Source organism: Aristolochia californica, unplaced genomic scaffold (assembly GCF_029961685.1).
Source record: "Aristolochia californica isolate CCGP_79_NKW_82.1479 unplaced genomic scaffold, dmAriCali1.0.hap1 SCAF_11, whole genome shotgun sequence".
Classification (NCBI taxonomy): Eukaryota; Viridiplantae; Streptophyta; class Magnoliopsida; order Piperales; family Aristolochiaceae; genus Aristolochia; species Aristolochia californica.
The window spans coordinates 14,295,698-14,414,374 of record NW_027181782.1 but is presented as its reverse complement, the minus strand read 5'-3'; the positions used below and the strand labels follow the sequence as shown (position 1 = coordinate 14,414,374).

The 118,677-nt window shown below is 36.1% G+C and overlaps 1 protein-coding gene and 1 pseudogene across 1 annotated transcript; both read left to right on the top strand.

Annotated features, from left to right (window-relative positions):
* The first annotated feature begins 13,970 nt into the window (after positions 1 to 13,970).
* Positions 13,971 to 20,582, top strand: LOC137943634 (general transcription and DNA repair factor IIH helicase/translocase subunit XPB1-like; annotated as a pseudogene).
* A 9,808-nt stretch (positions 20,583 to 30,390) lies between these two features.
* LOC137944646 (protein transport protein SEC23 D-like) lies at positions 30,391 to 106,318 on the top strand. The gene is given in 13 exon segments (XM_068790352.1): positions 30,391 to 30,819; positions 30,822 to 30,905; positions 31,057 to 31,157; positions 31,159 to 31,230; positions 31,357 to 31,543; positions 32,636 to 32,781; positions 32,891 to 33,045; positions 100,226 to 100,307; positions 100,410 to 100,525; positions 100,615 to 100,710; positions 104,165 to 104,288; positions 105,113 to 105,197; positions 105,871 to 106,318. Coding segments are annotated over 13 exon segments (1,800 nt in total). The 5' UTR covers positions 30,391 to 30,479; the 3' UTR covers positions 106,083 to 106,318.
* The last annotated feature ends 12,359 nt before the right edge of the window (positions 106,319 to 118,677 follow it).

The following is a 118,677-nucleotide window of genomic DNA, read 5'->3' as shown; positions in this document are numbered from 1 at the left end:
ATTCAGCAATAAGAAACATACTTATTTTTTTTTAAGGACAAGAAGATAAAAAAGAAAACTTTTTCTATTCATTAAATAGTGCAAATATTAGAAGAAAATTAAAAAAAAAATTCCTCTATATATTTTTCTTATAATGTTCTATCGGCATATACACACCCTTAAATTTTTTATGACTCGTTACATGTAATCTCCATTACATAAGTAAAATATGTGCTAGCTAGGGTATACCTTGTTACTTTTCAATCATGTTTCTCATGACCTCCACAAACCTAAGGTTGCATTGTCCTCATCAAAGACTCAGGTCAAACACATAATCAAAACTAGGAGTGTGAGAAAAAAAAAAAAACTTAAATTCACTCCGTTGGGTAGAGAAGGGATAGAAGGAAATAACCCTAAGTTCAGGTCAAGTTTGGGACTCGAGGTCCAACACATAATCAAAGTTAGGAGTGGGCGAAAATAAAAAACTTAAATTCACTCCGTTGGTAGGAGAAGGGATGGAGGGAAAGAACCCTAAGTTGGAGATAGGCTTGGGTTTTCCCAAATTTGGCCTAAACTTGATGGAAATACCTTATTGATATTTTTTAAAAATTAAAATAACATATAAATAAAACTTATCTATTTTTTATTTTTTATTATTTATATTTTGACATCGTATAATAATTTTATGCATTGTATTCTTTAATTATTTTTATATTTAAAAAATATTTTAATCGAAGAATTACTAGGTTGACTTGGGAATGAGACAATGGATAATGTTTGATTTCTAAACCGTTCGGGTTTCCGAGTTGGGGTTCGGGTTCTCAAAACCAAACCCATGCTTTCGCCTCTGAATTAACCCACTTTTTCTTTGGCCGAACCACCTCAAACGGCGTTTACAAGATCGCTGGTTTAGACTAATCAAGCCGAGCAGGGAAAGAAGTTTGTGTTTTTTTTGCTTCCTCATTATTTGGGTTTTTATCAACCTCGCGACTTTGCAACTCTGCTGTTGTCTTCTCATCGATGGCAGTTAGGCCGACAATATCTCATTTCCCGACCGATCCCAATGCACTGGAAGCCTCCGGCCTTCCTTGGGGAGTCACCGTTACCCCATTTTCTCCAGTTGACGAGCTTGGTAACCCCCCTGTTTCCGGGTCCGATGGTAACCTTGTTCCTCGCTGCGATAATTGCTGGGCTTATTTCAATTCCTACTGCGAGCTTGAACAATGGGCTTGGATTTCTTCTCAATTCTTACTTAGCCCACGGAAAGTAAAGATATTAGCTTCAGCTTTATCTACTGCTGAAAAGTTAACCGAATATGAGAGAAAGAATTATTCGGCTAATAAAGTGTCTAAGAAAAATAACAATGGTAAAACGAATTTTAAGAAGGAGAAAGGGGAGAAGAAGTCATGGGCAAAGGACGCCAAGGCTAGGTCGGAAGAGAAGAAACGAGGGGACAAACAGAAAAAGAAGGTCCATTGTTTCATATGCGAGGGATTGTCTTAGAAAGAGGTTCCTCAATGCTGCTCAAACTGAGGTGAACAATGGAGGGATTGAGCCTAGGTTGGGCTCCTTAACACTTCTCCATGCTATTGTTCGTTCAAAGGAGGAGAAGGTTGCTCCACTTTCGGTAAGACCCTTAAGAGAACTTCTTTTTATCTCTCTAACACTTGCTGGACGTACTGTTAGAGCAGTGGTGGACACTGGCGCCACCCACAACTTCCTTTCGGAGGAGGAGGCTAAGCGCCTAAATATACGAGGAGAGAAAGATGGGAGCAAAATGAAAGCTGTAAATTCTGCTGCTCGTGAAGTCCAAGGCATTGCCAAGAACGTCCCGGTGGAGATAGGCAAGTGGGTTGGATTTCTGAATTTTACTATTATTGTCATGGATGATTTCAATGTGATTTTGGGAATGGAGTTTTTCACGGTTTGTAAGGCATTTGTAATGTCGCATGTTGGGGTAGTGGGGATTATGGACGAGTAAAGTCCTTGTACTATTTCTGAACTTGACAACAAAGATGTAACAAAAAAGGACTTAATGTTATCAACCCTCCAGCTTAAGAAAGGTCTTAAGCAGGGCCCCTCTACTTACATTACTTCTATTTGTGCTATAGAGCAGGTAGAGGTCATGCCTACCCCTAAAGAGATACAAGCCATACTGCATGAATATAGAGATGTCATGCCTGAACAACTTCCAGCGCGGTTACCACCTAGGAGAGGGGTGGACCATCGCATAGAGCTTGAGCCCGGAGCAAGAAAGCCAGCACAAACACCATACCGAATGGCACCCAATGAGTTGGACGAACTGCGAAGACAACTCAGTGAGCTGTTGGACGCTGGGTTCATAAGGCCAAGCAAAGCACCTTATGGGGCCCCTATACTGTTTCAGACTAAGAAGGATGGAAGTATGAGACTGTGCACCGATTGTAGGGTGCTCAACTAGGTAACTATAAAGAATAAGTACCCTATTCCTCTTATTGCAGATCTCTTTGATCAGTTGAAAGAGGCGCAAGTTTTCTCCAAATTGGATTTGCGAAGTGGTTATTACCAAGTCCGGATTGCTGAAGGAAACGAGGGGAAGACTACTTGTGTAACCAGATATGGGGCTTACGAATTCATGGTTATGCCCTTTGGCCTAACCAATGCACCTGCAATATTTTGCACTCTCATGAGCGAGGTATTTTCCGAATACTTGGACAAGTTTGTCATTGTTTATTTGGATGACATCGTGGTGTACAACAAGAGTATGGACGAGCACAAGAAACACCTTCGAAAGGTGTTCAAAACGTTGAGAAATAATCAACTGTATGTCAAGAGGAGAAGTGCTCCTATGGGTTGCAAGAGATGTCCTTTCTTGGACATTGGATAGGGGGATGACGGATATGGATGGACAGCAAGAAGGTGGAGGTTGTGCGTGACTGGTCGATCCCTTCCAAGGTGCGTGAGCTTAGGAGTTTCCTTGGTCTTGCAAATTATTACAGGAGGTTTATCAAGGGCTTCTCAGCTATAGCAGCCCCTTTTACTGACCTTTTCAAGAAAGACCAAAAGTGACGATGGACGGACTCATGCCGAAGAGCATTCCAACGGCTAAAGGACACCATGGTGGCTGAACCAGTGCTCCACCTTGCTGATTTCAGCAAGCCGTTTGAGGTAAATATAGATGCCTCGAACTATGCCATTGGAGGTGTACTAGAACAAGACAGACACCCAATCGCTTATGAGAGTAGGAAGCTGAATGAAACTGAGCAACGCTGTATTGTACAAGAGAGAGAGATGACGACTATAGTACATTGTTTACGTCTTTGGAGGCACTATCTTTTAGGCTCCAAATTTACTGTAAAAACTGACAATGTCGCATCTAGCTACTTTCTTACGCAGAAAAAGCTCAATCCAAAGTAGGCTCGGTGGCAAGATTTATAGGAAATGGACTTCTAACTGATCCTAACATGCTTTAAATGTGGTGGACATGCATGCCAGAAACATGTTGCGGATGCAAATGACCTAATGATCCAAAAATTTCAAGTAGAAAAACTCAAATTCTCAAGTGGTTGGATATTCACCAGAGCTAAACAACCCACTTTTTGCCTATCCTTAAAAATCACAAATACTTTTTGGAATTATCTTTCTCAGCATTAGTGCATTTTCATTTTGGATGTTCAAATTTTTTTTCACATCCAAAACTCACTCTCCTATTTTTCTCGTAAACAAAAAAGATATGAGGCATAACAAAATGAAAATTTTATGCAAAAAAATCTGAAAATTATAATAAATGTAAGAGAACGCACTAAAAATGAACTCCAAGGTTTTGTTATCCATGTTTGGGAAATTCGACAAGTACAACCCCTAATAATAAGCTTGGTGGAATTTTATAGGAAAGGACTTCTAACCGATCCAAACATGCTTTAAATGTGGTGGACATGCATGCCAGAAACATGTTGAGGATGCAACTGACCTAATGATCCAAAAATTTCAAGGAGTAGAAAAAATCAAATTCTCAAGTGGTTGGATATTTACCAGAGCCAAACAACCCACTTTTTGCCTATCCTTAAAAATCACAGATACATTTTGGGATTATCTCTCTCAGCATTTGTGCATTTCCATTTTGGATGTTCAAATTTTTTTTCAGATCCAAAACTCACTCTCCCATTTTCTCGTAAACAAAAAAGATATGAGGCATAACAAAATGAAAATTTAAGAGTTCATGTGTGAAAAAAAATTTGAAAACTATAATAAATGTAAGTGAACGCACTAAAAATGAACTCCAATGTTTTGTTATCCATGTTTGGGAAATTCTACTAGTACAACCCCTAATAATAAGCTTTGTGAAATTTTATAGGAAAGGGACTTCTAACTGATCCTAACATGCTTTAAATGTTGTGGACATGCATGCCAGAAACGTATTGAGGATGCAAGTGACCTAATGATCCAAAAATTTCAAGGAGTAGAAAAAATCAAATTCTCAAGTGGTTGGATATTTACCAGAGCCAAACAACCCACTTTTTGCCTATCCATAAAAATCACAGATACTTTTTGGAATTATCTCTCTTAGCATTTGTGCATTTCCATTTTGGATGTTCAATTTTTTTTCAGATCCAAAACTCAATCTCCCATTTTTTCGAATACTTGGACAAGTTTGTCGTTGTTTATTTGGATGACATCGTGGTGTACAACAAGAGTATAGACGAGCACAAGAAACACCTTCGAAAGGTGTTCGAAACGTTGAGAAATAATCAGCTGTATGTCAAGGAGGAGAAGTGCTCCTATGGGTTGCAAGAGGTATCCTTTCTTGGACATTGGATAGGGAGAGGATGGATATGGATGGACAGCAAGAAGGTGGAGGTTGTGCATGACAGGTCGATCCCTTCCAAGGTGCGTGAGCTTAGGAGTTTCCTTGGTCTTACAAATTATTATAGGAGGTTATCAAGGGCTTCTCAGCTATAGCAGCCCCCTTGACTGACCTTTTCAAGAAAGACCAAAAGTAACGATGGACGGACTCATGCCGAAGAGCATTCCAACGGCTAAAGGACACCATGGTGGCTGAACCAGTGCTGCACCTTGCTGATTTCAGCAAGCCGTTTGAGGTAAATACAGATGCCTCGAACTTTGCCATTGGATGTGTACTAGAACAAGACAGACACCCAATCGCTTATGAGAGTAAGAAGCTGAATGAAACTGAGCAACGCTGTATTGCACAAGAGAGAGAGAGATGACGACTGTAGTACATTGTTTACGTCTTTGGAGGCACTATCTTTTAGGCTCCAAATTTACTGTAAAAACTGACAACGTCGTATCTAGCTACTTTCTTACGCAGAAAAAGCTCAATCCAAAGCAGGCTCGGTGGCAAGATTTCTTGGCCGAGTTTGACTTTCAGATGATGTATAAAGCAGGGAAGGCCAATGGTGCTACAGACGCACTGAGCAGGATGGTGGACGCACCTAACTCTTACGAGGAAGAGACTAGCCTGAGCTTGGCGCACAAGGTGCAACTAGCACCAGCAAGTGCAGTCTTGGCGCACGCAGCAACCCTTCCAACTTGCGCGGCAACCAGGTGCAAATGAAAAGGGTGCAGCAGCCGCTGGCAAGGGCACAGACGCACACGGTGCAGCAAACTGGAGCAACATGCGTGTGCGCGACTAAGGAGGAAACGTGTGCGGCACCTTGCTTTCGAGCGGCTGCAACCCCACACACCGCAGCAAGCGGCACTTGCTTCACGGGTGGTGCAGTAGCATCAAAACATGAAGAGGCGCGATGAGAAGGACCGAGGAAGTGTGGTAGTTGTCACACTCCCTGCTTTCCAAAGGTGCCTAGAGGACGGGCCAGATGCAGCAGAGCGACGACCCGGGAGCGGATTCCCCACCGGCAGTGGGACAGGAGACGGCCATCTCGAGGCACATCACGACCTACCGGCAACACCGGCGAGACCTACCGGCAACACCTGCAAGACCCAGTTTGGCAGCCCGATTGGGAGTCAGTGGATCCATAGTACCTGCTGCCTCCCGAACTTCATCTTAATCATTTTGAAATGCGGGGGTAAGGGAACCCGTGTTGGCTTTTATAGAGAGGCAGTTGACATGTATGTCGACAAAAGAATGTCACTATCACTCTATTTGGAAAATCTTTTTATATTTCCAACAACACATGAGATTTGGCCGCTTGCCGCCATAATAATGGAAGACAGCTGGTTCAAAGCAATTGGCCCTCCAGCAGTACCAAAGACAGCTAGATATATAATAATGGCAAGGCCCACTTAGAGAACCTACAACCTCAATAATGGAGGCATACTTCGGCCGCCTCAATAATGGAGGCATCATGTTACATTTTTATTGGTGGACTTGTAAAAAAGTTGTATCCACCTTTGCAAGCTCCATCTATATAAGGAGCGTTGTTTTATTGTAGAAGGTATCACTTGGAAAATAATTTTCTCTGTCTCCAAGGTTGCTTAGCAGTGTGCTTGTTTTTTGCAGTTTAAATTGTAAGTTTGTTTTCCTTCTTTTCTTGTTGTTTTTAAAGTTGAATTTCCTTCGCTTTCTGTGTATTCATTTTTTGTTGAATTCGATATTCAACTAATTGTGAATTCTTCACAGATCTTCTACTACTAGAAGCCATTGGAACTAAATTGAAATGAATGTTCTATATGACTATTGATGTTTTATGAAAATTATAAAATAAGAGGAAGTGTGTTAATCAAAGCATAGCAAATTAAACTTCTATTCTACTGTTCATTATACAGTACATGTCTATCAATGATTTAAGAGTATGCACGGCTTTCAACGCCTTTCTGGCAACACGGCCTAACTCAACTCGACTTGGGTGACATCCCATACTTTCTCAGGAAGATGGTGAGCAGAAGAAACGATGTTTAAGCAACAAGCTTGAATAAACACATTACTAATTATGATATAAGAAACCTAGAACATCATAGAGTCATATAGAAACATTCTTATTTAGCCAATAATGACTCTGATATCATACACGAAAAGCGAAGGAAATTCAACTTTAAAAACAACAAGAAAAGAAGGAAATCAAACTTATAATTTAAACTGTAAAACACAAACACATTGCTAAGCAACCTGGGAGACAGAGAAGATTATTTTCCAGGTGATGCCTTCTACAGTAAAACAATGCTCCTTATATAGATGGAGCTTACAAAGGTGCATTCAAATTTTTAAATAATTCTATTTTTGTTTTACTAATAATGATTCCTTCTTGCATGAATGTGGCTAGTACTAATTGTAAGTGTCCTATATGTTCTTCAATGGTTTTTTTGAAGACTAAAATGTTGTCTATATAAACTAAAACAAAAGTATCATATTTACTAAATATGTCATCCATTTTCCTTTGGAAAATAGCAGGTGCATTCTTTAAATAAAATGGTATGATTAACCATTCAAAATGTCCTTCAGGGCATGTAAATGCCCTCATAGATCTGCTGCTTTTATAGTAAAAAAACATAGTGAAGAAAAAAGAGGCAATTCTAGAATGGTTATAAATTATAAAGATTAAATGATAATACTATTACTGACAGTTATAACATACCAGACAAATCACAGTTAATTAATAGGATTCAAGATAAGAAGATATTTAGTAAAAGAGAGAGAGAGAGAGAGAGACAGAGAGATTCCATTATTGTACCTTTTGACTTTGTATACTTTTTGTACAGTTTATTTTTTGTAACCGCACACCTGGAAAGCAGTAAGAGAAAACTCACTGACGATGGGGCCCAATGAGCACCTGGGTGATTCCCTTTGTCTCCAAGTGTCAGCAACCCTTGGCTATAAATAGCCTTATGTATGTTTCACAAGATATGAATGAAAGAGTGCAGTTTGTTTCCTCCTTGATCTTCCACCCATGAGCTTCCTTTTCTTTTCTTTCTGAGTTCACCTACGACCAACTCCTGCTTCCAAAGTAAGTGTGCATCCCAGTTATTTTCTTTCAGCCTTCAGAACTTCCCTAAGGGGAAACTTTACATCTTTGTCTGTTTAAGTCTGTACCTCTCTCCTCTAATCCAGGGTCAATCCCAAGCACAGAGTAAAAATATTGTTGTATTCCTCTGATGTTTCACGGTCCATGCGTCCCTTGTTCCTACCCGTTTATACCCAAGGAGGTTTGAGGGCTTTGTTTATCTTGGGACTAAATGCTGGAGCCCGTGGCAGAAGCATTACAGTGCTAGGAAATTGCACACCTCTCTGTGTCTTGGGTTCCCTATACCTGAAGGAGTGAGAATAAAGATTTAAACAGCTTTGATCTAAAGTATGCCTCTCGGGAATTACACATCCTATTTGATTTCAAAAATCCTTTCTATGCTTGTGCTTTTGATTACCCTAGGAATTGTTCTTACATGTTTAATCCATACTGCTTTTATTGTCTGTTAAGAATATCTATATATATTGTGTGTCTATACATAAAAGGTATATTAGGCTGGAAACTACTGGGTGAGGGCTACGCCGTGACAGACGCCTCTGCCTCTTTTGAGCCAAGCGTCGCTCTCAGAAGTCACAACGTCGTCGTACCGTTTATCTTTTTTTGGCTAGTTTATAATTTAATCAAATAGTTTTCTAGAATAATTTTACTCTTCCTATGTATCTTTTACTTATACTTAGCCCTGTTTTACAAAGCTTTACATTACGGTAAAAGATTTAAACTATAGGAACTTATTCTAGCATCCTGTTCTTAGGAATCATAGTAATAGAGTTATTTGGATATTTTGTCTTTCTGCCAGAAAAATTAGAAAATATTCTAGAATCTTATATATTTTTAATTGCTAATATTATAGTCAGAATTTTAGACGCATGATATTTGTTCTAATAGCTTTAGTGATAGTTATCTGTAATCTTTTCATTTTTAATTGTATCTGTTTTACTTTATCTTTATATTCCTATAGAAGGTTCGTAGAAACCCCTAGACAAGTTTTTACACCCAGAAGACAAAGACCTTCAAATACTCCAGATTTAAATACTCCTGATTAATTTAAATAGAGTACCCCCTTCAATTTGGTATCAGAGTCTATAAGACCTGGAACCTTTCAGAAAAATAGACTATTTAGACCTTAGACTTCCTACAAGATTTGATACAAAATATATAGGACCTAATACTCTTAGGTGTCATTTTAATAGTGAAGAACATATTCTACACGGAAATAACCCTCAGCTCAATAGCATCATAGACCTTATTATAAGTCTAGGAAATAATCTACAAAGTACAATTTAAACAAAATACAAGAATAAACAAGAAACGTAAGAATAAGAACAGACAAATTAGCAGAAAACCTAGATTATCTTAAAACGAGTAAAGGATCCCAACAAAACATAGATAAAGAAATAGATTTAATTACCCAAAAATTAAAAGTTGTCAAAATAGAACCTAGAATATCAGCAACTACAAAATCATGGCACTTTCACAGCGAGGTGAAGGAATCACCTCAAAAATAGGAAGTTCCTCTAGAAACCTTAATATAATAGATAAGATAACAGGAAGAAGAAGTGTAGATCAACGAGACATACAATTAGATGAAATAATAGATATACATCAAGATATTACTTTATTCAGTAACAATCAAGTTAACCTTCTTAATCCTAGACAACTATATAGAACAGGACCTTTAAATTTCAACACTGGATTATTTAGACATTATAGAGAAATTCAAATTAGCTGTGTAGGAAAAGATTCAGTAAACATAAATTTAATAGTAGAACAAGCCTTCAAAGAAATTAAGAAATTATATACTTTGATTCATTTAGGTTTAATGGTCATAGGAGTTAAAGGATTAGGGAGAAAACATTTAGGAACTAAAACTCTTTTTAGCATCTATGATGATAGATGGGCAGATCCTAAAAAGGCTATGTTAGGGATTACCGAAGTAGACATGAACCAGAACGGAGGAATATTTTATTGCTCCCCTGATTTTCTTATAGGATTACAAGATTTTAGGAAATATATTAAAATAGGTATTCAGACAAAAGGATATGAATCCTTTATAGGAAACAATCTTTTATTATGCATTGGATTTTTAGGGAGATGCACTTGTTCTAGTACTACTAGGTTTAAAGTCAAGATAGACGATGTAGTAAATCTAATAGGTAAGGGAATTAAACTAATTAAGTCCATCAAATATTCCCCAGATGTCTTAGCAGGATTAGAATGGAATCTGAAATTTAGAGAAGAAAAAATAATTAGTCCTGAAAAAAGTATTATGTACACTGATACAAAAGGTAATATAAATATTAGACTTAATAGTTATGAACAAAAGAGTACAGAAGATACAAAGTCAATTTCTAGTGAAAATTATGACTTAGTTGATATAGAATTAGAAACATATGAAATAATATACCCTAAAGAATTTGAATTAAAACTGACAGAAAGAGAATTTCTTCATCTAGAAGAAGACTTAATAAAAAATGGAAAAATCCAAGAAGAAGAATATCTCTATTATGACCAAGAAGCCAACATCAGAATAGGAAAAATGCCATTGGAACCTAAAGAAGATGAAAAAATAGAAACAGAAGAAACTCTTAAGTATCAAAGAATATATGGATGAAGAAAGCTCTAATTCTATTCGTCGTAATAGCTATACCACTTACCCAAGAACTCCTCCTAGAGAAGTATATTACTCAAGAAATATGCCAAGGATTCCTTATAGTGATCCAGTAAACTTCGATCATAGGATATGTCCTAAAGGAAAAAGAAAAGAGACAGAAAGACCTATAAAGTTTCAAGAAATGGACAAAGGAAAAATTCTTAATCTTTCAGCCCATGATCCTCAAGAATGGACAACAATATTAGATCTTTGGAAAAACCAAGTAGTCTCAGACTATATCCAAAACTTTCAATCCCAAGATTTAGAAGAAAAGTATAGATACTTAGAAACATTTTTAGGAGAAAGTGTAAAAGACTTATGGGAAAGCTACAAAAGAGGAAATCTAGAAGAATTTGGTCATTTAATGAGTCTTGGATCCAATCCATAGAATTTTGTTAATAAAGTTTATCAGTTAGTAACAAGAGATGATCCCAACTTAGGATTCATTACATTACAAAAAGATGCAGTAGTTTACTTAGAACAACTTAGTCTCCATAATTACAAATATGTTAAGAAATTCCTCCAAGATTACTTTTATTATGCATGCATATCAAGGAATCCATTTAATAAAGATTTAGGTACAAAGTTATTCAGGAAATTACCAGGAGCCTTAGGAAAAGAAATTTATGATAAATGGCAAAATCTAGAAACAGCAAACCCAACAGCAGTTTACTCTATAGGGCAAAGAACTAAATTCATTATGACCATTCTTCAAGAAAAATGTACAGACATCCAAATACAAAGACAACTCAAAGGAGATGACTTTGGGTTTTGCAAACAGATATACACTACTCAAGCTTACGGTTTAAAAGACTCAGGACATAAACCTAGGAGACATAAGAAATATTTCAAAAAAGGATACTTTATCCGTAGGTCAAAAAGTAGAAAACCTTATCTAAACAAAGATAGACATGTCAAAAGATTTAACCCAAAAATAACTTATAAGAATAAACTCTCTTTTTATATTTGTGGGCAAATAGAACGTTTAGCCAATACCTGTCCCAAAAGACAAAACATTAACTCTAGAAGATCTATTCTATTAGAAAATGTCCAACAAGATCTTATAGAAGTAGATGATGTCAGATACAGAATCCATTTATAGCATAATTAGTATACCAAATGCTCCTCTAGACTCTTCAGAATCAGATGAAGACTTAGTCGTAGATACCGAAGAAAACCTTGACCTAATGGACACAACTTCCGAATGTACACATATATGGTCTTGGTATACTGGGCTGGACAGCAATCCTTGTTTTAAATGTGCTTGGTATCCCAGTAAGAAACAAAGAGCTAAATGTAATCAGTGCTTCTTAGAAGCATGCATCCCTTGTCTCAAAATACTTGGTATAGAACCTGTAGACAATATTATCCACAACAGATTACATAACACTAAGCTAGATATCTTGGCTAGAAAAATAGAAAATTGTGAAGCAGAAATCAGTATCCTAAAACACAGACTAGATACATTAGAAAAAGATTCCTATGGTGGGATTATTGTAGGATTAGATGAACTAGAAACCTCTTATGTTTGTAACCAAGACAAAACCGTTTCTAGTATCTTAGTTAGAGCCAAGATTATTTTCCCCAATAAACAATCTTTAACTTTAGATGCCTTAGTAGACTCTGGATGTACTAAATGTATTATCCATAGGAGACTAGTTCCTCTCCAATTTCTTAAGAAAACTACTAAACAAGTCTTTAGTCAACAAGTCAATGGCACATATAACCCATACACCACTTACTTTGATGAAGGCAAGATCCAATTTTATACAAATTGCTCCACCTTTTCTGGATCTTATCCTTTACCATTAACATGGGTTAGAGACCTTAAACTAAAAGTCGACTTTATTTTAGGCCTTAATTTTATCTTTCATAATAATGGCTCCCTTACTATTTCCAGAGATTATCTTCAATTCCATACGGACACCAGTACAATTCCTGTCCGAACCACATACTATCCGAACCACCTCTTCCACGGAGCGTGGTGGTCCCCTAGATTCAGAATCAAAATCCGAATTAAAAACTAGAGAATTAAAAGAATCAGAATCCAAATTAAAAACTAGTTGTCAATGTCAAATTCCAGGTAGTTGTAAACAACTCAATAACCCTACTATTCTCGCATTAGAACAACAAATAGACAACAATATAGTTAAATTAGATAATAAACTATTATGTTATGAGCAAGTGGAATTATATTCCTAGATCCGCAAATCACTTGGCGGATAGTCGGGCTAAAACGGGTGTTTTTTTCCAACAGCTTGTTGTGGAGGAAGGTCCTGTTTAGTATGGTTTGTATTTTTTCTCTCTTAGTAATATATTCACACCTTTTTTAAAAAATAAAATAAAATATTATGTTATGAAGAAATAGATGAAGCTTTAACCGAAGTCCTTATTCAACAATTTCAGACTTTTCCTGAAGCCGTAGTTCATACAGGCTTAGTCCCAGTGTCAGTTCAACCCGAGACCTACATCCAACAATTACCAAGTCCTCAAGATTATCCAGAAGAGGTAATGGGTGAAGATGAAGATATGGATGATTGGATAGAAAGATTGATAGATTTAGATTATACTTTCTTAGACACAGAAAAACTATATTTAGAAATAATTAACGTTCATCATAAAGATAAACATCACTTACAACAGATCATAGACAAATTAGACCAATTAGAATATTTTGGAGAGAATCCCCTAAAACATTGGGATAATAATCATATACAGTGTAGATTAGAATTATTAAATCCCAATTATATAGTTAAAACAACCAATATAGAAGCTACTAACCTAGATAGGGAAGATTTTAAACTTCATATCACAGAACTACTAAATTTAGGAACCATTAGAAAATCTATTAGCCCCCATAGATCCGCAGCCTGTATAGTAAGAAAACACAGTGAACAGAAAAGCGGAAAATCTAGAATGGTTATTAACTATAAAAGATTAAACGATAACACTGTTACAGATAGCTATAACATACCAGATAAGTCTCAACTAATTAATAAAATTCAAGATAAAAATATATTTGGTAAGTTTGACTGCAAGTCAGGGTTTTGGCAGGTAAAAATGCACCCTGATAGTATAGAATGGATGGCATTCACATGTCCAGAAGAGGACATTTTGAATGGTTAGTAATGCCTTTTGGTTTAAAGAATGCACCTGCAATTTTCCAAAGAAAGATGGATAATATATTTAAAAAATATGACACTTTTGTTCTAGTTTACATAGAAGACATTCTAGTTTTTAGCAAAACTATTGAAGAACATATAGGTCATTTACAATTAGTATTAGCCACTTTTATGCAAGAAAGAATCATTATTAGCAAAACAAAAATTGAATTATTTAAAGAATATATAAAATTCTTAGGAGTAAATATAGGACAAAGACAGATAGAATTACAAGAACATATTTCCAAGAAAATTTTAGAAATGCCAGATGATCTATCAGATACAAAACAACTTCGAAGATTTTTAGGAGATGTCAATTATGCTAGACCCTTTATTAAAGACATAGGAAAAATCATTGGCCCTTTGTATGGAAAAACCTCTCCAACAGGCCAAAAATTCTTTCATCAAGAAGATAAAATTTTGGTCAAAAAGGTTAAAGAAAAAATCCAAAAGTTGTCCAAATTACAAATGTCTTTAGACTCCGATTACCTTATAATAGAAACTGACGGAAGTAATTTAGGATGGGGTGGTGTTCTTATATCTAAACCCCATAAGTATAGCGAGAAAGAGCAAACAAAAAATTGTAGTTATGCTAGCTGGAAATTTAAAGAGAAAGGAAATATGAGTAGCATAGACTCAGAAATCCTAGCAATAATTTATTCTTTAGAATCATTTAGATTATTTATTATTAACAAACAAGAATTCACTTTAAGAACAGATTGCGAAGCTATAGTTAAATATTTTCAAAGAAGTAAAGAAAATAAAATAAGCAGAAGAAGATGGCTAAATCTAGTAGATATTATTACAGGAAATGGGTATAAGATTGAATTTGAACACATTAAGGGTAAGAATAATAGTCTCGCTGATACTCTTAGTAGGAGATTTTTTGACTAAAAAATTATGGTTAATTGAACAGATGGATTTTCCAGACCATCCTCCAGACCAACTTCATCTAGATTTAATAATTATGGTCAAGAATTTCTTAATTTTGGTAGCCATAAATTAGTAGTTTTTCCTAAATCTAATATTACTTTTAAAACTTTACCAAGCATTTCGGTAACAAAAGAAGAACAATGTTTACTAGACAATTTATGGCTTTCTTATCAAAGAATTCCAAAAGATCAGAAGTATTTCTTAGCCAGCATAAATGGGCTTTCAGAATATTTTTCTCAGAAAAAGAAAAGTTTTAATTTTTATGTAGTTCTTTCTTTCTCCTAATTATTCAATCCTATGGTTCAATTCTCTGCGAGCTAAAATGTCTTCATGTCTCTTCATTTGCAGGGGAAAAAGGTCAGCCTAGTAAGAAGCTCAGGACTTCCTCTAAGGTTTTATAATTTTGAAAACCCCAACTCTCGTTCTGTATTTGGTTGCTCTCCTGCTCTTCCCCTGATTGTTTTTTCTTGGCAGGAGGATTATCGAATTGCTGTTGTTGATGATGATGTTGATTATGCCGAAGATTTTGATGAGGATCGTCGTGAAGGTATTACTTTTATTCATTTTTTTGTTTTGTTTTAGCTTTTTGTTTTTAGTTTACTTTAGGTGCTTGAATTGTGTTTATGGGTACGGAATATGGATTATGAAGATGAAAGCGAACTGACGAAGAGGGGATGTTCTAAACTTGAATTAAAGCCTGATCATGCAAACCGCCCTTTATGGGCTTGCGCTGATGGCCGGATCACCGTTGTATAAGCAAGCCAATGATTTCCTCATTGCAATTGCTAAGCCCGTTTGCCAGTATTTAAGATGTCCTTCTATTTTCTTCTACATAAAACTCTGTGTGGTTGCTCATTTTCATTTTGTTGGAAAAATGTTGTGCAGGCCAGAGTCTATGCATGAGTATAACTTGGCGCCTCATTCCTTGTATGGTGCTGTTTCTGTTGGGCTCGAGACTGAAACTATAATTACTGTTTTGAACAAGCTATCGAAGACTAAGCTCCCTAAAGAAATGATTGATTTCATTTATGCTTCAACTTCTAATTATGGGAAAGTAAAACTTGTACTTAAGAAGAACCGGTACTTTATGGAGTCCCCTTTCCCGGAGGTGCGAATTTGGTCTCGTATTCTAGCACAAGTGGTTTATTATTATTATTGATGTTGTTATTATCATTATTATTATTCTTATGGTGATGAGGGGAATTTGGAACTTATGCTTTAAATGATACTTGCAGGTGCTGAAGACTTTGCTGAAGGACGAGGTTATATCTAAAGAGAGAATTTATTCCAATGAGGTAATTTAGTTTGCTATTATTTTCTTCATGCATGTCCACTATATTTTTCTGAGGTGTTATTCTGAGTTGTGCCTTTTTATTTTTAGTCTTTTCTCTTATCTTTTTGGCGAGTGACGTAAAATTTACATAGGAGTTTCTATGGATTCATCTATATGCCTATTCTTTACATATTTTACTATTATTCAAAATGGTTGAATTTACCATTTAAATCATGAAGTTGTTTGCTTGTTACAGTGGAAGAAAATAACTTCTGCTCTTGTTCTTTTTCATAGAAGGGAAGTGGAGTTTGAACATCTCTTTTGAAAAAAAAAAAATTGTGTTGTTAAATAATTTAATCATTTTTTGTCTGCATAGTGAATCAAAACTATCATCTCCAAAGCCACTATCACACTGCAGCATGGATAGATTATTTGTCACTATGGCTAAACCTTCAAATAAATGGTTAAATTTCTATGATAGATCATGAGAACTTTGACACAATTCTAATGGTGATGCAAACTCTTGATCTACTGTTTAGGGTTCACAAGGAAGTGATGTATTTACAGTTAGCAAAGCTTTGAGTGAAATGGATGGTGGTGGTCATCAGAAGTTGTTCACTGGAGCTGATGTGGCAGCAGTAGCTGAAGAGAAAGAAACCCATTCTTTTGAAATAGATCCTGCTCAGGTAGGGTGGTCTATGAATGATGATGTATATTTAAGTGATTAGTGGTTATAATTTTTTTTACCTAACTTAAACATTTACAGGTTGAAAGTGTCAAGCAAAGGTGCTTACCAAATGCATTAAATTATCCCATGTTGCAGGAGTATGACTTCAAAAATGATACAGTAAGCTTTATTTCTCACAAATGCTTGATGTTCTGCCAGTTTTGTTCCTTGTCACACATCATGGGTATGTTGTTGACTTGATGTTGCTAACTGCAGGTGAACCCTGACTTAAACATGTAATTGAAGCCTCAGGCTTAGCCACGCCCATACCAGGAAAAGAGTCTCAGTAAAATGTTTGGAAATGGTGAGGCCTATTGTAAGACAATATTTTTCATGTCAATATAACTCTCCAGCAAAATAGTTGAGACTGTTGAAGACATTGTGTAGAATTCTCAGAGAGGCTACATTGGCTAGTGCAATAGAACTGGATATTACACACATTGGTTATCCATGATTTCTTCCAATTTCATGTATAATCTTACTTCATCTTGGTACTGATTGTCACATAGGCCAAACATAATCATGCTTACCAGTGGACATCTCCATCATGATAGGTGCAATTTCAACTGATTTTTCTATTACCAAAAATTTAAAGAATCATGTAGTTGGAAGTAGGCTGCTCTCTTTTGTAGTGTGGAATACCAAATGTCTGACATGGTCTATTTAAAGTAACTTATCAGGAACTTTGGTGGTGATGCTATTGGATGAAAAAATTTAAATTTCAGAACTTCCGTTGTGGTTGCCAGTCATTTGGAGTTGTTGTACTGACATAGTGCCTTGTGATATCTTATATCGCGATCTATATCATATAAGATTCTATATCAAGAATATGTTAATGAAGCATAATATTATCATATCCATTCTTGATAATCCTTTTCTACATTTGCTTTCATTTTCTCCTATCAAATAGTCTGGCTGTTCCATATATTTCTTAATAAATTCTTTCTTTTTACTTGTTGTCGTTGAAAAAAAATTCTTGTTGTGCCTTGGTTTTTGTGTTTTCTGCCACAAATTAGTTGAACTACATTTTACTGATTGGTGTTCTGCATCTTGTCCAAGCATATTGATTTGTTGTACGTTTATATTTGAACTTTTCTTCTTATATTACTTGACCTTGTAGATGTAATGTCGAGAACTTGTGTTCGATTATTTGCTATTTTGAGGGTGCCAGCTTTGGATGTACCACCCAAGAGGTGGCCTAGAGTTGGTTGGTCAATGCTACCACATGCTTGCACTTGCAAAGACATCATGCTACTGAGTTATGTAGGAGTTTGTCCTATGTAGAGGATTGAATAATGTGGCAATGATGAGGCTGTCAATTTGCTCTAACATGAGCGAGCCTCTTCATGGTATGAGCCCTCAATTGGTGGGTGCAAGCTGTCGATTGTCAGTCACTTGTTAGAAATAATGTTGGTTTTGAAGAAGACCACCTTGGATGTGTATACCCAGAGGCTTTCATTTAAGAAATGATCTCTTAAATACGATGCTAGGTTCACACCTTTCTTTAAACATTTGTGTCTTAAAGTTGAGATTTGATTATTTTGTTTACTTCTCTGTCTAGCTTGGTCTTTTCTGTTTCGATTATAGATTTTTCAGCATGAGGGTGAACTTGTAGTAAATTTTGTAGGAAGAGCAAGATCAGGAATTATAGTTCTTCCTTGTGGGGCCGGGAAGTCTCTTGTTGGTGTCTCTGCAGCCTGTCGAATACGAAAGAGTTGCCTCTGTTTAGCAACAAATGTTGTTTCTGTAGACCAGTGGGCCTTCCAATTCAAGTTGTGGTCTACTATTCGAGATGATCAGATATGTCGTTTCACTTTTGATAGTAATGAGAGATTTCATGGTAATGCTGGTGTGGTTGTACAACTTATAACATGGTTGCTTTTGGCGGGAAAAGGTCTGAAGAGTCTGAGAAGATAATTGAGGAGATAAGAAATCGAGAATGGGGTTTGCTTCTCATGGATGAGGTACATTTCTTGTGTAAAGCTATATTTTAGTTATGTGTGTATGCTTTGGACTTATAGTAGGTGTTCAATGGAAGAAAGGAAAAATTGATGTCAATGGCAAAAAGCGACATAAAATATGAAATAGAGTATGGGCTACGATCCAAAACTCTCACCTATTAGATAATTTTAGTTGTTAGACCATGAGGGAAAACTATTTTGAACTATGACCTAGACCCTCTTGCTGAGTATAGGTTCTTAAGTGGATGATTTTCGGAGCAACTGCTTCAGCGTAGCTAAGTTGTTTGTTGTATATACAAAGTGCATTTATGCAACATCATTTCTTGATCATTTTGGTTAGCGAATTGTGTGTTGTCACTATTGGATGTGGATTGCACACTAGCCTTGTGAGGTTAAGCAGTTCCTGACATGGATATATGATCTTGGTGCTCTTAAATAAAGATTTCACTAAATTTAAACTCTTTCACACTGTTGATTTACACATTTTTTACTTCGGAGATTATCTACCTGCTTCCTGTGCTTTCTAATTGAATTTTTCTTACTGTTTCCTTTTATTTGGGTTTCAAACGGTGTTTTCAGGTGCATGTTGTCCCTGCACATATGTTTCAGAAGGTCATTAGTATCACTAAATCTCATTGTAAACTTGGGCTAACTGGTCAGTATTGGTATTTGATGGATTTTGGATCTGCCCTTCTTAAAGAATGTTGTCTTCACTCTTCATATTTGCTAGGAATTGACTTTCGAACTTCATACCACAGCCCTCGTGAGAGAGGATGAACGTATCACAGATTTGAACTTCCTTATTGGCCCTAAATTATATGAATCAAACTGGCTGGATCTTGTAAAAGGAGGGTTCATTGCAAATGTCTAGTGTGCTGAAGTATGGTGTCCAATGACAAAAGAGTTTTTTTTAGAATATTTGAAGAAAGAAAATTCTAAAAAAAAATAGGTTAGTTACATATGCTCTCTGCACTCGTTTGTATTTTCACCTTTCTAGATTATTCATAAATTTGGTTATGTAAAAAAACAGTTTCTGATTTTGATTGCCTTAAATATGAAATATGTTATGTCCTATATTTCTTATTGACAGCTGTTATGCATTGTGAGAGCTTGTGCCTTTTAGCATATAGTAATTTTACACCTTTAAGTGTATATCAATTGACAATGCAATTTTTAGTGACATTACAATTTTCCAACAATTTCGAGGTGTTAGCAGTCCTGTTCCTAGACTAATTTAAGTGAATTTACATTTTAAAAAGACTATCTAAATGTACTTTATTTTTTCAAGTGGATGGGTTTATTAATTTAATTTGCATGAAGCTGACTTCGTTAATGAATTGCCCATAGTGTTGAAGTAACTTGATTTTGACTTCAACCAACTTAGATCTCTCTTTTGGTAGGAGTCAGCATATGTAGAAGTTCACCCTTCAGATGAGTATGCCATGATTTTGGTATTGAACAAGTACAATCTTTGCAGTTTTATTTCTTGTACTGGGGAATTTCACACTGAAATCATGGAAATGCACCGTCATAAACTAATTGGATTGTTATTAAAAAATACATTGATACTGTGTTTATGTCATCATGCTCTTATTTTTAGGATGTTAACAGTCTGCTTCACCCAAAGAGTATTTCTATTAGTTACTCTTCTTTCCTACTTAACTGTTCTTATATTTTATTTTTTGAATAAAATTGTGGTCTTATTTATTTCTTTGCAACGGTCTTTATTCTTTCAGGCTTTATATATAATGAACCCAAATAAATTCAGGGCATGTGAGTTTCTTATCCGGTTTCATGAACAACAGCGCGGTGATAAGATCATTGTGTTTGCTGATAATCTTTTTGCACTTACTGAGTATGCTATGAGAGAGAAAGAGAGAGAGAGAGAGAGAGAGAAAGAAAGGAATTTCAAAAGGGAGCAGACGGTAGAGGTGGGGCAGAAGAAGAAAGAGACAAGTCCCCCATCACTGAAAGCCTAGGGAAAAGAGCCATCACAGAAGCTAGCTCTGCATATTTCGGGTGAATTCTGCAACTGGATCAAGAAAATCGACAGTTCAGCTTTTAGGGATTTTTAGTTCTTCCGATGAAAACCAAAAATAAAACCCACATCCCAAAAACTCACTCTCCAGTCAAATTATGCGAAGTAAAGCCCAGAGTTGTCTCAACTTTTCAGTTGCAGAAGATTTTAACTCTCAGAGCAGGGGGCGGGTAACAGATAATCCATCAAAGTCTCCTCTCGCTCTTGTTCTCACCCTCTCGGCCGAAGAAGAAGAAGAAGAAAAAAAAAACAAGGAGAAGAGGAGAAGATATAGGACGGAGAGGCTGCAGAAGAGGGGAAGATATAGGATTGAAGAGACTGCAGAAGATTACAGAGGAGGAGTCTGGTTTTGTTTCTGGTTTTGGTGGCAAGTGAGGTGGCCGGCCTTGCAATTATCCTGACATGGGTGTTGGATTTTGTCTTGTAATGAAAGGGAAGAAGGGGATTGGTAGTCTGTTTAGCTCACGGGCCAGGCCATATCATGAGCAAATCATTTGTAATTACTTTTAAGACTCTTAGGGTTCCGCCGCTTTTGGGGCTGGATGGAGTTTATTCCACCATTTTGGAGTCTTCCATCTTTAAGCTCGTTTAGGTATCAATAGAGAAATCAGCCTCCCCTAGCTTGATTCAATTTTTATTATTGACTAATCATATGTAGATGAAATTTATTTATCTAAATATACAATTCAACCCTCTTAAAATGTCATGTTGTAAAAAATCAACTTTGTGCATAAATAATTGATATTGAAACAATCAAGACCACATGTAGGACTTACATGAAATAGAGAAGGAGGTAGGACTTAACCTTTGTTAACCCATTATTTCTAAAATACAAAAAAAGTCATTTTCTAGCCATAATAACTAATTTTTTAAATGTTGGAACTCGTGCTATTTAACCCAAACACACCCCGAACAAACTTTCTCTCTCATCACAGTGAAAACCAAACCTCCTAAGCCCTCCCGCATGATTCAAGGAGTTTTTTACCTCCTCTAAAGCTTGAAAGGAAGCCAAACTCGATAATTTTTTTCATTGACCTATGTATTTTTTTACTTGATCATTTAAATCCTTATCGAATGCTTATATTTCAGCCTTTTAAATGTGTGCCAAGTAATTTTAAGTTCATATTTGAATCAATCATAACATTGTGAATAGCTGTGCGGTTGACAACCATTTGAAATCAATTTTGGAGCATCAATAATATCAATACATGTTTGTATGTTGTTTTAGTGGGGTATTTGAAAGGGCCTTTCTTAAGTATTAAAATGTGGATCAAATCTAAGTATTTGACATGCATATACTTTGAGATATTTCAATCATTACATTAAGTAGTTGTATGTGCATTACCCAGTTTGCAATTAAAACCAATCTCGAATTTACATGAAGACTACACTTTTTAATCAAGTCATTGAAGATTATATTGACTTGATTATATTTTTAAATCTATCATTAATGGATATTTTAAGTTGCTAATTACATGGGTAAGTACTTATAGTTGGTGTACTTATTTGCTTGTGTTTAGATTGTTAAAATCTATCTATTAACATGTAATTTACATTGGACTATATTCTAAGCAAGTAATCATTTGCAATTGGGTCAAACTTTGAATAGGTAAAATCGTCCTAATTCCAAAATTATTTGAGAAAAATTATCGTGGTTGAGAATAGAAGTTGGAAAGTTGTGTTTGTTGTTGTGTGAGGCATAAGACCTTGTAGGTAGGCGGTGTTGAAAATCTTTTTGTAGGTTTAAGTTGATGTGCCTAGTGAGTTGTTGCAAATTTGTGGAAAAGTCTAGGCTAGACCACCCTAGTTAGCTATTGGAAAAACCTTTTGCCGGTTAGGCTAGTGAGCTTAGTGAATTGTTGTAAGTCCTTGCATGGCTAGTATTATAATTGGCCTTAAAGACAATTTATTGTAAATATCATAGGCCAACCCCAACTTAACGGAGTTTCAAGGTGCCAAAACATCTTGGGAGGGGGACTAGCAATCTGTGAAAGAATTATGAACCACCTAAAAATATTGTATATGTGTACTTTCTATGTGATTACTCCGGCTTGTACCTTGATCACTATGCATAAATGTAAACTGTGAAATTGGTTTTAAACTATATATTTAGTTTTACACATTGGATTAATTGAAGAAACAAATACATACATTGGAATTAAGCAAAACCATTTAAAATTAAAAGCAAAAGTTAACAAACTTATTCACCACCTGATAGATGCCATATTCTGACATGAGAACTAGGTTAATTATAATAGAATAACCTTTATAATTGTGTTATAGGTGGTTATTTATCGGTTTTCAAATGAAATGAGTATTTATTGAATTTGGCATTAATCACTGTCGATATTGCATATTTTTCTCTCCTGAATTATATTTCATTGTTTTTAAGGTTTATTTCTTCCTGAAATGCTTTTTATAGATTCAATTATGGAATTTCAGGAGAATTTTGGTGGAGAAGGAGATATTTACCAAAATGCCCTTAGTGAAATGGAGGTGATTTCTAGGGCAAATCGTTTTAAAAAAAATAAGATGGTATTAAAGGAAAAGAGGAGCGTCGAAGGCGAGAGGAGAGCGTCAAGAGAAAACAGGGGGCATCGACCAAAACAGAGGACCTTGGACCGGAAACAAGGGAAGACCCGAGAGGAGTTTCCCACCGTCGTTCACCGCGCCACTGTCTTTCGCCGCGCCACCGTCGTCCACCGCCGTCCACCGCCGTCCAGAAACCGAGAACAAACCCGAGGAGAGCTCGAGAGAGTCTCCGTCGAGGTGAGTTCGACAATGCTAGTTTTCGCTCGCCAGGCCGGGAGGTGATCCGAGAGGGCTTCTCCGGTGCCAATTCCGCATTCTGACCATCCTCCGACGTCTATTACATATTTCCGACCATTCCCGGAGCTATTCCGACTCCGACCGAGACTCGAGAGAGCCGGTTAGAGGACTTCAGCTCTGTTTCGTTCTTCGCCGGACGTCAACTCCGTCCGTCGGCTTCTATCCTTCGTCGTCGGCGTCGTCTCTACCTCCGGCCACTCACTCTTGCTACCCGAAGCCATCAATTTTGGGAAATTGCAGCACCCGTGAGAACGAGTTGCTGCCCGAGCGAGAGGAAGGAGAAGGGGAGTAATTCGTCATTTTTTAATTTAATTTTTTATATAGTTTGAACTTAGGTTTTGAATGTTTATTGAATCTGATTTGATAATTAATGTTTATTGAATATTTGTTTTCCAGATATTTGATTAAATTAGCTAATTAGGGTAGGATTATAATTGAGGTTGGATTTTGGTATTTTAATCCAATTTCTGTCTTTCACTCTATGCGCCCGAGAGGGGCTAGACGCAAGGATTGAGAAATCGGATCCGTGGTTACGTGGCGCTCGAGAGAGGCACGAATCACCGTAAAATCCAGAGTTGACGTTTCCTGTTGTGCAAGTAGTTAACCAGATGATTGCTTGATAATTTAGGATATAATTAGTGTTTAGTTAATATTAATTCATCATATTTGGTTAGGCTAGTTGACTGAAGAATACACAAAATTCAGTCCTCCCTGTGGATATGACCCTCGGTTCCCGCTAAATTACATGAACGATTCGTACGCTTGCGAGGTATTAAAGCCGATGTAACTAAATTCTACATCAAGTTTTTGGCGCCGTTGCCGTTGATCACTATGCATAAATGTAAACTGTGAAATTGGTTTTAAACTATATATTTAGTTTTACACATTGGATTAATTGAAGAAACAAATACATACATAGGAATTAAGCAAAACCATTTAAAATTAAAAGCAAAAGTTAACAAACTTATTCACCACCCTTCTAAATTTGTTCCTTGCCAACCTTACAAACTATGCCTAATATATACAAAGCATGTGAGAGCATATAACATATTGTGGCCTTTTATCTCCAACTCAGTTTTTTTTCTAAATTTCACATCTATTAAAATCCCAACCCCAAAGTTAGGAGTCTCACAATGAGAATCTGCACCAGATAGAAAAAGGAACTGTTGGCCATCTCTATGTAGGATCCCTTTTGTTCCAGGTTCATAATAGACTACTCAGTCCCTCCCCCACCCCCCACCAAACACAAAAACCCTAGTTTCGATTTCCATGCTTTGATCCTCAGATCATCATTCCCATCATCATCGTCATCTTCGATATCATCTGCGACTGAGTCCTGGGCCCAGACTGACATCTTCTTGTCGATATCAGCCACCATCGCCAACCAGTGCTTGCATGCCTGGCCATGTGTGCGCCAAAGGGCATGTCCATGTCTTCTCACAGTTCTTCGTTCAGCTGCACTTAGAACGAATTAGACACTCCATCTTCAGTTGTTTTAAGTTCAGTAAATCCATATTTGAGCTCTCAGTGGGTACATCTATGTCTGCATGGATATGGTAAACCATGGGAATTGACGTAGTCAATATAACAAACACATGCAGAAGCAGCATATACTGATCAACAAACCCAGATGCATTGCTAGCTCCGACTCCCGTGAGGGGTTCGGTTCTGGCATGCCATGTCCATGTCGACGATTCTGCTTTCACGGTGGGGTTGTTTCCAGCTATTTTCAGTTCCCCTCTACCTCCATTTGTAGGCAGTAGAGTTATTGCTACTATTCCATTCTTGACCAGTTCTTACAATGGATGCCTGAAACAGCATCGTTCCTTGCTCTGCTGCAGTAGGTACATAGACACCTCTGTTGGCATTTCACCATTACAAGAAAGAGAAAAAAAGGGGTCTTGATTCCATTTCCATGGAGATTACATTTTCCTTCTTTTGAGTGGCTGCTCAACAAAATTCACATGTGAGACTGTCTTCCACTATCAAACAGCTGTTCAGAGAGAGAGTGGTCCCAACAAAATTACTGGGAGACCCAAATGATCTGTCTGATGAAAAAAAGGAGGGTTTATAGTTCTTTCCATGAAGATCCAAGTCAAGGAGGACGACAAAGGACAGAGATGTTGTTTTCTAACGTGGGTTATTCACACTGTAGAGATTGGCATCTGTATCAAGTCGAGATAAAAAGCCAAAACAAGAATGGTCAAGGAAGACAGGATTTCTTGATATCTGAAACGCATGGAGCTCAAGGACAGTATAAGAAGAATCTCAAGCAAAGCATATAATGAGAACGAGGTAAGTTAAAGCTGGAGAGTTTTTTTACTCTCTGTGAGAATTTTGAGGGTTTCTAAGCTTTTAGAAACAATAGCTATTCTGGAGTTTCTTCAATGGGATTCTCCTGAATTTTATTTTAAAAGCCCTGATGGGAGTAAGGAATGTTAGCATGTGCTCTCAGGATGCCCTTACTCAATTTGAAGTGTGAACAAACTCGGGGCCTTATTTAAATGTGTTTTTGGAGTTCAACCAGTAGATATGAAAGCCAAATAGTAGGACATTTTTATCAAATTTTGAGCTTTTGGGGTTTGGAGAAGGAGACATTTTCTCTCTCTCTCTCTCTCTCTCTCTCTCTCTCTCTCTCTCTCTCTCTCTCTCTCTCTCTCTCTCTCTCTCTCTCTCTCTCTCTCTCTCTTTTTCCTGACTATATTTGTTTTAAATTCATGCAAGTTAAAATGTCAGTGAGGAGAACCCAATCATTGCAAGAGATTGGACTTTCTAATGTGGGTAGGAGGGGCTGTTCGAGGCACCTGAGGGTCCCAAGGAGGTGAATCTCATGTGGTACTAACTTAAAAGGCTCTATTCTTGGAAAGATTTTTTTTAATTGGTTTTCTGCTATTAATTTTGCTGACACTGGGCTAATTGAGGCATGGCTTGTTAATGGACATTATATTTGGAAAAATTCAGCTGACAAAATAAAGTTATGATCTTTTGTTAATTAAGAACATAAAAAAAATGAAGTAAGAGAGATGAAGATAAGGAAAAAGAAAGAAGTAAAGTAGTAGAAGACGAAGGAAGAAGAAGAAAGAAAAGAGAAACATTTAAAGAGGGCAAACTTGAAAAATTCGACTACACCTCACTCATGCATTGCATTTACTTAAGTATGAGAGTGATTACATGATTGCAAAATTACCCCCAAGGTTCTCAATAAACTACACTCGTACATATTTTAATTAACTTTTAACACTCCTCCTCAAGCTAAGAAATATGCATCAAATAATACCAGTTTGGAGCACGAGGTATCACACTATGCTCCATGCAATGCCTTAGTAAATATATTTGTCAATTGATGTTCAATTCTCATATGAGGGGTTATGATTCTTCCACTTAGTACACTTAATCTTTGGTGAAATGACCATATAATTTGATGAACTTCGTTGGTTCATAAAAAACAAATTATTGGCTATAAAGATAAAGGTCTGATCATCACTTGATAACTATCAATCAAATTTACCTCCACACCAAATTTTGACAAAAGAGATTGTATCTGGATCATTTCACAAGTGATAGGTGCCATAGATTTGCATTCAGCCTCTGTACTTGATCTTGCTATTACTTCTTGTTCATTTACTTTTCAATGCTCCAAATGTTCCCAACAAAGGTACAATAACCAGTGCTTGACTTCATGTCACCTTTTATCTAACATAGTCTCTAGCATAGTAGTCCATCACTTTTATCTGATGCTAATACTTACAAAATATTTTCTCCCTAGTCCTCCTTTTAGATGCTAAAGTATTCATTGAACAGCCTTTGCATGAACTTTTCTATGTTTTCCCATAAACCTACTAACTAGTCCCACAACATACAATATATCGGCCTCATCACCAATAACATATATGAGCTTTCCAACTAAGCATATATAAGAAGTTAGATCTTTTAAAGGAGGAGAACTAGCATAAAATAAATCATGATTAGGTTCTAGTGGTGTATCAACTAGTTTAGCTCCCAATAATTCAATTTCACTTAGAAGATAAATTATAGATTTCCTTTGAGACAAAATAATACATGATTTGTTTCTTGCCACATCTATTTCCAAAAAAAGTATTTAAGAATCCCAAAGTCTTTAATTTGAAAATGCTTTTGAAGATAGGCATTAATCTTAACAAGTCCACCTTTGTCATCTCCAGACAAAATTTTATCATCTACATAAAGTACTATCAATATCACACAACTTGTTACTCTTTCCAAAATAAATATAGATTGATCATAGTATGAAATTGAAACCCTAGAACAACACGATTGAATTGCTCAAACTATGATCGAAGGGTTTGTTTCAACCCATAAATGGCTTTATGCAATTTGCATGCTTTACTTAACTCTCCCTAAGCAACAAAACTAGGTGGTTGTTCTATATAGACTTTTGCATTGAGATCACTGTATAAAAAATGTCATCCAATTGTTGAAGTGAGCATCCCTTTTTCACAACCATAGATATCAAATTGGTTTGAATTTAATTTAGCAACTAGGAAAAATCTCACACGATAGTCAATGCCGTAAGTTTGTATGTGATTTAGTTACCAATTGAGCTTTGACTTGAATGGTAAAGACCCATATGCAATCTACATTTTTGGCATTTAGGGGAGGAATATAAAGAGATACCAAGTACTCTAAGACACAAGAGCAACACTTTCCTCTTCAATTCTAGATTTTCAATGAGGACTCTAAAAAGCTTCGACACAACTAATGGGAACACATGAAACATCAAGAGTAGACAAAACAAACCTTATAGCAAGAAGAGAATCAATCAAATGATGACAAAAACTTTGAGATGGGAAATCAAGTACATTGTCTAACTCCCTTCCTAATAACAACAAGCAAATGCAAATTAGGAAATAAGGAAGAGGAGGACTCTCCTTCGGAAGAAATGACTACAGGGAGCCTTGAAGAGGCGCATCACAATTCTCAACTCTGCCATTATCTGTATCTTCCAATGCATTCATTGGTAGGACAATAAGTATTTCCCCATGAGAATGATATTTGAACATGTTGGGCCGGTAGTTAAGGATTATCTTAAAAGAAGGAAACATATGTCGAAACATACCAAGTTCTACTTTGAGGGTCATAACATCTATATACCCTTTCTCAAATCTAGGGTAACCCATGAAAAACACTGAATGGATCAATAATACATTGTTTTTCTTGGATGGACTTGAATTATTATTAAATTCCATGGTTTAATCCATATGAACTACGTTTTATAACTTTATATAAAATTTGACTTTTACGATCTTTAAGGTCTTCCACTTTACTTGCCATCTTCATAATAGTTTTCTTTCAATTTTTCCTTTGGGGTATTGACTCAACAACTTAAATCTTCTATTTTCTCGCTCCAACTCATACCATAGACCACTAGAGTGTGTAATAAAGGGTATGTATCTAACAACATCAATACTTTTCTTCACTTCAATTTCCTATTTAATGCACAATTGATGGCAATTCAGCTGTTGTAAGAGATGATTTAGTTAGTTTTGATAGTTGCATAAGACATTAACATCAACGCTTAACGATCATTTGTGTCGACTTAGGAAAATCAAACGGTGAGAAAATTATTTTTTCTTTTACTAATTTTCTCATTGGATGATGTTTTTATTGACAAATTCTCTTAGAAAATTTTCTTGCATTTGTGATGCCATTGAAAATAAAATAAAATAATAATTATGTGGCTGTAGTGTTTACAATTGGAACAAAATAAGAAATTAAATATAGAAAATGAGCAATCAACAAAAATCTTCTTGGCTTACTTTTCCCATGATATCAGATTAAACAATAAGAAACATAGTTATTTTTTTAAAAGACAAGAAGATCAAAAAGAAAACTTTTTCTATTCATTAAATAGTGCAAATATTAGAAAAAAATAAAAAAAAAATTCCTCTATTTATTTTTCTTATAATGTTCTATCGGCATATACACACCCTTAAATTTTTTATGACTCGTTACATGTAATCTCCATAACATAAGTAAAATATGTGCTAGCTAGGGTATACCTTGTTATTTTTCAATCATGTTTCTCATGACCTCCACAAACTTGAGGTTACATTGTCCTCATCAAAGACTCAGGTCCAACACATAATCAAAACTAGGAGTGTGCGAAAAAAAAAAAACTTAAATTCACTCCGTTGGGTGGAGAAGGGATAGAAGGAGAAAACCCTAAGTTCAGGTCAAGTTTGGGACTCGAGGTCCAACACATAATCAAAGTTAGGAGTGGGCAAAAAAAAAAAAAACTTAAATTCACTCCGTTGGGAGGAGAAGGGATGGAGGGAAAGAAACCGAAGTTGGAGGTAGGCTTGGGTTTTCCCAAATTTGGCCTAAACTTGATGGAAATACCTTATTGATATTTTTTTAAAATTAAAATAACATATATATAAAACTTATCTATTTTTTTATTTTTTATTATTTATATTTTGACATTGTATAATAATTTTATGCATTGTATTCTTTAACTATTTTTATATTTAAAAAATATTTTAATTGGAGAATTACTAGGTTGATTTGGGAATGAGACAATGGATAATGTTTGATTTCTAAACCGTTCGGGTTTCTGAGTTGGGGTTCGGGTTCTCAAAACCCGACCCATGCTTTCGCCTCTGAATTAACCCGTTTTTTCTTTGGCCGGACTAGCTCAAACGGCGTTTATAATATCGCTGGTTTATACGAATCGAGGCAAGCAGGGTACGAAGTCTGTGTGTTTTTTTTCTCCCTCATTATTTGGGTTTTTATCGACCTCGCGACTCTGCAACTCTGCTGCTGTCTTCTCGTCGATGGCGGTTAGGGCGACAGTATCTCGTTTCCCGACCGATCCCGATGCACAGGAAGCCTCCGGCCTTCCTTGGGGAGTCACCGTTTCCCCATTTTCTCCAGTTGACGAGCTTGGTAACCCCCCTGTTTCCGGGTCCAACGGTAACCTTGTTCCTAGCTGCGATTAGGGCGACAGTATCTCGTTTCCCGACCGATCCCGATGCACAGGAAGCCTCCTGCCTTCCTTGGGGAGTCACCGTTTCCCCATTTTCTCCAGTTGACGAGCTTGGTAACCCCCCTGTTTCCGGGTCCAACGGTAACCTTGTTCCTCGCTGCGATTAGGGCGACAGTATCTCGTTTCCCGACCGATCCCGATGCACAGGAAGCCTCCGGCCTTCCTTGGGGAGTCACCGTTTCCCCATTTTCTCCAGTTGACGAGCTTGGTAACCCCCCTGTTTCCGGGTCCAACGGTAACCTTGTTCCTCGCTGCGATAATTGCTGGGCGTATTTCAATTCCTACTGCGAGCTTGAACAATGGGCTTGGACTTGTGCTCTTCCTAGTTTTTTGTTGTACTTCTGAACATAAATGCAGCATCTGAGGAGTTTTTGGAGTTGATCAAAAGTGCGCTACTGGCTGCTTTAGAAGGTGGGCAATTGTTTATCTCAGTATTGGCCTTCATAAGGTGATCAATATTTTAGAAGATCACCCTCAGCTTTTCACACATTTGTGGTTGCATTGGTAATTATTATTCTTGTTATGATAATGTTTTAATACCAATTACCTTTTACATTTGCAGCACTTGGGCCGGGTTCTCTGTTTGGGCTTGTTACATTCAGTCATAAGATAGGCTTATACGATGTGCAAGGACCCATACCAGTTGTCAAAAATGTCTTTATTCCCCCCAGATACAGATGCTTCATTGCCCTTTGAGCTTGAAGATGCCATGCCATTGTTTTCTTTCTTGGCTCCTGTATGTTTATGATGGACAATGTCAACATACCCTTGACTTCAAATTGTTAAAAAAAAAGAATCTCTACCAACACTACAATCAATTGGAAAATGGATTTTAGCGAAGGTTTGGTTCATTCTCCAACAGGTAGATACTTCCAAAGACCGAATAGCTGCAGCCTTGGAAACACTGAAACCTACAACTTCATGGGAAAGAACTATAGCTGCTGGACAAGGACTTGATGGTATATTATTAGGTGGCAGAGGTTTTGGAGCTGCAATGGAGGCTCTAATTAACTACCTTGGATCAGAATACGGAAATACATTTGCACTGGGTATGGTAAAGTCCAATTCTTACTTCCCTGTGCTTCTTTTACATTATCATGGACCAAAATAAATTAACATATGTTTCTTTTATAGTCATCTTTGTTCTAACTATTTAGTGATGTTTGTTGAAAATCAAGTAAATGCATATAACCTGTAAATGGATTTACAGAATGACATTTTGTTTCTTAGGAAGTGGTCTTGAATTGCAAAGCCTCCATCCTCGGATGAGAAAAGGCTTCTGATTCCCATTGAGGATGGAGCAGTGCTATGAGGAAATTTCGGTTAATCTTTCAACTTATTGACATCTAGTGGCACCAGATTTAGATCATCAAACATTCTTGTAGTTACTGCCACCAAAGTGTGTCATCCATGTTTGATGTCTTCCTCTTTTCCATGCACAAGATATATCTGGTTCTGTTTTCCTTATGGGTAGACTTATTCTTTCAACTAAAATCTATCATTAACTTTTTTCTAATAAAATCTTTTTCATTATTGAAAAAATGGCCTGTACCCCTTATTGCTGGATGCTCTCTCTTTAAAAAAGTTGAGTGTTTTCATTGTTCTTTTCCCATTGATGTTCATTAGTCATATGCATGCAACTTATTGTGAGGGATAAATCTGGAGAGTCATTCCTTGTTTTTCTATTCGTATTTTTGAAGATTTCTGCTTTGAATCTAGGATTGTCTTTATCCCTCACTATGAAAAGTATATGTTAATTCTATTAATTATGTCTTGTGAAACCATAATGGCTGGAAATGAGCTAAATGTTGCCAATTGAAAGAATTGGTTTTTCAATGGTTGATTATCAGTTTCCTGGAAAAGCACTGGTCACAATTTTTTTGGATACTTCCTCTTACCAGGTAATAACATGTTCTTTTCCTTGGGTGAAGTGTTTCCTCTCAAGGGCGACAATAGGGGCCTGGAAGAATATCTTGTCTCAATTTACCTTTCTGAATTTTGTTTTCTTAAAATTGACTGTACTAATTGTATTAGTATTTATAAACATTCGTTTATTGGTTATGTGGCTCCAAAATCGACTGCATTAGTGATTATCAGCATTTGTTTATTAGATATTTATGTGGGTCAAAAATTGATTGCAGCTAGGGTTTTTACATTTTTGTCTGGTCCTCCTGATTATGGAGCCAGTCAATTAGATACAAGGCGTTATGGTGAGCAATATGCCAGTAAAGGAGAGGATGCAGACTGTGCACTGCTTCCTGAGCAGACACCCTTCTACAAAGAACTGGTAAATTGCCTTATGCCTTATGCCTCTATATACAACCAAGTGCTGAAATGGTTGAGTTTTGTAGAATCTACAGACCTTTGGAAAAATAACCCATGATGACTTTGCACAGGCAGCTGTTGCTGTTCAATCGGGGGTTTGTGTGGACATATTTGATGTTACCAATGAATATACAGACTTAGCTTCATTAAAATTCCTTAGCATCGAGAGTGGCGGCTCACTGTTTCTGTACTCTAATACTGATGACTCTACACTTCCTCAGGACATGTAAGTTGATTTGCTTATATCCATCATTTTGAGAAATCATACTTTTTTTTTTTTGTTGTGAATGAACGTGGAATCACTTTTTTTGAATGATTGAAGAATGACATTTTTTTTGAAATGATGTAGAATGACATTAACTGTTCATCTGCATTGAAGAGTAAAATTCACTCTTAATTACTCAGAAAATATTTTTTTAATAGGGATCATTTTTTTTTAAATCGATTTTGGTGAGACGATTTGGCCTGCTCATTCATTCATGGGGTGCCATACTGTGAAAAGATCATGCTTGTAATGTTAGAGCTTAGGTGTTGCATGGGTTCAGTTATGCAGTGGAAAGTTGAATTTACTTTTACCTGTGTCGGCCTAGTTGCGTCCTCGGGATAACCCACACTAGTCAGCCTCCCTTGCATACAAATAGTTGGCACACGATAAACCTTTTCTCATATACACAAATCTGTCTACATACAAGATATTCGAGTGCTCCTTTGAGTCTCTTTGTCAATGTCTGATTGATTAACACTCATCCAGCCCCCCTATATGTAGTTGGGGAAATTGCTGGCCACATGCCCCTTCGAATGGTCATGTGCTTCTTGGCGCATGCCTCCTCATGTACAACTGCCCCAGCTAACACCCCATGACCCACGTGACTAGAAACCGTTTAGGAACCATTATAAGCTGAATTTTGATGGTAGCGCCTTTGGGAACCCGGGTTTGGATGATTTTGGTGGGGTGATTTTTGATCCGGGGCGGCACTGCCATACTCTCTTATTGTGGCCCTCTCGGAATTGCTGACTCGACCATTGCTGAGCTCTCTGGTCTCCTTCACGGCTTGTGTATTTTTAAGGATCGCTTTAGTGGTCTCCTTATCATGGAGGGAGACTCCAAGGTCGTCATCGGATGGTGCTCCACCTCATCCTTCCCCCGTGGCGTCACTGGCAGATTTTTTTTGATATTTTGGATATTGTATCCACCATTTCTTGTACTTTGTCTCATATACTTAGATCAGCCATTTCGGTTGCTGATTTGTGTGCCTAGGTCCCCCCTTTAATATCTTATTGTTAGGGGAGGTCTCCCTTGATGTATCTTCCCTTTCTTTGAAATAAGTTTATCATCATTAAAAAAAAAGTTGGCTGCCACTAATCTGACTTGCCTCCATGCCTTGGTGTTCAGGCACTAGTCCGTATGTGCCCAGCCTATACGTGCAGTGCCTAGGGGTGGCATCGAGTCGAGTCGAGCCGAGTTTGAATCTGCATATGTTCAAGTTGGGCTTGATTTAAATACTTCGAACTCAAGCTAGAGCCGAGCCCAGCCTTAAGCTTAAAATTGGAATTGAGCTTGAGCAGGGTTCAAGCTCCAACCTACATTTAAAACTTTGCATAAAATACAAGTCAAATAAACTGTGCATAAAATTATGCATAAATTTTACTTAAAATTGGGCATGACCTTTGTACATAAACTCTGCATAAAATTGTCTATAAATTTTGCATAAAATTGTTTATAAACACTGCATAATATTATGCCAATGGGACTAATATAAAAACATGACCTATATACAAAATGTGACTTTCATATACATTTCCCACTCTCTTGAGCCTAGCCAAACTCGAACCTGTATATGTTCGAGCTTTGCTTGATTTGAATACTTTGAACTTGAGTTCGAGCTCAAGCTTAGCTTTGAGACTAAAATTGGAATTGAGCTCAAGCCCAAGAATTTTAACCAAATTTGAGCTCAAGCTCGAGTCGGGTTTGAACTTTAACCTACATTTAAAACTTTCCATAAAATACATATTTAATATTAAGTTCAAAGAATCCTAAAAGTATGGAAAACAAATAGAGATAATCTTGCATATCAGAGTTATTAAGAAACAAAATATGACTAGATCTATAACTCATAAAGGATCTCAAAATAATTTGTATTGCATAAATTCTGTACTACATTGCATGGAGAGAATAAGGATGAAGGAGATCAAATGGGAGAAATGAGCTTACCTGTGGCTGACATATATTCTGTGACTTTCGTCTGCAACGCCCAGGTCAGCAATGTCTAAATGCGGTTGTGCGATGAAGAGATTGATAGCGCTGAAGATGGAACATGGCGGAAATAGGTTGAGGAAGGACTGAAATACGAAACTTCCGTAAAAATCTGAGCATGCATATTACTAGTGGTTGGTAATATGCATGCTCTCTTTTCTTTTCTTTTCCATTTTCCTTGTGCATCCAAACAAGAGAAACAACATTTTTCTTTTTTTTCTCTCTTATTTTTCATGGGCATCCAAACAAGAGAATCGATCTTTTAGTCCCATTCCTCTTCTTGGGTAAATCTTCCTCAACGTCCGTCATTTTTGAATAACTGGTGCGCCCAACACTGTCAATAATACCATACGGTTTGACATTGTGCACAGCCCCTTTAGGGAAAAACCTCACGGAAGGGAGCCAGTCCTGGTTATGAAAAAGCTGAGTCTCATCCCGCTCCGACCACAGATCGTTGCCTCCAGAAAATTGAGACCTGTTAGCCAAAGCCTTCAATTGCTCGTCGGCTTTGATGGAAAAGAGAGTTGGGGCTCGCTCAAGCTCAGAAACTGCGGCTCTAAGTTCTGCCCTCTGCCTCATTTCGTAAATCTGGCACTCACGGCAAAGACGGGCCTTTAGGAGTTGTTTGGCTTTTGTGGCCTGCATCCGCTTCCACTGTCATTTCGAGACTCCGCCGAGGTAGGTACAAGGCCCCCCACCCAGTTTGTCACGAGGTCAGATGAGCCTAAACTGACTTAGGCTAGTGGAACTCCAACTCCCGTGATGGCCTACCTTCAATTCGTCAATGGTAGTACAACCTCTCACCCCTTAGATCAACGTTGCAAACTCCTTCCTCTCAAATGAAACACGAGCAATGAAAAGATAGAAAGACAATGGAATAGGAAGAGAAAGTAACCTTGTATTAATACTAGAGAAGATTACAAGGAGTGGCCGTCCAAGGTGGAAGGCCAGCACTCTACAAAAACTCTCCCTCTCGTCTATGCTGAATGAATCTACAAGGGTTGAATGCCTTGGTATTTACAGGCTTCAACCCCTCCCTTCTCTCATGCTTCCGTCCAATGAGAGCAGAGATCCTCCCTTATCAAATCTCCTTGATTTGATCCTCCATTCAAATCCTTGATTTGCTCCTTTTTCTTAAAATTCGTTTTACCATTGTTATTTTCCTTAGACACTTTGTTAGCCGAATCATTCTTTCTCTCATATTCGGTTAACTTTTCAGCAGTAGATAAAACTGAAGCTAATGTCTTTACTTCCCGTCTTCTCAATTCTTGCTCAGCCCATGAGAAGTAAAGACATTAGCTTCAGCTTTATCTACTGCTGAAAAGTTAACCGAATATGAGAGAAAGAATTATTTGGCTAACAAAGTGCCTAAGAAAAATAACAATGGTATAACGAATTTTAAGAAGAAGGAGAAAGGGGAGAAGAAGTCATGGGCAAAGGACGCCAAGGCTAGGCCGGAAGAGAAGAAACGAGGGGACAAACAGAAAAAGAAGGTCCATTGTTTCATATGCGAGGGATTGTCTTAGAAAGAGGTATACAATACTAAATTGGAAATTATGGCCAGAAAAATAGAAAACTGTGAGGCAGGAATAACTCTTCTCAAACATAGATTAGATACAATAGAAAAAGATTCTTATGATGGTATCACTGTAGGATTAGAAGAACCAGAAACTTCCTACGTATGTAACCAAGATAAATTTTTTTCCAGTATCCTTGTTAGAGCAAAGATTATTTTCCCGAACAAACAATCCCTCGTGTTAGATGCTTTAGTAGATTCCGGCTGTACCAAATGTATTATCCATAGAAGATTAGTTCCTCCTCAGTTCCTTAAGAAAACCAATAAATAAGTGTTTAACCAATAGGTAGAAGGTACCTATAACCCATATACAACCTATTTTGATGAAGGCAAAATCCAGTTCTTTACCAACTGTTCAACTTTTTTTGGATCTTATCCTTGACCTTTAACATGGGTTAGAGATCTCAAACTCAAAGTAGACTTTATTTTAGGTCTTAATTTTATTCTTCATAACAATGGTTCTCTTTACTCCTTGTTTGCAATGTCCTTTTTACAACTATCTTTATAATTAATGTTCTGTCTTTTAGGGCAAGTGTTGGCTAAGTGTTCTGTCTGACAGAACATTAAAAGATAGAAGTGTTTTTGGAACTTCCTTCTGGAAGTTTTTACAACTATCTTTTCCTTCTCTTACGATTGCTTTCATGCTTATACTTTTCATAATATTAGGCATTGTTCTTGTTACCTTAATACTTACTGCTTTTATTGTGTGTTGAGTATTTTCGTTTTTGTTCATATTTACTACTTTATTTTAAGACGTCATTACAGAAAGGTATATAAGGCTGGAAACTACTGGGTGAGGGCTAAGCCCTGACAAACGCCTCTGCCTCAGTTGAGCCAAGCGTTGCTCTCGGTTGTCACAACACCGCTGTACCTTTTTATGTATATTTGGTTAATTAATAAGATAATAAAACAGTTTTTGAGATTTGTTTTGCGAATATTACCTATATATTACTTATACTTAGGATTATTATATAATACCTTAAGAGATTATTGTGCAATATCATAGGAACTTATAGCAACATATTGTTCTTGGTAATAATAGCATTAGAATTATTTGGATATTTTATATTTCTCCCATAACAAGTAGATAATCTTTTAGCCTCTGATATATTCTTATTCCTTAATATTTTAGCCAGAATCATAGATAGTACCTTAGATACATGATTTTTATCTTTGTAGCTTTAACAATAGTCTTTTGTAATTTAGTTATCTTTAGTTTTGTCTGATTTACCTTATTTTTATATTCATACAGAAGATTTGTAGAGACTCCTAGGCAAATATTTATACCTAGAAGACAAGTAATTAGAAGAACCCCAAATAATTCACCTCTAAATACTCCAAATTAAAGCAGATTATAGTAGTACCCCTCCGAATTGGTATCTATAGGATGGGAGGGAGGGAGGCTAAGTGTTTTGACAGAACATTAAAGACAAAAGCGTTTTAGGAACTACCTTCTGGCTAAGTGTTCTGACAGAACATTAAAAGACAAAAGCGTTTTAGGAACTACCTTCTGGAAGTTTTTACAACTATCTTTTCTTTCTCTTACGATTGCTTTCATGCTTATACTATTCATAATATTAGGCATCGTTCTTGTTACCTTAATACTTACTGCTTTTATTGTGTGTTGAGTATTTTCGTTTTTGTTCATATTTAATACTTTATATTCAGACGTTATTACAGAAAGGTATATAAGGCTGGAAACTAACAAATGCCTCTGCCTCAGTTGAGCCAAGCGTTGCTCTCGGTTGTCACAACGCCGCTGTACCTTTTTATGTATATTTTGTTAATTAATAAGATAATAAAACAGTTTTTGAGATTTGTTTTGCGAATATTACCTATATATTACTTATACTTAGGATTATTATATAATACCTCAAGAGATTATTGTGCAATATCATAGGAACTTATAGCTACATATTGTTCTTGGTAATAATAGCATTAGAATTATTTGGATATTTTATATTTCTCCCAGAACAAGTAGATAATCTTTTAGCCTCTGATATATTCTTATTCCTTAATATTTTAGCCAGAATCATAGATAATACCTTAGATACATGATTTTTATCTTTATAGCTTTAACAATAGTCTTTTGTAATTTAGTTATCTTTAGTTTTGTCTGTTTTACCTTATCTTTATATTCATACAGAAGATTTTTAGAGACTCCTAGGCCAATATTTATACCTAGAAGACAAGTAATTAGAAGAACCCCAAATAATTCACCTCAAAATACTCCAGATTAAAGCAGATTATAGTAGTACCCCTCTGAATTGGTATCTACAAGGAGGGAGGGAGGGAGGCTAAGTGTTTTGACAGAACATTAAAAGACAGAAGCGTTTTAGGAACTACCTTCTGGCTAAGTGTTCTGACAGAACTTTAAAAGACAGAAGTGTTTTAGGAACTACCTTCTGGAAGTTTTTATAACTATCTTTTCCTTCTCTTCCGATTGCTTTCATGCTTATACTTTTCATAATATTACGCATCGTTCTTGTTACCTTAATACTTATTGCTTTTATTGTGTGTTGAGTATTTTCGTTTTTGTTCATATTTACTACTTTATTTTAAGACGTTATTTCAGAAAGGTATATAAGGCTGGAAACTACTGGGTGAGGGCTAATCCCTGACAAATGCCTCTGCCTCAGTTGAGCCAAGCGTTGCTCTTGGTTGTCACAACGCTGCTGTACCTTTTTATGTATATTTTGTTAATTAATAAGATAATAAAACAGTTTTTGAGATTTGTTTTGCGAATATTACCTATATATTACTTGTACTTAGGATTATTATATAATACCTCAAGAGATTATTGTGCAATATCATAGGAACTTATAGCTACATATTGTTCTTGGTAATAATAGCATTAGAATTATTTGGATATTTTATATTTCTCCCAGAACAATTAGATAATCTTTTAGCCTCTGATATATTTTTATTCCTTAATATTTTGGCCTGAATCATAGATAGAACCTTAGATACATGATTTTTATCATTATAGCTTTAACAATAGTCTTTTGTAATTTAGTTATCTTTAGTTTTATCTGTTTTACCTTATCTTTATATTCATACATAAGATTTGTAAAGACTCCTAGGCAAATATTTATACCTAGAAGACATCTAATTAGAAGAACCCCAAATAAATCACCTCTAAATACTCCAGATTAAAGCCGATTAAAGTAGTACCCCGCGGGAGGGAGGGAGGAAGGGAGGCTAAGTGTTCTGTTTGACAGAACATTAAAAAAGACAAAAGCGTTTTGGAACTACCTTCTGGAAGTTTTTACAACTATCTTTTCTTTCTCTTACGATTGCTTTCTTGCTTATACTTTTCATAATATTAGACATCGTTCTTCTTACCTTAATACTTACTGCTTTTATTGTGTGTTGAGTATTTTTCGTTTTTGTTCATATTTACTACTTTATTTTAAGATGTTATTACAGAAAGGTATATAAGGCAGGAAACTACTGGGTGAGGGCTAAGCCCTCACAAACGCCTCTGCCTCAGTTGAGCCAAGCGTTGCTCTCGGTTGTCACAACGCCGCTGTACCTTTTTATGTATATTTGGTTAATTAATAAGATAATAAAACAGTTTTTGAGATTTGTTTTGCGAATATTACCTATATATTACTTATACTTAGGATCATTATATAATACCTTAAGAGATTATTGTGCAATATCATAGGAACTTATAGCTACATATTATTCTTGGTAATAATAGCAATAGAATTATTTGGATATTTTATATTTCTCCCACGACAATTAGATAATCTTTTAGCCTCTGATATATATATTCCTTAATATTTTAGCCAGAATCATAGATAGAACCTTAGATACATGATATTTATCTTTATAGCTTTAACAATAGTCTTTTGTAATTTAGTTATCTTTAGTTTTGTCTGTTTTACCTTATCTTTATATATTCATACAGAAGATTTGTAGAGACTCCAAGGCAAATATATATACCTAGAGGACAAGTAATAAGTAGAACCCCAAATAATTCACCTCTAAATACTCCAGATTAAAGCAGATTAAAGTAGTACCCCTCCGAATTGGTATCTAGAGGGAGGGAGGGAGGCTAAGTGTTCTGACAGAACATTAAAAGACAGAAGCGTTTTAGGAACTACCTTCTGGCTAAGTTTTTACAACTATCTTTTCCTTCTCTTCCGATTGCTTTCATGCTTATACTTTTCATAATATTAGGCATCGTTCTTGTTACCTTAATACTTATTGCTTTTATTGTGTGTTGAGAATTTTTCGTTTTTGTTCATATTTACTACTTTATTTTAAGACGTTATTACAGAAAGGTATATAAGGCTGAAAACTACTGGGTGAGGGCTAAACCTTGACAAACGCCTCTGCTTCAGTTGAGCCAAGCGTTGCTCTCGGTTGTCACAACGCCGCTGTACCTTTTTATGTATATTTGGTTAATTAATAAGATAATAAAACAGTTTTTGATATTTGTTTTGCGAATATTACGTATATATTACTTATACGTAGGATTATTATATAATACCTTAAGAGATTATTGTGCAATATCATAGGAACTTATAGCTACATATTGTTCTTGGTAATAATAGCATTAGAAGTATTTGGGTATTTTATATTTCTCCCAGAACAATTAGATAATCTTTTAGCCTCTGATATATTCTTATTCCTTAATATTTTAGCCAGAATCATAGATAGAACCTTAGATACATAATTTTTATCTTTATAGCTTTAACAATAGTCTTCTGTAGTTTTGTTATCTTTAGTTTTGTCTGTTTTACCTTATCTTTATATTCATACAGAAGATTTGTAGAGACTCCAAGGCAAATATTTATACCTAGAGGACAAGTAATTAGAAGAACCCCAAATAATTCACCTCTAAATACTTCAGATTAAAGCAGATTAAAGTAGTACCCTTGGGAGGGAGGGAGGGAGGGAGGCTAAGTGTTCTGTTTGACAGAACATTAAAAGACAGAAGCGTTTTAGGAACTACCTTCTGGAAGTTTTTACAACTATCTTTTCCTTCTCTTCCGATTGCTTTCATGCTTATACTTTTCATAATATTAGGGACAGAACATTAAAAGACAGAAGCGTTTTAGGAACTACCTTCCGGAAGTTTTTACAACTATCTTTTCTTTCTCTTACGATTGCTTTCATGCTTATACTTTTCATAATATTAGGCATCGTTCTTGTTACCTTGATACTTACTGCTTTTATTTTGTGTTGATTATTTTCGTTTTTGTTCATATTTACTACTTTATTTTAAAACGTTATTACAGGAAGGTATATATGGCTGGAAACTTTCAGGTGAGGGCTAAGCCCTGGCAAACGCCTCTACCTCACTTGAGCCAAGCGTTGCTCTCGGTTGTCACAACGCCACTGTACCTTTTTACGTATATTTGGTTAATTAATAAGATAATAAAACAGTTTTTGCGATTTGTTTTTCGAATATTACCTATATATTACTTATACTTAGGATTATTATATAATACCTTAAGAGATTATTGTGCAATATCATAGGAACTTATAGGTACATATTGTTCTTGGTAATAATAGCATTAGAATTATTTGGATATTTTATATTTCTCCCAGAACAAGTAGATAATCTTTTAGCATCTGATATATTCTTATTCCTTAATATTTTAGCCAGAATCATAGATAGTTCCTTAGATACATGATTTTTATCTTTATAGCTTTAACAATAGTCTTCTGTAATTTAGTTATCTTTAGTTTTGTCTGTTTTATCTTATCTTTATATTCATACAGAAGATTTGTAGAGACTCCTAGGCAAATATTTATACCTAGAGGACAAGTAATTAGAAGAACCCCAAATAATTCACCTCTAAATACTCCATATTAAAGCAGATTAAAGTTGTACCCCTCTGAATTGGTATCTAGAGGGAGGGAGGGAGGGAGGGAGGGAGGCTAAGTGTTCTGACTGAACATTAAAAGACAGTAGCGTTTTAGGAACTACCTTCTGGCTAAGTGTTCTGACAGAACATTAAAAGACAGAAGCGTTTTAGGAACTACCTTCTGGAAGTTTTTACAACTATCTTTTCCTTCTCTTACGAATGCTTTCATGCTTATACTTTTCATAATATTAGGCATCGTTTTTGTTACCTTAATACTTACTGCTTTTATTGTGTGTTGAGAATTTTTCGTTTTTGTTCATATTTACTACTTTATTTTTCGTGCTTTGCTTGATTTGAATACTTTGAACTTGAGTTCGAGCTCAAGCTTAGCTTTGAGACTAAAATTGGAATCGAGCTCAAGCCCAAGAATTTTAACCAAATTTGAGCTCAAGCTCGAGTCGGGTTTGAACTTTAATCTACATTTAAAACTTTCCATAAAATACATATTTAATATTAAGTTCAAAGAATCCTAAAAGTATGGAAAACAAATAGAGATAATCTTGCATATCAGAGTTATTAAGAAACGAAATATGACTAGATCTATAACTCATAAAGGATCTCAAAATAATTTGTATTGCATAAATTCTGTACTACATTGCATGGAGAGAATAAGGATGAAGGAGATCAAATGGGAGAAATGAGCTTACCTGTGGCTGACATATATTCCGTGACTTTTGTCTGTAACGCCCAAGTCAGCAATGTCTAAATGCGGTTGTGCGATGAAGAGATTGAAAGCGCTGAAGATGGAACATGGCGGAAATAGGTTGAGGAAGGACTGAAATACGAAACTTCCGTAAAAATCTGAGCATGCATATTACTAGTGGTTGGTAATATGCATGCTCTCTTTTCTTTTCTTTTCCATTTTCCTTGTGCATCCAAACAAGAGAAACCACTTTTTTGTTTTTTTTTCTCTCTTATTTTTCATGGGCATCCAAACAAGAGAATCGATCTTTTAGTCCCATTCCTCTTCTTGGGTAAATTTTCCTCAACGTCATTTTTGAATAACTGGTGCGCCCAACACTGTCAATAATACCATACGGTTTGACATTGTGCACAACCCCTTTAGGGAAAAACCTTGCAGAAGGGAGCCAGTCCTGGTTATGAAAAAGCTGAGTCTCATCCCGCTCCGACCACAGATCGTAGCCTCCAGAAAACTGAGACCTGTTAGCCAAAGCCTTCAACTGCTCGTCGGCTTTGATGGAAAAGAGAGTTGGGGCTCGCTCAAGCTCAGAAACTGCGGGTCTAAGTTCCGCCCTCTGCCTCATTTCGTAAATCTGGCACTCACGGCAAAGACGGGCCTTTAGAAGTTGTTTGGCTTTTGTGGCCTGCATCCGCTTCCACTGTCATTTCGAGACTCCACCGAGGTAGGTACAAGGCCCCCCACCCAGTTTGTCACGAGGTCAGATGAGCCTAAACTCATTTAGGCTAGCGAAACTCCAACTCCCGTGATGGCCTACCTTCAATTCGTCAAAGGTAGTACAGCCTCTCACCCCTTAGATCAACGTTGCAAACTCCTTCCTCTCAAATGAAGCACGAGCAATGAAAAGATAGAAAGACAATGGAATAGGAAGAGAAAGTAACCTTGTATTAATACTAGAGAAGATTACAAGGAGTGGCCGTCCAAGGTGGAAGGCCAACACTCTACAAAATCTCTCCCTCTCATCTATGTTGAATGAATCTACAAGGGTTGAATGCCTTGGTATTTATAGGCTTCAACCCCTCCCTTCCCTCATGCTTCCGTCTTATGAGAGCAGAGATACTCCCTTATCAAATCTCCTTGATTTGATCCTCCATTCAAATCCTTTGATTTGCTCCTTTTTCGTAAAATTTGTTTTACCATTGTTATTTTCCTTAGACACTTTGTTAGCCGAATCATTCTTTCTCTCATATTCGGTTAACTTTTCAGCAGTAGATAAAACTGAAGCTAATGTCTTTACTTCCCGTCTTCTCAATTCTTGCTCAGCCCACGGGAAGTAAAGACATTAGCTTCAGCTTTATCTACTGCTGAATAGTTAACCGAATATGAGAGAAAGAATTATTCGGCTAACAAAGTGCCTAAGAAAAATAACAATGGTATAACGAATTTTAAGAAGAAGGAGAAAGGGGAGAAGAAGTCATGGGCAAAGGACGCCAAGGCTTGGCCGGAAGAGAAGAAACGAGGGGACAAACAGAAAAAGAAGGTCCATTGTTTCATATGCGAGGGATTGTCTTAGAAAGAGGTATACAATACTAAATTGGAAATTATGGCCAGAAAAATAGAAAACTGTGAGGCAGGAATAACTCTTCTCAAACATAGATTAGATAAAATAGAAAAAGATTCTTATGATGGTATCACTGTAGGATTAGAAGAACCAGAAACTTCCTACGTATGTAACCAAGATAAATTTTTTTCCAGTATCCTTGTTAGAGCAAAGATTATTTTCCCGAACAAACAATCCCTCGTGTTAGATGCTTTAGTAGATTCCGGCTGTACCAAATGTATTATCCATAGAAGATTAGTTCCTCCTCAGTTCCTTAAAAAAACCAATAAATAAGTGTTTAACCAACAGGTACAAGGAACCTATAACCCATATACAACCTATTTTGATGAAGGCAAAATCTAGTTCTTGACCAACTGTTCAACTTTTTCTGGATCTTATCCTTGACCTTTAACATGGGTTAGAGATCTCAAACTCAAAGTAGACTTTATTTTAGGTCTTAATTTTATTCTTCATAACAATGGTTCTCTTTACTCCTTGTTTGCAATGTCCTTTTTACAACTATCTTTATAATTAATGTTCTGTCTTTTAGGGCAAGTGTTGGCTAAGTGTTCTGTTTGACAGAACATTAAAAGACAGAAGCGTTTTAGGAACTAACTTCTGGAAGTTTTTACAACTATCTTTTCCTTCTCTTACGATTGCTTTCATGCTTATACTTTTCATAATATTAGGCATTGTTCTTGTTACCTTAATACTTACTGCTTTTATTGTGTGTTGAGTATTTTCGTTTTTGTTCATATTTACTACTTTATTTTAAGACGTTATTACAGAAAGGTATATAAGGCTGGAAACTACTGGGTGAGGGCTAACCCCTGACAAATGCCTCTGCCTCAGTTGAGCCAAGCGTTGCTCTCGGTTGTCACAAGACCGCTGTACCTTTTTATGTATATTTTGTTAATTAATAAGATAATAAAACAGTTTTTGAGATTTGTTTTGCGAATATTACCTATATATTACTTATACCTAGGAATTTATATAATAACTTAAGAGATTATTGTGCAATATCATAGGAACTTATAGCTACATATTATTCTTGGTAATAATAGCAATAGAATTATTTGGATATTTTATATTTCTCCCAGAACAATTAGATAATCTTTTAGCCTCTGATATATTCTTATTCCTTAATATTTTAGCCAGAATCATAGATAGAACCTTAGATACATGATTTTTATTTTTATGGCTTTAACAATAGGCTTTTGTAATTTAGTTATCTTTAGGTTTGTCTGTTTTACCTTATCTTTATATTCATATAGAAGATTTGTAGAGACTCCTAGGCAAATATTTATACCAAGAAGACAAGTAATTAGAAGAACCCCTAATAATTCACCTCTAAATACTCCAGATTAAAGCAGATTATAGTAGTACCCCTCCAAATTGGTATCTACAGGAAGGGAGGGAGGGAGGCTAAGTGTTCTGACAGAACATTAAAGACAAAAGCGTTTTAGGAACTACCTTCTGGCTAAGTATTCGGACAGAACATTAAAAGACAGAAGCGTTTTAGGAACTACCTTCTGGAAGTTTTTACAACTATCTTTTCTTTCTCTTACGATTGCTTTCATGCTTATACTATTCATAATATTAGGCATCGTTCTTGTTACCTTAATACTTACTGCTTTTATTGTGTGTTGAGTATTTTCGTTTTTGTTCATATTTAATACTTTATTTTCAGACGTTATTACAGAAAGGTATATAAGGCTGGAAACTACTGGGTGAGGGCTAAACCCTGACAAATGCCTCTGCCTCAGTTGAGCCAAGCGTTGCTCTCGGTTGTCCCAACGCCGCTGTACCTTTTTATGTATATTTTGTTAATTAATAAGATAATATAACAGTTTTTGAGATTTGTTTTGCGAATATTACCTTTATATTACTTATACTTAGGATTATTATATAATACCTTAAGAGATTATTGTGCAATATCATAGGAACTTATAGCTACATATTGTTCTTGGTAATAGTAGCATTAGAATTATTTGGATATTTTATATTTATCCCATAACAATTAGATAATCTTTTAGCCTCTGATATATTCTTATTCCTTAATATTTTAACTAGAATCATAGATAGTACCTTAGATACATGATTTTTATCTTTATAGCTTTAACAATAGTCTTTAGTAATTTAGTTATCTTTAGTTTTGTCTGTTTTACCTTATCTTTATATTCATACAGAAGTTTTGTAGAGACTCCTAAGCAAATATTTATACCTAGAAGACAAGTAATTAGAAGAACCCCAAATAATTCACCTCTAAATACTCCAGATTAAAGCAGATTATAGTAGTACCCCTCCGAATTGGTATCTACAAGGAGGGAGGGAGGGAGGCTATGTGTTCTAACAGAACATTAAAACACTGAAGCGTTTTAGAAACTACCTTCTTGCTAAGTGTTCTGATAGAACATTAAAAGACAAAAGCATTTTAGGAACTACCTTCAGGAAGTTTTTACAACTATCTTTTCCTTCTCTTCCGATTGCTTTCATGCTTATACTTTTCATAATATTACGCATCGTTCTTGTTACCTTAATACTTACTGCTTTTATTGTGTGTTGAGTATTTTCGTTTTTGTTCATATTTACTACTTTATTTTAAGACGTTATTACAAAAAGGTATATAAGGCTGGATACTACTGGGTGAGGGCTAAGCCCTGACAAACGCCTCTGCCTCAGTTGAGCCAAGCGTTGCTCTCGGTTGTCACAACACCGCTGTACCATTTTATGTATATTTGGTTAATTACTAAGATAATAAAACAGTTTTTGATATTTGTTTTGCGAATATTACCTATATATTACTTATACTTAAGATTATTATATAATACCTTAAGAGATTATTGTGCAATATCAAAGGAACTTATAGCTACATATTGTTCTTGGTTATAATAGCATTAGAATTATTTCGATATTTTATATTTCTCCCAGAACAAATAGATAATCTTTTAGCCTCTGATATATTCTTTTTCCTTAATATTTTTGCCAGAATCATAGATAGAACCTTAGATACATGATATTTATCTTTATAGCTTTAACAATAGTCTGCTGTAATTTAGTTATATTTAGTTTTGTCTGTTTTACCTTATCTTTATATATTCATACAGAAGATTTGTAGAGATTCCAAGGCAAATATTTATACCTAGAGGACAAGTAATTAGAAGAACCCTGAATAATTCACCTCGAAATACTCCAGATTAAAGCAGATTAAAGTAGTACCCCTCCGAATTGGTATCTAGAGGGAGGGAGGGAGGCTAAGTGTTCTGACAGAACATTAAAAGACAGAAGCTTTTTAGGAACTACCTTCTGGTTAAGTGTTCTGACAGAACGTTAAAAGACAGAAGTGTTTTAGGAACTACCTTCTGGATGTTTTTACAACTATCTTTTCCTTCTCTTCCGATTGCTTTCATGCTTATACTTTTCATAATATTAGGCATCGTTCTTGTTACCTTAATACTTACTGCTTTTATTGTGTGTTGAGTATTTTTGTTTTTGTTCATATTTACTACTTTATTTTAAGACGTTATTACAGAAAGGTATATAAGGCTGGAAACTACTGGGTGAGGGCTAAGCCCTGACAAACGCCTCTGCCTCAGTTGAGCCAAGCGTTGCTCTCGGTTGTCACAATGCCGCTGTACCTTTTTATGTATATTTGGTTAATTAATAAGATAATAAAACAGTTTTTGATATTTATTTTTCGAATATTACGTATATATTACTTATACGTAGGATTATTATATAATACCTTAAGAGATTATTGTGCAATATCATAGGAACTTATAGCTACATATTGTTCTTGGTAATAATAGCATTAGAATTATTTGGATATTTTATATTTCTCCCAGAACAATTAGATAATCTTTTAGCCTCTGATATATTCTTATTCGTTAATATTTTAGCCTGAATCATAGATAGAACCTTAGATACATGATTTTTATCTTTATAGCTTTAACAATAGTCTTCTGTAATTTAGTTATATTTAGTTTTGTCTGTTTTACCTTATCTTTATATTCATACAGAAGATTTGTAGAGACTCCAATGCAAATATTTATACCTAGAAGACAAGTAATTAGAAGAACCCCAAATAATTCACCTCTAAATACTCCAGATTAAAGCAGATTAAAGTAGTACACCTGGGGAGGCAGGAAGGGAGGGAGGCTAAGTGTTCTGTCTGACAGAACATTAAAAGACAGAAGCGTTTTAGGAACTACCTTCTTGAAGTTTTTACAACTATCTTTTCCTTCTCTTACGATTGCTTTCGTGGTTATACTTTTGATAATATTAGGCATCGTTCTTGTTACCTTAATACTTACTGCTTTTATTTTGTGTTGAGTATTTTCGTTTTTGTTCATATTTACTACTTTATTTTAAGTCGTTATTAAAGAATGGTATATAAGGCTGGAAACTACTGGGTGAGGGCTAAGCCCTGACAAACGCCTCTGCCTCAGTTGAGCCAAGCATTGCTCTCAGTTGTCACAACGCCGCTGTACCTTTTTATCTATATTTGGTTAATTAATAAGATAATAAAACAGTTTTTGAGATTTGGTTTGCAAATATTACCTATATATTACTTATAGTTAGGATTATTATATAATACCTTAAGAGATTATTGTGCAATATCATAGTAACTTATAGCTACATATTGTTCTTGGTATTAATAGCATTAGAATTATTTGGATATTTTATATTTCTCCCAGAACAAGTAGATAATCTTTTAGCCTTTGATATATTCTTATTCCTTAATATTTTAGCCAGAATCATAGATAGATCCTTGGATACATGATTTTTATCTTTATAGCTTTAACAATAGTCTTCTGTAATTTAGTTATCTTTAGTTTTGTCTGTTTTACCTTATCTTTATATTCATACAGAAAATTTGTAGAGACTCCTAGGCAAATATTTATACCTAGAAGACAAGTAATTAGAAGAACCCCAAATAATTAACCTCTAAATACTCCATATTAAAGTAGATTAAAGTAGTACCTCTCCGAATTGGTATGTAGAGGGAGGGAGGGAGGGAGGCTAAGTGTTCTGACAGAATATTAAAGACAGAAGCGTTTTAGGAACTACCTTCTGGCTAAGTGTTCTGACAGAACATTAAAAGACAGAAGCGTTTTAGGAACTACCTTCTGGAAATTTTTACAACTATCTTTTCCTTCTATTACGATTGCTTTCATGCTTATACTTTTCATAATATTAGGCATCGTTTTTGTTACCTTAATACTTACTGCTTTTATTGTGTGTTGAGAATTTTTCGTTTTTGTTCATATTTCTGCTTTATTTTAAGACGTTATTACAGAAATAGGATTAGATACAAGGTGAAGGATTTACCTCGGAAATAGGTAGTTCTTCTAGAAATCTTAATATAGTAGACAAAATAACAGGAAGGAGAAGTGTAGACCAAAGAGATATACAATTAGATGAAATAATAGATATAGATCAAGACATTGCTATATTTAGCAAGAATCAATTAAACCTTCTTAACCCCAGACAATTATATAGAACAAGACCATTAAACTTTAATACCGGATATAGACATTACTGAGAAATCCAGATTAGTTGTGTAGGACAAGATTCTGTTAACATTAACTTAATAGCAGAACAAGCCTTTAAAGAAATAGGGGTAAAAGGATTCATTTAGGTCTGATTGTAATAGGGGTAAAAGGATTAGAACGAAAACATCTAGGAACTAAAACCTTACTTAGTATCCACGATGATAGATGGGCAGACCCTAAAAAGGCAATGTTAGGAATCACTGAGGTAGATATGAATCAAAATGGAGGAATATTTTATTGCTCCCCAGACTTCCTTATTGGACTACAAGATTTTAGAAAATATATCAAAATAGGTATTCAGACAAAAGGATATGAATCCTTTGTAGGAAACAATCTTTTATTGTGTATTGAATTCTAAGGAAGGTGTACTTGTTCTAGCACTACTAGGTTCAAGGTTAAAATAGATGATGTAGTTAATTTAATAGGAAACAATGGAATAAAATTAATTAAGCCTATTAAATATTCTCCAGACATTTTAGCAGGATTAGAATGGAACCTTAAATTTAGAGAAGAAAAAATAATCAGTCCTGAAGAAAGTATCATGTACACAGATACTAAAGGTAACAGAAATATTAGATTTAATAGCTATGAACAAAAGAATATAGAAGATACAGAATCAATCTCTCGTGAAAATTATGACCTAGTCAATATAGAATTAGAAACAGATGAGATAATATACCCTAAAGAATTATATATATATATATATATATATATATATATATATATATATATATATATATATATATATATATATATATATATATATATATATATATATATATATATATAGAGAGAGAGAGAGAGAGAGAGAGAGAGAGAGAGAGAGAGTCTGGTCTGCAGCTTCTATACCTAGGGCTTTTAGACAAGGGATGCAAGCTTCTAGGGAACACTGATTGCATTTTAGCTCTTTGTTTTTTGCTAGGATACCAAGCACATTAAAAAGAGGATTACTATCTAACCCTGTATTCCATGACCACGCATGTACACATTCTGAAGTAGTGTCCACTCTTAAGGTTCTTAATTACTCAGAAAATATTTTTTTAATAGGGATCATTTTTTTTTTTAAATCGATTTTTATGAGACGATTTGGCATGCTCATTCATTCATGGGGTGCCATACTGTGAAAAGATCATGGTTGTAATGTTAGAGCTTAGGTGTTGCATGGGTTCAGTTATGCAGTGGAAAGTTGAATTTACTTTTACCTGTGTCGGCCTAGTTGCGTCCTCGGGATAACCCACACTAGTCAGCCTCCCTTGCATACAAATAGTTGGCACACAATAAACCTTTTCTCATATACACAAATCTGTCTACATACAAGATATTCGAGCGCTCCTTTGAGTCTCTTTGTCAATGTCTGATTGATTAGCACTCATCCAGCCCCCCTATATGTAGTTGGGGAAATTGCTGGCCACATGCCCCTTCGAATGGTCATGTGCTTCTTGGCGCATGCCTCCTCATGTACAACTGCCCCAGCTAACACCCCATGGCCCACGTGACTAGAAACCGTTTAGGAACCATTATAAGCTGAATTTTGATGGTAGCGCCTTTGGGAACCCGGGTTTGGATGATTTTGGCGGGGTGATTTTTGATCCGGGTGGCACTGCCATACTCTCTTACTGTGGCCCCCTCGGAATTGTTGACTCAACCACTGCTGAGCTCTTTGGTCTCCTTCACAGCTTGTGTACTTTTAAGGATCGCTTTAGTGGTCTCCTTATCATGGAGGGAGACTCCAAGGTTGTCATCGGATGGTGCTCCACCTCATCCTTCCCCCCGTGGCGTCACTGGCAGATTTTTCTTGATATTTTGGATATTATATCCACCATTTCTTGTACTTTGTCTCGTATACTTAGATCAGCCATTTCGGTTGCTGATTTGTGTGCCTAGGTCCCCCCTTCAATCTCTTATTGTTAGGGGAGGTCTCCCTTGATGTATCTTCCCTTTCTTTGAAATAAGTTTATCATCATTAAAAAAAAAGTTGGCTGCCACTAATCTGACTTGCCTCCATGCCTTGGTGTCAGGCACTAGTCCGTATGTGCCCAGCCTATACGTACAGTGCCTAGGGGTGGCATCGAGTCGAGTCGAGCCGAGTTTGAATCTGCATATGTTCAAGTTGGGCTTGATTTAAATACTTCGAACTCAAGCTAGAGTCGAGCCCAGCCTTAAGCTTAAAATTGGAATTGAGCTTGAGCAGGGTTCAAGCTCCAACCTACATTTAAAACTTTGCATAAAATACAAGTCAAATAAATTGTGCATAAAATTATGCATAAATTTTACATAAAATTGGGCATGACCTTTGTACATAAACTTTGCATAAAATTGTCTATAAACTCTGCATAAAATTGTTTATAAACACTGCATAATATTATGCCAATGTGACTTATATAAAAACATGACCTATATACAAAATGTGACTTTTATATACATTTCCCACTCTCTAGCCAAACTCGAACCTGTATATGTTCGAGCTTTGCTTGATTTGAATTCTTTGAACTTGAGTTCGAGCTCAAGCTTAGCTTTGAGACTAAAATTGGAATCGAGCTCAAGCCCAAGAATTTTAACCAAATTTGAGCTCAAGCTCGAGTCGGGTTTGAACTTTAACCTACATTTAAAACTTTCCATAAAATACATGTTTAATATTAAGTTCAAAGAATCCTAAAAAGTATGGAAAACAAATAGAGATAATCTTGCATATCAGAGTTATTAAGAAGCGAAATATGACTAGATCTATAACTCATAAAGGATCTCAAAATAATTTGTATTGCATAAATTCTGTACTACATTGCATGGAGAGAATAAGGATGAAGGAGATCAAATGGGAAAAATGAGCTTACCTGTGGCTCACATATATTCCGTGACTTTCGTCTGCAACGCCCAGGTCAGCAATGTCTAAATGCGGTTGTGCGATGAAGAGATTGAAAGCGCTGAAGATGGAACATGGCGGAAATAGGTTGAGGAAGGACTGAAATACGAAACTTCCGTAAAAATCTGAGCATGCATATTACTAGTGGTTGGTAATATGCATGCTCTCTTTTCTTTTCTTTTCCATTTTCCTTGTGCATCCAAACAAGCGAAACCACATTTCTCTTTTTTTCTCTCTTATTTTTCATGGGCATCAAAACAAGAGAATCGATCTTTTAGTCCCATTCCTCTTCTTGGGTAAATCTTCCTCAACGTCCCAACACTGTCAATAATACCATACGGTTAGACATTGTGCACAACCCCTTTAGTGAAAAACCTCGCGGAAGGGAGCCAGTCCTGCTTATGAAACAGCTGAGTCTCATCCCTCTCCGACCACAGATCGTAGCCTCCAGAAAATTAAGACCTGTTAGCCAAAGCCTTCAATTGCTCGTCGGCTTTGATGGAAAAGAGAGTTGGGGCTCGCTCAACAACCTCCCACGGTCGCTCAAGCTCAGAAACTGCGGCTCTAAGTTCCGCCCTCTGCCTCATTTCGTAAATCTGGCACTCACGGCAAAGACGGGCCTTTAGGAGCTGTTATTTTTTTTGGCCTGCATCCGTTTCCACTGCCATTTTGAGACTCCGCCGAGGTAGGTACAAGGCCCCCCACCCAGTTTGTCACGAGGTCAGATGAGCCTAAACTCACTTGGGCTAGCGGAACTCCAACTCCCGTGATGGCCTTCCTTCAATTCATCAAAGGTAGTACAACCTCTCACCCCTTAGATCAACGTTGCAAACTCCTTCCTCTCAAATGAAGCACGAGCAATGAAAGATAGAAAGACAATGGAATAGGAAGAGAAAGTAACCTTGTATTAATACTAGAGAAGATTACAAGGAGTGACCGTCCAAGGTGGAAGGCCAGCACTCTACAAAAACTCTCCCTCTCGTCTATGCTGAATGAATCTACAAGGGTTGAATGCCTTGGTATTTATAGGCTTCAACCCCTCCCTTCTCTCATGCTTCCATCCAATGAGAGCAGAGATCCTCCCTTATCAAATCTCCTTGATTTGATCCTCCATTCAAATCCCTTGATTTGCTCCTTTTTCTTAAAATTCGTTTTACCATTGTTATTTTCCTTAGACACTTTGTTAGCCGAATCATTTTTTCTCTCATATTCGGTTAACTTTTCAGCAGTAGATAAAGCTGAAGCTAATGTTTTTACTTCCCGTGGGCTTAGCAAGAATTGAGAAGACATGAAGTAAAGACATTAGCTTCAGCTTTATCTACTGCTGAAAAGTTAACCGAATATGAGAGAAAGAATTATTCGGCTAACAAAGTGCCTAAGGAAAATAACAATGGTATAACGAATTTTAAGAAGAAGGAGAAAGGGGAGAAGAAGTCATGGGCAAAGGACGCCAAGGCTAAGCCGGAAGAGAAGAAACGAGGGGACAAACTGAAAAAGAAGGTCCGTTGTTTCATATGCGAGGGATTGTCTTAGAAAGAGGTTCCTCAATGCTGCTCAAACTGAGGTGAACAATGGAGGGATTGAGCCTAGGTTGGGCTCCTTAACACTTCTCCATGCTGTTGTCCGTTCAAAGGAAGAAGGCTACTCCACTTCCGGTAAGACTTCTTTTTATCTCTCTAACACTTGCTGGACGTACTGTTAGAGTAGTGGTAGACATTGGCGCCACCTACAACTTCCTTTCGTCGGTGGAGGCTAGGCGCCTAAATATACGAGGAGAGAAAGATGGGACCAAAATGAAAGCTGTAAATTCTGCTGCTCGTGAAGTCCAAGGCATTCCCAAGAACGTCCCGGTGGAGATAGGCAAGTGGGTTGGATTTCTGAATTTTACTATTGTTGTCATGAATGATTTCAATGTGATTTTGGGAATGAAGTTTTTCACGGTTTGTAAGGCATTTGTAATGCCGCATGTTGGGGTAGTGGGGATTATGGACGAGAAAAGTCCTTGTACTATTTCTGAACTTGACAACAATGATGTAACAAAAAAGGACTTAATGCTATCAGCCCTCCAGCTTAAGAAAGGTCTTAAGCAGGGCCGCTCTACTTACATTGCTTTTATTTGTGCTGGTAGAGGTCATGCCTACCCCTAAAGAGATACAAGCCGTACTGCATGAATATAGAGATGTCATGCCTGAACAACTTCCAGCGAGGTTACCACCTAGGAGAGGGGTAGACCATCGCATAGAGCTTGAGCTCGGAGCAAGAAAGCCAGCACAAGCACCATACCAAATGGCGCCCAAAGAGCTGGACGAACTGCGAAGACAACTCAGTGAGCTGCTGGACGCTGGGTTCATAAGGCAAAGCAAAGCACCTTATGGGGCCCCTATACTGTTTCAGACTAAGAAGGATGGAAGTATGAGACTGTGCATCGATTGCAGGGCGCTCAACAAGGTAACTATAAAGAATAAGTACCCTATTTCTCTCATTGCAAATCTCTTTGATCAGTTGAAAGAAGCGCAAGTTTTCTCCAAATTGGATTTTCAAAGTGGTTATTACCAAGTCCGGATTGCTGAAGGAGACGAGGGGAAGACTACTTGTGTAACCAGATATGGGGCTTACGAATTCATGGTTATGCCCTTTGGCCTAACCAATGCACCTGCAACATTTTTCACTCTCATGAGCGAGGTATTTTCCGAATACTTGGACAAGTTTGTCGTTGTTTATTTGGATGACATCGTGGTGTATAACAAGAGTATGGACAAGCACAAGAAACACCTGCGAAATGTTGAGAAATAATCAGCTGTATGTCAAGGAGGAGAAGTGCTCCTTTGGGTTGCAAGAGGTGTCCTTTCTTGGACATTGGATAGGGGGAGGACGGATATGGATGGACAGCAAGAAGGTGGAGGCTGTGCATGACTGGTCGATCCTTTCCAAGGTGATTGAGCTTAGGAGTTTCCATGGTCTTGCAAATTATTACAGGAGGTTTATCAAGGGTTTCTCAGCTATAGCAGCCCCCTTGACCGACCTTCTCAAGAAAGACCAAAAGTGGCAATGGACGGACTCATGCCAAAGATCTCCAACGGCTAAAGGACACCATGGTGGCTGAACCTGTGCTGCACCTTGCTGATTTCAGCGAGCCGTTTGTGGTAAATACAGATGCCTCCAAACAAAAGGATATGAATCCTTTGTAGGAAATAATCTATTATTATGTCTTGGATTCTTAGGAAGATGGACTAGTTCTAGTACCACCAGGTTTAAAGTTAAGGTAGATGATGTAGTAAATGTAATAGGTAATAAAGGAATCAAATTACTTAAACCTATTAAGTATTCTCCAGATATTTTGGTAGGACTAGAATGGAATCTTAAATTTAGAGAAAAAAAAATAATTAGTCCCGAAGAAAGTATCATGTATACAGACACAAAGGGTAACATAAACATTAGATTTAATAGCTACGAACAGAAAAATACAGAGGACACTGAATCAGCCTCCTGTGAGAACTATGATTTAGTTAATATTGAATTAGAAACAGATGAAATAATATATCCTAAGGAACTAGAATTAAAACTGGTAGAAAGAGAACTTCTTCACCTGGAAAAAGATCTGATAAAAAACAAGAGGATAAAAGTAGAAGAATACTTGTATTACGACAGTGAAATGAAACATTAGAATAGGAAAATTGCGTTTAGAACCAAAAGAAGATGAAACCTTTAGTTTCAAAGAATATATGGATGAAGAAAGTTCTACTAATATTCCCGGAAGTAGTTACACTACGTATCCAAGACCTCCACCTAGAGAAGTATATTATTCAGGCAACATACCTAGGATTCCTTATAGTGAACCCATAAATTTGGATAGAAAAATACATCCAAAGGGAAAACATAAAAGAAATAGAAAGACCTATAACTTTTCAGGAAATGGGCAAAGGAAAAATTTTTAATCTTTCAGCCCATGATCCTCAAGAATGGACAACTGTATTAGACCTTTGGAAAAACCAAGTAGTATCAGATTATATACAGAATTTTTCATCCCAAGATGTAGAAGAAATGTATAGGTACTTAGAAACACTCCTAGGGGAAAGCGTTAAAGCTTTATGGGAAAGCTACAAAAGAAGTAATCCAGAAGAATTTGGTCATTTAATGGGCCTAGGATCCAACCCTTATAATTTTGTTAAAAACGTTTACCAGTTAGTAACAGAAGATGACCCTAATTTAGGTTCTATAACACTACAGAAAGATGCTGTAGTTTACTTAGAACAACTTAGTTTACATAATTATAAATATGTTAAAAAATTCCTACAAGACTACTTTTATTATACCTGCATTTCAGGTAATGCCTTTAACAAAGACTTAGGAATCAAATTATTTAGAAAACTACCTGGAGCTTTAGGAAAAGAAATTTATGACAATGGCAAAACATAGAATCAGCAAACCCTACATCGGTATACTCCATCGGACAGAGAACAAAATTCATTATGACAGTTCTCCAAGAAAAATGTACAAATATCTAGATACAAAGACAACTTATGGGAAATGACTTTGGCTTTTGCAAACAGATATATACTACTCAAGCTTATGGTCTAAAAGATTCAAGACAAAATCCTAGAAATAAAAGATATTTTAAGAAAGGATATTTTATCCGAAGATCTAAGAGTAGAAAGCCTTACCTGAACAAAGATAGACATGTCAGAAGATACAACCCAAAAAGAACTTATAAAAATAAATTATCATGTTATATTTGTGGTCAGACTGAACACTTAGCCAACACTTGCCCTAAAAGACAGAACATTAATTCTAGAAGATCCACCCTTGTAGAAAACGTACAACAAGATCTTATAGAAGTAGATGAATATATGTCAGACACAGAATCCATCTATAGTATTGTAAGCATACCCAATGCTCCTTTAGATACATCAGACTTTGATGAAGATCTTGTCCTAGACCTTAATATTGAAGAAAACCTTGACCTTATGGATACAGTAATAGAATGTACCCATACCTGGTCCTGGAATACTGGTTTAGACAGTAACCCCTGCTTTAAATGCTCCTTGTATCCTAGTAAGAAACAAAGAGCAATATGCACTCAATGTTTCCTAGAAGCTTGTATTCCTTGCTTAAAACTCTTAGGTATTGAACATGTAGAATCCCCTAATCATAATAAGGTATACAATACTAAATTGGAAATTATGGCTAGAAAAATAGAAAACTGTGAGGCAGAAATAACTCTTCTCAAACCTAGATTAGATACAATAGAAAAAGATTCTTATGATGGTATCACTGTAGGATTAGAAGAACCAGAAACTTCCTACGTATGTAACCAAGATAAATCTTTTTCCAGTATCCTTGTTAGAGCAAAGATTATTTTCCCTAACAAACAATCCCTCGTGTTAGATGCTTTAGTAGATTCCGGCTGTACCAAATGTATTATCCATAGAAGATTAGTTCCTCCTCAGTTCCTTAAGAAAACCAATAAACAAGTGTTTAGCCAACAGGTAGATGGTACCTATAACCCATATACAACCTATTATGATGAAGGGCAAATCCAGTTCTTTTCCAACTGTTCAACTTTTTCTGGATCTTATCCTTTACCTTTAACAGGGGTTAGAGATCTAAAACTCAAAGTAGACTTTATTTTAGGTCTTAATTTTATTCTTTATAACAAAGGTTCTCTTTACTCCTTGTTTGCAATTTCCTTTTTACAACTCTCTTTAGAATTAATGTTCTGTCTTTTAGGGCAAGTGTTGGCTAAGTGTTCTGTCTGACAGAACATTAAAAGATAGATTATAGTAGTACCCCTCCGAATTAGTATCCACAAGGAGGGAGGGAGGGAGGCTAAGTGTTCTGACAGAACATTAAAAGACAGAAGCGTTTTAGGAACTACCTTCTGGAAGTTTTTACAACTATCTTTCCCTTCTCTTACGATTGCTTTCATGCTTATACGTTTTCATAATATTAGGCATCGTTCTTGTTACCTTAATACTTACTGCTTTTATTGTGTGTTGAGTATTTTCGTTTTTGTTCATATTTACTACTTTATTTTAAGACGTTATTACAGAAAGGTATAAGGCTGGAAAATACTGGGTGAGGGCTAAGCCCTGACAAACGCCTCTGCCTCAGTTGAGCCAAGCGTTGCTCTCGGTTGTCACAACACCGCTGTACCTTTTTTTGTATATTTGGTTAATTAATAAGATAATAAAACAGTTTTTGAGATTTCTTTTGTGAATATTACCTATATATTACTTATACTTAGGATTATTATATAATATCATAAGAGATTATTGTGCAATATTATAGGAACTTATACCTACATATTGTTCTTGGTAATAATAACATTAGAATTATTTGGATATTTTATATTTCTCCCAGAACAAGTAGATAATCTTTTAGCCTCTGATATATTCTTATTCCTTAATATTTTAGCCAGAATCATAGATAGAACCTTAGATACGTGATTTTTATCTTTAAAGCTTTAACAATAGTCTTATGTAATTTAGTTATCTTTAGTTTTGTCTGTTTTACCTTATCTTTATATTCATTTAGAAGATTTTTAGGGACTCCTAGGCCAATATTTACACCTAGAAGACAAGTAATTAGAAGAACCCCAAATAATTCACCTCTAAATACTCCAAATTAAAGCAGATTAAAGTAGTACCCCTCCGAATTGGTATCTTGAGGGAGAGAGGGAGGGAGGCTAAGTGTTCTGACAGAACATTAAAGACAGAAGCCTTTTAGGAACTTCCTTTTGGCTAAGTGTTCTGACAGAATATTCAAAGACAGAAGCGTTTTACGAACTACCTTCTTGAAGTTTTTACAACTATCTTTTCCTTCTCTTACCATTGCTTTGATGCTTATACTTTTCATAATATTTGGCATCGTTCTTGTTACCTTAATACTTACTGCTTTTTTGTGTGTTGAGTATTTTCGTTTTTGTTCATATTTACTACTTTATTTTAAGATGTTATTACAGAAAGGTATATAAGGCTGGAACCTACTGGGTGGGGGCTAAGCCCCGACAAACGCCTCTGCCTTAGTTTAGCCGAACGTTGTTCTCGGTTGTCACAACGCCGCTGTACCTTTTTATGTATATTTGGTTTATTAATAAGATAATAAAACAGTTTTGAGATTTGTTTTGGGAATATTACCTTTATATTACTTATACATAGGATTATTATATAATACCTTAAGAGATTATTGTGCAATATCATAGGAACTTATAGCTACATATTGTTCTTGGTAATAATAGCATTAGAATTATTTGGATATTTTATATTTCTCTCAGAATAATTAGATAATCTTTTAGCCTTTGATATATTCTTATTCCTTAATTTTTTAGCCTAAATTATAGATAGAACCTTAGATACACGATGTTTATCTTTATACAATAGTCTACTGTAATTTAGTTATCTTTAGTTTTGTCTGTTTTACCTTTTCTTTCGATTCATACAGAAGATTTGTAGAGACTCCTAGGCAAATATTTATACCTTCAAGACAAGTAATTAGAAGAACCCCAAATAATTCACCTATAAATACTCCAGAATAAAGATGATTAAAGTAGTACCCCTCGGGAGGGAGGGAGGGACGGAAGGAGGGAGGGAGGCTAAGTGTTCTGTCTAACAGAACATTAAAAGACAGAAGCGTTTTAGGAACTACCTTTTGGATGTTTTTACAACTATGTTTTCCTTCTCTTACGATTGCTTTCATGCTTATACTTTTCATAATATTAGGCATCGTTCTTGTTACCTTAATAGTTACTGCTTTTATTGTAAGTTGAGTATTTTCGTTTTTGTTCATATTTACTACTTTATTTTAAGACGATATTACAGAAAGGTATATAAGGTTGGAAACTACTGGGTGAGGGCTAAGCCCTGACAAACGCATGTGCCTTAGTTGAGACAAGCGTTGCTCTCGGTTGTCACAATGGCGCTGTACCTTTTTATGTATATTTGGTTAATTAATAAGATAATAAAACAGTTTTTGAGATTTGTTTTGCGAATATTACCTTTATATTACTTGTACTTAGGATTATTATATAATACCTTAAGAGATTATTGTGCAATATCATAGGAACTTATATCTACATATTGTTCTTGGTAATAATAGCATTAGAATTATTTGGATATTTTATATTTATCCCAGAACAATTAGATAATCTTTTAGCCTGTGATATATTCTTATTCCTTAATATTTTAGCCATAATCATAGATAGAACCTTAGAAACATGATTTTTTATCTTTATAGCTTTAACAATAGTCTTCTATAATTTAGTTATCTTTAGTTTTGTCTATTTTACCTTATCTTTATATTCAAACAGAAGATTTGTAGAGACTCCTAGGCAAATATTTATACCTAGAAGATAAGTAATTAGAAGAACCCCAAATAATTCACCTCTAAATACTCTAGATTAAAGCAGATTAAAGTAGTACCCCTCCGAATTGGTAGCTAGAGGGAGGGAGGGAGGGAGGCTAAGTGTTCTGACAGAACATTAAAAGACAGAAGCGTTTTAGGAACTACCTTCTGGAAGGTTTTACAACTATATTTTCCTTCTCTTACGATTGCTTTCATGCTTATACTTTTGATAATATTAGGCATCGTTCTTGTTACCTTAATACTTACTGCTTTTATTGTGTGTTCAGTATTTTCGTTTTTGTTCATATTTACTACTTTATTTTGAGACGTTATTACAGAAAGGTATATAAGGCTGGAAACTACTGGGTGAGGGCTAAGCCCTGACAATCGCCTCTGCCTCAGTTGAGCCAAGCGTTGCTCTCAGTTGTCACAACGCCGCTGTACCTTTTTATGTCTATTTGGTTAATTAATAAGATAATAAAACAGTTTTTGAGATTTGTTTTGCGAATATTACAAATATATTACTTATACTTAGGATTATTATATCATACCTTAAGAGATTATTGTGCAATATCATAGGAACTTATAGGTACATATTGTTCTTGGTTATAATAGCATTAGAATTATTTGGATATTTTATATTTCTCCCAGAACAAGTAGATAATCTTTTAGCCTCTGATATATTCTTATTCCTTAATATTTTAGCCAGAATCATAGATAGAACCATAGATACATGATTTTTATCTTTATAGCTTTAACAATAGTCTTCTGTAATTTAGTTATCTTTAGTTTTGTCTGTTTTACCTTATCTTTATATTCATACAGAAGATTTGTAGAGACTCCTAGGCAAATATTTATACCTACAAGACAAGTAATTAGAAGAACCCAAAATAATTCACCTCTAAATACTCTAGATTAAAGTAGATTAAAGTAGTACCCCTCCGAATTGGTATCAAGAGGGAGGGAGGGGAGGGAGGGAGGGAGGGAGGCTAAGTGTTCTGACAGAACATGAAATGTCAGAAGCGTTTTAGGAACTACCTTCTGGCTAATTGTTCTGACAGAACATTAAAAGACAGAAGCGTTTTAGGAACTACCTTCTCGAAGTTTTTACAACTATCTTTTCCTTCTCTTACGATGGCTTTCATGCTTATACTTTTCAAAATATTAGGCATCGTTCTTGTTACCTTAATACTTACTGGTTTTATTGTGTGTTGAGTATTTTCGTTTTTGTTCAAATTTACTACTTTATTTCATGTCGTTATTACAGAAAGGTATATAAGGTTGGAAACTACTGGGTGAGGGCTAAGCCCTGACAATCGCCTCTGCCTCAGTTGAGCCAAGCGTTGCTCTCGGTTATCACAACGCCACTATACCTTTTTATGTATATTTGGTTAATTAATAAGATAATAAAACAGTTTGTGAGATTTGGTTTGCGAATATTACCTATATATTACTTATACTTTGGATTATTATATAATACCTTAAGAGATAATTATGCAATATCATAGGAACTTATAGCTAGATATTGTTCTTGGTAATAATAGCATTAAAATTATTTGGATATTTTATAATTCTTCCAGAACAATTAGATAATCTTTTAGCCTCTGATATATTCTTATTCCTTAATATTTTAGCTTGAATCATAGATAGAACCTTAGATACATCATTTTTATCTTTAAACCTTTAACAATAGTCTTCTGTAATTTAGTGATCTTTAGTTTTGTCTGTTTGACCTTATCTTTTTATTCATACAGAAGATTTGTAGAGACTCCTAGGGTTTATACCTAGAAGACAAGTAATTAGAAGAACCCCAAATAATTCACCTCTAAATACTCCAGATTAAAACAGACTAAAGTAGTACCCCTCTGAATTGGTATCTAGAGGAAGGGAGGGAGGGCGGCTAAGTGTTCTGACAGAACATTAAAGACAAAAGCGTTTTAGGTACTACCTTCTGGCTAAGTGTTCTGACAGAACATTAAAAGACAGAAGCGTTTTAGGAACTACCTTCTCGAAGTTTTTACAACTATCTTTTCCTTCTCTTATGATTGCTTTCATGTTTATACTTTTCATAATATTAGGCATCGTTCTTGTTTCCTTATTACTTACTGCTTTTATTGTGTGTTGAGTATTTTCGTTTTTGTTCATATTTACTACTTTATTTTAAGACGATATTACAGAAAGGTATATAAGGTTGGAAACTACTGGGTGAGGGCTAAGCCCTGACAAACGCCTGTGCCTCAGTTGAGACAAGCGTTGCTCTCGGTTGTCACAACGCCGCTGTACCTTTTTATGTATATTTGGTTAATTAATAACATAATAAAACAGTTTTTGAGATTTGTTTTGCGAATATTACCTTTATATTACTTATACTTAGGATTATTATATAATACCTTAAGAGATTATTGTGCAATATCATAGGAACTTATAGCTACATATTGTTTTTGGTAATAATAACATTAGAATTATTTGGATATTTTATATTTCTCCCAGAACAAGTAGATAATCTTTTAACCTCTGATATATTCTTATTCCATAATATTTTAGCCAGAATCATAGATAGCACCTTAGATACATGATTTTTATCTTTATAGCTTTAACAATAGTTTTCTGTAATTTAGTTATCTTTAGTTTTGTCTGTTTTACCTTATCTTTATATTCGTACAGAAGATTTGTAGAGACTCCTTGGCAAATATTTATACCTAGAAGACAAGTAATTAGAAGAACCCCAAATAATTCACCTCTAAATACTCCAGATTAAAGCAAATTAAAGTAGTACCCCTCCGAATTGGTATCTAGAGGGAGGGAGGGAGGCTAAGTGTTCTGACAGAACATTAAAGATAGAAGCGTTTTAGCAACTTCCTTCTGGCTAAGTGTTCTGACAGAACATTAAAAGACAGAAGTGTTTAAGGAACTACCTTCTCGATGTTTTTACAACTATCTTTTCCTTCTCTTACGATTGCTTTCATGCTTATACTTTTCATAATATTAGGCATCTTTTTGTTACCCTAATACTCAATGCTTTCATTTTGTGTTGCGTATTTTCGTTTTTTTTCATATTTACTACTTTATTTTAAGTCGTTTTTACAGAAAATATATAAGGCTGGAAACTACTGGGTGAGGGCTAAGCCCTGACAAACACCTCTACCTCAGTTGAGCCAAGCGTTGCTCTCGGTTGTCACAACACTGCTGTACCTTTTTATGTATATTTGGTTAATTAATAAGATAATAAAATAGTTTTTGAGATTTGTTTTGCGAATATTACCTATATATTACTTATACTTAGGAGTATCATATAATACCTTAAGAGATTATTGTGCAATATCATAGGAACTTATAGCTACATATTGTTCTTGGTAATAATAGCATTAGAATTATTTGGATATTTTATATTTCTCCCAGAACAAGTAGATAATCTTTTAGCCTCTGATATATTCTTATTCCTTAATATTTTAGCCAGAATGATTGATAGATCCTTAGATACATGATTTTTATCTTGATAGCTTTAAAAATAGTCTTCTGTAATTTAGTTGTCTTTAGTTTTTGCTGTTTTACCTTATCTTTATATTCATACAGAAGATTTGTAGAGACTCCTAGGCCAATATTTATACATAGAAGACAAGTAATTAGAAGAACCCCAAATAATTCACCTCTAAATACCCCTGATTAAAGCAGACTAAAGTAGTACCCCTCCGAATTGGTATCTAGAGGGTGGGTGGGAGGGAAGCTAAGTGTTCTGACAGAACATTAAAGACAGAAGCGTTTTAGGAACTACCTTCTGGCTAAGTGTTCTGATAGAACATTAAAAGACATAAGCGTTTTAGGAACTACCTTCTGGAAGTTTTTACAACTATCTTTTCCTTCTCTTATGATTGCTTTCATGTTTATACTTTTCATAATATTAGGCATCGTTCTTGTTACCTTAATACTTACTGCTTTTATTGTGAGTTGAGTATTTTCTATTTTGTTCATATTTACTACTTTATTTTAAGACGATATTACAAAAAGGTATATAAGGATGGAAACTACTGGGTGAGGGCTAAGCCCTGACAAACGCCTTTGCCTCAGTTGAGCCAAGCGTTGCTCTCGGTTGTCACAACGCCGCTGTACCTTTTTATGTATATTTGGTTAATTAATATGATAATAAAACAGTTTTTGAGATTTGTTTTGCGAATATTACCTTTATATTACTTATACTTAGGATTATTATATAATACCTTAAGAGATTATTGTGCAATATCATAGGAACTTATAGCTACATATTGTTTTTGGTAATAATAACATTAGAATTATTTGGATATTTTATATTTCTCCCAGAACAAGTAGATAATCTTTTAACCTCTGATATATTCTTATTCCATAATATTTTAGCCAGAATTATAGATAGAACCTTATATACATGATTTTTATCTTTATAGCTTTAACAATAGTTTTCTGTAATTTAGTTATCTTTAGTTTTGTCTGTTTTACCTTATCTTTATATTCGTACAGAAGATTTGTAGAGACTCCTTGGCAAATATTTATACCTAGAAGACAAGTAATTAGAAGAACCCCAAATAATTCACCTCTAAATACTCCAGATTAAAGCAAATTAAAGTAGTACCCCTCCGAATTGGTATCTAGAGGGAGGGAGGGAGGCTAAGTGTTCTGACAGAACATTAAAGATAGAAGCGTTTTAGCAACTTCCTTCTGGCTAAGTGTTCTGACAGAACATTAAAAGACAGAAGCGTTTTAGGAACTACCTTCTCGATGTTTTTACAACTATCTTTTCCTTCTCTTACGATTGCTTTCATGCTTATACTTTTCATAATATTAGGCATCTTTTTGTTACCCTAATACTCAATGCTTTTATTGTGTGTTGCGTATTTTCTTTTTTTTTCATATTTACTACTTTATTTTAAGTCGTTTTTACAGAAAGATATATAAGGCTGGAAACTACTGGGTGAGGGCTAAGCCCTGACAAACACCTCTACCTCAGTTGAGCCAAGCGTTGCTCTCGGTTGTCACAACACTGCTGTACCTTTTTATGTATATTTGGTTAATTAATAAGATAATAAAATAGTTTTTGAGATTTGTTTTGCGAATATTACCTATATATTACTTATACTTAGGAGTATTATATAATACCTTAAGAGATTATTGTGCAATATCATAGGAACTTATAGCTACATATTGTTCTTGGTAATAATAGCGTTAGAATTATTTGGATATTTTATATTTCTCCCAGAACAAGTAGATAATCTTTTAGCCTCTGATATATTCTTATTCCTTAATATTTTTGCCTGAATTATAGATAGAACCTTAGATACACGATGTTTATCTTTATAGCTTTAACAATAGTCTTCTGTAATTTAGTTATCTTTAGTTTTGTTTGTTTTACTTTATCTTTATATTCATATAGAAGATTTGTAGAGACTCCTAGGCAAATATTTATACCTAGAAGACAAGTAATTAGAAGAACCCCAAATAATTCACCTCTAAATACTCCATTATAAAGCAGATTAAAGTAGTACCCCTCCGAATTGGTATCTAGAGGGAGGGAGGCTAAGTGTTCTGACAGAACATTAAAAGACAGAGGCGTTTTAGGAACTACCTTCTGGCTAAGTGTTCTGACAGAACATTAAAAGACAGAAACGTTTTAGGAACTACCTTCTGGAAGTTTTTACAACCATCTTTTCCTTCTCTTCCGATTGCTTTCATGCTTATACTTTTCATAATATTAGGCATCGTTCTTGTTACCTTAATACTTACTGCTTTTATTGTGTGTTGACTATTTTCGTTTTTGTTCATATTTACTACTTTATTTTAAGACGTTATTACATAAAGGTATATAAGGCTGGAAACTACTGGGTGAGGGCTAAGCTTTGACAAACGCTTCTACCTCAGTTGAGCCAAGCATTGCTCTAGGTTGTCACAACGCCGCTGTACCTTTTTATGTATATTTGGTTAATTAATAAGATAATAAAACAGTTTTTGAGATTTGTTTTGCGAATATTACCTAGATATTACTTATACTTAGGATTATTATATAATACCTTAAGAGATTATTGTGCAATATCATCGGAACTTATAGCTACATATTGTTTTTGGTAATAATAGCATTAGAATTATTTGGATATTTTATATTTCTCCCAGAACAAGTAGATAATCTTTTAGCCTCTTATATATTCTTATTCCTTAATATTTTAGCCAGAATCATAGATAGATTCTTAGATACATGATTTTTATCTTTATAGCTTTAACAATAGTCTTCTGTAATTTAATTATATTTAGTTTTGTCTGTTTTACCTTATCTTTATATTCATACAGAAGATTTGTAGAGACTCCAAGGCAAATATTTATACCTAGAAGACAAGTAATTAGAAGAACCCCAAATAATTCACCTCTAAATACTCCAGATTAAAGTAGTACCCCTCGGGAGGGAGGGTGGGAGGGAGGGAGGGAGAGACAGAGAGACAGAGAGACAGAGAGACAGAGAGTCTGGTCTGCAGCTTCTATACCTAGGGCTTTTAGACAAGGGGTGCAAGCTTCTAGGGAACACTGATTGCATTTTAGCTCTTTGTTTTTTGCTAGGATACCAAGCACATTAAAAAGAGGATTACTATCTAACCCTGTATTCCATGACCACGCATGTACACATTCTGAAGTAGTGTCCACTCTTAAGATTCTTAATTACTCAGAAAATATTTTTTTAATAGGGATCATTTTTTTTTAAATCGATTTTGGCGAGACGATTTGGCCTGCTCATTCATTCATGGTGTGCCATACTGTGAAAAGATCATGCTTGTAATGTTAGAGCTTAGGTGTTGCATGGGTTCAGTTATGCAGTGGAAAGTTGAATTTACTTTTACCTGTGTCGGCCTAGTTGCGTCCTCGGGAACCCGGGTTTGGATGATTTTGGCGGGGTGATTTTTGATCCAGGTGGCACTGCCATACTCTCTTACTGAGGCCCCCTCGGAATTGCTGGCTCGACCATTGCTGAGCTCTCTGGTCTCCGTCACGGCTTCTGTATTTTTAAGGATCGCTTTAGTGGTCTCCTTATCATGGAGGGAGACTCGAAGGTCGTCATCGGATGCTGCTCCACCTCATCCTTCCCCCCGTGGCGTCACTGGCAGATTTTTCTTGATATTTTGGATATTGTATCCACCATTTCTTGTACTTCGTCTCATATACTTAGATCAGCCATTTCGGTTGCTGATTTGTGTGCCTAGGTCCCCCCTTCAATCTCTTATTGTTAGGGGAGGTCTCCCTTGATGTATCTTCCCTTTCTTTGAAATAAGTTTATCATCATTAAAAAAAAAGTTGGCTGCCACTAATCTGACTTGCCTCCATGCCTTGGTGTTCAGGCACTAGTCCGTATGTGCCCAGCCTATACGTGCAGTGCCTAGGGGTGGCATCGAGTCGAGTCGAGCCGAGTTTGAATCTGCATATGTTCAAGCTGGGCTTGATTTAAATACTTCGAACTCAAGCTAGAGCCGAGCCCAGCCTTAAGCTTAAAATTGGAATTGAGCTTGAGCAGGGTTCAAGCTCCAACCTACATTTAAAACTTTGCATAAAATACAAGTCAAATAAACTGTGCATAAATTTTACTTAAAATTGGGCATGACCTTTGTACATAAACTCTGCATAAAATTGTCTATAAACTCTGCATAAAATTGTTTATAAACACTGTATAATATTATGCCAATGTGACTTATATAAAAACATGACCTATATACAAAATCTGACTTTTATATACATTTCCCACTCTCTTGAGCCTAGCCAAACTCGAACCTGTATATGTTCGAGTTTTGCTTGATTTGAATACTTTGAACTTGAGTTCGAGCTCAAGCTTAGCTTTGAGACTAAAATTGGAATCGAGCTCAAGCCCAAGAATTTTAACCAAATTTGAGCTCAAGCTCGAGTCGGGTTTGAACTTTAACCTACATTTAAAACTTTCCATAAAATACATGTTTAATATTAAGTTCAAAGAATCCTAAAAGTATGGAAAACAAATAGAGATAATCTTGCATATCAGAGTTACTAAGAAACGAAATATGACTAGATCTATAACTCATAAAGGATCTCAAAATAATTTGTATTGCATAAATTCTGTACTACATTGCATGGAGAGAATAAGGATGAAGGAGATCAAATGGGAGAAATGAGCTTACCTGTGGCTGATATATATTCCGTGACTTTCGTCTGCAACGCCCAGGTCAGCAATGTCTAAATGCGGTTGTGCGATGAAGAGATTGATAGCGCTGAAGATGGAACATGGCGGAAATAGGTTGAGGAAGGACTGAAATACGAAACTTCCGTAAAAATCTGAGCATGCATATTACTAGTGGTTGGTAATATGCATGCTCTCTTTTCTTTTCTTTTCCATTTTCCTTGTGCATCCAAACAAGAGAAACCACATTTCTCTGTTTTTTCTCTCTTATTTTTCATGGGAATCGAAACAAGAGAATCGATCTTTTAGTCCCATTCCTCTTCTTGGGTAAATCTTCCTCAACGTCCGTCATTTTTGAATAACTGGTGCGCCCAACACTGTCAATAATACCATACGGTTTGACATTGTGCACAACCCCTTTAGGGAAAAAGCTCGCGGAAGGGAGCCAGTCCTGGTTATGAAACAGCTGAGTCTAATCCCTCTCCGACCACAGATCGTAGCCTCCAGAAAATTAAGACCTGATAGCCAAAGCCTTCAATTGCTCGTCGGCTTTGATGGAAAAGAGAGTTGGGGCTCGCTCAACAACCTCCCTCGGTCGCTCAAGCTTAGAAACTGCGGCTCTAAGTTCCGCCCTCTGCCTCATTTCGTAAATCTGGCACTCACGGCAAAGACGGCCTTTAGGAGTTGTTTGGCTTTTTTGGCCTGCATCCGTTTCCACTGCCATTTCGAGACTCCGCCGAGGTAGGTACAAGGCCCCCCACCCAGTTTGTCACGAGGTCAGATGAGCCTAAACTCACTTGGGCTAGCGGAACTCCAACTCCCGTGATGGCCTACCTTCAATTCGTCAAAGGTAGTACAACCTCTCACCCCTTAGATCAACGTTGCAAACTCCTTCCTCTCAAATGAAGCACGAGCAATGAAAGATAGAAAGACAATGGAATAGGAAGAGAAAGTAACCTTGTATTAATACTAGAGAAGATTACAAAGAGTGACTGTCCAAGGTGGAAGGCCAGCACTCTACAAAAACTCTCCCTCTCGTCTATGCTGAATGAATCTACAAGGGTTGAATGCCTTGGTATTTATAGGCTTCAACCCCTCCCTTCTCTCATGCTTCCGTCCAATGAGAGCAGAGATCCTCCCTTATAAAATCTCCTTGATTTGATCCTCCATTCAAATCCCTTGATTTGCTCCTTTTTCTTAAAATTCGTTTTACCATTGTTATTTTCCTTAGACACTTTGTTAGCCGAATCATTCTTTCTCTCATATTCAGTTAACTTTTCAGCAGTAGATAAAACTGAAGTTAATGTCTTTACTTCCCGTGGGCTTAGCATGAATTGAGAAGATGGGAAGTAAAGACATTAGCTTCAGCTTATCTACTGCTTAGAAGTTTACCGAATATGAGAGAAAGAATTATTCGGCTAACAAAGTGCCTAAGGAAAATAACCATGGTATAACGAATTTTAAGGAGAAGGAGAAAGGGGAGAAGAAGTCATGGGCAAAGGACGCCAAGGCTAGGCCGGAAGAGAAGAAACGAGGGGACAAACAGAAAAAGAAGGTCTGTTGTTTCATATGCGAGGGATTGTCTTAGGAAGAGGATCCTCAATGCTGCTCAAACTGAGGTGAACAATGGAGGGATTGAGCCTAGGTTGGGCTCCTTAATACTTCTCCATGCTGTTGTCCGTTCAAAGGAGGAAGGCTGCTCCACTTCCGGTAAGACCCTTAAGAGAACTTCTTTTTATCTCTCTAACACTTGCTGGACGTATTGTTAGAGTAGTGGTGGACACTGGCGCCACCCACAACTTCCTTTCGTCGGTGGAGGCTAGGCCCCTAAATATACGAGGAGAGAAAGATGGGAGCAAAATGAAAGCTGTAAATTCTGCTGCTCGTGAAGTCCGAGGCATTGCCAAGACCGTCCCGGTGGAGATAGGCAAGTGGGTTGGATTTCTGAATTTTGCTATTGTTGTCATGGATGATTTCAATGTGATTTTGGGAATGGAGTTTTTCACGGTTTGTAAGGCATTTGTAATGCCGCATGTTGGGGTAGTGGGGATTATAGACGAGCAAAGTCCTTGTACTATTTCTGAACTTGACAACAATGATGTAACAAAAAAGGACTTAATGCTATCAGCCCTCCAGCTTAAGAAAGGTCTTAAGCAGGGCCGCTCTACTTACATTGCTTTTATTTGTGCTGGTAGAGGTCATGCCTACCCCTAAAGAGATACAAGCCGTACTGCATGAATATAGAGATATCATGCCTGAACAACTTCCAGCGAGGTTACCACCTAGGAGAGGGGTGGACCATCGCATAGAGCTTGAGCTCGGAGCAAGAAAGCCAACACAAGCACCATACCGAATGGCGCCCAAAGAGCTGGACGAACTGCGAAGACAACTCAGTGAGCTGCTGGACGCTGGGTTCATAAGGCCAAGCAAAGCACCTTATGGGGCCCCTATACTGTTTCAGACTAAGAAGTATGGAAGTATGAGACTGTGCATCGATTGTAGGGCGCTCAACAAGGTAACTATAAAGAATAAGTACCCTATTCCTCTTATTGTAGATCTCTTTGATCAGTTGAAAGAGGCACAAGTTTTCTCCAAATTGGATTTTCGAAGTGGTTATTACCAAGTCCGGATTGCTGAATGAGATGAGGGGAAGACTACTTGTGTAACCAGATATGGGGCTGATGAATTCATGGTTATGCCCTTTGGCCTAACCAATGCACCTGCAACATTTTTCACTCTCATGAGCGAGGTATTTTCCGAATACTTGGACAAGTTTGTCGTTGTTTATTTGGATGACATCGTGGTGTACAACAAGAGTATGGACGAGCACAAGAAACACCTTCGAAACGTTGAGAAATAATCAGTTGTATGTCAAGGAGGAGAAGTGCTCCTTTGGGTTGCCAGAGGTGTCCTTTCTTGGACATTGGATAGGGGGAGGACGGATATGGATGGACAGCAAGAAGGTGGAGGCTGTGCATGACTGGTCGATCCCTTCCAAGGTGATTGAGCTTAGGAGTTTCCATGGTCTTGCAAATTATTACAGGAGGTTTATCAAGGGCTTCTCAGCTATAGCAGCCCCCTTGACCGACCTTCTCAAGAAAGACCAAAAGTGGCAATGGACGGACTCATGCCAAAGAGCATTCCAACGGCTAAAGGACACCATGGTGGCTGAACCAGTGCTGCACCTTGCTGATTTCAGCAAGCCGTTTGAGGCAAATACAGATGTCTCCAAACAAAAGGATATGAATCCTTTGTAGGAAATAATCTATTATTATGTATTGGATTCTTAGGAAGATGGACTAGTTCTAGTACCACCAGGTTTAAAGTTAAGGTAGATGATGTAGTAAATGTAATAGGTAATAAAGGAATCAAATTACTTAAACCTATTAAATATTCTCCAGATATTTTGGTAGGACTAGAATGGAATCTTAAATTTAGAGAAAAAAGAATAATTAGTCCCGAAGAAAGTATCATGTATACAGACACAAAGGGTAACATAAACATTAAATTTAATAGCTACGAACAGAAAAATACAGAGGACACTGAATCAGCCTCCAGTGAGAACTATGATTTAGTTAATATTGAATTAGAAACAGATGAAATAATATATCCTAAGGAACTAGAATTAAAACTGGTAGAAAGAGAACTTGTTCACCTGGAAGAAGACCTAATAAAAAACAAGAGGATAAAAGAAGAAGAATACTTGTATTACGACAGTGAAATGAACATTAGAATAGGAAAAATGCCTTTAGAACCAAAAGAAGATGAAACCTTTAGTATCAAAGAATATATGGATGAAGAAAGTTCTACTAATATTCCCGGAAGTAGTTACACTACGTATCCAAGACCTCCACCTAGAGAAGTATATTATTCAGGCAACATGCCTAGGATTCCTTATAGTGAACCCATAAATTTGGATAGAAAAATACATCCACAGGGAAAACATAAAAGAAATAGAAAGACCTGTAACTTTTCAGGAAAAGGGCAAAGGAAAAATTCTTAATCTTTCAGCCCATGATCCTCAAGAATGGACAACTGTATTAGACCTTTGGAAAAACCAAGTAGTATCAGATTATATCCAGAACTTTTCATCCCAAGATGTAGAAGAAATGTATAGGTACTTAGAAACACTCCTAGGAGAAAGTGTTAAAGGTTTATGGGAAAGCTACAAAAGAAGTAATCCAGAAGAATTTGGCCATTTAATGGGCCTAGGATCCAACCCTTATAATTTTGTTAACAAAGTTTACCAGTTAGTAACAGGAGATGACCCTAATTTAGGTTCTATAACACTACAGAAAGATGGTGTAGTTTACTTAGAACAACTTAGTTTACATAATTATAAATATGTTAAAAAATTCCTACAAGACTACTTTTATTATACCTGCATTTCAGGTAATGCCTTTAACAAAGACTTAGGAATCAAATTATTTAGAAAACTACCTGGAGCTTTAGGAAAAGAAATTTATGACAATGGCAAAACATAGAATCAGCAAACCCTACATCGGTATACTCCATCGGACAGAGAACAAAATTCATTATGACAGTTCTCCAAGAAAAATGTACAGATATCTAGATACAAAGACAGCTTAAGGGAAATGACTTTGGCTTCTGCAAACAGATATATACTACTCAAGCTTATGGTCTAAAAGATTCAAGACAAAAACCTAGAAATAAAAGATATTTTAAGAAAGGATATTTTATCCGAAGATCTAAGAGTAGGAAGCCTTACCTGAACAAAGATAGACATGTCAGAAGATACAACCCAAAAAGAACTTATAAAAATAAATTATCATGTTATATTTGTGGTCAGACAGAACACTTAGCCAACACTTGCCCTAAAAGACAGAACATTAATTCTAGAAGATCCACCCTTGTAGAAAACGTACAACAAGATCTTATAGAAGTAGATGAATATATGTCAGACACAGAATCCATCTATAGTATTGTATGCATACCCAATGCTCCTTTAGATACATCAGACTCTGATGAAGATCTTGTCCTAGACCTTAATATTGAAGAAAACCTTGACCTTATGGATACAGTAATAGAATGTACCCATACCTGGTCCTGGAATACTGGTTTAGATAGTAACCCTTGCTTTAAATGCTCCTGGTATCCTAGTAAGAAACAAAGAGCAATATGCACTCAATGTTTCCTAGAAGCTTGTATTCCTTGCTTAAAACTCTTAGGTATTGAACATGTAGAATCCCCTAATCATAATAAGGTATACAATACTAAATTGGAAATTATGGCCAGAAAAATAGAAAACTGTGAGGCAGAAATAACTCTTCTCAAACATAGATTAGATACAATAGAAAAAGATTCTTATGATGGTATTACTGTAGGATTAGAAGAACCAGAAACTTCCTACGTATGTAACCAAGATAAATCTTTTTCTAGTATCCTTGTTAGAGCAAAGATTATTTTCCCTAACAAACAATCCCTCGTGTTAGATGCTTTAGTAGATTCCGGCTGTACCAAATGTATTATCCATAGAAGATTAGTTCCTCCTCAGTTCCTTAAGAAAACCAATAAACAAGCGTTTAGCCAACAAGTAGATGGTACCTATAACCCATATACAACCTATTTTGATGAAGGCAAAATCTAGTTCTTTACCAACTGTTCAACTTTTTCTGGATCTTATCTCAAACTCAACGTAGACTTTATTTTAGGTCTTAATTTTATTCTTCATAACAATGGTTCTCTTTACTCCTTGTTTGCAATGTCCTTTTTACAACTATCTTTAGAATTAATGTTCTGTCTGACAAAACATTAAAAGACAGAAGCGTTTTAGGAACTACCTTCTGGAAGTTTTTACCACTATCTTTTCCTTCTCTTACGATTGCTTTCATGCTTATACTTTTCATAATATTAGGCATCGTTCTTGTTACCTTAATACTTACTGCTTTTATTGTGTGTTGAGTATTTTCGTTTTTGTTCATTTTTTTTTTGAAAAAAGTGTGAATATATTACTAAGACAGAATAATGCAAACCTTACTAAACAGGACCTTCCTCCACAACAAGCTGTTGGAGAAAAACACCTTTTTTAGCCTGACTATCCGCCAAGTGATTTGCGGATCTAGGAATATAATTCCACTTACATTGTATTTGGGAAATTAAAGTGCATATATCATCAAAAAAATTCCAATGCCGCCATGGGGGTTTGCAAGTCTTCTTACACCAACTGATAACAACTTGTGAATCGCCTTCGACAAATAAAGGTCCGTCCATTCTCTGATGAAACAGCTTCAGGCAATTGAACAACCTAGATAACTCGGCAGTCGTTGAGTCTGATATGCCGAGTGGGCCGCAAAAAGAGTGGAGTAATTTTCCTTGGTCATCATGGATAACCCCCCCATATTCAGCTAACCCCAGACAACCTAACGCACTTCCATCAAAGTTTAGTTTAAAAATTCCAGCCGGAGGAAGAGACCAAGTCTCCATAGTCGGAGGGCGGGGGGGGGGGGGGGGGGGGAAGGACAATTTTGCAATAAGATCCCAATTCTCACGAAGAATGATCCCTCCAAAACTTTTGAATTCTTTTCTCATCCGAATCCAAGAGATTACTTGCCCCACAATCTGATTACAGAGAATGTAGTCAGGAAGGGATTTGTTATTAAACCTTCTGTTATTTCGTTCTTTCCAAAGGCCCCAGATAATGTGACCGACGCTGCAGGAGATTAATAACTTTCCAATTTTAGGGAGATTAACCTTAGTAATCGTGTGGATTGTAGAAACGAGATTTTGGGATGAGCAATAGTGCAAGCCAATTTTGTTGATGAGATTTGTCCATACCGAGTGCGCATAATTACAATGCAGAAGTACATGATCCGCAGTTTCAGTGGAGGACATGCAGAACGGGCAAAGAGGATCCAAAACGTGCGTTCCCTGACGAATTAGCACATCCGATGTTAGGATTTTGTTTTGACATGCAGTCCAGATAAAACTTTTTGCTCTCGGGGGTACATGTAGGGACCACGCAATGGCTGATGGGTGACAGGATTGAGCATGGGAGGGGGGTAGAAGAGCTTTATAGGCAGATGAGACAGAAAACGTACCTTTGGGACAAAGTGTCCATATCAAGGTGTCCGGGCCATTTTTGGCACGGGCCGAAGAAAGACTCGTAATGAGTTCGGCGGCTTCAATAGTTTTTGCGTCTGTGAGCCCTCTACAGAGATTTAGGTTCCAATCACAAGAATTTTGTCCAACAGTAGAAATATAAGCCTCCTTGTTTCTGGCGAGAGAGTAGATTTGACCATAGCAAGAGTTTAGACTTGCCTGACCTATCCACCAATCCGTCCAAAACCTTGTCGTACTTCCAGATCCAATATAACACTTGACAACGGTTTTGAAGACAGGCAACAACTTAGCAATTTTTTTCCAGATAGGAGAATTTGTTATACCTTTCTCCTTCAGTCAACCATCCCAAGAATTTATCTGCTTTACTCGCCACCATGTTTCGCCAAACTAAAGATGGGGTCATGTTGAATTTCCAGATCCACTTCAAAAGCAGGGCCGAATTTGTTGTTGCAGTGTCGCGAATTCCAAGGCCACCCTCAGCAAAAGGTTTACATATGTCAACCCATTTGACAAGGCAATATTTTTTTTCACCATTTTGCCCACCCCATAAAAATCTTCTTTTTAAAAACTCTATTCTCTTCCTTACAGAGGCTGGGCAACAGTACAATGATAAAAAATAAGATGGAATACCATGTAAACATGACTTAATCAGAGTGAGTTTACCAGCTTTAGACAAAAACTTCCCTCTCCATGAAGCCAGCCTACCTTCAAGCTGTTCAATTACTGGGTGCCAAGAAGATTTTTTGGGTAATAAAGGAGAAAGGGAGAGGCCCAAATACGTACCCGGAGAGGAGGCAACTTTACAACCCAAATAGTTTGCCATGGAATTAAGAACCAAAGGATCAATATTGAAACCCAGAATGGAAGATTTAGACCAACTTACCTTCTGCCCAGAAGACAACTCAAAGAGGTTCAATAGAGCTTTCGAGTGGGATACTTGAGAAAGTGAACCTTCTCCAAAAAATATAGTATCATCAGCATATTGTAATATAGGAATGTCCTGGTCAGAATCAGTCGAGATAGGCTTAAGCCAACCAGTCCGTTTGGCAAATCCTCTTTTTTGTCCAAATTTACTACTTTATTTTAAGACGTTATTAAAAAAAGGTTTATAAGGCTGAAAACTACTGGGTGAGGGCTAAGCCCTGACAAACGCCTCTGCCTCAGTTGAGCCAAGCGTTGCTCTCGGTTGTAACAACGCCGCTGTACCTTTTTATGTATATTTGGTTAATTAATAAGATAATAAAACAGTTTTTGAGATTTGTTTTGCGAATATTACCTATATATTACTTATACTTAGGATTATTATATAATACCTTAAGAGATTATTGTGCAATATCATAGGAACTTATAGCTACATATTGCTCTTGGTAATAATAGCATTAGAATTATTTGGATATTTTATATTTCTCCTAGAACAAGTAGATAATCTTTTAGCCTCTGATATATTCTTATTCCTTAATATTTTAGCCAGAATCATAAATAGAACCTTAGATACATGATTTTTATGTTTATTGCTTTAACAATAGTCTTCTGTAATTTAGTTATCTTTAGTTTTGTCTGTTTTACCTTATCTTTATATTCATAGAGAAGATTTGTAGAGACTCCTAGGCAAATATTTATACCTAGAAGACAAGTAATTAGAAGAACCCCAAATAATTCACCTCTAAATACTCCAGATTAAAGCAAATTAAAGTAGTACCCCTCCGAATTGGTATCTATAGGGAGGGGGGGAGGGAGGGAGGCTAAGTGTTCTGACAGAGCATTAAAGACAGAAGCGTTTTAGGAACTACCTTCTGGCTAAGTGTTCTGACAGAACATTAAAAGACAAAAGCGTTTTAGGAACTACCTTCTGGAAGTTTTTACAACTATCTTTTCCTTCTCTTACGATTGCTTTCATGCTTATACTTTTCATAATATTAGGCATCGTTCTTGTTACCTTAATACTTACTGCTTTTATTGTGTGTTGAGTATTTTCGTTTTTCTTCATATTTACTACTTTATTTTAAGACGTTATTACAGAAAGGTATATCAGGCTGGAAACTACTGGGTGAGGGGAAACGCTTCTGCCTCAGTTGAGCCAAGCGTTGCTCTCGGTTGTCACAACACCGCTATACCTTTTTACGTATATTTGGTTAATTAATAAGATAATAAAACAGTTTTTTAGATTTGTTTTGCGAATATTACCTATATATTACTTATACTTAGGATTATTATATAATACCTTAAGAGATTATTGTGCCATATCATAGGAACTTATAGGTACATATTGTTCTTGGTAATAATAGCATTAGAATTATTTGGATATTTTATATTTCTCCCAGAACAAGTAGATAATCTTTTAGCCTCTGATATATTCTTATTCCTTAATATTTTTGCCAGAATCATAGATATAACCTTAGATACATGATTTTTATCTTTAAAGCTTTAACAATAGTCATCTGTAATTTAGTTATCTTTAGTTTTGTTTGTTTTACGTTCTCTTTATATTCATACAGAAGATTTGTAGAGACTCCTAGGCCAATCTTTATACCTAGAAGACAAGTAATTAGAAGAACCCCAAATAATTCACCTCTAAATACTCCAGATTAAAGCAGATTAAAGTAGTTCCCCTCCGAATTGGTATCTAGAGGGAGGGAGGCTAAGTGTTCTGACAGAGCATTAAAGACTGAAGCGTTTTAGGAACTACCTTTTGGCTAAGTATTCTGACAGAACATTAAAAGACAAAAGTGTTTAAGGAACTACCTTCTTGAAGTTTTTACAATTATCTTTTCCTTCTCTCATGATTGCTTTCATGCTTATAGTTTTCATAATATTAGGCATCGTTCTTGTTACCCTAATACTTACTGCTTTATTGGGTGTTGAGTATTTTCGTTTTTGTTCATATTTACTACCTTATTTTAAGACGTTTTTACAGAAAGGTATATAAGGCTGGAAACTACTGGATGAGGGCTAAGCCCTGACAAACGCCTCTGCCTCAGTTGAGCCAAGCGTTGCTCTCGGTTGTCACAACGCCGCTGTACCTTTTTATGTATATTTGGTTAATTAATAAGATAATAAAACAGTTTTTGGGATTTGTTTTGCGAATATTACTTATATATTACTCATAGATAGAACCTTAGATACACGATTTTTATCTTTATAGCTTTAACAATAGTCTTCTGTAATTTAGTTAACTTTAGTTTTGTCTGTTTTACCTTATTTTTATATTCATACAAAAGATTTGTAGAGACTCCTAGGCAAATATTTATACCTAGAAGACAAGTAATTAGAAGAACCCCAAATAATTCACCTCTAAATACTCCAGATTAAAGCAGATTAAAGTACTACCCCTTGGGAGGGAGGGAGGGAGGCAGGGAGGGGGGGAAGCTAAGTGTTCTGTGTGACGGAACATTAAAAGACAGAAGCGTTTTAGGAACTACCTTCTGGAAGTTTTTGCAACTATCTTTTCCTTCTCTTACGATTGCTTTCATGCTTATAGTTTTCATAATATTAGGCATCGTTCTTGTTACCTTAATACTTACTGCTTTTATTATCTGTTGAGTATTTTCGATTTTGTTCATATTTAATACTTTATTTTAAGACATTAATACAGAAAGGTATATAAGGCTGGAAACTACTGGGTGAGGGCTATGCCCTGACAAACGCCTCTACCTCAGTTGAGCCAAGGGTTGCTCTCGGTTGTCACAACGCCGCTGTACCTTTTTATGTATAGTTGGTTAATTAATAAGATAATCAAACAGTTTTTGAGATTTGTTTTGCGAATATTACCTTTATATTACTTATACTTAGGATTATTATATAATACCTTAAGAGATTATTGTGCAATATCATAGGAACTTATAGCTACATATTGTTCTTGGTAATAATAGAATTAGAATTATTTGGATATTTTATATTTCTCCCAGAACAAGTAGATAATCTTTTAGCCTCTGATATATTCTTATTCCTTAATATTTTTGCCTGAATCATAGATTGAACCTTAGCTACATGATTTTTATCTTTATAGCTTAAACAATAGTCTTCTGTAATTTAGTTATCTTTAGTTTTGTCTGTTTTACCTTATCTTTATTTTCATACAGAAGATTTGTAGAGACTCCTAGGCAAATATTTATACCTAGAGGACAAGTAATTAGAAGAACCCCAAATAATTCACCTCTAAATACTCCTGAGTAAACCAGATTAAAGTAGTACCCCTCTGAATTGGTATCTAGAGGGATGGAGGGAGAGAGGGAGGGAGGGAGGGAGGCTAAGTGTTCTGACAGAACATTAAAAGACAGAAGCGTTTTAGGAACTACCTTCTGGCTAAGTGTTCTGATAGAACATTAAGTGTTCTGATAGAACATTAAGTGTTCTGATAGAAGTTTTTACAACTATCTTTTCCTTCTCTTACGATTGCTTTCATGCTTATACTTTTCATAATATTTGGCATCGTTCTTGTTACCTTAATACTTACTGCTTTTATTGTGTGTTGAGTATTTTCGTTTTTTTTCATATTTACTACTTTATTTTAAGACGTTATTACAGAAAGGTATATAGGGCTGGAAACTACTGGGTGAGGGCTAAGCCCTGACAAACGCCTCTGCCTCAGTTCAGCCAAGCGTTGCTCTCGGTTGTCACAACGCCGCTGTACCTTTTTATGTATATTTGGTTAATTAATAAGATAATAAAACAGTTTTTGAGATTTGTTTTGTGAATATTACCTATATATTACTTATACTGAGGATTATTATATAATACCTTAAGAGATTATTGTGCAATATCATAGGAACTTATAGCTACATATTGTTCTTGGTAATAATAGCATTAGAATTATTTGGGTATTTTATATTTCTCCCAGAACAAGTAGATAATCTTTTAGCCTTTGATATATTTTTATTCCTTAATATTTTAGCCAAAATTATAGATCGAACCTTAGGTACATGATGTTTATCATTATAACTTTAACAATAGTCTTCTGTAATTTAGTTATCTTTAGTTTTGTCTGTTTTACCTTATCTTTATATTCATACAGAAGATTTGTAGAGACTCCTTGGCAAATATTTATACCTAGAAGACAAGTAATTAGAAGAACCCCAAATAATTCACCTCTAAATACTCAATATTAAAACAGATTAAAGTAGTACCCCTCCGAATTGGTATCTAGAGGGAGGGAGGGAGGGAGGGAGGGAGGCTAAGTGTTCTGACAGAACATTAAAGACAGAAGCGTTTTAGGAACTACCTTCTGGCTAAGTGTTCTGACAGAACATTAAAAGATAGAAGCGTTTTAGGAACTACCTTCTGGACGTTTTTACAACTATCTTTTCCTTCTCTTATGATTGCTTTCATGCTTATACTTTTCATAATATTAGGCATCATTCTTGTTACCTTAATACTTACTGCTTTTATTGTGTGTTGAGTATTTTCGTTTTTCTTCATATTTACTACTTTATTTTAAGACGTTATTAGAGAAAGGTAAATAAGGCTGGAAACTACTGGGTGAGGGCTAAGCCCTGACAAACGCCTCTGCCTCAGTTGAGCCAAGGGTTGCTCTCGGTTGTCACAACGCCACTGTACCTTTTTATATATATTTTTGGTTAATTAATAAGATAATAAAACGGTTTTTGAGATTTGTTTTGCGAATATTACCTATATATTACTTATACTTAGGATTATTATATAATACCTTAAGAGATTATTGTGCAATATCATAGGAACTTATAGCTACATATTGTTCTTGGTAATAATAGCATTAGAATTATTTGGATATTTTATATTTCACCCAGAACATTTAGATAATCTTTTAGCCTCTGATATATTCTTATTCCTTAATATTTTAGCCAGAATCATAGATAGAACCTTAGATACATGATTTTTATCTTTATACCTTTAACAATAGTCTTTTGTAATTTAGTTATCTTTAGTTTTGTCTGTTTTACCTTATCTTTATATTCATACAGAAGATTTGTAGAGACTCCTAGGCAAATATTTATACCTAGAGGACAAGTAATTAGAAGAACCCCAAATAATTCACCTCTAAATACTCCAGATTAAAGCAGATTAAAGTAGTACCCCTCCGAATTGGTATCTAGAGGGAAGGGAGGGAGGCTAAGTGTTCTGACAGAACATTAAAAGACAGAAGCGTTTTAGGAACTACCTTCTGGCTAAGTGTTCTGACAGAACATTAAAAGATAGAAGCGTTTTAGGAACTACCTTCTGGAAGTTTTTACAATTATCTTTTCCTTCTCTTATGATTGCTTTCATGCTTATACTTTTCATAATATTAGGTATCGTTCTTGTTACGTTAATACTTACTGCTTTTATTGTTTGTTGAGTATTTTCGTTTTTGTTCATATTTACTACTTTATTTTAAGACGTTATTATAGAAAGGTCTATAAGGCTGGAAACTACTGGGTGAGGGCTAAGCCTTGACAAACGCCTCTGCCTCAGTTGAGCCTAGCGTTGCTCTCGGTTGTCACAACGACGTTGTACCTTTTTATGTATATTTGGTTAATTAATAAGATAATAAAACAGTTTTTGAGATTTGTTTTGCAAATATTACCTATATATTACTTATACTTAGGATTATTATATAATACCTTAAGAGATTATTGTGCAATATTATAGGAACTTATAGCTACGTATTGTTCTTGGTAATAAAAGCATTAGAATTATTTGGATGTTTTATATTTCTCCCAGAACAAGTAGATAATCTTTTAGCCTCTGATATATTCTTATTCCTTAATATTTTTGCCAGAATCATAGATAGAACCTTAGATACATGATTTTTATCTTTATTGCTTAACAATAGTCTACTGTAGTTTAGTTATCTTTAGTTTTGTCTGTTTTACCTTATCTTTATATTCATACAGAAGATTTGTAGAGACTCCTAGGCAAATATTTATACCTAGAAGACAAGTAATTAGAAGAACCCCAAATAATTCACCTCTAAATACTCCAGATTAAAGCAGATTAATGTAGTACCCCTCCGAATTGGTATCTAGAGGGAGGGAGGGAGGGAGGGAGGGAGGCTAAGTGTTCTGACAGCACATTAAAGACAGAAGCGTTTTAGGAACTACCTTCTGGCTAAGTGTTCTGACAGATGATTAAAAGACAGAAGCGTTTTAGGAACTACCTTCTGGAAGTTTTTACAACTATCTCTTCCTTCTCTTAAGATTGCTTTCATGCTTATACTTTTCATAATATTAGGCATCGTTCTTGTTACCTTAATACTTACTGCTTTTATTGTGTGTTGAGTATTTTCGTTTTTGTTCATATTTGCTATTTTATTTTAAGACGTTATTGCAGAAAGGTATATAAGGCTGGAAACTATTGGGTGAGGGCTAAGCCCTGACAAACGCTTCTGCCTCAGTTGAGCCAAGCGTTGCTCTCGGTTGTCACAACGCCACTGTACCTTTTTATGTATATTTTGTTAATTAATAAGATAATAAAACAGTTTTTGATATTTGTTTTGCGAATATTACCTATATATTACTTATACTTAGGATTATTATATAATACCTTAAGAGATTATTGTGCAATATCATAGGAACTTATAGCTACATATTGTTCTTGGTAATAATAGCATTAGAATTATTTATATATTTTATATTTCTGCCAGAACAAGTAGATAATCTTTTAGCCTCTGATATGTTCTTATTCGTTAATATTTTAGCCAGAATCATAGATAGAACCTTAGATACATGAGTTTTATCTTTATAGCTTTAACAATAGTCTTCTGTAATTTAGTTATCTTTAGTTTTGTCTGTTTTACCTTATCTTTATATTCGTACAGAAGATTTGTAGAGACTCCTAGGCAAATAATTATACCTAGAAGACAAGTAATTAGAAGAACCCCAAATAATTCACCTCTTAATACTCCAGATTAAAGCAGATTAAAGTAGTACCCCTCCGAATTGGTAGCTAGAGGGAGGGAGGGAGGGAGGCTAAGTGTTCTGACAGAACATTAAAGACAGAAGCGTTTTAGGAACTACCTTCTGGCTAAGTGTTCTGACAGAAAATTAAAAGACAAAAGCATTTTAGGAACTACCTTCTGGAAGTTTTTACAACTATCTTTTCCTTCTCTTACGATTGCTTTCATGCTTATACTTTTCATAATACTAGGCATCGTTCTTGTTACCTTAATACTTACTGCTTTTATTGTGTGTTGAGTATTTTCGTTTTTGTTCATATTTACTACTTTATTTTAAGACGTTATTATAGAAAGGTATATAAGGCTGGAAACTACTGGGTGAGGGCTAAGCCCTTACAAACGCCTCAGCCTCAGTTGAGCCAAGCGTTGCTCTCGGTTGTCACAACGCGGTTGTACCTTTTTATGTATATTTGGTTAATTAATAAGATAATAAAACAGTTTTTGAGATTTGTTTTGCGAATATTACCTATATATTACTTATACTTAGGAGTATTATATAATACCTTAAGAGATTATTGTGCAATATCATAGGAACTTATAGGTACATATTGTTCTTGGTAATAATAGCTTTACAATTATTTGGATATTTTATATTTCTCCCAGAACAAGTTGATAATCTTTTAGCCTCTGATATATTCTTATTCGTTAATATTTTAGCCAGAATCATAGATAGAACCTTAGATACATGATTTTTATCTTTATAGCTTTAACAATAGTCTTCTATAATTTAGTTATCTTTAGTTTTGTCTGTTTTACCTTATCTTTATATTCATACAGAAGATTTGTAGAGACTCTTCGGCAAATATTTATACCTAGAAGACAAGTAATTAGAAGAACCCCAAATAATTCACCTCTAAATACTCCAGATTAAAGCAGATTAAAGTAGTACCCCTCCGAATTGGTATCTAGAGGGAGAGACAGACAGAGGGAGGGAGGGAGGGAGGGAGAGAGAGAGATGGAGAGAGAGAGAGAGAGAGCAGCCTATCCATAATAGGATACATAACACTAAGTTAGAAATTATGGCCAGAAAAATAGAAAACTGTGAATTACTCTCCTCAAACATAGATTAGATACAATCGAAAAAGACTCCTGTGATGGGATTGCAGTAGGCATAGAAGAACCAGAAACTTTCTACGTCTACAACCAAGACAAATCTTTTTCTAGCTTACTTGTCAGGGCCAAGATTGTTTTCCCTAATAAACAATCCTTAATATTAGATGCCTTAGTAGACTCTGGCTGTACAAAATGTATCATCCATAGAAGACTCGTTCCCCCTCAGTTTTTCAAGAAAACAACTAAACAAGTTTTTAGCCAACAAGTAGATGGTACTTATAACCCATATACCACCTATTTCGATGAAGGAAAGATCCAATTCTTTACCAACTGCTCTAGCTTTTCTGGATCTTATTCTTTACCTTTGACATGGGTTAGAGCGTTGCTAATATACTTTTATGTATTATGTATTAAACACACACCATCTATAAAACTTAGGAAACAATAAACGCAGTAAGTACCAAAGCGATAAGAACAATTCCTAAGGTTATGAAAAGCACAAGCATAGAGAATCTTTTAGGTTCCTATATATTCTTAATTATTAATATTATAGTTAGAATCGTAGATACATGATCTTTGTCTTTATAGCCTTAGTAATAGTTTTCTGTAATTTGGTTATTTTTAGTTTTATCTATTTTACTTTGTCTTTATATTCTTATAGAAGATTCGTAGAAACCCCTAGGCAAATCTTTATACCTAGAAGACAAATAGTAAGGAGACCTGCAAATCATTTAGCTTTAAATACTCCAGATTAATCAGTACCCCCTCCAAATTGGTATCAAAGCCCTAAGACCTGGAACCCTCCAAAAAATTAGATTATTTAGACCTTAGACTTCCATCAAGATTTGAGATAAAATATATAGGACCTAATTCCCTTAGGTGTCATTTCAACAGTGAAGAACATATTTTACACGGGAATAATCCCCAATTAAATACTATCACAGATCTTATTATAAGTCTAGGTAATAATCTTCAAACAAAGTAACTGAAAAAGAATTCACTTTAACTAAGATACAAGACGAAATTAAGACTTTAAAAATAAAAACAGAAAAACTCTCTGAGAATTTAGACTATCTAAAAAGTAGTAAAGGATCGCAACAAAATATTGATAAAGAAATAGATTTAATATCCCAGAAATTGAAAGGTATCACAATAGAACCTAGAACCTCCTTAGCTAAAAAACCATGGCACTTTTACAGCAAGGTGAAGGATTTACCTCGGAAATAGTAAGTTCTTCTAGAAACCTTAATATAATAGACAGAATAACAGGAAGGAGAAGTGTAGACCAAAGAGATATACAATTAGACGAAATAATAGATATAGATCAAGATATTACTATATTTAGCAAGAATCAATTAAACCTTCTTAACCCCAGACAATTATATAGAACAGGACCATTAAACTTTAATACCGGATTATTTAGACATTACCGAGAAATCCAGATTAGTTGTGTAGGACAAGATTCTGTTAACATTAACTTAATAGCAGAACAAGCCTTTAAAGAAATAGGGGTAAAAGGATTCATTTAGGTCTGATTGTAATAGGGGTAAAAGGATTAGGACGAAAACATCTAGGAACTAAAACCTTACTTAGTATCTACGATGATAGATGGGCAGACCCTAAAAAGGCAATGTTAGGAATCACTGAGGTAGATATGAATCAAAATGGAGGAATATTTTATTGCTCCCCAGACTTCCTTATTGGAATACAAGATTTTAGAAAATATATCAAAATAGGTATTCAGACAAAAGGATATGAATCCTTTGTAGGAAACAATCTTTTATTGTGTATTGAATTCTTAGGAAGGTGTACTTGTTCTAGCACTACTAGGTTCAAGGTTAAAATAGATGATGTAGTTAATTTAATAGGAAACAAAGGAATAAAATTAATTAAGCCTATTAAATATTCTCCAGACATTTTAGCAGGATTAGAATGGAACCTTAAATTTAGAGAAGAAAAAATAATCAGTCCTGAAGAAAGTATCATGTACACAGATACTAAAGGTAACATAAATATTAGATTTAATAGCTATGAACAAAAGAATATAGAAGATACGGAATCAATCTCTAGTGAAAATTATGACCTAATCAATATAGAATTAGAAACAGATGAGATAATATACCCTAAAGAATTATATATATATATATATATATATAGAGAGAGAGAGAGAGAGAGAGAGTCTGGTATGCAGGTTCTATACCTAGGGCTTTTAGACAAGGGATGCAAGCTTCTGGGGAACACTGATTGCATTTAGCTCTTTGTTTTTTGCTAGGATACCAAGCACACTTAAAATAAGGATTACTATCTAACCCTGTATTCCATGACCACGTATGTACACATTCTGAAGTAGTGTCCACTCTTAAAGTTCTTATTTACTCAGAAAATATATTTTTTAATAGGGATCATTTTTTTTTAAATCGATTTTGGTGAGACCACTATCTAACCCTGTGTCGGCCTAGTTGCGTCCTTGGATAACCCACACTAGTCAGCCTCCCTTGCATACAAATAGTTGGCACACAATAAATCTTTTCTCATATACACAAATTTGTCTACATACAACATATTCGAGCGCTCCTTTGAGTCTCTATGTCAATGTCTGATTGATTGGCACTCATCCAGCCCCCCTATATATTGTTGGGGAATTGCTGGCCACATGCCCCTTCGAATGGTCATGTGCTTCTTGGCGCATGCCTCCTCATGTACAACCGCCCCAGCTAACACCCCATGGCCCACGTGACTAGAAACCGTTTAGGAACCATTATAAGCTGAATTTTGATGGTAGCGCCTTTGGGAACCCGGGTTTGGATGGTTTTGGCGGGGTGATTTTTTATCTGGGCGGCACTGCCATACTCTCTTACTATGGCCCTCTCGGAATTGCTGACTCGACCATTGCTGAGTTATCTGATCTCCTTCACAGCTTGTGTATTTTTAAGGATCGCTTTAGTGGTCTCCTTATCATGGAGGGAGACTCCAAGGTCGTCATCGGATGGTGCTCCACCTCATCCTTCCCCCCGTGGCGTCACTGGCAGATTTTTCTTGGTATTTTGGATATTGTATCCACCATTTCTTGTACTTCGTCTCATATACTTGGATCAGCCATTTAGGTTGCTGATTTGTGTGCCTAGGTCCCCCCTTCAATCTCTTATTGTTAGGGGAGGTCTCCTTCGATGCATCTTCCCTTTCTTTGAAATAAGTTTATCATCATTAAAAAAAAAGTTGGCTGCCACTAATCTAACATGCCTCCATGCCTTGGTGTTCAGGCACTAGTCCGTATGTGCCCTGCCTATACGTGCAGTGCCTAGGGGTGGCATCGAGTCGAGTCGAGCCGAGTTTGAATCTGCATATGTTCGAGCTGGGTTTGATTTAAATACTTCAAACTCAAGCTAGAGCCGAGCCCAGCCTTAAGCTTAAAATTGGAATTGAGCTTGAGCAGGGTTCAAGCTCCAACTTACATTTAAAACTTTGCATAAAATACAAGTCAAATAAACTGTGCATAAAATTATGCATAAATTTTACTTAAAATTGGGCATGACCTTAGTACATAAACTCTGCATAAAATTGTCTATAAACTTTGCATAAAATTATTTATAAACACTGCATAATATTATGCCAATGTGACTTATATAAAAACATGACCTATATACAAAATGTGACTTTTATATACATTTCCCACTCTCTTGAGCTTAGCCAAACTCGAACCTGTATATGTTCGAGCTTTGCTTGATTTGAATACTTTGAACTTGAGTTCGAGCTCAAGCTTAGCTTTGAGACTAAAATTGGAATCGAGCTCAAGCCCAAGAATTTTAACCAAATTTGAGCTCAAGCTCGAGTCGGGTTTGAACTTTAACCTACATTTAAAACTTTCCATAAAATACATGTTTAATATTAAGTTCAAAGAATCCTAAAAGTATGGAAAACAAATAGAGATAATCTTGCATATCAGAGTTATTAAGAAACGAAATATGACTAGCTCTATAACTCATAAAGGATCTCAAAATAATTTGTGTTGCATAAATTCTGTACTACATTGCATGGAGAGAATAAGGATGAAGGAAATCAAATGGGAGAAATGAGCTTACCTGTGGCTGACATATATTCCATGACTTTCGTCTGCAACGCCCAGGTCAGCAATACCTAAATGCGGTTGTGCGATCAAGAGATTGAAAGCGCTGAAGATGGAACATGGCAGAAATAGGTTGAGGAAGGACTGAAATACGAAACTTCCCTAAAAATCTGACCATGCATATTACTAGTGGTTGGTAATATGCATGCTCTCTTTTCTTTTCTTTTCCATTTTCCTTGTGCATCCAAACAAGAGAAACCACATTTCTCTTTTTTTTCTCTCTTATTTTTCATGGGCATCGAAACAAGAGAATCGATCTTTTAGTCCCATTCCTCTTCTTGGGTAAATCTTCCTCAACGTACGTCATTTCTGAATAACTGGTGCGCCCAACACTGTCAATAATACCATACGGTTTGACATTGTGCACAACCCCTTTAGGGAAAAACCTCGCGGAAGGGAGCCTGTCCTGGTTATGAAAAAGCTGAGTCTCATCCCGCTCCGACCACAGATCGTAGCCTCCAGAAAATTGAGACCTGATAGCCAAAGCCTTCAACTGCTCGTCGGCTTTGATGGAAAAGAGAGTTGGGGCTCGCTCAACAACCTCCCACGGTCGCTCAAGCTCAAAAACTGCGGCTCTAAGTTCCGCCCTCTGCCTCATTTCGTAAATCTGGCACTCACGGCAAAGACGGGCCTTTAGGAGCTGTTTGGCTTTTTGGGCCTGCATCCGCTTCCACTGCCATTTCGAGACTCCGCCGAGGTAGGTACAAGGCCCCCCACCCAGTTTGTCACGAGGTCAGATGAGCCTAAACTCACTTGGGCTAGCGGAACTCCAACTCCCGTGATGGCCTACCTTCAATTCGTCAAAGGTAGTACAGCCTCTCACCCCTGAGATCAACGTTGCAAACTCCTTCCTCTCAAATGAAGCACGAGCAATGAAAAGATAGAAAGACAATGGAATAGGAAGAGAAAGTAACCTTGTATTAATACTAGAGAAGATTACAAGGAGTGACCGTCCAAGGTGGAAGGCCAGCACTCTACAAAAACTCTCCCTCTCGTCTATGCTGAATGAATCTACAAGGGTTGAATGCCTTGGTATTTATAGGCTTCAACCCCTCCCTTCTCTCATGCTTCCGTCCAATGAGAGCAGAGATCCTCCCTTATCAAATCTCCTTGATTGGATCCTCCATTCAAATCCCTTGATTTGCTCCTTTTTCTTAAAATTCGTTTTACCATTGTTATTTTCCTTAGACACTTTGTTAGCCGAATCATTCTTTCTCTCATATTCGGTTAACTTTTCAGCATTAGATAAAGCTGAAGCTAATGTCTTTCTTCCCGTGGGCTGAGCAAGAATTGAGAAGACGGAAAGTAAAGACATTAGCTTCAGCTTTATCTACTGCTGAAAAGTTAACCGAATATGAGAGAAAGAATTATTCGGCTAACAAAGTGCCTAAGGAAAATAACAATGGTAAAACGAATTTTAAGAAGAAGGAGAAAGGGGAAAAGAAGTCATGGGCAAAGGACGCCAAGGCTAGGCTGGAAGAGAAGAAACGAGGGGACAAACAAAAAAAGGTCCATTGTTTCATATGCGAGGGATTGTCTTAGAAAGAGGTTCCTCAATGCTGCTCAAATCGAGGTGAACAATGGAAGGATTGAGCCTAGGTTGGGCTCCTTAACACTTTTCCATGCTGTTGTCCGTTCAAAGGAGGAGAAGGCTGCTCCACTTCTGGTAAGACCCTTAAGAGAACATCTTTTTATCTCTCTAACACTTGCTGGACATATTGTTAGAGCAGTGGTGGATACTGGCACCACCCACAACTTCCTTTCGTCGGAGGAGGCTAGGCGCCTAAATATACGAGGAGAGAAAGATGGGAGCAAAATGAAAGCTGTAAATTCTGCTGCTCGTGAAGTCTAAGGCATTGCCAAGAACGTCCCGGTGGAGATAGGCAAGTGGGTTGGATTTCTGAATTTTACTATTGTTGTCATGGATGATTTCAATGCGATTTTGGGAATGGAGTTTTTCACGGTTTGTAAGGCATTTGTAATGCCGCATGTTGGCGTAGTGGGGATTATGGACGAGCAAAGTCCTTGTACTATTTCTGAACTTGACAACAAAGATGTAACAAAAAAGGATTTAATGCTATCAGCCCTCCAGCTTAAGAAAGGTCTTAAGCAGGGCCGCTCTACTTACATTGCTTCTATTTGTGCTATAGAGCAGGTAGAGGTCATGCCTACCCCTAAAGAGATACAAGTCGTACTGCATGCATATAGAGATGTCATGCCTGAACAACTTCCAGCGAGGTTACCACCTAGGAGAAGGGTGGACCATTGCATAGAGCTTGAGCCCGGAGCAAGAAAGCCAGTACAAGCACCATACCGAATGGCGCCCAAAGAGCTGGATGAACTGCGAAGACAACTCAGTGAGTTGTTGGACACTGGGTTCATAAGGTCAAGCAAAGCACCTTATGGGGCCCCTATACTGTTTCAGACTAAGAAGGATGGAAGTATGAGACTATGCATCGATTATAGGGCGCTCAACAAGGTAACTATAAAGAATAAGTACCTTTTTCCTCTTATTGCAGATCTCTATGATTAGTTGAAAGAGGCGCAAGTTTTCTCCAAATTGGATTTGCGAAGTGGTTATTGCAAAGTTCAGATTGCTGAAGGAGACGATCTGAAGAATCTAAAGGTGCATTTTGGATACTTACTATGCTATAAATAGATTCCGTATCTGACATGTATTCATCTACTTCTATGAGATCTTGTTGGACATTTTCTACAAGGGTGGATCTCTTAGGGTTAATGTTTTGTCTTTTGGGATAGGTGTTGGCTAAGTGTTCTGTTTGGCCGCAAATATAGCAAGAAAGTTTATTCTTATAGGTTCTTTTTGGGTTAAATCTTCTAACATGTCTATCTTTGTTTAAATATGGTTTCCTACTTTTGAATCTACGGATAAAGTATCCTTTCTTGAAGTATTTTTTATGTTTTCTTAGTTTCTGTCCCGAGTCTTTTAGACCATAAGCTTGGGTAGTATATATCTGCTTACAGATCCCATAATCATCTCCTTTAAGTTGTCTTTGTATTTGAATGTCTGTACATTTTTCTTGAAGGATGGTCATAATAAACTTGGTTCTTTGTCCTATTGAATACACTGCTGTAGGATTTGTTGTTTCTACGTTTTGCCATTTATCATATATTTCTTTTCCTAGTGCTCCTGCTAATTTCCTAAATAACTTTGTGCCTAAGTCTTTGTTGAAAGAATTTCCTGAAATACAGGTATAATAATAATCTTGGAGAAATTTCTTATCATATTTATAATTATGTAAACTAAGTTGCTCTAAATAAACTACTGCATCTTTTTGTAATGTTACAAATCCTAGATTAGGGTCATCTCCTGTTACTAATTGATAAACTTTATTAACAAAATTATAGGGATTGGATCCTAGGCTCATTAGATGGCCAAATTCTTCTGGATTCCCTCTTTCATAACTTTCCCATAAAGCTTTTACGCTTTCTCCTAAAAATGTCTCCAAGTATATGTACATTTCTTCTACATCTTGAGACTGAAAGTTCTGAATATAGTCTGACACTACCTGATTTTTCCAAAGGTCTAATACTGTTGTCCATTCTTGGGGATCATGGGCTGAAAGATTAAAAAAATTTCCTTTGCCCATTTCTTGAAACTTTATAGGTCTTTCTATTTCTTTTCTTTTTCCTTTGGGACGTATCTTGTGATCAAAAGTTACTGGGTCACTATAAGGAATCCTTGGCATATTACCAGAATAATATACTTCCCTAGGAGGAGTTCGTGGATAAGTGGTATAACTATTTCGGGGAATAGTATTAGAGCTTTCTTCATCCATGTATTATTTGATACTTATAGTTTCTTCATCTTTTGTTGGCTCTAGAGGCATTTTTCCTATTCTGATGTTAGTTTCTTGGTCATAGTACAGATCTTCTTCCTCTTGGAGATTTCCATTTTTAATTAAGTGTTCTTCTAAATGAAAAAGTTCTTTTTCTGTTAATTTTAATTCTAGTTCTTTAGGGTATATTATTTCATCTGTCTCTGATTCTCCTTCTATGTGAACTAAATCGTAATTTTCGCTAGAAATTGATTCTGTGTCCTCTGTATTCTTTTGTTCATAACTATTAAATCTAATATTTATATTACCTTTTGTATATGTATACATAATACTTTCTTCAGGACTAATTTTTTTTTCTTCTCTGAATTTAAGGTTCCATTCTAATCCAGCTAAGATATCTGGGGAATATTTGATAGGCTTAATTAATTTAATTCCCTTGTTACCTATTAAATTAAGTACATCATCTATTTTAACTTTAAACCTAGTAGTACTGGAGCAAGTACATCTTCCTAAAAATCCAATACATAATAAAAGATTGTTTCCTACAAAGGATTCATATCCTTTTGTCTGAATACCCATTTTAATATATTTTCTGAAATCTTGTAGTCCTAGGAGGAAATCAGGGGAGCAATAAAATATTCCTCCGTTCTGATTCATATCTACTTCGGTGATTCCTAACATAGCTTTTTTAGGATCGACCCATCTATCATCATAGATGCTGAGCAGAGTTTTGGTTCCTAGGTTTTTTCGTCCTAATCCTTTTACCCCTATGACAATTAAACCTAAATGAATTAAAGTATATAATTTCTTAATTTCTTTGAAAGCTTGTTCTGCTATTAAGTTTATGTTGACGGAATCCTGTCCTACACAACTAACTTGAATTTCCCTATAATGTCTGAATAATCCAGTATTAAAATTCAAAGGTCCTGTTCTATATAACTGTCTAGGATTAAGGAGATTTAATTGATTATTACTAAAGAAAGTAATATCTTGGTCTATGTCGATTATTTCGTCTAACTGAATATCTCTTTGGTCTACACTTCTTCTTCCTGTTATTCTATCTATTATGTTAAGATTTCTAGAAGAATTTTTCCGAGGTAAATCCTTCACCTCGCTGTGAAAGTGCCATGGTTTTGTTGATGATGAAGTTCTAGGTTCTATTTTGACAGCTTTTAATTTCTGAGTTATTAAATCTATCTCTTTATCAATATTTTGTTGCGATCCTTTACTAGTTTTTAGATAATCTAAATTTTCAAAGAGTTTTTCTGTTTTTACTCTTAAGGTTCTTAATTCGTCTTGTAGTTTGTTCAAAGTAAATTCTATTTCTATTACTTTGCTTTGTAGATTATTGCCTAAACTTATAATAAGATCTGCGATACTATTTAATTGTGAATTATTTCCGTGTAATATGTGTTCTTCACTATTAAAATGACATCTAAGACAATTAGGTCCTATGTATTTTATATCAAATCTTGATGAAATTCTTAAGTCTAAATAATCTACTTTTTTAAAAGGTTCCAGGTCTTAAGGCTCTGATACCAAATTTAGGGGGTACTAATTTAATTTAGTCTGGAGTATTTAAAGGAGAATTATTAGGAGATCTTCTTATTACTTGCCTTTTGGGAATAAAAACTTGCCTAGGGGTTTCTACTATTCTCCTATAGGAATAGAGGGATAAAGTGAAACAGATAATACTAAATATGAAAAAGTTACAAATAACTATTGTTAATGCTATAAAAACAAAGATCATGTATCTAGGATTCTTCCTATAATATTAGCAATTAAAAATATATAGGAGACTAAGAGGTTTTCTAGTTGTTCTGGTATGAAAACAAAATAGTTAAATAACTCCACAACTAATATAAATAAAAATATATAGGAGACTAAGAGGTTTTCTAGATGTAAGGTTCTGTTTGGACGGAAACTTGAACTAAGCCTGTATGTACTACTGCTTCAGGCAAAGTCTGGGAGTGTTGGATAGGAACTTTTGTTAGGGCTTCATCTATTTCTTCGTAGCATAACAATTTATTATCTAATTTGACTATGGAGTTGTCTATCTATTGTTCAAGGGCAAGAATTGTAGAATTATTGGGTTGTTTACAGCTTCCTGGAAGTTTACAGGGACAAGATGTTGATTCTGATACCAATTTAAAGGGGGTACTAATTTAATTTAATCTAGTCTGGAGTATTTAAAGGTGAATTATTATGAGATTTTCTTATTACTTGCCTTCTAGGTATAAATATTTGCCTAGGGGTTTCTACTACTCTTCTGTAGGAATAAAGGATAATATAAGACAGATAATACTAAATATGAAAAGATTACAAATAACTATTGTTAATGCTATAAAAACAAAGATCATGTATCTAATATTCTACCTATAATATTAGCAATTAAAAATATGTAAGAAACTAAAAGGTTTTCTAATTGTTCTGGCAGGGAAACAAAGTAATTAAATAATTCAACCACTATATAAATAAAAACAGGATACTAGTATAAGTTCCTATATTTTAAATCTTCTACCGTAATATATGGAGTTGTAAAAAAGAGTTAGATATATATAGTATATAGGTAATATGGGTAAGATTATTCTAAAAAACTGTCTTAATATTTTATTAACTAACCAAATAAACATAAAAGTATAGCAGCGTTGTGGCTTCTGGGAGCAACGCTTGGCTTCGAAGAGGTAGAGGCGTTTGTCAGCCCTCACCCAGAAGTTTCCAGCCTAATATACCCTTATGTATAAACACAAAAACAAACACCAAGCCACACAATCTATAAAACTTAGCAGACAATAAAAGCAGTGAAGATTAAACAGATAAGAACAATACCTAAAGTTATAAAAAGCACAAGCATGGAGATGATTACGAAAAATAAGTAAGAAGTGTAATTCTCGAGGGGTTTATCTTTAGATCAAAGCTGTTTAGATCTTTATGCTTACTCCTTCAGGTATGGGAAACGCAAGACACAGAGAGGTGTGCAATTTCCTAGCATTAAGCTTCTGCCACGGGCTCCAACATTTAGTCCCAAGAAAACAAAGCCCTGAAACCTCCTTGGGTATAAACGGGCAGAAACAAGGGACGCATGGACCGTGAAGCATCAAAGGAATACCGCAATGCTTTTACTCTGTGCTTGGGATTAACCCCGGGTTAGAGGAGGAAGGTACAGATCTAAACAGACAGAGATATTCTTTGATTAAATATCTTTGGGTTTGAGGATCTTCCTCTTGATCAATGTTCTTAAGCACAAGTTGTTGTTCATTCGTAAGAACATTAATTTTATGCATTTGTGCCATAGATTGTAGATGAGAACAGCTACAATCTTGGTCTTCTTCTGATTGGCTGGATGAGGCATAATCAATATCATCCCCAGAATCAGAGTTTAAGAGAATTTTGGCCAACTGAATTCTTAATCCTTCATCAATCTGAAGTTTGTTAAGTTTCTCTTTAGTTTTGCATCTATTTGAATAGTGGCCTAATTTACCACATTTGTAACAGACAATTTTCTTTTTGTCTGGAGGATTTCTTCTAGGAGGTGGTCTCTGACGAGGAGGAGGTCTCCTAGATTCATGACGAGTCTTTTGATGAGACTGTCTTTTTGGATATCTCCTACTCTGGTGTGAATAGGGTTCATGTCTCTTAGAGTGAGAGACTTTACCTTTTCCCTTCCTTTGATTGGAGGGTGATGGACCTGTGTCACAAGCAAATTGTTCACAGAATTCACCAAGCTCACGCTTTCCAGTAAGATTTTGTTTCTTAAGCTGAGCTTGAAGCTTTAAATCATTACATAAGGTCAGCCCTTCTTGGATGATAGCACTGGTAAGGAGACCATATGTATATTGATGGTAGTTTATAATTCCTACCTCATTACCTAACCTTTTTCTTACCTTGCTGGCAAAACGAGTTGGTAAACCATCAATAAATTTTGCTTTCCAATATTCATTATTGGCATCTGGTCTTTGTGTAACCTTAGTGAGGAAAACATCTTTATACCAGCAAAACTGGCTAAGTGTTCGACACCTAAGATTTTGCAAAACCTCTCTTCCCTTATCTGATTGGGAAGTCAGATTTCCAATGAAATGATGAACAATACAGGAAATCAAGGTATAAACTGCATCGTCCTCACCTAGTTAGGCTTGGCCAGATTCAGTTTTGATAACCTTCTTTGAATTATAAATTTCCTGATGTTGTTTAGGGGTGAGGATATTATCCCACCCCTGCAGTAAGCATTTCTGCAATTCCTTGATCGAAATTCTTATGTTGCCGACAGATTGTACAATACATAAGCATTCGGTGACAATGTTCTAATATCTGATATTCAAATAATCCATCTATATTCCATTCATAAATGGATTTGCCATCATAAGATTTTTTATCTAAATAAACATTCTCCTCATACAATAGGTCTTGAGGTGTAGGCCTATGGTAATAGAGTTTGTTAGGTAGATCCCATTTCCGAGTAGAGTTTTTCTCATAATCCAATTTTTGGATACGCGGATCTTGTATCATGTCTTGAAGAATTTCTTCAGTCTGATTGACATTGGTTAAACCTAAATCTTTGAGATTAGAGTTTTGACCAATATCAGAATCAGAATATGCTGAAGGAGTTAAATCCTCAGAATTTTGAGATGAAAAACCTTCATTTAGTGAGATTCTAATGTTTGAATACTTTTCAGAATCTTCGCAGCTTTTGCTTCTTTGGCTTGTTTTAGTTGATCTTCAGAAAGATTCAATCTTCCAAGCTGAGATAATAATTCATCAGCAACTTCAGAATTATTATCCCATTTAAAGTTCCTAATAGGAGCGGGTGGTTTGATGAGCGGTTTATTGTTCATCAACAAAGGTAATTTTCGAGAAGATAAGTTATAAGGATTCTGACAATATTTCTCTGGATTTTACCTTTATCCAAAAAATCTTCAATACGAATTAGCTGTTGGCCAATTGTTTTGAGATTTAAATTGGTAAAATTGTTTTGTCTCCTGATTTGACCCATAGGATTAAGAGTGGAGAGAGAGAGAGAGATGCTCGTGCTTGTCAGCCAACCAGATGATTATTGTCGGAGAGTAGACAGTTAATGACCCTATGTGCTGTCTTTCCAAACCATGAGGTCAACAACCTGTCCTAAGAATGTATCTGTTCTCAAGGTGGTTAAGAAGGTTTCTTGCCTCATCCATCCCAGTGTTGGTCAAAGCACGCCTCTGATTAAGGTCTCAAGGACAAAATGTACCACTGTGATGAAGGGAATTTTGGACCTTAATTTGAGTGTGTTTGGCATATGCATGTAGACCTCTGACCCAGGATCAAGCAAACATCTGGTGAAGTTATCTTTCTGGACATCAATTCGTAATCCACTAAAAAAACTGAGTGAGCTTGCAGATGGATTTCATAGCACTAAATGCAGAGTGAGGGAGGGGATGTGGAGGAAACCATGAGACTGTTCAAGCATTGTGGCCTCTGCTTCATGGTTTGAGGCTGTCTAGAGATTGCTTTTCATCTTGCTTAGACTTGAAGGAGCCTCTTCAAATGTCACCTAGTGGGCTTAGGCTAGATCCCTCCATTTTGGAAGCTCTCACATATGTTTAAGGAGATCGATGACAAGTTTTTTTTTTAAAAAGTTCTCTTGCTGTTTCTTGGGTATGCACCCTTTGCTCAGCAATTCTCCATGATATTTCTTTCGTTGGGAGTGGCTACAGCAGTCAATCCTATCATGGGTGATTGCATTCCCCTCGTATAGATGGACTGGCGATGATGGGCTCCTTGCAGTCATCTAATGTTTTTAGTAGCCAGCTCATGTATCTATTCTGTACTATCTAAAAATAAAAATGACAGAGAGAAGGAAAAGGAAGTGATGTGCAGTGATGGGGAAGATGCAGTCATTAGATTTTGTTGGTTCTCTTATAAATGTTTCTTGGGAAGGGGCTTAGAAGCTCTGTTTGTGCACCAAATTGGTGTATTGGTCTTTGTTTCACCCTTATGATGTTATTTGTGGTTGTGATTTGGAGCTTGGATGCAGGTGGTACGAAGCTGAAAGCTGCTTAGCCTTTGCATGCATCCGCTCTTTGCCCTTGATTTCTCATAGTGGAAGACATAAAGGCAGATTATGTTGTTGTTTTTTCTATTGAATTTCTTTAATATTACATAAAAAAATTTATGGGAGAGGAAGGGAGGAGGGGAAATTAACAGATTAGTGTCTGGAGTGCCAAAAAATGTAAAAAAGGGCTTGCCGTCTTTGCTGCCTGCCACAATGGTAATGAGGCTCTGTGCTTTCATGGACATTTTGATTGTGTGGTCACTACCTTCTCCATTGATTACATGAAAATTTTGCGTTATCTTTATTCTTAAATAAAACATCTATGAGTAAGCTGATTGGTAGTGAGTGCTAGATTACCCTCAAACTGGTTTGTTTGACTGTTTTATTAATTGAAAGAGGGTGAAGCTTTATTCCGATATTACATGTATGACTCAACACAAGTATATGACTCATAATGGGCAAGGATAAGCTATAGTCCACTACTGTCTATATTTTGACAGTTTCATGGGTAGCTTAATCTAAGTTCATTTTTGAAAATATAATTGATGTTTCAGATACCGGATGCTTAGCCGTTCATATGCCTTTCGATGCATACTAAGATTGAGAACATCCTCTGATTTCCAGCCAGGACGCTCGGTATGGTCTTGGAGATCTTCAAAAACATTTAAGTTTTGCTTCTGATTCATATCTAACTAAGAGCTGCTCTTATGTGGTCTGATTTACTTTTTTCTTCTATAGTATGGTCATTTCTTTGCAGATCCTCAGTATGAGAACGTTCAGCACATTATATGTTGCGACTCTTATGCCACTTATGGTTATGACTTTGATTTTTCTAATTCTGTGGGATTCTCGAGGTATTCAGATCCTGTCTTGATGTCATATACTGAGAAGGATGGGTCTTTATTTTAGAAATATGAAACAATATGTCTTAAATCATGTACAGACAGACAGAGCCTCCTGTGGTACAAATTGCTTTCCAGTATACTGTCATTGTGCCACCTGAGGAATCTTCAGTTTCAGGATCAAGTGCTGAAAACAAGTACGTATAACCAGCTGCCATGTGCTAGGAAGTCCTTGTCTTTTCATTTGTGGTCATTCTGTGTTTTAATCAACTCTAAAATTTATAATTGCTCTTACCTACAGTTAAAGTTGTGTAAACATCAAAGTTTTTTTAACCCAGAATCATATGTATTTTAGGTTTCTTGTACTATGTCATCACAAGGATTTCTCTGGTTTTTCATATTCTATTGTAATTAGTATTATAGAAGCAGTGTATGGAGATCAGAAATTGGTCTAATATTAGAGTTTCTTGGGAAGAGGAGTAATAAGCTGTTCTCTATCTCTTTTTTCTTTTTTTGTATAAAAGCGAGATAGTAATTTATTAGTAGAGAGAGGTACAAGATGTTAAAAGCAAACTTAAAAAGCATACAACTGAATAGTTATTAGCTGTTCTCTATCTCTTTTTTCTTTTTTTGTATAAAAGCGAGATAGTAATTTATTAGTAGAGAGAGGTACAAGATGTTAAAAGCAAACTTAAAAAGCATACAACTGAATAGTTATTAGAGGACATTAAAGAAAACAAATACAATAGCACAACCAATCTATTACAATGTTAAGCAATGGGAAGGGAATCTCCCACAATGAGTTGTTGTTCCAAGAAATCAGTTAGATGATTCACATCCCCATAGAGTGGCATCCAACTCTTCCATCAAATGCCTATAAAGGTCGATAATTTTCTCAAAAATCAGAATTAAGCATCAAGGTGAGGACTTCCCTGAACATCCTGCTGGAAACAACAGCCAAATCACCTCAATGATGGCAGGATTAGAAAAAAGATTTGGTAAACACTCTTAAGGCCTATGAGGAGGATCAAAAACTCTACCTCAATGGGTCACACTGCATCCACCAGCTAGGCTAGGATTGCTCTGAGATCAAAATTGTGCTTTTACCACCTGTTCTATGGTAGTGTCTACTCCTTGATTGTCTCCATTCTAGCAGTCAAATGTGAGGCAATCAGCTTTCTGTTTCTCTCTGAATGGATCCAAGGAGAGGAAAAAGGTAAGGAATTTCATTGGACCAAAATTTTATGTAGTTCTAAATCTTAGTTGATTAGTCAATTTGGGAGGTCCACTCCTCAACCTGTAGACCTTACTGTTTTCAAGGCTAAACTTATCGGGACTTATTCTTCTCTCTCTGACCGGACCTAACATCTTATACTGAGATGAAGACTATCTTGGCAACTTATTCAACTCTAGCCCTCATAGAGCAATAAACAACACTGTTATGCTGGAAATTTGCTGCCATTTTCATCATTACTTTGTTTCTCTTATTCATGCAAACTTTTTTTTAGGGGATTGTTTGACTTTCTTCAAGCATCTTCTAGGGGGTTTTGTTGGCAAAGAAATGAGTTTTGCCAGCCTCAAACAGCAGCTGCAGCATTTGATAATTACTCTTTGCTTTGGTCAATGCTCTTGTTAATGTCACAAAAAAGATCTTGGTCATTGTTATTGTAAAATAATCAGATATGAGAAAGATGAAGTTTTGGAGTGAAGAATAGCCAATTCTGGGAAGTCTCACTTTGCGTCAACATTGATCAACCCCTATATAAAGATGTCATCGAGTTGATGTGCAGAGCAAACATACCATGTTATAATCTTGCCACTCATAATTGCATCGTGAATGAAATGACAATTTGCTTCAATGTATTTAGTTCTCTCGTGAAATATTGGATTGTTAACAATAAAACTAACAGCCTGATTGTCACAAAATATTGCCATAAGTTTTCAATTGAGAACCCAAACTCTATCGCTAAAGACTTAATCCACATTATTTCACAAGCGGCATACGCTTGACCTTGCTAGTATAGTTTGTTTTGGTACTTTTTCTAGGTCACAAGGTTACTGCTCATAAATGTGCAATAAGCACTCACTGAGGTTCTACTGATTTTAGACTTTACATTGTCAACATTTTGAAAACCTCATTATTTCTAGATTATGGTGTGGTTTATGAAACAATCCCTGTCCACATTTTAAATACCATAATATCTGTTTCACAACTTCAACTCCTCAGGTTTTCCATAAACTGACTGACAACACCATCAACATAGGAAATATTAGGTTGAGTCTTAAATCAGCTTACCAACAAGTCTTGTAGTATTGGGTCTTATCTTTAGGTATTGGAGTCTGACATTATCAACATAGGAAATGTTAGGTTGAATCATTGGATCGTTATTCAGTTTGCTAACAAGTTGTCTATATTGGGTCTTATCTTTAAACATTGGGTTTTGTTCATCATGCAAATTTGCATTTGTTTGCATCACTCTCTGTTGACTTTGCTCCAAATAAACCTCTCTCAGCTTATCTTAGTCTACATATCAGTTGTATATTTCCTTTGTGTTCGTATAATTCTCTCCTTGTTTCATGCAACATCAATATTGAGGAAGTAATTCAGGTGTCTTAAATCCTTGGTTTGAAAATGTTGTTTGATATTCTCACTTTCTTGTTGTGTAGTCATCTACATAGACTATTAAGATAACAATACTTTTGTCCCTCTGGAGAACAAAGATAAAGTGGTATGAATGGCTCTTTTTAGACCCCAAGCCTATCATCGTTTGACTGAATTTATCAAACCAAACTCTTGGCTCGGTTTTAGACCATATATTGCCTTTCCAATCTACGAGCCCTATATTTCTCCCCTTGAGCAACATATCTAGGATATTGCTTGATATAGGCCTTTACAATAATATCTTCATAACAAAAAGACATTTTTAATGTCCTACCCTTTATTAACAGTAATAGAATTGGATGAAATTTAATTTGACATCAGGAGAGAATGTTTCATAAAAACCCAGTGACAACTACAACAATGTGGCTCTGATACCATTAAAATAATCAGAATTAGGAAAGATGAAGTTTTGGAGTAAAGAATAGCCAACTACAGGAATTCTCTCTTTGCGTTAATCTGAGATTAGGATATATATCGAACCTTCATCCCTTAATAAATTTGTCTAATGAGTTTTTACAAGATGAGACTAAAATACCTGTGAGTAAAAGCCTACCTGTCACTCAGAATAAGTTGAGGGACTGAACTACCATTAACTTAAAAAGCAAGCTCTCAGCATAAACCACAATAACAGGAATGCCCCTGAATTATAAGAAACACCTGTCCACAGTTGTTAAGAAAATCTTATTTGCCTTTTAGAAAGAAAAAAATATGAACATTGATGTTAACAATATTTTGTGGAATTGGATTCTTTTGACTGATGATTGATAGGTACTAGTATTTAATTACTCGAGGAAATAAAATTTTGAAACTGTTTCTTTTTTTTTTTAATTCAAAGATGTTTGTTGGTAACTACTCCGTGAAAAACTTTCTCGTATATTGTTTCTGTTTTGGCCTTTTTCATTGTTGAAATGTGGTTGTCAATGTCTTCCCCTAACTGTCAACATTCTTCTCACTGCATTTTTTATGGCATAACAATGTACTTTCTTTAGGTCCAGATACTCCCTTAAGCGGCACTTAAGGATAAGGACATTTCAATATGCTACAGCTGCAAATATGAATGAACTTTACGACAGCGTTGATCCTGAAGTTGTGTTGTCAATCCTTGTTCATAAGGTTGTTTCGTATCAAATTTTTTTTGCTGTATTTTATTATTAGATTTCATTTGTTTCTTAGTGTAGAACAAGCTAGTTTTATTGAGAGTTTGGAATATCTTGGTTGAGTAAGACACTTCTGTATTTGAGAGGCCTAATATGCATCACCATTCTGAATGGCTTTTTGAGCATTGGCGGGAAATTTGGTTTAAGGCAACAATCTATACCTGAAGCTCATCTAAACGTTTTGGGTCCAAAACAGTTAGTGTTGTTGGATTAAAAAATTGGACCAGGGGCTATGGATGAACTCAAGTACACATGAGCATTATCTAGGTAAAAGGGGTGTTACATCTTTTAGGTAAGCTAGAGATTGATGCATTAGTGCCTTTTCCGTGTGATACATTCTGTAAATTGTCACTGTTGATGAGTGTGTGTGTGTAGATATATATATTTGGTTTTGTTTTCTCATTAGCATTTTTTTCTTTGTATGCATTTAATAATATGGAATTGACCATTTCAGAAAAAAAAAAGGGGAATTTGTCAAATGCTTAGCTATCTGCAGTATTTTTTTGACTTGATTGTGGTAATATGGTTTGTGAACATGATTTCTCTGCCATTGATGTTGAATCATAAATTTCCTGTGCCAAATATGCCTTCTGGTTTACTATACTACTTAAAGTTCCATCACATGTGGAGAAGGGAAAAAGAAGGAAAACTGTTGTGTTTTCGAGTCAATTAAACTAGTCAAAAACATTAAGGTCAGTCCTGACTGGAGACTTGAGTACCACAATCTACTTTATATTGATCCTTCCTGCTCATTTGCCCTTGTTTGGCACAAATTTTCAGGTAATTTCAGCTTCTTTGGAGCAAGGAATTAGGGAGGGAGGCATAACAGCAGATCCGGCACTCCCCTTTCCTCCTCCACAAGACTGTAAGTTATTTCCTTTTTGGTTCTTCAAATACTGATGCTAGGAGGAAGGCATAAAATTTGGGTTTACATTCCAGGTTTTGGAATTTGATTCCTACCTGTAGCCTGTAGTTAGGATTTAAAAAATCCTTTAGTTGTTAAGTTTGATTGTGAGCTCATAAATATTTAACCAAGTTATTCCAACTGCACTGTCACAAGAAATGTGTTTCCTTTTTGTGGTTCATCAAGTAATCATACCAGGAGAAGGCCCTAAAATTTAAACATAAGATTTGGGGGTTAGAATCCAGTCATTCTGTTTGTCAAGTCCCATAAGGATGTTGTGTGACATCCTTGTGCAGAAACAGATCGATATGTGATCTTAACTGGGGTCATATTCTTGCAATCACATGTTAAATAGATTATGTTTGTTGAGTCTAATGGTGGGTTTGGAAATATTTAGCTCAAATGCTGCAGGGTTACAGGAAAGTAATCCTGACATGATGGGGCCACCGAGTGGAAATCAAGGATCATCTGATTGCTCATTTTTCTTGGATTATATGCATAATCTTTTTGGAATGACCAGCCAGATGGACCCTACTCTCTCCTTTGGGTTCTAGACCTTTTTTAGTTAACGATTTCAATAACAGTGTTTAGATTGTTTTGCTTCACCTACTAATACTAATGTTATTTGGTGCAGGCCTCTTGCGAACAACAATTAACAAACTGAAACAAGACAGAAGTATCACTCCAAAGCTCACATTTATTCAAGGGGGACAGGACGATGCCACTGTGTTCGAAAACTATCTCATAGAAGAGCAGGATGTTGATGGTAATGGTTTAACAAGTGTGGTAGGCTTTGTATCCTTCTTGGATGAAGTGACTCAGCGGGTGGCGGAGTATCTTGCATAAATGAGTTAGCTAGATAAATGTTCTTGCAGTACCAAATCATGCTTTGTGTCAAAACCCATGGAGCAGCCTTTGATATCGCATTGGTATTTTGCTTCCTCGTCTTTTAGTTTCTGCTCTTTTCAGAGGCGGTAGTCAGAAGGGGCGACGAACGAGTCGTCCACCCCTATAATCACTTTCGAGTGAAGAAAGAAATAGGTCCCTCATCTGTGTCCCTTAGAGTGAGCGACAGAGAACTAATTAGAATCGAGAATACTGAAACCGAAAAGTATTTCTTCCTTTTTTAGAAGCAACTCGTTCATTTTGACGGTTACTACATCGAACTGTGGGACTCATAAAATATGGCTGGACATCGTACTACTTTCTTTCTTTCTCCTAATTATTCAATCCTATGGTTCAATTCTCTGCAAGCTGAAATGTCTTCATGTCTCTTCATTTGCAAGGGAAAAAGGTCGGCCTAGTAAGAAGCTCAGGACTTCCACTAAGGTTTTATAATTTTGAAAACCCCAACTCTCGTTATGTATTTGGTTGCTCTCCTGTTCTTCCCTTGATTGTTTTTTCTTGGCAGGAGGATTATCGAATTGATGTTGTTGATGATGATGTTGATTATGCCGAAGATTTTGATGAGGATCATCGTGAAGGTATTACTTTTGCTCGTTTTTTCGTTTTGTTTTAGCTTTTTGTTTTTAGTTCACTTTAGGTGCTTCAATTGTATTTATGGGTACGGAATATGGATTATGAAGATGAAAGCGAACTGACGAAGAGGGATTTTTCTAAACTCGAATTAGAGCCTGATCATGCAAACCGCCCTTTATGGGCTTGCGCTGATGGCCGGATCTTTCTTGAGACATTCTCACCGTTGTATAAGCAAGCCTATGATTTCCTCATTGCAATTGCTGAGCCCGTTTGCCAGTATTTAAGATGTCCTTCTATTTTCTTCTACTTAAAACTCTGTGGTTGCTCATTATCATTTTGTTGGAAAAATGTTGTGCAGGCCAGAGTCTATGCATGAGTATAACTTGACGCCTCATTCCTTATATGCTGCTGTTTCTGTTGGGTTCGAGACTGAAACAATAATTACTGTTTTGAACAAGCTATCAAATACTAAGCTCCCTAAAGAAATGATTGATTTCATTTATGCTTCAACTTCTAATTATGGGAAAGTAAAACTTGTACTAAAGAAGAACCGGTACTTTGTGTTGTCCCCTTTCCCAGTGGTGCGAATTTGGTCTCGTATTCCACAAGTGGTTTATTATTATTATTGATGTTGTTATTATCATTATTATTATTCTTATGGTGATGAGGGGAATTTGGAACTTATGCTTTACATGATACTTGCAGGTGCTGAAGACTTTGCTGAAGGACGAGGTTATATCTAAAGCGAGAATTTATTCCAATGAGGTAATTTATTTTGCTGTTATTTTCTTCATGCATGTCCACTTTATTTTTCTGAGGTGTTATTCTGAGTTGTGCCTTTTTATATTTTGTCTTTTATCTTATCTTTTTGGCGAGTAATAGAAAATTTCTCTCATCATGGTAATTTTAATATTTTTAACGACATCAAGTAACTAGTAATGGAAGAGTATTTTTTTATCTGACAATAACTAATTTTATTTTTTTGTTTTTGTCGTAGGTGGAGATTTTGCTCATGCAAGGACGTATATTATTTTCTAGCATTAAGAGAAACAATTATAGTTTGTAATTTTATAATGGATTTATAGTTTTTATTTGGGTGATTGTAAAGTGATAGTGATATTTCATTTAATTTTGTTGTGTTTGATTATTGTTTATAATATTATGCAGTGTATAAAGTGTTTAGACTATTTTATGGAGTGTTTATGGAATGTATAGATAATTTTATGAAGTGTTTATGGAGTGTTTATGGAGTATTTTTGGAGTGTTTATACAGGTATTATGTATATTGATTATGCCCAATTTTAAGTAGAGGTCATGTCGAATTTTATACAGGTATTATATACATAAATTATACTCAATTTTAAGAAGAGGTTATGCCTCAATCTTATACATGTATTATATAAATAGGTTATGCCTAATTTTTTGTAGAGGTCATATCCAATTTATGTAAAATGTATGTATAATTTTATATATAATTTATTTGATATATATTTTTTGAAAATTTTTAAATGTATGTTGAGGCTCGAGTTCGGCTCGAGCTCGGTTAAAATTTTTGGGCTCGAGCTCGATAACAATTTTAGGCTCGGCTCGAAGCTTGGCTCGAAATATTTAAATCAAGCTCGACTCGAACATAGGCAGGTTCGGGCTCGGCTCGGCTCGGCTCGATGCCACCCCTAATTACACACATTGGTTATCCACGATTTCATCCAATTTCATCTATAATCTTACTTTATCTTGGTACTGTGATTATACTGATTGTCACATGGGCCAAACATAATCATGCTTACCAGTGGACATCTCCATCATGATAGGTGCAATTTCAACTGATTTTTCTATTACCAAAAATTTAAAGAATCATGTAGTTGGAAGTAGGCTGCTCTCTTTTGTAGTGTGGAATACCAAATGTCTGACATGGTCTATTTAAAGTAACTTATCAGGAACTTTGGTGGTGATGCTATTGGATGAAAAAATTTAAATTTCAGAACTTCCGTTGTGGTTGCCAGTCATTTGGAGGAGTTGTACTCACGTAGTGCTTGGTGATATCTTATATCGCGATCTATATCATATAAGATTCTATATCAAGAATATGTTAATGAAGCATAATATTATCATATCTATTCTTGATAATCCTTTTCTACATTTGCTTTCATTTTTGTCCTATCAAATAGTCTGGCTGTTCCATGTATTTCTTAATAAATTCTTTCTTTTTTCTTGTTGTCATTGAAAAAAAATTCTTGTTGTGCCTTGGTTTTTGTGTTTTCTGCCACAAATTAGTTGAGCTGCATTTTACTGATTGGTGTTCTGCATCTTGTCCAAGCATATTGATTTGTTGTACGTTTATATTTGAATTTTTCTTCTTATATTACTTGACCTTGTAGATGCAATGTCGAGAACCTGTGTGGCTCGATTATTTGCTATTTTGAGGGTGCCAGTTTTGGATGTACCACCCGAGAGGTGGCCTAGAGTTGGTTGGTCAATGCTACCACATGTTTGCACTTGCAAAGACATCATGCTGCTGAGTTATGTAGGAGTTTGTCCTATGTAGAGGATTGAATAATGTGGCAATGATGAAGCTGTCAATTTGCTCTAACATGAGCGAGCCTCTTCATGGTATGAGCCCTCCATTGGTGGGTGCAAGCTGTCGATTGTCAGTCACTTGTTAGAAATAATGTTGGTTTTGAAGAAGACCACCTTGGATGTGTATACCTTGAGGATTTCATTTAAGAAATGATCTTTAAATAAGATGCTAGGTTCACACCTACATAAGATGTATGAGTCCATGTTAAAAGTCAGTTTTCTACAATGACAACCATATATATGATTTTTTTAAATATTATATTGGTATTTATCAAATAAATATTTATTTTCTTCTATTTTAAAAGAAAAAAACCCTCTTTGGATATGTGCTTAATGATGATCAGTTCTTCTCTATTAAGGGTAAAACAAAGCATCAATTATGGCTTGATAGATAGATAGATAGATAGATAAATATTCTTGCAGTACCAAATCATGCTTTGTGTCAAAACCCATGGAGCAGCAACCTTTGATATCGCATTGGTATTCTGCTTCCTCGTCTTTTAGTTTCTGCTCTTTCCAGAGGCGGTGGTCAGAAGGGGCGACGAACGAGTCGTCCACCCCTGTAATCACTTTCGAGTGAAGAAAGAAATAGGTCCCTCTTCTGTGTCCCTTACAGTGAGCGACAGAGAACTAATTAGAATCGAGAATACTGAAACCGAAAAGTATTTCTTCCCTTTTTAGAAGCAACTCGTTCGTTCATTGTCTAACTCCCTTCCTAATAACAAGAAGCAAATGCAGATTAGGAAATAAGGAACAGGACTCTCCTTCGGAAGAAATGACTACAGGGAGCCTTGAAGAGGAGCATCACAATTCTCAACTCTGCCATTATCTGTATCTTCCAATGCATTCATTGGTAGGACAATAAGTACTTCCCCATGAGAATGATATTTGAACATGTTGGGCCGGTAGTTAAGGATTATCTTAAAAGAAGGAAACATATGTCGAAACATACCAAGTTCTACTTTGAGGGTCATAACATCTATATACCCTTTCTCAAATCTAGGGTAACCCATGAAAAACACTGAATGGATCAATAATACATTTCTTTTCTTGGATGGACTTGAATTATTGTTAAATTCCATGGTTTAATCCATATGAACTAGGTTTTATAACTTTTATATAAAATTTGACTTTTACAATCTTCTATTTTCTCACTCCAACTCATACCATAGACCACTAGAGTGTGTAATAAAAGGTATGTATCTAACAACATCAATACTTTTCTTCACTTCAATTTCCAATTTAATGCACAATTGATGGCAATTCAGCTGTTGTAAGAGATGATTTAGTTAATTTTGATAGTTGCATAAGACATTAACATCAACGCTTAAGGATCATTTGTGTCGACTTAGGAAAATAAAACGGTGAGAAAATTATTATTTTTTTTACTAATTTTCTCATTGGATGATGTTTTTATTGACAAATTCTCTTAGAAAATTTTCTTGCATTTGTGATGCCATTGAAAATAAAATAAAATAATAATTACGTAGTTGTAGTGTTTACAATTGGAACAAAATAAGAAATTAAATATAGAAAATGAGCAATCAACATAAATCTTCTTGGCTTACTTTTCCCATGATATCAGATTCAGCAATAAGAAACATACTTATTTTTTTTTAAGGACAAGAAGATAAAAAAGAAAACTTTTTCTATTCATTAAATAGTGCAAATATTAGAAGAAAATTAAAAAAAAAATTCCTCTATATATTTTTCTTATAATGTTCTATCGGCATATACACACCCTTAAATTTTTTATGACTCGTTACATGTAATCTCCATTACATAAGTAAAATATGTGCTAGCTAGGGTATACCTTGTTACTTTTCAATCATGTTTCTCATGACCTCCACAAACCTAAGGTTGCATTGTCCTCATCAAAGACTCAGGTCAAACACATAATCAAAACTAGGAGTGTGAGAAAAAAAAAAAAACTTAAATTCACTCCGTTGGGTAGAGAAGGGATAGAAGGAAATAACCCTAAGTTCAGGTCAAGTTTGGGACTCGAGGTCCAACACATAATCAAAGTTAGGAGTGGGCGAAAATAAAAAACTTAAATTCACTCCGTTGGTAGGAGAAGGGATGGAGGGAAAGAACCCTAAGTTGGAGATAGGCTTGGGTTTTCCCAAATTTGGCCTAAACTTGATGGAAATACCTTATTGATATTTTTTAAAAATTAAAATAACATATAAATAAAACTTATCTATTTTTTATTTTTTATTATTTATATTTTGACATTGTATAATAATTTTATGCATTGTATTCTTTAATTATTTTTATATTTAAAAAATATTTTAATCGAAGAATTACTAGGTTGACTTGGGAATGAGACAATGGATAATGTTTGATTTCTAAACCGTTCGGGTTTCCGAGTTGGGGTTCGGGTTCTCAAAACAAACCCATGCTTTCGCCTCTGAATTAACCCACTTTTTCTTTGGCCGAACCACCTCAAATGGCGTTTACAAGATCGCTGGTTTAGACTAATCAAGCCGAGCAGGGAAAGAAGTTTGTGTTTTTTTTGCTTCCTCATTATTTGGGTTTTTATCAACCTCGCGACTTTGCAACTCTGCTGTTGTCCTCTCGTCGATGGCAGTTAGGCCGACAATATCTCATTTCCCGACCGATCCCAATGCACTGGAAGCCTCCGGCCTTCCTTGGGGAGTCACCGTTACCCCATTTTCTCCAGTTGACGAGCTTGGTAACCCCCCTGTTTCCGGGTCCGATGGTAACCTTGTTCCTCGCTGCGATAATTGCTGGGCTTATTTCAATTCCTACTGCGAGCTTGAACAATGGGCTTGGATTTCTTCTCAATTCTTACTTAGCCCACGGAAAGTAAAGATATTAGCTTCAGCTTTATCTACTGCTGAAAAGTTAACCGAATATGAGAGAAAGAATTATTCGGCTAATAAAGTGTCTAAGAAAAATAACAATGGTAAAACGAATTTTAAGAAGGAGAAAGGGGAGAAGAAGTCATGGGCAAAGGACGCCAAGGCTAGGTCGGAAGAGAAGAAACGAGGGGACAAACAGAAAAAGAAGGTCCATTGTTTCATATGCGAGGGATTGTCTTAGAAAGAGGTTCCTCAATGCTGCTCAAACTGAGGTGAACAATGGAGGGATTGAGCCTAGGTTGGGCTCCTTAACACTTCTCCATGCTATTGTTCGTTCAAAGGAGGAGAAGGTTGCTCCACTTTCGGTAAGACCCTTAAGAGAACTTCTTTTTATCTCTCTAACACTTGCTGGACGTACTGTTAGAGCAGTGGTGGACACTGGCGCCACCCACAACTTCCTTTCGGAGGAGGAGGCTAAGCGCCTAAATATACGAGGAGAGAAAGATGGGAGCAAAATGAAAGCTGTAAATTCTGCTGCTCGTGAAGTCCAAGGCATTGCCAAGAACGTCCCGGTGGAGATAGGCAAGTGGGTTGGATTTCTGAATTTTACTATTATTGTCATGGATGATTTCAATGTGATTTTGGGAATGGAGTTTTTCACGGTTTGTAAGGCATTTGTAATGCCGCATGTTGGGGTAGTGGGGATTATGGACGAGTAAAGTCCTTGTACTATTTCTGAACTTGACAACAAAGATGTAACAAAAAAGGACTTAATGTTATCAACCCTCCAGCTTAAGAAAGGTCTTAAGCAGGGCCGCTCTACTTACATTACTTCTATTTGTGCTATAGAGCAGGTAGAGGTCATGCCTACCCCTAAAGAGATACAAGCCATACTGCATGAATATAGAGATGTCATGCCTGAACAACTTCCAGCGCGGTTACCACCTAGGAGAGGGGTGGACCATCGCATAGAGCTTGAGCCCGGAGCAAGAAAGCCAGCACAAACACCATACCGAATGGCACCCAATGAGTTGGACGAACTGCGAAGACAACTCAGTGAGCTGTTGGACGCTGGGTTCATAAGGCCAAGCAAAGCACCTTATGGGGCCCCTATACTGTTTCAGACTAAGAAGGATGGAAGTATGAGACTGTGCACCGATTGTAGGGTGCTCAACTAGGTAACTATAAAGAATAAGTACCCTATTCCTCTTATTGCAGATCTCTTTGATCAGTTGAAAGAGGCGCAAGTTTTCTCCAAATTGGATTTGCGAAGTGGTTATTACCAAGTCCGGATTGCTGAAGGAAACGAGGGGAAGACTACTTGTGTAACCAGATATGGGGCTTACGAATTCATGGTTATGCCCTTTGGCCTAACCAATGCACCTGCAATATTTTGCACTCTCATGAGCGAGGTATTTTCCGAATACTTGGACAAGTTTGTCATTGTTTATTTGGATGACATCGTGGTGTACAACAAGAGTATGGACGAGCACAAGAAACACCTTCGAAAGGTGTTCAAAACGTTGAGAAATAATCAACTGTATGTCAAGAGGAGAAGTGCTCCTATGGGTTGCAAGAGATGTCCTTTCTTGGACATTGGATAGGGGGATGACGGATATGGATGGACAGCAAGAAGGTGGAGGTTGTGCGTGACTGGTCGATCCCTTCCAAGGTGCGTGAGCTTAGGAGTTTCCTTGGTCTTGCAAATTATTACAGGAGGTTTATCAAGGGCTTCTCAGCTATAGCAGCCCCTTTTACTGACCTTTTCAAGAAAGACCAAAAGTGACGATGGACGGACTCATGCCGAAGAGCATTCCAACGGCTAAAGGACACCATGGTGGCTGAACCAGTGCTCCACCTTGCTGATTTCAGCAAGCCGTTTGAGGTAAATATAGATGCCTCGAACTATGCCATTGGAGGTGTACTAGAACAAGACAGACACCCAATCGCTTATGAGAGTAGGAAGCTGAATGAAACTGAGCAACGCTGTATTGTACAAGAGAGAGAGATGACGACTATAGTACATTGTTTACGTCTTTGGAGGCACTATCTTTTAGGCTCCAAATTTACTGTAAAAACTGACAATGTCGCATCTAGCTACTTTCTTACGCAGAAAAAGCTCAATCCAAAGTAGGCTCGGTGGCAAGATTTATAGGAAATGGACTTCTAACTGATCCTAACATGCTTTAAATGTGGTGGACATGCATGCCAGAAACATGTTGCGGTTGCAAATGACCTAATGATCCAAAAATTTCAAGTAGAAAAACTCAAATTCTCAAGTGGTTGGATATTCACCAGAGCTAAACAACCCACTTTTTGCCTATCCTTAAAAATCACAAATACTTTTTGGAATTATCTTTCTCAGCATTAGTGCATTTTCATTTTGGATGTTCAAATTTTTTTTCACATCCAAAACTCACTCTCCTATTTTTCTCGTAAACAAAAAAGATATGAGGCATAACAAAATGAAAATTTTATGCAAAAAAATCTGAAAATTATAATAAATGTAAGAGAACGCACTAAAAATGAACTCCAAGGTTTTGTTATCCATGTTTGGGAAATTCGACAAGTACAACCCCTAATAATAAGCTTGGTGGAATTTTATAGGAAAGGACTTCTAACCGATCCAAACATGCTTTAAATGTGGTGGACATGCATGCCAGAAACATGTTGAGGATGCAACTGACCTAATGATCCAAAAATTTCAAGGAGTAGAAAAAATCAAATTCTCAAGTGGTTGGATATTTACCAGAGCTAAACAACCCACTTTTTGCCTATCCTTAAAAATCACAGATACATTTTGGGATTATCTCTCTCAGCATTTGTGCATTTCCATTTTGGATGTTCAAATTTTTTTTCAGATCCAAAACTCACTCTCCCATTTTCTCGTAAACAAAAAAGATATGAGGCATAACAAAATGAAAATTTAAGAGTTCATGTGTGAAAAAAAATTTGAAAACTATAATAAATGTAAGTGAACGCACTAAAAATGAACTCCAATATTTTGTTATCCATGTTTGGGAAATTCTACTAGTACAACCCCTAATAATAAGCTTTGTGGAATTTTATAGGAAAGGGACTTCTAACTGATCCTAACATGCTTTAAATGTTGTGGACATGCATGCCAGAAACGTGTTGAGGATGCAAGTGACCTAATGATCCAAAAATTTCAAGGAGTAGAAAAAATCAAATTCTCAAGTGGTTGGATATTTACCAGAGCCAAACAACCCACTTTTTGCCTATCCATAAAAATCACAGATACTTTTTGGAATTATCTCTCTTAGCATTTGTGCATTTCCATTTTGGATGTTCAATTTTTTTTCAGATCCAAAACTCACTCTCCCATTTTTTCGAATACGTGGACAAGTTTGTCGTTGTTTATTTGGATGACATCGTGGTGTACAACAAGAGTATAGACGAGCACAAGAAACACCTTCGAAAGGTGTTCGAAACGTTGAGAAATAATCAGCTATATGTCAAGGAGGAGAAGTGCTCCTATGGGTTGCAAGAGGTATCCTTTCTTGGACATTGGATAGGGAGAGGATGGATATGGATGGACAGCAAGAAGGTGGAGGTTGTGCATGACAGGTCGATCCCTTCCAAGGTGCGTGAGCTTAGGAGTTTCCTTGGTCTTACAAATTATTATAGGAGGTTATCAAGGGCTTCTCAGCTATAGCAGCCCCCTTGACTGACCTTTTCAAGAAAGACCAAAAGTAACGATGGACGGACTCATGCCGAAGAGCATTCCAACGGCTAAAGGACACCATGGTGGCTGAACCAGTGCTGCACCTTGCTGATTTCAGCAAGCCGTTTGAGGTAAATACAGATGCCTCGAACTTTGCCATTGGATGTGTACTAGAACAAGACAGACACCCAATCGCTTATGAGAGTAAGAAGCTGAATGAAACTGAGCAACGCTGTATTGCACAAGAGAGAGAGAGATGACGACTGTAGTACATTGTTTACGTCTTTGGAGGCACTATCTTTTAGGCTCCAAATTTACTGTAAAAACTGACAACGTCGTATCTAGCTACTTTCTTACGCAGAAAAAGCTCAATCCAAAGCAGGCTCGGTGGCAAGATTTCTTGGCCGAGTTTGACTTTCAGATGATGTATAAAGCAGGGAAGGCCAATGGTGCTACAGACGCACTGAGCAGGATGGTGGACGCACCTAACTCTTACGAGGAAGAGACTAGCCTGAGCTTGGCGCACAAGGTGCAACTAGCACCAGCAAGTGCAGTCTTGGCGCACGCAGCAACCCTTCCAACTTGCGCGGCAACCAGGTGCAAATGAAAAGGGTGCAGCAGCCGCTGGCAAGGGCACAGACGCACACGGTGCAGCAAACTGGAGCAACATGCGTGTGCGCGACTAAGGAGGAAACGCGTGCGGCACCTTGCTTTCGAGCGGCTGCAACCCCACACACCGCAGCAAGCGGCACTTGCTTCACGGGTGGTGCAGTAGCATCAGAACATGAAGAGGCGCGATGAGAAGGACCGAGGAAGTGTGGTAGTTGTCACACTCCCTGCTTTCCAAAGGTGCCTAGAGGACGGGCCAGATGCAGCAGAGCGACGACCCGGGAGCGGATTCCCCACCGGCAGTGGGACAGGAGACGGCCATCTCGAGGCACATCACGACCTACCGACAACACCGGCGAGACCTACCGGCAACACCTGCAAGACCCAGTTTGGCAACCCGATTGGGAGTCAGTGGATCCATAGTACCTGCTGCCTCCCGAACTTCATCTTAATCATTTTGAAATGCAGGGGTAAGGGAACCCGTGTTGGCTTTTATAGAGAGGCAGTTGACATGTATGTCGACAAAAGAATGTCACTATCACTCTATTTGGAAAATCTTTTTATATTTCCAACAACACATGAGATTTGGCCGCTTGCCGCCATAATAATGGAAGACAGCTGGTTCAAAGCAATTGGCCCTCCAGCAGTACCAAAGACAGCTAGATATATAATAATGGCAAGGCCCACTTAGAGAACCTACAACCTCAATAATGGAGGCATACTTCGGCCGCCTCAATAATGGAGGCATACTTCGGCCGCCTCAATAATGGAGGCATCATGTTACATTTTTATTGGTGGACTTGTAAAAAAGTTGTATCCACCTTTGCAAGCTCCATCTATATAAGGAGCGTTGTTTTATTGTAGAAGGTATCACTTGGAAAATAATTTTCTCTGTCTCCAAGGTTGCTTAGCAGTGTGCTTGTTTTTTGCAGTTTAAATTGTAAGTTTGTTTTCCTTCTTTTCTTGTTGTTTTTAAAGTTGAATTTCCTTCGCTTTCTGTGTATTCATTTTTTGTTGAATTCGATATTCAACTAATTGTGAATTCTTCACAGATCTTCTACTACTAGAAGCCATTGGAACTAAATTGAAATGAATGTTCTATATGACTATTGATGTTTTATGAAAATTATAAAATAAGAGGAAGTGTGTTAATCAAAGCATAGCAAATTAAACTTCTATTCTACTGTTCATTATACAGTACATGTCTATCAATGATTTAAGAGTATGCACGGCTTTCAACGCCTTTCTGGCAACACGGCCTAACTCAACTCGACTTGGGTGACATCCCATACTTTCTCAGGAAGATGGTGAGCAGAAGAAACGATGTTTAAGCAACAAGCTTGAATAAACACATTACTAATTATGATATAAGAAACCTAGAACATCATAGAGTCATATAGAAACATTCTTATTTAGCCAATCATGACTCTGATATCATACACGAAAAGCGAAGGAAATTCAACTTTAAAAACAACAAGAAAAGAAGAAAATCAAACTTATAATTTAAACTGTAAAACACAAACACATTGCTAAGCAACCTGGGAGACAGAGAAGATTATTTTCCAGGTGATGCCTTCTACAGTAAAACAATGCTCCTTATATAGATGGAGCTTACAAAGGTGCATTCAAATTTTTAAATAATTCTATTTTTGTTTTACTAATAATGATTCCTTCTTGCATGAATGTGGCTAGTACTAATTGTAAGTGTCCTATATGTTCTTCAATGGTTTTTTTGAAGACTAAAATGTTGTCTATATAAACTAAAACAAAAGTATCATATTTACTAAATATGTCATCCATTTTCCTTTGGAAAATAGCAGGTGCATTCTTTAAATAAAATGGTATGATTAACCATTCAAAATGTCCTTCAGGGCATGTAAATGCCCTCATAGATCTGCTGCTTTTATAGTAAAAAAACATAGTGAAGAAAAAAGAGGCAATTCTAGAATGGTTATAAATTATAAAGATTAAATGATAATACTATTACTGACAGTTATAACATACCAGACAAATCACAGTTAATTAATAGGATTCAAGATAAGAAGATATTTAGTAAAAGAGAGAGAGAGAGAGAGAGAGACAGAGAGATTCCATTATTGTACCTTTTGACTTTGTATACTTTTTGTACAGTTTATTTTTTGTAACCGCACACCTGGAAAGCAGTAAGAGAAAACTCACTGACGATGGGGCCCAATGAGCACCTGGGTGATTCCCTTTGTCTCCAAGTGTCAGCAACCCTTGGCTATAAATAGCCTTATGTATGTTT